General features: G+C 37.3%; 3 protein-coding genes across 7 annotated transcripts; all 3 read right to left on the reverse strand.

Moving 5' to 3' along the window:
• Positions 1-681: 681 nt before the first annotated feature.
• LOC311285820 (uncharacterized protein) lies at positions 682-2,926 on the reverse strand. Its single transcript, XM_084401624.1, has 5 exons — positions 2,795-2,926; positions 2,122-2,502; positions 1,922-2,043; positions 1,329-1,429; positions 682-1,070 (listed from the first exon to the last, which is right to left on the reverse strand). The coding sequence occupies exons 1-5, from the start codon at positions 2,874-2,876 to the stop codon at positions 929-931; spliced, it is 828 nt and encodes a 275-aa protein (XP_084257750.1). The 5' UTR covers positions 2,877-2,926; the 3' UTR covers positions 682-928.
• A 17,915-nt stretch (positions 2,927-20,841) lies between these two features.
• On the reverse strand, positions 20,842-98,523 carry LOC311285829 (C-type lectin domain family 4 member M-like). Of its 4 annotated transcripts, none has more exons than XM_084401641.1 (5): positions 23,849-24,162; positions 22,120-22,224; positions 21,922-22,043; positions 21,748-21,851; positions 20,842-21,394 (listed from the first exon to the last, which is right to left on the reverse strand). In XM_084401641.1, the coding sequence occupies exons 1-5, from the start codon at positions 23,949-23,951 to the stop codon at positions 21,256-21,258; spliced, it is 573 nt and encodes a 190-aa protein (XP_084257767.1). In that variant the 5' UTR covers positions 23,952-24,162; the 3' UTR covers positions 20,842-21,255. The 4 variants fall into 4 exon arrangements, with proteins under 4 accessions (XP_084257767.1, XP_084257764.1, XP_084257766.1 ...); XM_084401638.1 differs by lacking the exons at positions 21,748-21,851; positions 21,922-22,043; positions 22,120-22,224; positions 23,849-24,162 and adding exons at positions 57,160-57,263; positions 72,016-72,137; positions 74,357-74,461; positions 98,279-98,523 and having other exon boundaries at positions 21,157-21,394; XM_084401640.1 differs by lacking the exons at positions 20,842-21,394; positions 21,748-21,851; positions 21,922-22,043; positions 22,120-22,224; positions 23,849-24,162 and adding exons at positions 56,554-56,816; positions 57,160-57,263; positions 72,016-72,137; positions 74,357-74,461; positions 98,279-98,523.
• On the reverse strand, positions 30,726-106,386 carry LOC311285818 (uncharacterized protein). Of its 2 annotated transcripts, XM_084401622.1 has the most exons (6): positions 106,268-106,386; positions 105,600-106,052; positions 105,415-105,524; positions 104,857-104,960; positions 104,518-104,654; positions 30,726-30,767 (listed from the first exon to the last, which is right to left on the reverse strand). In XM_084401622.1, the coding sequence occupies exons 1-5, from the start codon at positions 106,365-106,367 to the stop codon at positions 104,525-104,527; spliced, it is 897 nt and encodes a 298-aa protein (XP_084257748.1). In that variant the 5' UTR covers positions 106,368-106,386; the 3' UTR covers positions 30,726-30,767; positions 104,518-104,524. The 2 variants fall into 2 exon arrangements, with proteins under 2 accessions (XP_084257748.1, XP_084257747.1); XM_084401621.1 differs by lacking the exon at positions 30,726-30,767 and having other exon boundaries at positions 104,392-104,654.
• Between the last annotated feature and the right edge of the window lie 11,859 nt (positions 106,387-118,245).

Raw genomic sequence — 118,245 nt, forward strand, 5'->3', positions numbered from 1 at the left:
AGATGAAGATCTATCAGAGTTTTAACATACAGAAGAGAGGAAGGATTTTAAAAACAGCAAATGCTCTCAACATTTCTATCTTCCATATCATCCAGACACACAAAGACATCAAGAATTGGCGTATGAATCTCAACAATGGTGACAATCAAAAGTTTTATGGTGAAATGCATGTTGGGTACCATCAGTTTGTTGAGGATCAGTGCTGATGGCTGTCGTGTTGATGAGGCCTTCACAGGGTAAAGTGAAAATATACATAAATCTGTTAGTCGAGTCGAAAGCCTCGACTAACAGAGTAACACTTGAGTACACAAGAGTAACACTTGACGATGTGTGATGTAGGATGTAGGAGTAGAGTAAGCTGAACTAAGTGAACTAAAATGTCCATTTATTTAGAGGGAGATCCAGTGCACTGACCTCACAAAACTTTTTTTTAAGTCTCGTGTTTTTACTTGATTTTTAGTTTGAGCCAAAATAACTTTTTTTTATTCAAAAATGTTCATAATTGGAATGTGAAGTGCTAAATTGATGTAATTACATTAGAGTTATGCTGTATGTTTACTATAATGCCAATTGACCAAAGCACAAGCAATTCAACTCAAATGCAGTTTCACAGACACTCAATATTAGAATAACTGATGAATCAGGGCAATCTGGGACAGTTTAGACTTCATCGTGAGAAACTGGATGTTGTGAGTTTTTATTATAGCAATAAAAGATAATGATAATTTTACATTTCCTTTCATCTAAATATCAGCTTGTGATTTTGTATATTACAGAAAAGAATGAAATAAAATGTATATTTAAGAAGTTTATATAAAATGAAGCAGACTGTTTTAAAAAGCAGAAACCTCAATTAGAAATCAGGCATTCACAATAAGATGATTCCATAAAATAATGGAAGTAAAACCACAAGAAGACGGGATGAAGCCTATTTCTCACAAATCCCTTTTCTCTTCTCAGAGCATGGGAGATCATTCCAGTTGTTCAGGTTTGAAGATGAACATGAAGACATAATTTCAACACAGTCTTCAATTCCGAGATCATCATTCGGCTCACCCTCAGTCCAAAACCTAAATAACGTATTAGATGTCCAGTTATTCAGAACCCCACATCTTTTCGTTCAGGAATACAAAATAAGCAGATGCTTTTGAATTTATTTATAGGAAGTATCATTTATTGTGGATGCTGTCATGATTGTGTTTGTAGAAAATATATTTTCATTTGTTTTCTTAAAGTTATAATGGTCTCATTTAATTTAATGAGATTACAAAAGACCAACCAACTAAATCCACAGTGGTTTTCTGTGAGTGTTTTCTATCATCACTTACCCTTGATTCAGTGTTGAATTATCCACCCATTTCAAATTGCCCTCGTTCTCAATGTCAGACAAACCAATCCACACTCTCTCCTTGAATGAACTTATGCACCTCTGTGTGTGAATAAAAACAGGAATAAGTGTGATTCCTCTCATTCATTAAAGCTACAATATGTAAGATTTTTGTAATAAAATATCCAAAAGTGCAATATATTTCCTGCAGTTGTGTACTTACAATATCCCAAAAGTTCCCAAAGATTTGTAATTTTAGAGAAATTCCAATTTTAAATAATGGCTTGTCCCGAATCACTTGTCGCCTGTCAATGACGCAATATCCGCGTTAACCCATATTTTGGTTGAATGTAAAAATATTAGTTTTAGGAAAATTGAACTTAATTTTTTTGGACAAAATTTAGACTGTTAACCTTATTCAACTAAACGGCATTGGATTAACCTTATGTAATTAACTTAAGTTAATTGAAATAAATAATGTTACATAAATCCAATGGAACCTGTTGACATAAAAAAGTTAATTAAAGCCAACATAGCATTTTTTTGAGTGTAGTTTTATGTCACATACTTTAACAGTCACTCACACAAACTCACCTGCTTCTCTTCAGTGTTGATAATGACCAGATCAGCTCCTTGATCTCTGCAGTACTGCCTGCTCTTCGACCAGCTCATCGGCTTATTGGACATGAAGAAGCCATCTAAACTACACTGATATCCTAACATAAACACACACACTAAAGCTGTGTACATGAAAGATAAAGAAAAGTAGGAATACAAAAAAAATGGATTCTAACCTTCTTTAAAAACTTTTGTCATTTCCTCACTCAAAGACGCGACGCTGGTCTCCAGTTCCAGTTTCTTCTGATTCAAAGCATCAACACTTCTCTTTAACTGGCTTTTCTCAGCGCTGAGATCATTGACTCTGGTCTCTAACTCCAGTTTCTTCTGACTCAAAGAGTTGAAGTTGTTCTTCAGTTGGTCTTTTTCAGTCATTAGATCAGTGTAATTGTCCTGTAAGCTGATGATAGTGTGATTGAACTCTTCAACTGTGTTCTTGTAACTCTTTAACAGGTCTCTCTCTGCTGTGATGGTGATGTACAGTGTGATGAAGACCAGCAGAAGAACACAAATGAGCCCGAGACACACTGTCTTCAACACCAAACACCTGCGTCCTCCTGAAAAACAGAGAAAACACACACATATCAGTGTATACCTTTCATATTATTAGAAATTAAGTTTTAAATCAACCCTTGTAATCTATACCTTTGTCTTTAGAAAGCAGGGCTTTTTAGTATGTTATTTTATAAGACAAACATCTGGAATTGCTTTGATAAAATATCACAATAAGGTCATGTTGATAAAAAAAAAAAAAAAAAAAAAAAAAAAAAAATCCATGTTAATCACCTTCATATAAAATATATTTTATATTCAAAATTCATAGGAAAAAATGCTTGAAATTGTACATACTGTGTTTTTGAGGTTTTCCTTCATCCTGGCCAGTTGTGTCAATACCATCTTCATAACTTGCATAAATGGCATCAAATTCCATGATCTGCACTTGTGTCTTATGGTACGTCTTAACAGATGAGCTGCGATCTTCAGAATGATGAGTAGCGTTTTCAAGTTAGTGCTAATCCCAAACAGGAAGTGATTTCATTGACACTGCATTTAATGACAATATAGACTTCCAGTCTGAAACTCTCCTCAGACCCAAACTATGACTATATTGTACATTCAGACATGGTGATATAAAAGGCAACAAGAGGAATCTGTGACCAAAAATGAACAACCTTACAGGACAAGTCTAACTGGACCTTTATTAACTTAAAGGGGTTGAATCATAATTTGCATCAGTGTGGCATCCAGGGACAGACGATGATCCCTACAGCTATTAAACACAAAGGAGTTACAACATTTTCACAGTATATATGAAGGTGTTTGTGTTCTGCATTTTGCATTATCTGTTTGCGTGTGTGCAAAACAGCAGAATTTTTTTTTTTTATATATAACTCCGATTGTATTCGTCTGAAACAATAATGTCATATACACCTAGGACGGCTTCAGGGTGAGTAAATCATGGAACAACTTCACAAACAGCATTGCCAGCTTCACTTATTACCAATTACAATTAATAGAGGTGTAGATGTTGATGGTTTATTGGAAATAATATGTTTTGTAAAGTCACCATTATGGTGATTGGTGTTTTTTTGGGTGCCCTCTTTGACACTTGACGTTTTTATGTATGTTTGTGGTTTTTGTACCAGTGTTTACCAAAACACATAATTTGTTACATAGGAAGCCAGCAACAAAGATGATCAGGTCATATAGTTGAACCGTCATGAAGTAGAATGCTTCACTAATCTCATCACTGACCAAAAATGGTTATTTGTAATTAATAAACTTTAAAACTTTGTTAATTCTCAAAAAGAGCTTCTGTAGATGAATGACAGAAATAAGGTCAAACTGGTTTGTAATAAGAGAGATTTCATGTCTTTTCAGTTGATTTCATCTAAAGCTGTGGTTGGAAGTCAGTTGTAGTTCTTTTGTTTCTCTTTTCTTCAGTGATTCTGCTTGTTATCATCAGGTGTCTTCAATAATCCAACAATCGTCACTCAATTAATCACTTAATTTTCTCATTAACTCTAACACTGCTTCTGTGTTACTTTTAACACCCTGCTGGTGGTTCCCATATGAACACAGAGCGGTGTTAATTTAACACCGGGGAATTTACTGTGTATGTTTGGTGTGGTTAGTGTCACAAAAGCAGAAGTGTAAAGTCCAGGTTCAGAAAGTAAAAGTCCTCCTCAGTATTTTGTTCCAATCACCTGGATTAGCTAATTAGCACAGTTTTCCAGCCAGGAGACAGAACTAATTAGTGAAATCAACTGATTGAGTTCATGGGTGGAATAAACACAGGACTTCTACTTTCTGACCCCTGGACTATTTACACCTCTGCACAAAAGTGCTATTTAAAACCCTACTTATTGTGGACTGATGAGCTCAAGTCATCACCGGTGGTGCACTGCTGCAAGTTGCCAAAAACGTTATTATTACTTTAATTTATGTAGTTAGTGCATTGGTTTGTAGAGTGGGATAAGCTATTACATTTCTTAAAGGTCTGTTACAAAAAGAATACCTTCAAACTTTTATCATTAATCAACTCGTCATCATTTAACTCTAATACGTTACATTTTCATTGAAAACTGTACGGCCTCCTCCTCTCTGCTGTCATCTTGTTACTCCTAACTCGGTTATACATGTAGGAGACCTCTCCAGCACCACTCTTAAATAATTTAGGAGCCTAGACCAAGTCTTAACACTTACCTTTATGAATCACACTTATGCTTAAGTTTAGGAATAAGAGTAAAATGATGTCATTCTTAGAATTTTGACAGACTTAATACTAAAATTATACATACGGCCCCTGATGGTTTTCTTCCTCAATTATCACTTCAGTCCTCCCTAAAATAGGCCTAGCATTGTCCCTGGTCACAGACACGGAGATGTGCCTTTAATTTCACCAAGCTGACTGCACATTTAAAAGCCCATACACACTTACAGGTTGTGTTTTCAAGTCATTTCAAGTGAATCTGATGTGAATAAAGCGGTGATATGGGTGAGTTGTTTACTTTTTAATTAGTATTCTCATTAACACCATATTTATGCATATTAAGTCAGACCGATTTGATGCGCATGAAAATGAGAGGCGGATTTGCGTTGTTTCATTTTTGTACTGTGGATTAATTTCTTATTTCAGTTTTTTTTGTGTAAGTACTGCTTCCTTTGCCTCCTTGAAGGGAAAACCCAAAGACAAGATAAAGAGAAGGAGCTAAAGCAGAAGTGAAAGTGCAAAAAAAAAAAAAAAAACCTTGTTAAATTAATACTGTTCTGTGTTTATATGGGAACCACCAGCAGTGTGTTAAAAGTAACACTGAAGCAGTCAGTTCAACTGAATGCTTCAGTAACTAAAGTTAATTAGATAATTAAGTTCTTTAAAAAGAAACTACTTCCAAAATGTGTACTGACTTCGTTTAGATGCTTCTTTCTTAAGTTCATCAAACAACGTGACTGTATTCTAACTCCAGTTTCTTCTGACTCAAACAGTTGAAGTTGTTCTTCAGTTGGTCTTTTTCAGTCATTAGATTAGTGTTATTGTCCTGTAAGCTGATGATAGTGTGATTGAACTCTTCAACTGTGTTCTTGTAACTCTTTAACAGGTCTCTCTCTGCTGTGATGGTGATGTACAGTGTGATGAAGACCAGCAGAAGAACACAAATGAGCCCGAGACACACTGTCATTAACACCCAACACCTGCGTCCTCCTGACAAACAGAGAAATTAAAATGATAATTCACACAATATTATTAGGAATAATACTTAAGCAGCCTTTGTTATCCAATAATCCAATGTTGTCTTTAACAGACAGGCCTTTTTAAAGAGTATGTTGTTTTATAATGACAAACATCTGTAACTGTTTTACTGTAGCGTATGTAAGGGATAATGTAGAACGAGGCGGTTGTTATAGCGAATACAACCCTGACAGTCTGACATGTGTTCATGTTCAACCCTGAATCAGCCTGAAGGGGTTGTATTCGCTATAACAACCGCCTCGCTCTACATTATCCCGCTTATTACATGGCTACCAAATAAATCAATAATTTGACACAAAATATTGATTTAAAAAGGAGTTTGTTGATTTAAAAACGATTGTATTGCTTCTGCTAAAGAAAATTGTCCATTCCGTCTCTACGGTTAGAATTCTGTGTCCATAGCAACGCTCTGTTTTTCATGGCAACGGTGTGTTATACTTAGCAGCAGTCTGTTATCAAGAATTATACCATGGGCTGTTTAACCCGTTCAGACCTGAATTATGTTTTAGGTTTCTGAAAAATATAAAAGTACATTTTCCCAGCTCATGAGGCTTCTATAAATGAGACCAAATAAAAAAATTAAAAAAAATGTTTTGCTTTAATAGTAATTTTTTTTGTCCATTTCAATGGACGTCACGTCAAAACAGGTGTACTTCACAAAAATGTACCAACATAAAATTAAATAATAAACATAAAAATTGTTAGTATATACTTAAAGCTTTTTCTCAAGGTCAAAAACTTTTCAACAGTATACCATTTCAACTATAATTTTGAGGTTTTTGTTTTACAGATTGCACACTGTTTGTAATAAACTAAATATCTTAGAATCAATCAATATGGTCATGTTAGAGTCATTTTCTTTGCGAATCTTTCTTTTTTAGATCAAAAACTTGAACATTACAACATTTCAACTTTAATTGTAAGGTTTTTGCTTTATAGATCACACATTTGTTTATTCATAACAAAATAAACCTAGGAATCAATCAACGAATTCACGTTAGAGTAATTTACTGTGTGCATCCTTGAAACAATTTCTCTGTTAGCGATTTTCTTGTATTTCTACAGTACATTACTGGCAGCACGGTTGCCATGCATGATGCATGTATTTCGATTTCCAGTAACTGTACTGTAATTCACTTTACAGTACACAAGATCAGTACTGTAAACTACCAAATAGTACTTTACTGTATTTGTACTGTATTTCGTAATTTGATCTGCTTTTGCTGTAATTAATTATATGGTGTTGTAATATCTATATTGAGAAATTACTGATAAATGTTATTATAATTTTCAAAATAATTACTAATAATGATAATATTATATCACAATAATATAATATGTAGTTATTAGGAAATATAGGCTATAGTAGGAAAAAATATGGAAATCAATGGCTATACTGTCAACTGTCTAGTTACCGACATTCTTCAAAATATCTTCTTTTGTGTTCAGCCGAATAAAGAAACTCATACAGATTTGGAACAACATGAGGATGAGTAAGTGATGATAAATATAATTTTTGGGTGTACTATACCCATAAAGGGATAGTTCACCCAAAAATTTAAATTGGCCCATGATTTACTCACCCTCAATCCATCCTAGGTGTATATGACATCGTTCTTCTTTCAGACGAATACAATTGTAGTTATATTAAAAAATGTCCTGGCTTCCAAGCTTTATAATGGCAGTGAATGGTTGTTTCTGTTTTGAAAGTCCATAAAAGTGCATCCATCCATGATAAAAGTGCTCCATGGCTCTTGGGGGTTAATAAAGGCCTATTGAAGCGAAGCGATGCGTTCGTGTAAGAAAAAATAATTCATTTTCAAGTTACGCTTTCGATTTATGTCAAATCCTATGTTTCGTTTGGCCGGAAGCTAGTCATTTTACTTTATAAAGTTTTAAATACGGATATTTTTCTTACATCTCCATCTTCCTCATCATCACTCCACATAAAGTCACCATCTGAGATACTTCCATCAGCTATATGTTCAAGCACTTCAAGAACTATATATTCTGCATATGAAAAAGTAAAAAAAAAAATGTATCGGTACTGTGATATAGATTTTTATATAAGAAATTTCAATCAGCATTACTGGACTTCAATTACTGGAATGTGATTTCAGTAACAGGCTTTTGAACCCACTGTCCATTCTAATGGACTGACACATTTGAAAAAATCCTGATTTAAAATGTGAAATTCTACAATCGATTTTTAACTTTAATTAATAAGTTCAATCTTTCTATTTTACATACAAACTATGAAATACTGACAAACATATCAAAAAAAGTAAATAAAACCACAGAAAATGTTGCTTGCTTCTGTGTTTGGAGTGAAGTGCTGACATGCTTCTCTTCAAAGTAGTGTTTTTTTTTATAATTACTACATGCAAAGCTTTACTACCATTTGATTGGATGACAAGCGTCCAATCTAATGGACTGCAGGCTTTAAACTAGGTGAAATGCTCCAGAAGTAAAAAAAAGGGGGGTTGACATGTGATGTCCATTGTAATGGACGCAGGGTCTGAATGGGTTAAATACTCGATTCTGATTGGCTGGAAGGTGTGCAGTAAAACCGTTTAATGCACAGGTAGTTCCAGTCAGTTTGATTACAGTTCGAAATTAATCCGCTACATTGGTAACCATAGTACGGTGGCCGAGAGGTGCAAAACAAATCACAATTACAAAAACAAAATAACAATTCAGAAAACAAAATACCAAATCAGAAAACACAACGACAATTTAGAAAACAAAATAACAATTCAGAAAACACAATAACAATTCAGAAAACACAACGACAATTCAGAAAACACAACGACAATTCAGAAAACACAACGACAATTCAGAAAACACAACGACATTTCAGAAAACACAACATTTCAGAAAACACAACGACATTTCAGAAAACACAACGACAATTCAGAAAAAAACTGAAAAGGTAGGTATATTTTGAGAATGACGTACTTATCGCTGAATGGACGAGATACCTGTCAATCAAGCCAGAACCGGAATCAAGCGATACTGTCTGGAAGTACCGGTAGAAACAAATCGTACCCATCAACGTGCCATGGAGCAAAGTTCGGTCCCATGGAGTGATAGGTACGCCTAACGAATCTACGACGTGTCCTTGTTCTGTCCCTGGTGGGTCGAGTTCTTGCAGCAGCCGCATATGTCATCACGTTTAACACGCAACTTCTGCAGAAGTACTAACCACATTGTCCGGTAGCCGAACAACTGTCCTGGTCGACGCAGCTTTTAATGTCGTGGTATGTCGAAAAATGAAATAAAAGAGAGCATTGCAGTGATGGCTTCTTTGTTGGTGTATTTACTCAGAATGAAGCATAAGAGAATATGCATAACAAAAGCTCAAAACATACATTCTCAACATGTATATCACTTTTTTTTACAGTAATGACCGTTGTACACATAAGTGACTTTAAACATTTCATCACACTAGAAGGACAAATATGATCAACAAGCTATTTAACACTCTCTCTGTGCAGTTCTCATGCTCTAGCTAGCCCCAAAATGACGTGTGGCAGCTGTAGTAACACTCTAATCTCATGCTTTTTACAAACAAAATAAGACTGAAACAACATCATGTACTCTCATACACTCAAATAATATCGACATAATGAATAGCGGGCTATCGCGCTAATCGCGAAACACTCATGCTAACCATGTGCTCAGGCATACTAAACTCATGACACACTATTAATATAGTAAATATTATGTGGTATGTCGCCAGCATGTCCACAATCACGGCACATGAATGTCCTTCTTCAAAGTAAACTTTAATGTGTTCTATTTTCGCATAGCAAAACAAAGTTGATCACAAATTTCTTGATTGACAGGTGTCTCGTCCATTCAGCGATAAGTACGTCATTCTCAAAATATACCTACCTTTTCCGTTTTTTTCTGAATTGTCGTTGTGTTTTCTGAATTGTCGTTGTTTTCTGAATTGTTATTTTGTTTTCTGAATTGTTATTGTGTTTTCTGAATTGTTATTTTGTTTTCTAAATTGTCGTTGTGTTTTCTGAATTGTTATTTTGTTTTCTGAATTGTTATTTTGTTTTTGTAATTGTGATTTGTTTTGCACCTCTCGGCCACCGTACCATAGTAACACAGATACACTTGCAAGCAGAGTGAGAGACGCATATGAAAACGTTTAGGTAGGCTAAATGGATGATTTTTGAATATCGTTTAATTTGTATCAGTGTTGCCTGTCATTCATAAATAATTGTAATAAATCCATTAAAGAATCATTAAGTTAGCTATATGCTTAAGCAATGAGGGGACTGTAGCTGCTAGACTTTAAAGAAGAGCTCGATGCACACAGGTAACTCGCGCACGCATCTCTCTCTCTCTCTCTGTTCCTTCTCCTTCAGTTCTCTGTCTCTCTCTTTTAATAATGAATTTAAATAAATGTGAATTCATTCAAATAAAAGCAATCCGATGGCTCTACTTTATTTAAAGCGGACGGAGTGGAAGAACTGACGAGCCTTAACTTAAGAAATAACCGTCATTTTTACACGTCTGTTAAAAAATTACACTGTAAACATCAGTTACAGCTTTAACTTATTTTTAACTTGGCAAATAACCAAGGTATAAGCGGGATAATCCACGGCTAGCCATGCATTAAAGAATTTTAATGCACTTCGTAGAGGCAACCACCCTCCGCTTCGCGTCGGGTGGTTCTTCGCCTCTACGTCGTGCATTAAAATCCTTTAATGCATGGCTAGCCGTGGATTATCCCTTACATAACACACCGCATTCTACATTAGAATTCAACCAAGCCATGTAATAAAAAAAAGTAAATTCCATGGGAAATGATGTTAATACACATCATATAAAGGCATAAACTCTGAAATATTGTTCCTAGAAAACAATACCAGAAATTGTATGCAACATTTCTCATTTCCTCCAACATTAGCGACACATCTGCTACACCATTTCTGCTTTAAAGTAATTTTCTGCTTACTACGAAGAAAAACATGTTGAACATGTTGAGTACAGTAAATAGTAAAATAATTCTATGTAAATACACGTCATATAAAAGCAGAAACTCTGACATATTCATAGGAAATATAGTGCTATAATAGTGCTAACCCAAAACAGGAAGTGATTTTATGCTGGCTACTAAGAATTTCAGTCCAACTTAAAAACTCTATGCAGACCAATACTAAGTTTGTGTACTGTACATTCAATCACATGTTGTCTACCACAAAAGGCATCAACTAATACAATAGCCTCATTTAAGGAAATTTGTATGTTGTTCACTTATTCCGGCCAGTTGATCATACACTGTAAAATCGAATTGGTTGGACTTACTTAAAAAAAAAACATGCAAACCGATTGCCTAAAAAAAAAAAAAAAAAAAAAAAAAAAAAAACAAGTAAAGTGAAATAGGAATAGTATGTGGTACTGACAAATGCTTAGTTAGTATAGTTCACTTACACTGGAGTTCTAGTAATTAAAAAAAGAAGAAGATCTTCTTTTCCTTTGAAACCGAATAACTGATTTCTTATTACAATCGCTGCATCAATTGGAAGAGAATTATAATAGCATAAATTAAGTTACAAGTGCCCAACCAAAGGGATCACTAATCGTCATAATGGTGACTAAAAACATTTTAGGAAAATAAACATAAATTTATGAAGTCAGCTTATGTGATGTTCTCTCAAATTTTTAAGTTTTATTAAAATTTCAACATTCAAGATAACTTTGGGAAATGAGTGAATGCAAACAGAGAAAAATAACTGCAGAAGTGGAAGAAATGAGTGAAAAGTCCATTAAGATTTTTCCCGTGTCAAAAACCACACTCAAACCAATCAATTAATCGCAACTTGGGTTTTCTTAATAAACAAAGCATAGTATGTGAATAGTACAGATTACTAGATTTTTATAATTACGTTAAGACATTAAGTAAAGTTAACTAAAAAGTGTTAGTTTAGAATCACTGTTGGATTTTACAGGATTTTATATATTCCATCTATATTTGTAGCAATCTTGCAATTGATCATACTTGAGTCACACAGACTTCAACATTCAGCATGCAAAACACAACAATGGTAACAATTATATTTTATTTTTAAGTAAATTATCAAGTACTCACTACAGTTCTTTTCTAGTTACTAGAACTCTTGTGTAAGTGAACTACTATACTAACTAAGCATTTGTCAGTACCACATACTATTCCTATTTCAGGAATGCGCATGTGCGCAAACATCTGCATTTCGGAAAATAACTTTATCCTAGAGCTGTTGTAAAGCCTAAACAATCTGTTACGGTAATTTCCTATTATCACTGTAAAGCTGCTTTGAAACAATCCATATTGTTAAAAGCGCTCTATGAATGAAGGTGACTTGACTTATAAAGGTCACCAATTATATGTGAAAGCAGGGCATTGTCATTTGTTGATGTTGTGTGGGCCAATAAACAGGAATACATCTTCTCAATGTGTAGTCTATATGTTTTTTTTTTTTTTTTTTTTTGCTGTTAAGCATGCATATATTCATGAAATTCATCGACAACTTACTTAAATACACTCCTCTCTCACACCTTCAAAGTACATGATGCCCACTTTACACTCAGAACAAAAGCTGAGGATTTTAATATTTTGTTAAATAAAACTAAACACCATGGAGTCACAGTAACATCTAGTTGAACATATTATATTTGCATTTCAACAATATTCCATATATGAGAAATAAAAACAATAGGCTATCAGTTTTTTTATATTCTCTTACAGCTAGGATATATAAATATAAACTCACACAAAGGATCAGGTAAAACCAGGGATGTGGAAAACGTTATGATGGATTGGAGAAATATTTTGATAAAACATTTTATAAGCCTCTTTTCACAAAATGTTTAAAGGGGCAATTCAGAATCCCTTGTTATTAGCGACACCAGTGGCCGTTAAGTGAACTGCAGCCAGCAGCTTATTGACCGCACTTGAGACTGAACGTGATTCAATGTCTCGAAATACTCAAGGCAAAGTTCTTTTTCATTCTTCGTTTAGAAGTAAAAAGTGGGAAATACCTTTGCAGCGATGTTAACAATCCAGATACCGTCCACACTGCTGAGAGCAACTTTAGATGAGTAAATAGTAAAAATTTCTCCCAGTAATAACATAAACACAAAAATGACAGCGTTGAGAAAACAGAAGTTCAGAAAGCACCTGATCGTAACGATGTGGATATGTTTGCATCGGCTCTGTGATTCACCAGCATCATGTCGACAGATGAGGATAAAATTACACTGTTATAATAGTTTGATTATGAAGTATATTTGAGACATCTGGCTATTTGAGACTATAGTTTGAATTGATCTCTTTTCTTTGCATGACACAATGGGCCTCATTCATTAAACTTTGTAAATATATAAGTAAATTCAGAGTAATTTGCGTGTAAAACAGACCTATGCGCAGTGGAAGCACCTCTGTCTGTTTCTATGGGAACCGGAGCTTCTGACGGCTGTAGTGACGCGATGACTTTAACAATTGCGATTGGCTCTTATTTAGAAGGCGGGATTATTCCGCCATATTGAGTGTTGCACTTTTCCCCATTCGAAACAACACGAGTGATGCGTCTTGTGTTGTTCTATAGTCTTTGTTACAACTACATATATTACGTGTCCAGGAACGCTGTGGAATCTTCTGGACTCCCTTCTCAGGACTGGCTCCATTGTATAGCATAAATGCAAAAGAGACTAATAGGCCATCTGCCTATAAATATTCAATTAACGTGTGTCCAGCAAAGCGTTTTCAGCGAGCCGGAAAAATGCCTGGTGCTCTTCTGAAAACGGCCAGCTGGTGGCGCTAGAGAGCGCTTTGGTGGCACTGTGTTTTTCTAGATGAGACGCTTTGGCTGCAATGATTTGGAACATCCACAGCAGAAACGTGTTACTACAAGTATCTCATTTTGAGGAATATTACTGAATAAAAATGCAATAACCAGCAATATTAACTTCATAGTTCTTCAGGCGGTGTACAAGAGGAATGATTGGTCGGTGTAGTATTTGTCCCGCCCCTCCTCCACTGTGATTGGACGGCTGGTTAAAAAGTGACAGTGATGAGTGCTGTGTTTTACCCAATGGCCCTCTCCCAAATAACACTTCATATGCGCTTTCGGTCTTGTGGACTTAAAATGCGCGTGCTTCCCGACAGTCAAAGCGGCGTAACGTCACGAAAGTGTGGACTCATGGAAGACCGAGAGTTTTTAGGGTGCCATTTGGGATAGGGCCAAAGTTTAACAGTTTTCAACTCTTACCTACAAAAAATAAAATAAATGGCCAGCGAACTTGTGAAATATTATTATGGCACATAGTGCATTAAAATGCATGTCATTAGTTTGCACAAAGCGTTCAAATGTTTTACGCCCCATTTACACATGGTAGGGAGCAGATGTACATGTTTTTGTACCAACTAACATTTTGAAAATAGAACATTTTCATGAATCTGAACATTCACGACAGAGCTGCTTTACAAACGATTTACACAAAAAATGTGTTCTGCTTGTGTTTCATGAATGAGGCCCTTTGATATTTCTTTACAAGCTGTTCAGATATTGGCAATGATACAGCAATTGACCGTTCGCAAAACCCCGCCCTCGAACGGTCCTCGTCCAATCCTAGCTCAGCAACTGTAACTAAGGAGAAGGACCTCCGTCAAACATTGCGATTTCAGCAACATGGTGAAACGATGCGCCTATGGCACCTGCAAGTCTGACACTAGGTACCCCAAAAGTTTAGAGGGGGGGGTCGTTTTTTTCGCCTTTCCAAAACCCAAGACCCAAGTGGAAAGATGCCGACAATGGATTAAGCAGTGTGGGAGACCTCACTCACAGCTAAATGCCTCGAAGATTAATAAGTAACGTTAGGCTATACATATGTCTGCTGTAAGTAAAGCTAGCGAGCTAACTTAGCATATCAATTATCAATAAGTAGTTTAAGTAAGTTACTCTTACAACACTTTGCAGTTTTAATGATGTCCTGTATGAATAAAATGACGGAGTATTTTTTTTATGTTTCCACTGTTCGATCGCGCCCGTGCCTCTCTCTCTCTCTCTGACACACACACACACACACACACACACACACACACACACACACACACTCCAGCATTGCAATCTTGACATCGGAGCCTGTTCATTATGCTGCGTTCACACCAAACGCGAAAAGCGGCAAATTCGCGTGCATCGCGTCTAGTTCGACGCTTGAACAATTTTAATACATTCGCGCATCCAAAGCGAATAGGACGCGAGCGAGCGAGTGCAGTATGAAATGTTTTTTTGTTTTTTTTTTTCTCACTTTATTTATAAATTTCTCCACATATTACAAAATTCCAACCATTCCAAAACACAGTTGTACAACATATGTAGAGAAAAAGTGTAAAAAAAAGAGGGTAAGATCAGAAGATAAGCAGGGGTCCAGGACAAACCTAATATAAAGGGAACAAATATTAGCCCCAAATAAGAATGTTCAAGGAAACCCATACATTATCAAATATGCAAAAATTATGATGATGGCTATTTATATGACTATAAACAGATGATTTCCAATGCAGTAAAATCTGACGTCTGGCCAGGAGGGTCACAAAGGCCACAAAATCTGCCTTGTACCGTGGACAGTGAACTGGCAAAGAAAGTGTACCAAACAGTGCTGTTATAGCCACAGGTTCAATTATTGTCTCAACTACCTCTGACATTGTCTCAAAAATATCAGTCCAATACCCATGTAGGGTTGGGCAAAACCAAAACATATGCGCCAGGGTTGCAGGAGCCTGACGACAACGGTCACATATAGGGTCAATGTCAGAATAAATTTTAGAAAGTTTGACCTTACTCCAGTGAGTGCGATGGAGTATTTTGCATTGGATCCATCCATGTTTGACACACACAGATGAGGAATGCACCCTGTATAAAATACTCTCCCATAGTTCATCTGAAATTTCCTCTAATAAGTCTTCCTCCCACTGAGTTTTTATAGATAGCAGTGAGCTTCTATGTAGGGAACATATTTTGTCATAAAAAAAAGATATCATCCTTTTTCCAATAGGTAGTGGCTCAAGAAATAAATCTATGGAAGTGGGAGTGGGGAGCCTAGGAAATTGAGGGTACATATTACGGATAAAACTGCGAGCCTGCAAGTATCGGAAAAAATTATTTCTGGGCAGTGAAAACTTATCCACGAGTTGTTGAAAGGATGCAAAAACATCATCTATATATAAATCTTTGAACATTGATAGGCCGTGTGTTGCCCACTGGGAAAAAGTATTGTCCATCATTGATGGTGAAAAAGCAAAGTTTGACGCTATAGGGGCAGACATAGAAAATGTTTGCAATCCATAATACCGCCTAAACTGTCTCCAGATTCGCAGTGAAGTTTTTACAATATAATTTTTTGTATAAGGAGAAAATGAACTGTTAATAGGGGAATATAACAGGGCAGTTAATGTAGTAGGAATACATGAAGCTACTTCCATGGCAAGCCACATGGGTGAGCACTGTGATTGGGCCTGGTTTAACCAGTACTGGAAGACCCTGAAATTAGCTGCCCAGTAATAGTGTCTAAAGTTGGGTAAACCCATACCCCCAAGAGACTTAGGTCATTGAAGAAGTGCTTTGCTAATTCTAGCAGTCTTTTTATCCCAAATAAACTCTGAAATTAGTCTGTCTACTCTCTGAAAAAATGATTGAGGGAGAAAAATGGGAATACACTGAAACAAATACATAAACTTTGGGAGGGTATTCATTTTTACAGAATTAATTCTACCAGCTAAGGATATAGGAAGTATCGACCATCGTTCAAAGTCTTTCTGAACCTGAAGCAGTAGATTATCAAAATTAAATTAAAAAAGATCTTGACATCTGTTGGTTATACAGACCCCGAGATATTTAAAATTGCACTGTGCAATTTTAAATGGTAAAGTATGCAGAGGGTATTTATTGGCCACTGCATTCAATGGGAAAAATTCACTTTTGCCTAAATTTAGCTTGTAACCAGAAATAAAACCAAATAATTTTAAATTGTTAAGAACCGCAGGTACTGTAATAGAAAAATCAGAGATATACAGAAGAAGATCATCTGCATACAATGAGACCTTCTGTTCAATACCTAATCTTGTTATTCCTTTTATTAATGGGTCAGACTTTAAAGCAACGGAAAGAGGCTCAATGGCAATAGCAAAAAGAAGGGGGCTTAAAGGGCATCCTTGGCGGGTGGAACGGTAAAGATTGAAGTATTCTGAACGAATATTATTAGTCCTAACTGAGGCCTGAGGAGCAGAATACAGCAACTTCACCCATGAAATAAAATTCTCACCAAAACCAAATTTTTTTAATGTATAGAAAAGATACTCCCATTCTACCCGGTCAAATGCTTTCTCAGCATCCAATGACAGGGCAGCTTCTGGGATAGAAGGGGGTGAGGAATTATAAACAACATTACATAATTGCCTAATATTAAAAAAGGAATGTCTACCCTTAATAAAACCAGTCTGGTCTGAAGATATGATTGAAGGCAATACAGATTCTAGACGCACCGCCAATAATTTTGATAAAAGTTTAAAATCAACATTAAGCAAACTAATAGGACGATATGAAGAGCAGTCCAAAGGATCTTTATCTTTTTTTAGGATCAGGGAGATTGAGGCCTGGTTAAGTGTTTGAGGGAGTTTTGATAAATTGAATGATTCGTAGTACATGTCCAATAATATGGGAGCCAATTTGTTAAAAAATGTCTTATAAAATTCTACTGGATACCCATCGGGTCCAGGGCACTTGCCACTTTGCATCGAGGAAGCAGCTTTAGCAAGTTCATCTATAGTGATGGGTATTTCTAGCTGATCAACAAAATTAGAATCCACTGTAGGGATACTGAGGGTACTAAAAAAATGATCAAAGTCAGAGAGGTTGGCAGTTTGCTCAGATGTATAAAGGGAAGTATAATAATCTTTAAAATGGTTGTTAATTAATATGGGATCTGTTGTTGTCGTCCCTGAAGGTGTTTTAATTTGGGAAATAAGGTGGGAAGTTGCTTCCTGCCGCAGTTGGAGAGCTAGCAGCCGACCTGCCTTGTCTCCCTCTTCATAGTACCTAGACCTAGTTCTGAGCAGTAAATTCTCTACATGACTTGTTGAGAGTATATCGAATTCTGCTTGTAATGCTTGGCGTTCCTTATAAATATCTGGAGATGGGGTAACAGCATATATATTATCTAATTTAGTTATTTTCTGCGTTATCTCAGAACGCCTCTTTTTGTTTAACCTTGCCTTATGGCAAGTATATGAAATTATTTCCCCCCTAAGAAATGCCTTAAGGGTTTCCCAAAAAAGAGATGCAGATATCTCCGGACTGCTATTTGTGGATATGAAAAAATCTATTCGCTGAGAAACAAATTCCACAAAACTGTTTTCTGATAGCATGCGGGTGTTGAATCGCCACGGTGGGCGTGTACCATTGAGCCCCTCAACGTAAATATTCATGGTAACTGGTGCATGGTCCGATATTACAATAGCATTGTAATTGCACGACTCCACTGATTGGATAAGTCTATTATCTATTAAAAAATAATCAATACGTGTAAATGTTTGATGAACATGGGAAAAGAAAGAAAATGCTTTACCACATGGATTAAAGAAACGCCATGGGTCAGAAATGGCAAATTCTTCCATAAAAGACTGAATTACCCGGGCAGATTTTGAGGGTGAATTACGTCTGAGAGAAGAACGATCAAGGTCAGGATTAAGCCAACAGTTGAAGTCCCCTCCCATAATAATAGAATATGAAGAAGTGTCTGGCAATGAGGAAAATAAGTGTCTAAAGAATTTGTCGTCGTCCCAATTAGGGGCGTAAATGTTAACTAAAAGAAGTGCTGTGTTACCAATTCTCCCTGAGACGATGACAAATCTGCCATTAGGATCCGTTTTAACATCTAAACATACAAAGGGCACTGATTTATGTATAAGGATTGCTGTCCCTCTGGCTTTACCCTGAAATGTGGAATGATACACCTGGCCTACCCATCTTCTTTTTAGTAGCTGATGGTCTTTTGTTTTGAGATGAGTCTCTTGGAGATAAACGATATGTGCCCCCAAATGATGAAGATGATGTAGTACCTCGTTTACCCCTTTGCAGTTCCAACTAACAAACTTTAAGTTGTTACCTCCTGCTCGGTACCCTGTCTTAGACTGTGACATGTTTAAAGTAAAAGTAATAAATCAAGTGTACAAGTAATAATGATAAAATAATAAAATAATCTGGCAAAACACTGTAGGTGGCACAAAAAAAAAAAAAAAAAAAAAGGAAAAAAGAAAAAGCATCTCCCCAAATGAGATACAGATACAACCCCCTTTAACATTAACCCCTAAATAGACACACTGTAACAACACTAGCGCTAACACAACTCGCGTAATGTTGCTTCGAAAAAGGTAACAGTATTTTTAAGTATGAAAATATAAAAATATCACTGAACAGAACAGCAGTCATGGAGTTCTAACCAGTCCCCTATATCAGCAAAGAATAGTTCACAAAGATGATAGTAGAGGGGGCATGATGATTACAATCATGAGCTCTCAATAATGAAGGACCAGCCAATAAAAAAAAATTTATAAAAAAAAACATAATATCCATCTGTGTTGCTCAGGCCGATACTTGCCCCATCTGTAAATTACTATGACTCGCTACCTGACGCATCCGCAGGTTTCACGTTACTGCGAACGAAGTTTAGTGCAGCAGATGGCTCCGTAAACTTGTGTGAAACTCCATCAGGTAACGTGATCCTCAGCACTGCAGGGAAAAGCAAGCCAAACTTGACTCCAGGACATGAATGGAGGATGCGTTTAACATCTCTGAATGAAGCCCGCTTCTTAGCCACAGCCGTAGTGTAGTCCGCGAAAATGGACAGCCTCTTTCCGTTGTAATAGAGAGGGGAGAGATCCGCGGCTCTTTGAAGAATCTCAGTACGCACATGAAAGTAATGCACTCTGATGACAAAAGGGCGAGGAGGTTCTCCTTTCTTTGGTTTTTCACGGAGCGTACGATGTGAAAACCAGCAAGGGTTTATCCTGGAGGTGCAAAATCTCCTGCAAAAGTTGGGCCACATATTCAGTGGGGCGCGAACCCTCGCAGCCCTCGGAAAGCCCCACTAAACGGATATTGTTTCTCCTGGAACGCCCCTCCAAATCTTCGCACTTAGAGTCAAGATGAGTTACGCGCTCACTGAGCGACGTTACCAAATTCTCAAGCTCTGTAAGGCGATCGCTATGATCAGACGAAGATCGCTCCAGTTCTTTTATGGTACTAGTGTTGGCTTCGACCATCTGTTGCAAAGGTTCCAACCAGCCTTTGACGTCTGATCGCACTGTAGTGATCTCAGAGCGTAAGTCAGAAGATAAAGAATCGATTTTCTGACAAATCTCATTCTTGACAGAGTCCAACATTGTCTGAAGACAAGTAACAGTCCCGGGCGATTCATCCGCGGGGCACACATTCACCGTGGACCCGTTCGCGTCGCTTGAGGAGAGCGGTGCTTTGCTGCGGCCTCCTTTACCCGCGTCACCTTTTGAGCGAGACGGCGACATATTTACACTTATAATCAGTGTAAGAATAGTACCAGAGTTTAGGAGGTTGGTTTTAAGTTATATAACAAAACAAAAAAAGATCCTGCTGTTCAATATATGAGTAAATCTGTCACCTTCCCCGAGAGCGAACGAAAACACGTCTTACATTCTCAACGCGCAACAGCGCCCCCCAGTATGAAATGTTTAAAGACACGTAGAACATATGCGATGATGAAAGGTTAAACTTGAGAGGTGGGGAAACTGTAGGCTAATGTTACTTATTTAGGCTGGTCGTCATCCTTAGCTTAGCTAGCATAGCTAACCTGTCATACTTCTGATATAGAACAGGTAGAAACTGAATCTTTGTAACCTAAACTAGATTGCAGCCCTTTCTGTCGTGCCCTGGAGGATATGTCTGCTGCATTACTCCAAAACCAATCACTTATACCAATAGGTAAGGAGCTCAACCCAGCCATTGCTATGTGCCTGGTTCTCAATTGTTTGACGGGCGTAGTAACAATAACTAGGGGGCGTGGCTTTTGCGAACGGTCAATTACATGAAATAAAAACAAAAATGAAGTTTACTATGGTAATAATGGTTATTATTTTACCATTTTATTGAAAACGAAAGCAACACAACATAAAAGCAGTTTCACAGACTCTCAGTATCAGAATAATAGGGTAAATCAGAGCAATCTAGGACACTTTTGACTTACACATTTTACTGTGATTGTCAGCTCAACACTTCAGACTAACAAACGAGATGCATGATAACATCCAGAAGAAGTTCTAATTAACAGATGCTTATAATGGAGCAAGACATTAATGAACACATCAGATGTAAAGTGTGCAGCATTACATTACACATGAAAGCAGTTAATGCTTGATGAACTCAACTTGCATTGTTTTAAAAGAAGGGACTCTTAATAATGAATTATGTGATCACTATTGAATGATTCCATAAGGTAACACAAGTTTAAGCATGAAAAAACAGAATGATCCCTATTTCTCACAAATCCCTTTTCTCTTCTGAGAGCATGGGAGATCATTCCAGTTGTTCATGGTGTGTTTTCCAGGATTTAGTTCAATACAGTCCTCATGTGCAGCATTATAGTTATTCGGCTCACCATCAGCCCAAAACCTGAATAAAATGTGTCCGATTTTTAATTATTCATAACCTCAACTAAACAACAAACAATTTATGAATGTCACACGCAACAAATACATAAATCATAAATTAACAGTAATCTCAGCACTGCATTTCTAGAGTAAACATAAAGCAGAAGTGAAAGTGCAGAAAAGTAAAAGAGAGAAGTTTTTTTAAATATTATTTATTTATAGGGACCGCCTTTTGTGGTTTTGCTGCTTGTGTTTGTGGAAAATCTGTCTTCAGCAATTTTCTGGAGGTTTAGATGTTCTTATTTTTTAAATGGGAATTAAAAAGACTAAAATAAATAAATACACATGAATTTCTGTGAGAATTTTTGCACTTACCCTTGTTTCAGGGGTGAATTATCCACCCATTTCATGATCCCCTCGTTCTCAATCTCAGACAAACCAATCCACACTCTCTCCTTGATGAATGAAGTTATGTGCCTCTGTGTGTGAATAAAGACAGGAATAAGTGTGATTCTTCTCATTCATTAACAGTCACTCACACAATCTCACCTGCTTCTCTTCAGTGTTGATAATGACCAGATCAGCTCCTCTCTCTCTGCAGTAATGCCTGCTGTCAGACCAGCTCATCGGCTCACTGGACATAAACAAGCCATCTGGACCCCACAGAAATCCTGAAAGAAACACAACTTGTTCAAACAGTATACATAAAACTGAAAAAAAAAAGAAAGAAATGTACGTAAAACTAACCTCGTTTAGAAGAGCACTGAAAGTGCTGCAGTGTGACGGCTGCAATCAGAAGAAGACAAAGGATCCCGAGACACACTGTGATCAACACCAAAAACCTGCTTCCTCCTGACAAAACACAGATATCAATGAATACACTCCATATTGTCAGTTCTGTCATGACACAACAACAGCAAATGATCTAGGCAAGTATTTGAATGTTGAGCAAAAAGCTTATTGGCTACAGATACAGCAGGAACCAATCAGCTGTGCCCTGTAGAGATGATCTCATTGCAAGCAGATTGAGTTATGGACCATACCCATATAGCAACATTGTTTTGGCCCAGATCCGGCCCACATGCAGCGTGGAATGACGGCCCTTGGGCGGACCGCTCCTGTTTGCCAGATCTGGGCCACAAGCAGGCCATAGCAATGCCACATGTCAGCCAAGAGCAAAGAAATAAACCACAACTGAACCTTATCTGAGCCACAAAATCTGTGTTTATTAAATATGGAGTAATATCAGCCTTAATAAACCTGTTAACAAGCAGAATCACTGAAGGAAAGAAGAGAACAGAAAAAGAGACGAGCAGAAACACAAGAACTACAACTGACTTCAGCCACAGCCTGAGATGAAATCAACTGAAGAGAAAAGAAGACATTAAATCTGTGAAGATCTCAGCAGAGGAGGATTAAACAACTCCACAAACAGCATTACCAGCTTCACTTATTAATAACCAGACTGACTTTATTTCTGTCAGACATCTACAGAAGTTTTTATTGAGAATTAACAGAGGTTTAACTCTAATGTAACACAGGGTTTGTGATGTGAAAATATTAATTGAACAACATAATTGTTATATACAAAAGACATCAGTGAATCAGTCTATTTCATGAAGATTATAAAACCATCAACAGGTAACCATCATCACCTGATCTAATTTCACTTTAGCTTTCTTTGCTGCTGCAAATGTTTTTGACAAACACACTGTCACAGCGGCCAATAAAGACAAAGATATAATAAGAGTTAAGAGCCCAACTAATGGAAACACTAATCACTGTTATGGTGACTTCAAATGAAACACATTAGAGTTAAACCTCTGTTAATTCTCAATAAAAACTTCTGTAGACTTCTGACAGAAATAAAGTCAGTCTGGTTAATGTCTTCTTTTCTCTTCAGTTGATTTCATCTAAGACTGTGTCTGAAGTCAGTTGTAGTGCTTGTGTTTCTGCTCGTCTCTTTTTTCTGTTCTCTTCTTTCCTTCAGTGATTCTGCTTGTTAACAGGCTTATTAAGGCTGAGATGACTCCATATTTAATATACACAGATTTTGTGGCTCAGATAAGGTCCAGTTGTGGTTTATTTCTTTGCTCTTGGCTGACATGTGGCATTGCTATGGCCTGCTTGTGGCCCAGATCTGGCAAACAGGAGTGAGCCACCCAAGTGCCGTCGTTCCACGCTGCATGTGGGCCAGATCATCTTTCCACGTGTGCCAGATGTGGGCCGGATCTGGGCCGAAACATTGTTGCTATCTGGGTATAGAGTTTCATCACAGACCTTCATGTATAAGGTTTCAAATCAACATTTGTAAGTAAAATATTTTACTACTGTAAATTATGCAAACAAGAACATATGCTGAAAAAAGTAAGAATATAAAATAATTATTTGTCAATACATTGACTATTGGTCTTGGAAACCAATGATTGAAATCTAACAGTTCTCATTTCATGAACCCAAATTAAACTCTGCTTACTGTGCTTTCGGGCTCTTCCTTCATCCTGGATGTGTCTTTGAGGTCCAGGTGTATCCATAATATTTCTGCAAATAGAATTTTCATAGTAGTCGTCTAATTCCATTATTTGTTCTTGTGTCTTGCAGTGTGTCTAGATAGATGAGCTGTGGCTCTCAGAATGATGACTACTTTTAATAGTCCACCTTATATAGTGCTAAATTTACACAGGAAGTGATTTCATTTGACATTTGCCTTCAATGTAAATATAGACTTCCTAAAACTCTCCTCAGACCCAAACTCTATGACCATATCATCTTGTACATCCAACCACATGCACAGTAAATTCCCCGGTGTTAAATTAACCAACATTATGAAGCTGCAGACTCGGAGCCTGCATCTACAGTCCCGCACCCAGAGTCCCGCATTCTCAGACCCCTCATTTTTCGAGACAGCGCCTCCTGCTGTTCGGAAAATCGTATAACACCCTTATCCAAATGCCATTGAAAACAATAGGATGCAATACTGTCTCGTTTTATTTAAAGTTATCCAAATAAATATTTGTGTTCCCTGCTTAATGCATGTGCCAAAAAAACAACAAATTGTTTTGACTAACAAATTACCCAGTAGTTATTTTTTGAGCGTGGGTGTAATTGAAAGAAAATTACTGATGGAAGGCATACAATTATATGGAAGCTTGACTCCGCCACTGAATAATAAATAAATAATAATTATTGCGACTTTTTATCTCACAATTCTGATTTTTTTTCTCACAATTGCAACATATCAAGTCAGAGTTGTGACTTTTTCTCAGAATTGCGAGATATAAAGTCGCAATTCTGAGAAATAAAGTCGCAATTGCATATTGAACTATCTTCTGAAAAATATTATGTGATATTATACTGTATTGCTACAATGTTTTTTTTTTATTCAAATTCCAATTTTTCTTTCAGTTCAATAATGGTCTAATTAACATTATACCTGCTAACATTACAAAACCTGTTTTTTGATATTTTGAATGCGAAGCAAAACTCAAATAAGAATAGACAAAACACCAATAATAAACAATTCTGTACTTTATTTAACGATCACCTAAGCATCATCTTGCTGTAAACAGGACAAAGGAAAGAAAAAAGGAAAGAATTGTGTTAGTGACTTTACTTTTCGTCTTCAGTTGCATTAAAAAAAAAACCTCCTCATTTATAAGTCGCTTTGGATAAAAGCGTCTGCTAAATGAATAAATGTAAAATGTAAATGCATAAGGTAAAATAATTTCTGGTAGGCGAATGTTCCTTCTTTTTGCAATCGCTCTGTCAAATTCCTCGACTTCACTAAAATAAAAGATGAATGGCATTGTCAAAAATATTGTGTAATAATAAATAATATTTTTTTGCAAATGCAAATTACAAGCATACCTAGGGTGATAATAGGGCCACGGAGGAAATGGCTGGCAACAACTTCATATCAGTTAAATTAATATTGATTCATTTTAATACTACGTTTTATAATAACTAATTTAAGTAGTCTGCATAAATTATATAAAGTAAAATAATTACTCCGGCATTAATTAATTCAACGTAATAGTTTTAGGAAAAAAGGTCCGGTAATAAAAATAAAGGTAAAATGGTGAATCTGCTTAAATAATTAATGATGACATTCTTTGATATTAACACACTTAATGTATTTAATTGGTCTACTTTAATGTCAACTAATTTTAATCAAATTTTTACAATGGCTTGTCTACCAAAAGTCCAAGGTTAAAGGCTAACATAAGCTATCAAAATATTTTCTGGGAAAAAAGGCGAAAAAACATACATTAACGGCTCAAATTTTGTTACAAACTACTTTACAACTATTAAATGGACTATTCATATGTTGGTGTATCGATGAGCTATAAAGTAGTTTGATTAAAAAATAAACCGAATGAGGTAGGCTATGATTCGCTAAATAAAATTGACGATACTCACGTTTCGGCTTAAGTTCTTCACATGTTTATCCGATCTAATTTGATAGGAGGCGCTGTCTCGAAAAACGAGGGGTCTGAGAATGCGGGACTCTGGGTGCGGGACTGTAGATGCAGCAGGCTCCGAGTCTGCAGCTTCATACTACTCAAATTAACACTGCACGGTGTTCATATGGGAGCCACCAGCAGGGTGTTAAAAGTAACACTGAAGCAGTGTTAGAGTTAATCAGATAATTAAATAATTAATTGAGTGATAATTGTTCGATTATTGAAGACACCTGATGATAACAAGCAGAATCACTGAAGAAAAGAGAAACAAAAGAACTACAACTGACTTCCAACCACAGCTGTAGATGAAATCAACTGAAAAGACATGAAATCGCTCTTATTACAAACTAGTTTGACCTTATTTCTGTCATTCATCTACAGAAGTTATTTTTGGGAATGAACACATTTTTAGATGAAAATGTTTGGTCATCATTATGGTGATCAGTGTTCCCTCTAGTTGGGTGGTTTGACAATTTATAAAAAATGTTATGATGATTGTTGTCTTTGTAACAGTGTTTACTGAAACACATTAATATATGATGTATATTTCATCATCATCATAAAGAAAAAGTTTGACAAATGTCATAATTGACCAAAAGAAGTAACTTGTTATCACCAGATTTTTACCATCAATATTTTTTTTTTCAAAGATCAAACATTCTGAATTTTAACTTTTAAATATATTGCGAGAAAATAAACACACACACTGACATCAAGAATCAGCTTATGAATAACAACAATGGCTACATGCTTCATGCTGCAATGCATGCTAGGAGCCATTAGTTTTATAATATGGTGGCTCCCAGCATGCATTGCTGCTAGGAAGCATGTCACCATTATTGAGATTCATATGCTAATTCTTGATGTCTGTGTATGTCTTGAATAATTTGCTCCACAATGTTCACAAAAAAAAAAAACGTAATCAGATTGTCTGTTCAGTGGCAAGAAATTATCATTGGTGAAAAAGTACTATAAAAAGAATTCTTGCCAATTTATGAGATTAGTGAATTGTTCTATTTCATGATGGTTAAAACTACATCACTTAATCATCTTTGTTTCTGGCATACTTTGTAACAAAATGATGTGTTTTGGTAAACACTGTCATAAAGACCACAAACTTGAATAGCAAAGCCAAGAGTCAAACTGCCCAACTAAAGCAAACACTGATCACCATAATGGTGAATTTACTAAAACATATTATTTCCAATAAAACATCAACATCTACACCTCTATTAATTGTCAATAACTAGTTGGTAATAAGTGAAGATGGTAATGCTGTTTGTGGAGTTGTTTAATCCTCCTCTGCTGAGATCTTCACAGATTTAATGTCGTCTTTTATCTTCAGTTAATTTCATCTCCGGAAGTCAGTTGTAGTTCTTGTGTTTCTCTTTTCTTCAGTGATTCTGCTCGTTATCATCAGGTGTCTTCAATGCTCAATCATTGCTCAATTAAACACTTAATTATCTAATTAACTCTTACACTGCTTCAGTGTTACTTTTAACACCCTGCTGGTGGTTCCCATATGAACACCGAGCGGTGTTAAATTTAACACCGGGGAATTTACTGTGTGTGGTGAGCAAAATCCCCATCAAAATGCATTCCTTCCAGATTAGAAAAATTCACTCATTAGTCGAAACTTCTCTATTCCTCTCTGTTTTCATAGAGTTGTCCTCATTTTAATTATCTTCACTCTTCTACACAATGGAAATGGAAATTAGAAAAATGTTGGATCTGTGCCTTTGTAACAGGCTTTTTCTTAAAATGTTTTATACTGCCTCAAGTGACTTTCTGAGAGATAAACAGATTAATTAAGCTAGAATTACAATTCCTGCAAGTCCACAAGTTCTCCAATAGACTGTCCACTGTGTGAGAATGATCTTTAGCCCCCTCTAGTGTATAAACATAAGCACACTTTCTATCATTCAGCTTTAACAGTGTTTCTTTTATGAGACACATGATGAAGTCCTTTTCATTTCTTAAACTGTTTTATTTTTAGTTGCAATACTGTGGTGCTCAGTGACAGAGAGGATGATGATCAGAAGAACAGAGATGTTGAATTGAAGCCTTCATGTGTACATCTATAAAACACAGACAAGAAAGCAACAGCAACAAATTATAGTGTCGGCCCAGACCCGGCCCACATCTGGTTCACGTGTATTCCACACAGATGTGGGCCAGATCTGGGCCGACACTATGTTGCTGTCAGGGAAGACATGAACACAACAGAGGTTTACTCAGTTCAAGGTTATTTAATCAATAAATTTTTTTTTGAACAGTTTTACAACTTTCTTTTATGCATTTCAATTTTCAATTTTTTATGTTATAGAAGATTATAAAATTAAATTGATACCAGTTTGAATAAAATTAAATTAGCAGACTGTTTTAAAAGATAGGAACCTCAATCAAAAATTATATGTTTTTTTTTATATATTTTATAATCACAATAAGTGTTGCGAATCATCAGACTCTGTGAGATCTATTTATAGCTTTTATTAAGAATAGTCAGACAGGCAGGATAATCAACAGCAGACAGGGCAATAGAGACAATGCAGAGAAAAACCAGAATGACAGGCAGAGTTTGAGGCAGGCGGCAAGAAGCAAGGTCCAATAAACAACCCAAGTCGGGGCAGGCAGAGAACAATCAGAAACAAGATAAACAGTCCAAGGTCAGAGTACAAAGAAAATATGGGTAATAACGCTCAGAAACGATGGCCAGGGCAAATCAAGACTTTGCAAACAAGTGGTGAGTGGAAGTGGCTTTTATGTGTGTGTGTAAATGAGGTGCAGGTGTGTTGCAGTCCCAGGTGAGAGGCATGATGGGAATTTGAGTTCGGTAAGGATGGTTAATATTCCGGAGACGGCTCCCTCCGGTGGTGCGGAGGAGGCGTTACGGGAGCCTCCTCTGTAACAATAAGATTGATTCCATAAAATAATACAATTAGAAACATGACAATACAGGATTAACCCTATTTTTCACAAACCCATTTCCTCTTCTCAGAGCATGGGAGATCATTCCAGTTCTGGATGGAGTCTGAAGGAATCAGTTCAACACAGTCCTCGTCTCCACCTTTATCATTTGGCTCCTCTTCATACCAAAACCTGAATAACATGTGGCAACAAGAGTAAATTTAGCACAGAAGCAAGAGCAAAAGAGAAAGTGCAAAAACTTTATAGAGAGAAGAGTTTTGTTTAGCAAGAAATCTTTGGTTGTGGTGTTTGTGGAAGAGTTGTGTCTTCAGTTGTTTTTTAGAGGTTGTGAGTCTCATGTTTAAAATACATTTGCACTGGTTACCCTTGTACTGGTTACCCATTTGCACTCTTACCCTTGATTCAGTGTTGAATTATCCACCCATTTCATGATCCCCTCGTTCTCAATGTCAGACAAACCAATCCACACTCTCTCCTTGATGAATGAAGTGAAGTGCCTCTGTGTGTGAATATAAATGTAGAATATATATACGTTTACACCGCAATGATGTACTAAAAATGAAAAAGCAATGATCTGATCTGGTTTTCATGTACAGGCCACAGCTTTGTCAAACCGATCCCTGTTCACACGAGTTTTCTTGACGTTAAAGGAACGTGTTTTAAAAGGTATAATGTTCCTCAAACGTTCTTTCAACTTAATTTTGATTTAAAATTCAACATTATAGGAACGTTGATTTCTAACATTCCAAGAACATAAAAATGTCGTTTGAGTTATGATCTTATAACAAAAGTCTGTTGGCTGGGATGTCACTTTGTAAAGAAATACTAGAAAAGTAATACGTATGCGTATTTACACATTTTCACAAATTTGCATTTTAGTAGTTTATACGAACTACAAACTACTTGCATTTTAAAACATGTTTTCAAAAGTTTGCGTTTTCAGGCCCCCAAAAAGCCAATGTCATGTAAATAAACACTCAAAATGCATAATAAGTTTCCCCATTTTAGTTGAAAACGGTGTGTCGTGTAAAGAGTGAAATTCCTCTCATTGATTAACAGTCACTCACACAATCTCACCTGCTTCTCTTCAGTGTTGATAATGACCAGATCAGCTCCTCGATCTCTGCAGTACTGCCTGCTATCAGACCAGCTCTTCAACTCACTGGATATGAACAAACTACCAGGGCCACACAGATTTCCTAACAGAAACCCAATTTTTAAAAATGGATAAAGATAAAGAAAATGATGGAAAAATAATCTACTTAAAAACAGATTCGTACTGACCTTGTTTAGATTTTTCCTTCTTTGGTTCTTCACTCCAAGACATGACTCTGGTCTCTAACTCCAGTTTCTTCTGATTCAAAGCATCAACACTTCTCTGTAACTGGCTTTTCTCAGCGCTGAGATCATTGACTCTGGTCTCTAACTCCAGTTTCTTCTGATTCAAAGCATCAATACTTCTCTGTAACTGGCTTTTCTCAGCGCTGAGATCATTGACTCTGGTCTCTAACTCCAGTTTCTTCTGATTCAAAGCATCAACACTTCTCTGTAACTGGCTTTTCTCAGCGCTGAGATCATTGACTCTGGTCTCTAACTCCAGTTTCTTCTGATTCAAAGCATCAATACTTCTCTGTAACTGGCTTTTCTCAGCGCTGAGATCATTGACTCTGGTCTCCAGTTCCAGTTTCTTCTGATTCAAAGCATCAACACTTCTCTGTAACTGGCTTTTCTCAGCGCTGAGATCATTGACTCTGGTCTCTAACTCCAGTTTCTTTTGACTCAAAGAGTTGAAGTTGTTCTTCAGTTGGTCCTTTTCAGTTATTAGATCAGTGAAATTGTCCTGTAAGCTGATGATAGTGTGATTGAACTCTTCAACTGTGTTCTTGTAACTCTTTAACAGGTCTCTCTCTGCTGTGATGGTGATGTACAGTGTGATGAAGACCAGCAGAAGAACACAAATGAGCCCGAGACACACTGTCATCAACACCAAACACCTGCGTCCTCCTGACAAACAGAGACAAAACACACATAGTTAACAACAATTCACGCAATATTATTAGATAACATTTCAAATCAACCTTTTTAAGTAATCGCGTTTTTGTCACACAGATATGTATAGGTACATGTTTACTAATTTGAATTGTGAAATAAAATTCTACATAGGAGCACTCTCTACAAGGCGATGTGGGGGGATATGCCTGATGTTTTGAAAGTGACAGAAGCATATGAAGGCTTTTCACCTGACATAGCTCCCCTTATTACCACCATGTCCATCAGTGCTGATGTCCCGCTGGTCGAGTCAGCTTTGGGCAAAATTCAGGAGGGCAGCCTGACCTTTTACCAGCAGCCAGTGCCAGTCAGCCACATCATGTTACTCCACATTTGAGCTCCTCCACCCCCACCTCTGCCCTTGGATGGCTACAGATTGGAGTTAACTTGTTGCCAGTTTGTCTGCAGTCTCCACCAGCAACTGCATCTGCAATTTCTACAGACCAACTTGGAAATGACAAGGGGAATAGAAGTGGCAACAAGGGACCAGAGTATGTCTGTGGAGTGGCATCGGGTCAGAAAGATGAGATTAACGTTTGTCATGTTCGTGGTCAGACATCAGCAGAACATCTCGCTGACAGAATGTTTAGGGGTGTGACCCAAACATCGGTCATGAAAAGAGGTCTTGCATTGAAGCCACAAGCCATTCAAGAGTACTTTGTTATAAGAACGTTGTCCAAATATTCAGTGTTGGTTCTGGGAACGTGAAAAATGTCCAGTTAGCTCGATGTTAGATGAACGTGTTTTAAAAGGTATAATGTTCCTCAAATGTTCTTTCAACTTAATTGTGATTTAAAATTCAACATTATAAGAACGCTGATTTCTAACATTCCAAGAACATAAAAATGTCCAGTTTCCTTAATGTTACTTGAATGTTATTTAAAGGTTAGTGTGATGTTCCTGAAACATTTTTTCAATCATCTTTTGAAAGAGTAATAAGAACACAAACTACAACTTTATTCAGACACAGCCTTAGATGAACTGAAGATAAAAGACATTAACTCTCTCAAGATCTGATGAAACAACTCCACAAACAGCATTACCAGCTTCACTTATTACAGACCAGACTGACTTTATTTCTGTCACACGTCTACAGAAGCTCTTAATGAGAAATAACAGAGGTTTAGATGTTGATGTCTTATTGAAAATGTTTAGTTTGAGGTCACCATCATGGAGATCAGTGTTTGCTTTAGTTTGGCTCTTGACCCTTGACTTTCTTTAAATTGATGCTTTATCAGCAATTGCAGGTGTTCATGGAGAACATTTCTGCTCCCTGGTTAGGATCTTCTCCCGATGGTGTTGTTTTTGACCCCACAGGCAACCCACCCTTTGGCCTGTTGGAGGTAAAATGCCCCAATGTCAAGAGTTAGGTTGAGTGCAAATACCTGAAGCTCCACAATGACTCCATGAAGCTGAAAAAGCAGCACAATTACTACTGGCAGGTCCAAGGGCAACTCCTGCTGACAGGGATGGACTGGTGTGACTTTGTTGTTTTTGCAGAGGAGGACATGGTCATTCAAAGGATCTACAAGGACCCAGAGGTGGCTGCAGTCATCAGGGAGAAAGGGGATTTTTTTCTTTTTCTACTTTTACTTATCATGTTCCATGAAAACTTGAATCACCTCATTCTCCCTAGGTACGTGTCTGTGTAAAAAAATTAATCTCATAGTTCTCATTACAAAGTACACATCCACGTGTCTGTAAATAGTTTCATGTTTATTATGTATAGTTATTGTAATGTTCGGCCTTCTGTTATTCAAGAAGTCACGCATGAACATTTGTGCTGCTAGCTTCTGTGAGCTGCAAGCTATATTTATTTTATAGACATCCACAACATGGTATGTCCAACAACATTGTGTGTATCCACAACATGTAGCATCAACAGAAGGAAAGGCTATACTGCCACCTTGTGGTTACTCAATAGAATGCCTATCATTACATCCTCTTTCCAATGTTATAAAACAAAGGTTAATTAAAGAGCTCTTTTTTTCTTTTTTTTAACTTAACTTTTGCTTGCAATAAAGCCTTACGAACATGCAAAAGGTCAACATGTTGCACAATACAAGTACCTCATAAAGAAATAACAATAACAAGGCACTCTACTCTAAACAACAATGTAAAGCATCATACTTTTTCAATAAGTCTCTCAGGTGGTTTTCTAGGTCTAGTAGACCTTCTGATTGGTTCAGTCATTTGAGAGGCTGTGGTATTAGGCTCAGCTTGGTGTGCATTTGGTGTATCACTTTGTTTTTCAGATTCAGCTTCACCGTGTTTGTCAGTGTCCTCATGAGTCTTTAACAGACTCCTTCTGTTTCTCCTCACTTTATGCCTATCCTCTGTTTCCACAACGTAAGATCTAGGTCCGACTTCACTGAGCACGGTCGCTTTTCTGTCCCAGCAATTAGGTCCCTCGATTCTCACTGTGTCCTTTTCACAAAGAGGTTCCAGACTTTTTGTAGCTCTGTCATAGGCCATTTTTTGTCTGATTTTGAGTCTCTTTTTGTTGTTAATCCAGTTGTCATTGTCTCGTCCTGGTTGCAATTGCGGTAGTGTGGTGCGGAGCTTGCGACACATAAGAAGCTCAGCAGGGGACGCTCCACACTCCAGAGGTGCAGCTCTGTAGCTTAGTAAAGCAAGGTGAGGATCAGTCTTACCGTCCTTGGCTTTCTTCAGTAGTCTCTTAACAATTTGTACTCCCTTTTCAGCCTGACCATTGGCTTGTGGGTACAATGGGCTTGAGGTAACGTGCTTGAATCCGTAGTGCTTCGCAAACTCTTTAAACTCTCCACAGTCATACTGCGGACCGTTGTCACTCACAACACATTGTGGGATTCCGTGTCTGGCAAAGAACCCTTTCATGTGCCCTATCAACAGACTGTGCGGTGGTGCTGGAGAGTTGCGCAATCTCAGGGTGGTTTGAGTAATAGTCTATAACAAGAAGATAGTCCTTGCCATACAGATGAAATAAATCTGTGCCCACCTTTTGCCAAGGAGCAGTGGGAAGGTCAACCATCAGCATTGGCTCCTTGACTTGTTTGTAGTGGTGTCTGAGGCAGATGTCACATTTCTCAATCATTTCCTCTATGTCTTTGTTGATACCTGGCCAGTAGATGGCTTCACGTGCTCTTCTCTTACATTTTTCCACTCCCAGGTGTCCTTCATGAAGACGCTGAAGCATGTCCTTGCGCATGGTCTGTGGGATAACAATCCTGTTCTTTCTCAGCAGGAGTCCTTTTGACATACACAGCTCTGCCCGCACCGGGAAAAACTGTGGGCAAACTCCTTTCGACCAGTCGTTGTTTACACAGTGAGACACTTTGTGTAGCATAGAGTCTTTTGCTGTCTCTTTAACAATCTGCTGCAGCATGGTGTCTGATGCAGGCAGTGAGGCAGTGATCATGTTGATGTGTGTTTCAGTATCTTCTGCTGCGGTGTTCTCAGCTGTGCCAGTGTTGAGTTCTGGTGCTCTAGAAAGTGTGTCAGCAAGCACTATGTATTTACCTGGCGTGTATATTAGGTCAAAGTCCTAGCGCTGCAATGTCATCATCATGCGTTGGATTCTGGGCGACATGTCATTGAGATTCTTTTTACGGATTGATATGAGTGGTTTATGATCAGTTTCTGCTATGAATGTGGGCAGTCCATAAACATAAGTGTGAAATTTCCCACACCCAAACACTAGGCCCAGCGTCTCATTCTCAATCTGAGCATAGCGTTTTTCAGTCTCTGTCATTGATCTCGATGCATATGCTACAGGTTGCCATTTTTCTTCATTCATTTGTAGCAATACGGCTCCTAGTCCGTCTTTCGATGCATCAGTGGAGATTTTGGTTAGTTTTGTTGGATCAAAGTAGGTTAAAACTGGTTCAGCAGTCACAGTTCTCTTCAGTTCTTTCCATTCTTTTTCATGTTTTGTTGTCCACTCAAATGCAATGTTGTGATGCAGCAGTTCTCTGAGGCATTTAGTTTTTGAGGAGAGATTGGGAATGAACTTACCCAGAAAGTGAACCATCCCCATTGCTCGCAAAACTCCTTTTTTATCAGTTGGAGCCGGCATATTCAGTATGGCTTGCACTTTTGTTTTGTCTGGAAGCACGCCGTTTGCTGTGAGCTTGTCTCCTAAGAATGTCATTTCTGTCACTCCAACAAGACATTTCTCTCTTTTAAGTTTTAGTCCGTACTTTTTCACTCTCTGTAACAGCTTCTCAAGTCTCTCATCATGTTGTTGTTTTGTTTTTCCCCAGACAACTAAGTCATCAATGTACAATCGTGTTCCTTCCAGACCCTCTATGATTGACTCCATAGCTCTGTGAAAGATCTCTGGCGCTGACTTGATGCCAAATGGAAGCCTCAGAAAACAGTAACGCCCAAATGGTGTGTTAAAGGTGGTGTACCTGCTGCTTTCTGGGTCCAGTTTCAGCTGCCAAAATCCATGCGAGGCGTCTAATTTGCTGAAGTGCTTTGCACCGGCCATGTCACTCAGAATTTCTTCTCTCTTTGGGATTTGATAATGTTCTCTTTTAATATTTTCATTCAAATCTTTAGGATCTAGGCAGACACGTAACTCAGGGGAGTTTCTTTTTTTAACACATTAACCCAGTCTGTGGGCTCTTCCACTCGCTCGATGACTCCCATCTGTGTCATTCTGTTCAGTTCCTTCCTAAGTCCTGCTTTAAGAGGTGCTGGCACTCTCCTTGGGGCATGCACTACAGGTTTAGCATCTTCCTTGAGCTGTATTTTGTAATTGTAAGGTAGTGTACCATGTCCTTTAAAGACAGTCGCGTATTAGTTCACAATACTTGTACTACCTTCGCTTTGTGACAGCCTTTTGATTTGATTGTCTATTTTTATGTTGTCACTGTTGATCTGGTAGATCCTCTTGACTAGTCCAAGATCTTCAGATGCTTTGTCTCCAAGGATCGACTCGTGTCCACTTGGCACTATTGTAAACATCAAGTTGTGTTGTCTGCCTTTTGTAGTCAATTTGAGCCTACAACCACCCATCGTTTTTATTGGCTGATTGTTGTATGCTTTTAATGACATTGCCTTGTCTGCAACCCTTTTTGGTTTCTCTGCAAGAGCTTTCAGATCATTTTCACTGATCAAGTTGGCTTTGGCTCCGGTGACGATTTTTAAGGTTACTAGTGTCCCATTGACTAACAGAGGTGCAGTCCATTTGTCATCTTTTACTGCACGTACAGCATGCTCTGTGTCACTTGCATTTTGGGGTCAAACTGTGTTTGATCATCGTCTCTGTTTTTGTCTTTTTGTTTGAACTTGAACCGTGATTTTCCTTTCATCTTCACTACGTTCACGGACTCGCTTTCTTGGTCATATGGCGCCGCTTGAAAAGTAAGAGCATGTTGCTTTGCCAGCTCATTAGCTTGACATATTTTTATTGCACTTTCCAGTGTGAGATCCGCTTCCCTCAACAGCTTTTCTCTTATATTTTTTCCTTTTCGCTTTTATTTTGAGATCGGTGAGATAATTATCAAACGACTCAACAGGCTGTTGGAGACGAGAACGAAATACATATCTCTCGTAAGTTTAATTTTTCTTCAAAAGACAGTGTTCATCAAATTTCTTTAGGACCTCGTCAAACTTGTCTTTATCGTCGGGTTCATTATATACAAAGGTGTTGAATACTTCATTAGCCTCTGCTCCGGCAATGGTTAGCAAAAGGGCTATTTTTCTTTCTTCCGCCCGACGATCAACTCCAACCGCGGCAATGTAGAGCTGAAATTGTTGCTTGAAGGTTCGCCAGTTCGCGTCCACATTCCCCGTCATTTTCAGCGGAGTTGGTGGTTTTACTGCGTCCATCTTGCATCAGTTCTTTTCTTGACCCTCTATCCTAGTACCATGTAATGTTCGGCCTTCTGTTATTCAAGAAGTCACGCATGAACATTTGTGCTGCTAGCTTCTGTGAGCTGCAAGCTATATTTATTTTATAGACATCCACAACATGGATTGTCCAACAACATTGTGTGTACTTGTTCGTCTATCCACAACATGTAGCATCACACAGAAGGAAAGGCTATACTGCCACCTTGTGGTTACTCAATAGAATGCCTATCATTACAGTTATCATTACAAAGTGCCTTTTGTTTATGTACATATCATTACAAACCTATACAATGTGCCTTTTGATTATGCATATAGTTATCATTACAAACCTATACAAGGTGCCTTGTTATTGTTCAGTGTTCAGCTCAAAGACAGATGCTGTTATTTCTGTGTGCAGTTAAATATCAACAGTTCTCTACAAACCCATGATGTTCATCCAGTACTGACTTAAGAAAAACGATTGGCCAGATCCCTCAGAGGCAGGCCCACAGAAAGATGCATCAGAAATAGCAGCAATTCATCGATGAGTAGCAGTTTTGTAGCTCAGTGTGGGGTGATATCTGAGGCAGCATTGGCTGAGGAGATTCCCACGAGGGCGTTTTCACATTTAGCTCCTAAACTCTGGAATGGCCTTCCTGATATTGTTCGAGTCTCAGACTCGCTGTCCCAGTTTAAAACTAGATTAAAGACGCATCTCTTTAGCCAAGCATTCACATAATACTTACCTTTTATACTACAGTTGAATCAGATTGAATGCATTAATATTATGAACAGCAGCTACGCTGCTGTTCATAACGACGCCCGTGAAGAGACGACTCGACGCTGGCGATATGTTTATGCCCTAAATCAATACATGATTAACTAACTGTATTTCTCTATGTACATTTCTGAAATGCACTTTCTGTAAAGCTGCTTTGAAACAATATGTATTGTGAAAAGCACTATACAAATAAATTTGAATTGAATTGAATTGAATTCTGAAAAAATGTTGTGTTTGCAGCTGGCTCCAATTGTTTCCAAAAGGCCAGGAAAGATTTGTACCATGCAAATCTGAAATAAAATTAAATAACAACAAGACCTTAACACATTTGGGTTATAATAAACAATGATAATAAACAGAAATTAACATTAACAGATCTGTGGAGATTTTATAGTAAGGGTTTGCTGTTTGATATGCTGCAAAGCTGTCGCACAATCATTGGGCCCAAAAACTTGGTCCAAGACAAGGGCCATAGCAACTGAACACACACACACACACACACGCACAAACACACACACACACACACACACACACACACACACACACGGAGAGTGGGCAATCAGTATAATAAACATACCCTGTATAAAAGCGAATATCCTAGTCGGATCCGGCGATGCACTGGATTCCAAAAGTGGACCGCAGCTGCAGACACTAGCTGGTTGGAGCTCCTCAACCTTCCCCTTGAGTTTTTCGTTTGCCCTCATCAGCTCGTAAACTACCACGGAGGCATTGGGAGTGACACAGTAGTCGTGGTCGGTAACAGTGACTTCCATAGGCTGAACGCTGACCTCTTCTTCAGACATGTCAGCCGGCAGTAGGGGTCGGAGGTCTCGGCGACGTTGCCAGACATTGAGCCTGGGTGCTGGAAGAGAAAAACTGTTCCAGGCGAACAGACATGGGACTGCACCCTTCTTTAAACGTCTCGGTCCCAAAAAATCCCTAGGTAGAAAATGAACACTGCAAACTCGAGTACCGTCAGTCGGGGAGAATCTTTGCTGTCCACACAGAGTTCACCTCTTCATCCATAGAGAAATGATAGAAACTCAGGATGGAATTATACTGCGATTAATTGGTACACAGCGGTACACAGCAGTGAAGAGAAGTCTTCTTTACTTAGAGCTGAAGTTTCAAACGCTTACCGGCTTTAATACCAAAAAGACTCTTTTTTTTTTTTTTTACAGTACGCTGGACGGTCGGTCAAGTAAGCTAAAGAGTGCCCTCGATGGAAGCAGTGCCTGGAAGTGGTCCAGCTCACCGCAGATAACCCGGAAATTCTATTTCCGTTGTTGTGCAACTAGCGAATCCAGTAGGTGGCAGACAATGCACCTTTTAGCTGGTTTGCCAACCACCATTTAAACACCAAAAGAAGAAAGAAGAATGAGGCACGCAGCGGTGAATCCCGTGCGCGTCATGATGCCCAGCCAGCCGTTGAAGACAAGTTGTGTTCTATTTGATATTTTGTTGATCTATTTGTTATTGTATGTTAGGTATATTTTGATTTCAGTATAGTTTAAGTGTTATTTTCATCTGTTGAGAGTTGTTGAATGAGATATGTGGGTTTGTGCATTCGTTAATTAGCCTTATAATAAATGTTTAAACTGCACTTTGCCTTGCGCATCCTTTTATGTTGATTACCCCTTTTCTAACAAGCATTTTTTTAAAAGCTTTTAAAAAATTACACGATTGCTGTGATAATAATGACAATTGACCATTTGTGATTACCGTGTTTGCATAAAATAATACAAGTGGGTTAAATAATGATCTTATAAAGTTTTAACACTTAAAGGTGCTGTATGTAGGATCCAGCGGCCTCTAGCGGTGATGTTTCAGATTGCAACAACAGCGCTCGTGCTCGTGAAAAGCAATAAAGTTACTGTAGTCTTTCACATCAGATAACGTTAGCAAATGGTCGGCGTTAGCTGGCGAACTAATGATGTCTAACTTGAGCCAACTAAAGCACAAAATCACAATATATTTTACATGCTTTGAAGTATTGTTAGCTTACCTGTGAAAGGATGAAACTCATGAAAGCCAACTCAGGGTCTGTTTTTATACCTAAAACAAAGCGGAGGTCTCTCCATAATTCAAACGCTCTGCCAATGTTGATCCGTGTTTTCGTCCTGAGTCGATCCGATTGACGTTTGGCCTGACGAGCTTCAGCAGATAAAAATGTTTTTTTTTTTTTTTTTTTTTTTTGGAGTTTGTGTTGGAGTCTGTGTTGTGCTGGAGGCAGGTCGTTTTTTGGTGTTATCAGACTCCATGTCGTTAGCTGCAGTGCCGTCGCAATAGACTGTATATATAAAACGGAGAGGCTCGGGAGCGCGCATGCACGTCACATCCGGTGGATTTCGCAGAAAATCCGACCCGGAGACTTCACATAAAAATAGGAATACTGGCCTTCAGAGGTAATAGCAAAACGCGAAAAGTGGATCATTGTAATGTGTGATTACAACCCCTTCACAGACGGGCAATAAAAAAAGGATTCATTTTATAAAAAAAGTTACATACAGCACCTTTAAGTCATAAACACTAATAAACTAATAGACATCATTAAAGTATTCCATGTATTTACAGTGGTTTAACCTCCATTATATGAAGCAATGTTTGTTGCTTTGTTTACACATTACTTTAATGATGTCTTTACTACCTTTCTGGGGCTTGGAAGTGGTAGTTGCATAGGCTGTCAATGGAGGGACAGAAATCTCTCAGATTTCATCAAAAATATCTTCATTTGTCCTCTGAAGATGAACAAAAGTCTTACAGGTTTGGAACGACATGAGGGTGTGTTATTAATGACAGGATTTTCATTTTTTGGGTGAACAGAAAAAGAGACGAGCAGAAACACAAGAACTACAACTGACTTCAGACACAGTCTAAGATGAAATCAACTGAAGAGAAAAGAAGACATTAAATCTGTGAAGATCTCAGCAGAGGAGGATTAAACAGCTCCACAAACAGCATTACCAGCTTCTTCTTTACTTTTTTTTCCCACAGATTTACTTCTTTACTAAGTAAAGTAGAGTACTTTACTTTAAAAGTAAAGTACTTCTTTACTATTTCTGTCATACGTCTACTGAAGTTGTTATTGAGAATTAACAAGGGTTAAATTCGAATGCGCTTGATTTGAAGTCACCAGAGTGGTGATTAGTGTTTACATTAGTTGGGCTCTTAACTTATTAATAAGTATTTTTTAGCTGTTGTGATGGTGTGTTTGTCAAACACATTTGCTTAACGCTGATAGTGTTGGTGATGGCAACACTGGCACACACAGTAAGGAGGAGAGGTAGAGAAATGAGGGAGGGAGTGTAGAGCCTGCGATAAGCAGATCTGCATTCAAAATATGAGTGTAGGAACCCATTACCTCTTGATAAAACTGAGCCAAAAAACACAAGTGGTGGAAAAACTAACTGTTTGCTAAATGAAGTTTACTATGGTAAAAATGGTTATTATTTTACCATTTTATTGAAAAAAAAAAAGCAACACAACATAAAAGCAGTTTCACAGACACTCAATATCAGAATAGTAGGGTAAATCAGAGCAATCTGGGACACTTCTACATTTTACTGTGATTTTCAGCTCAACACTTCAGACTAACAAACGAGCTGCATGATAACATCCAGAAGAAGTTCTAATTAACAGCTGCTTATAATGGAGCAAGACATGAACACATCAGATGTAAAGTGTGCAGCATTACATTACACATGAAAGCAGTTAATGCTTGATGAATTCAACTTGCATTGTTTTAAAAGACGGGACTCTTAATGAATTATGTGATCACTATTGAATGATTCCATAAGATAATACAAGTTTAAGGATGAAAAAACAGGATGATCCCTATTTCTCACAAATCCCTTTTTTTTCTTCTCAGAGCATTTGAGATCATTCCAGTAGTTCAGGGTGTGTTTTCCAGGATTCAGTTCAATACAGTCCACAAGTGGTGGACAAAATAGCCGTTTGCAAAATTATGGTGATAACACTGCAATCAAATAATTGCATGCTATGATGTCTGTGTTTCCATCAGAACGCCTAGTTTACACATTACACACAACTGGCTAAGACAATTAGCAGATCTGTAAGCTAGTTCTTTTGTGTCTTCCCTGCTGAGCTAAAAGTTTTTTTAAGTCTCTGATACGTTGTCTTGTTGAAATTGAGAACATTATTTTGTTAACCACCATTCATCAACAGTAACAGTGAGTCAACTGGCTTGTTTAGTTCATTATTTATTCCATCTATTTCATATATGTCATTGTTATGCCAATGCAGCTTTTTAGGAGTCACTGTGGAGTATACAGTAAAAAAAAAAAATTTTTTAGTATTTAATGTGTCAACGCAGTTTTACATTTTCAATGGCACTCAAACCAATCAATTAATCTTAACTTGGGTTTTCTGAATAACCAAAGCATAGTATGTGAATAGTACAGATTACTAGATTTTTACAATTAAGTTAAGACATAAAGTAAAGTTAACTAGTTCGAACAACTGTTGGATTTTTCAGTGTAAAAAAAGAATGATTGAAATTTTATGTAACAGTTTTCAGTTACTCAAATAATATTGCTCCATGACCAACTCCATCTCTACGTCAGAATAAAATGTATACTTACTGCACATTGGAGCTTTTCCTTCATCCTGCCAGAGACTCTCTGTTTGTGGTCCAGTTGTGCCTTCAGTAACTCTGTTTACAATATACCTGCCTGATTTCATTATTTGCTCTAACTCACAGACTTACAATACAGTAGTCTATGTGTTCACAGATGAGCTGCGGTCTGTACTGTAAGACTGGGTTTCCTGCTATGAAAGAAAGTGAAATCAAACATCCTGCATTAAACAATAAAAATCACTAATCTGGAGATCCCACCTCTCCCTACTTCCATCCTTTCACCCTGACTCAAATCACTGAAAGGCCACTAAGAATGTCAAGATAAAACACATAATGGTGTCAGCAGGGTTGCCAACTCTCACGCATCTCATGTCACGCCAAAACCCATGTTTCTCCCCTCTCAATCCGTTAATTTTCTGTTGATGACTATACTAGACCACATATTAAGAGGAGTTTAAGGCACACAGCTGTAACATCTGCCTACAACGTTTTCGCTGCAGTATTCTCTGATCGTTGATTCGCTGAAAACCTTGCACCTGATACGTCAGCTGCGTGTGAAAAGTTCAGAGAGAGTTCGGAGCATAGGTTCGGAGTCGGAGCCACTGATGCGCGTTTGGATGTCAATCAAGGTAAGCAGATAATAAAATGTTGTGCCTTGCACTACAGACGTAGCCTTGCCTAATCAGTCTGTGTGCCGAGAGTACAGACTTCAACTAGTTGCGAACGTTGTCTGACGTGCGTTATGTGGGCTAGCTAATTGCTCAATAAAAATAGGCTCATGGTACAAATTACGTTTTGGCAAATCGGGCAAGTGGCATTTTAAAATTCCCCAATTTATCAAAGTTTGCCGATTGTGTTGAGCCTGCCACAGTCAAATGCGGATGCTGAGCGAACCTTTTCAGTTATTGGCCTAAACAAGACTGACACCAGGAACAGACTGTCACTTAATGACACCCTGTGAGTGATGGGAAGTTCGGATCATTTTACTGACTCGCTTGTTCTACCTCGTTCATTAAAATGAACGAATCTTTTTTCAAGTAATTTCGTTCATTTAAGGGGCTTTAAATTTTATACTTTTAACAGCCAAATTCCCCGAACACATCCACCTACGCAATGTTGATCATATTCTGAATTAAGAAATCATTATAATGCAGTCAAAAATAATTTACAGGGAACATAAATAATTACTTTACCTTCCGAGTCTTTCGTTCATTTGTCACGTGACAGACGCATTACGGTTCATGAACGGATTGAACCCTGCTTCAGATACGAGCCTCCTGCAGAGTTGGTGAAGCAGGCCAACACTGCCACTGTGGCATAGGCTACAACAGGCCTAATGTGTGAAACTTGTGTGTACTGGTTTTCTGGGGAGGTGGAGTAACTATTATGTGTCCCTTTTGTTTTGAGATTTCTTATTGGTTTGATGTTGTTGTTTTATATGTTTGTTATTTAATCACCTCTATCTTAATTTTTTTATAGTGCAATCAATAAATTAATTGTACATTTTGAAAACACGTTTCCATTCTATTCATGAATCAGAGTTTATACTAAGTAAACAAGGACTGACATTTTTTAAATTAGGGTTAGGGTTGCCAAAAAAATTCTCCGCGCGAACGCGCGCACTGAAGTTTTACAAAGTCTCACTCCAGCCAAAGTTGGCAACCCTGTTGTCAGGGTTCTACCCTGGCAGCTTTGTCTGTGTTGTCTTTGTTTCATGTCTCTATGTTTGTGTTGTGCTTAAACACATGGCTCAGTCTTTAGCTGTGTCCCAATGTAAAGGCTGCATCCTTCGAAGGCCGCGGACTTCAAATGATGCAGCCTATGCGTCCTCCGAACGACGCATCATGTAGCCTTCCTAATTGCGCAACCAGGTGTTCCCAATTACCGCTCCAGGCGCCAAGCAACGGTGCGAGAGTATGCTGCCATCCTGACAATTCATTTGATATGCTATGGAGCCAGAATTGGCTATTGTCATTTTTATGTTTTATATTTTACTGGAGGACATGGTATTAAGGATGTTTCAGGTCATACTTTCGGCTTAGCCGAAGATTCAAATGTTCATTTATATCTTACCTTGATGCGATTTTGTAGGCTAGTGTATTCTTTTTATTATGCACATAAATGGACCATGGTAAATATATTTACACAGGTTTTCAACCCTATTTGAATATAAAACCCAGTTGAATATAAAAAGTCCAGTGCGAATGTTACTCACGCTCTTCATCGGCAGCTGTCAGTCACTGTTGCTAGGCGACAAGAGCAATCCTCCGTAGGCTAGACCGGTCCGAGCGCTTCAGATGCGCCCTTTGAAATGGGACGGAGCTGTAGTTAGCAACAATTTGTTAATATTGTGACAATAGGCCTACATTTTGTTACTTTAATTTTCAAAATAACCAGTGGTGGTATGTAAGGAACTACATACTTCGTTAATACTCGAAGTAATTTTCCCACACAGGACAGCAACACTACAAAATTGTTATTTTACAATACGATGCATTGTTTTACATTAAACTACACAAAAGTATATAGTTTAAATGTATCAACCTTGAAAATATTCAGAATATAAAATGCAACATATGCAGTAATATAAAAGCAGAACCATCATAAAAACCCTGACAAGGTTTTTTTCCTGCAGAATTCCTTTAATGTCCTTAAGGCATCAAGAGTAAAAGTAGAGTATGCAAGATAATTTTGCTTAACTAAGGTTTAAAATATATGACTAGTAGTTTTTCCCCAATGTGGTATTAGTGGTTATTAAAAGTACTTTAGTGTAATAAAGTATCTCAATATTTATTCCATGAGTCAGCCCTGCAAACCTGTTGGTAGACAACTTAGTGGATAGTGAAAATATGCAGTCAAACATTCTGAAGACCATCCCAGATGATGTCCCACCAGCAGGAGGCCTTACCAGGGTCTCTATTGTGGAGCCCATCCCGGTCCATCAGCACACCAGGGTCTCCCACTCAGCTGAATAAAAGTCTACATCATTTTTTCTAATTTTATGTACTGTAAATTTAAATGTTTATGTTGATTTTGAGATGTTTAACGTATGTTGTAAATAGTTGGGGGAAAAAAGGTATAGAAGAATTTGTTTCATGTAGAAATTATGACTGTCATTACAAAAATAAACAATGTCCATTGCAATGAATTCTCTTTTATTTACACATTTAAAGTTGCATAAAAATAAATAAATGTACAGAATTTTTTTCCTTTTAAAAAATATAAGTGAAAAAAAGTTAAACAAAAATATACTGTATATATATTTCTCAATCATTCTTTCAAGAAGAGAAAACAGCCTGTCCATCCTCTCCCTACTCTCCTGTGCTCTCCTCGCCTCTGCAGTCCCATGTCTTCTCTAATCAAGTCCAAAAACTCGTCCTCTCTGTCTCGCCTTCTTCGTGGTGCTGATGCTGGTGCGGGTGCTGGTGCTGCCCCTGGCTCTTCCTCTTCTTGGTCACACACTGCTGAACTCGGCCCTGGTGTATCCTCAGGGATTGAGGCAATGAGGACGGGGGCTGGTGCAATGCCTCTGTCCCAACACCTCATCCATGAGGACAAACCAGGGTGAAGTTTCAGCAGTGGGTTCCCACTCACACCCTCTCCTGTCCCAGGACACGTGCAATCCTAAGGCAGAGCAAATTAACCATGGCTTGTTAACAACAACAGCACAATACATTTCAGCAAAGATGTGACCTCAACTTTCTTACTTTGTATTTTTAAAATCATATTCATATTCAGAAATCATATTTATGAATACTCAAATTTGGTTAAAACCTTTGTAGACATAGCTTGCATGACAGCACTACAAAAACACATAAAAGTGAAACCCCATTGCCTTATCTACTGCTTTTCTTATGTTTGTGGGCTTTATAGGGTGAGTGATATTTCTTATTTACACAAGTTAGACAGACTAGTACAAATATTATAATACATTTTAATTAAATTTATTTAGTTTATTATTTTTTTTAATTGCAATTTAATAAATTGGACTGTCTGCTCCTTGCTCCCTGAAACAATTATTAAACTAACATTAGCACAAGTTTTGCCTCAGACCACCTGACAAATGAAGCCACGCAATGGTGACGAAGGAGTTAAGATGAAGTTTATAAGAAAGGGGGGCTCCGGCAAGATGGCGGAGTGAATAGCCGCAACGTTACGAGCTCTCGGCATCAAACCGGATTTAAAGCACATATTGGCCGCCAGCCTCTGCAAATGCAGTTGAAATAATTTACAAGAAAAGATTAACACAAACTCTCAGCGAAAGACTAAACGAACACGACTATAATGCCTAGAAAGTCCGGACAGAAGCGTCCTAACGATTCCATGTCCAACTGGGAGGGGGCTAGCTGCTTAGCTAGCGACCACGAGTATGCCAACGACGGAATGGATTGCAACCAACAAACAAGCCTCGAAGAAGAATTCCCGCCCTTGCCCATAACGCCAAGTAAGCCTCCGCTCCATAAGAAACCAACTTTTACTAGAGAAGCCGGGTTCGGCTCAGACTATGCAGTGCGCTCCTTGGCTGATCTTATTAACAACAGGAGCGACACCCTCGAAAAAATGGTGGAATCTGTACGCGGCGACATTAAAGTCTTAAATGCAAAGGTGGTTTACATTGAGAAGAGGGTGCAAAGGAACGAGGATTGAGGATTCTGCTTTGAAAACCATGAACCGGGTTAGTGAGCTGGAACGATACAGCCGCCGGTGGAACCTGCGGCTCCAAGGGCTGACAGAGGACAGGGAGGAGGATGTGCGGGCTCGAGTAACCAGTGTTTGTCAGGCGATTCTACCGGAGGAAAAGGAAAGGCTCCCTGCTGCTATAGACGTCGCGCACCGGGCGGGAAAACTTCGACAAGATCAGACGAAACCTAGAGGCGTTGTCATGAGATTTATCTCTCGAAGATACAGGGATGCAGTTTGGAAAGCAGCAAAAAACAACTCTTATCTCCAAAACAACGGTCTTCGCTTCTCAGAGGACTTAACCCAAGAGGACAGAGAGAACAGACAAAAACTGTGGCCGCACATAAAGAAAGCTCAGGGTGAAGGAAAAACGGCCTGCTTCGTGGGAGGAAAAGGATTCGTGAACGGTTCGGAAATTCATCTGTGATCTGTCAAGCTTAGATCAGAAGGTTTGCCTAAGAAGTGCCTCGTGTCCAGGTCATTCTAGGATAATTACTCTGAATTGTTTTATCTCAGGGTAAAATTTTGTGTTACTTAGATAGCAGGTGAAGTTCCTGCTGGTTAAAAAAAAAAAAAAAAAAAAGGTATAATGTTTACACGTTTCTTACTTCTACGGTTATATGATATAGCACATTATTCTTCTTTTACGTGAGTGATGTCAAGGTTATATTATGGTGCTGAGTTATAATGCTAAATATGGTGCCGATCTCGACAGCCTACTGTTACTTATCAACACTAGTAGTATTTAACCAAGGCTTATCTAAGGTTAAGTTCTTTATCTTTTATAGTTCTTATTTTTTGTCTTTATTAATGTTGTCAATTGTCTCACTAAATGCCAGGGGTCTTCGTAATAGTGTTAAGAGAAAAGCATTATTTTTGTTCGCAAAACAATTCAAATCAGACTTTATCTATTTTCAAGAATCTCACTCTAATGAGGACAATTCTAACTTTTGGAGGTCTCAATGGGGAAATACTATATGGCTCTCCCACGGAACAGAGCGTTCAGCTGGGGTAGCCTCTTTAAATAACAGGTTTAATGGAAATGTCTTGACCACACAATTGGCGCTTTTCCACTGCATGGTACGGCTCGGTACGGTTCGACTTGGCGCGGAACGGTTCGGCTCGCTTCACTTTTCCACGGCGTGGTACGACTCGACTCGGTACGGCATGGTTCGGTTCACTTTAGCTCGTTTGCTTTTCCACTGCAGTTAGTACCGCTTCAAAGTGGGTGGGACTGATCGTTAATAGTTGCCGTCTCTACTGCCATGGCATCATCATATTCAATGCGAATTTTTCATTCCGTGTCTCCCCATCCACTCCTCGGCAACCAAAGAGAGGAACGTCTGCACCTCGTCCACTGACCACGATTCAGCCATTTCTTTTTTTTAAGTTTATACTCTTTTTTTTTTTTTTTTTTAAGCAAATACTTTTAAAACAGGCGCTACAGTGTTGGCTTTGTTTTGTCTACTGGCTATTTAAATCTAGCGGGTTTAGTGTCTCGTGTCGTAAATACAATGACGCTGGTAGTGACGATTCTGTCTGACCAATCAGTGATCTGCAGTGTTTTCACGTCACATTTTAGTATCGGTACGGTACGCTTGGAACCTCAACAGAGGTGGTACCATTTAAAGCGAGCCGTACCGTACCGTACCATGCAGTGGAAATGCGCCATAAGTGAGCCGTACCGAGCCGTACCGTACCGTACCATGCAGTGGAAAAGCGCCAAAGCGCGCCGTACCGAACCGAGCCATACCGTACCATGCAGTGGAGAAGCGCCAAATGTGACCCAGACGGTCACTTTATTTGCCAAGTTATTGAACGCAATGACTCAACCTACTTAGTTTCTAATATTTATGGGTACAATACCAAGAAAGAAAATGTGAACCTTTTGTTGTCAATTGAAAACATTTTTACAGGTTGGTTGGTTAGATTCCCAAATGCGTTTATATTGTTAGGAGGTGATTTTAACATTATTCTAGACGGTTCTATAGATAAAAGTCCACCTTCTCAGCATAACAGTTCAGACTCATACTTGACTGACTTTATAAAGGCCCTTTCACACAGAGATTCCGGAAAATACACGGATAAAGTGACCCGGGATTTGACCCGGGTTCATTTGATTTTGGTTCATTCACACTGCCAGTGATTTTCCGGAATCAGAGAGCGCGTTCACACACAACCCGTGTATGTCCCGGAAAGACAGTTTGCTTATGAGCTGCGATTTCTCTCTCGAGAAACCACGCTTGTGCATTTATTTCTCTGATTCGATCATAAAATTGCGCATTTCGTACCGTTTCACAGCTGGCGAACGATCCCGGCTTCAGCGTCATCACTACGACACGGCATTATTACGGCTTTTGTTCACACAGCGCGCGTCCCGGGACTGAACACGGCAATGTTACTAGGTCCCCAACCCGGCATCGATCCCGGCATTAAACCCGGGTCGTGTTTGCGTTCACACAGAAGGCGTTCCGGCAATTTGCCGGCATTTTCCCGGGTTCAATGCGCTGTGTGAAAGGGGCTTAAGAAGATTTAAACTGATAGATATATGGAGAGAGAAGAATCCTAATAGCAGATTGTATACCTGGAGCAATAAATCAGGCTCTAGGCAATCACGACTTGACTATTGGCTTATATCTGACAGTTTAAACAAGGATTATGTTGATGTTAGCATCTGCCCTACTCCCTTAACTGATCATAAAGCCATATGCATATCTCTTAATATCTCAGCTGCTTCTACACTTGCCACACGCTCAAGCTATTGGAAGCTCAACAGTTCTGCACTGCAAAATGGGGTAGTCCAATATAAGATTAAGGATATGATTTCACTTTATTGGTCTAAAGCAAACAAAGTAAACTGTTTTGGGCTCAACTGGGACCTGCTCAAATATGAGATAGGAAAATATTTAAGAAAGTTTGGTGCTGAAACAGTCAAAGCCAGGAAAGCGGAGGAGTTAAAGATTGTCTCTAATATAACAAAATTATCCTGCAGAGATTTTGACTCCCTAACAAAGGAGGAAAAAGAAGGGTTATCTTACTCACAAATCAAACTTGATGAAGTGTATCGGCAAAAAGCAAAGGGTGCCTTTATCAGGTCTCGCTCTAAGTGGTTAGAAGGCGGCGAACAAAACTCTCGTTATTTCTTTAGTCTAGAGAAATATCGTTCCACCAACAACAGTATCAGTAAGTTGAATATTAATGGAGCTATCACTGAAGATCATCGTAAAATATCAGAGTTTTGTTCAAAATTTTATAAAGAATTGTATAGCTCTCAATTTAGCCCAACTGCGTCTGATCATTTTTTTAACTCCCTTTCAGTGAAGATAAGCGAAGTGGATAGAGAGCACTGTGACATGCCTATATCACTTGAAGAAGTACAGCAAGCTCTAAACCAACTAAAAAATAACAAATCGCCTGGGTGTGATGGGCTATCCTCCGAATTTTATAAATAACATTAGGCTCATTTTAGATATTTTAGATTACCCAGAAATGGTAGAGGAGGGTGGGCTCATGCTGTTTGTAGATTTCTACAAAGCATTTGACACCGTTGAACATCCATTCATGTTACAGTCCCTTAAAAAATTCGGTTTTGGTGAAAAGTCTTTGATTAAATGATGTTTTATTAACAAGGTTCGGGAGGAGCACGCTCAGATAATTAACACAAGTGGAGAGCACTCAGCAATCAATGGTAAGAGGTGTGTATATATACTCAGCAGTCTCACCTCATTCCGTTGACAGTTTTTGCAGCATCCCTCCACCACCCCTTCTCCACACTTCTAGTCCTAAACACTTACATACGGGGGGAGTACTCTGGGTTCGGGCCGAACTCCGAGCTCGGAGCCCTCCCTCCGGACAGCACGCCATATACGCTTTAAACTTACCCATTCAAATTATATGTAAGTGTGAACTCGTGAAAAGTCTATATAACAATAGTAATAGCTCAATTAGACTAACAGGTGGTATGTCTCCCAGATTCAATGTCTCTAGAGCAGGGGTGGGCAACTTCGGTCCTTATGGTCCACTGTCCTACAGAGTTTAGCTTCAACCCTAATCAAACACACCTGAACAAGCTAATCAAGGTCCTCAGGATTACTAGAAAATTACAGGCAGGTGATTTTTTCAGGGTTGGAGCTAAACTCTGTAGGACAGTGGCCCTCCAGGACCGAAGTTGCCCATCCCTGCTCTAGAGGCATCCGACAAGGGTGCCCGGCTTCGCCTTACCTCTTCCTATTGGTAGCCCAGCTTTTGTCTGATCATATTAAATCAAGTGAGATAAACGGCATCAATATATTAGGTAGAGAGCTTATTATATCTCAACTGGCGGACGATACCACTCTCTTTCTTAGAGATGAAAATCAAGACTCTGTTGCAATAAATACCATAGAAAAATTTTCCATGGCCTCTGGCTTAAGGCTGAATATCAATAAGTGTGAAATCATGTCTATTAAGGACTGCATGAAATCTTCCATTTGTAGTATCCCAGTCAAAAGTGAACTTGTTGGATGGACCAACAAAAAAGGACTTTATTGAACTTCAACCCTATTATTCAAAGAACCAGAAAAAAGCTGAACCAGTGGCTGTTACGGGATCTCTCCCTCAGAGGCAGAACCCTACTGTCTAAGGCAGAAGGTTTATCACGGTTAACATATCCAGCTCTATCTCTGTATGTGGACAAAAAATATATTACTGAGATTGACAAGCTACTTTTTAACTTCTTATGGAAAAATAGAACTCATCATGTGAAGAAGTCTGTTCTAACAAATGACTATGAAAAGGGTGGATTAAACTTTATCGATTTCTGTACTCTTAATAATACTTTTAAAGTAAATTGGTTGAAACATTTCTTTAAAAACCCTAATTCTATTTGGAATGTCATACCATGTCATATTCTGTCAAAACTGGGTGGGTTGAGCTATTTCTTAACCTGTAATTATAATATTGATAAAGTCCCGATAAAAATGTCATCCTTTCACCGCCAGGCCTTCCTTTCATGGTCTCTTATTTTCAAACACAACTTTTCACCCAACAAATATTACATATGGAACAACAAAGACATACTGTTTAAACACAAATCTTTATTTATTGATTACTGGTTTAATAATAACATTATTTTTGTTGACCAGTTATTTAACAGGGCTGGTTGTCTTTACTCTTATAATGAGTTTCTAGAAGAATACAAAATTCCTGTGTCTCCTGGAGATTATGCCAAAGTCTTTGGAGCAATTTCTTCTGGTGTCTGCATGCTATATAGAGCTCAACCAAGATTGGACACACAACAACTAACTTTGTTATCGCTGACTGACACTTCCGTTGGTAAGATTTGTTTTTCTTGTAACAAGAACAATAAACTAATTAGATCCCTGTTCAAAACAGATATTATCACAGTCCCATATGTGGTTATAAATTTGTGCAAAACATTGACTGGAAGAAGGTCTGGCTCTTACCCAACCGATATCTGCTGACCAACAAAATTAGAGAAATATCATTTAAAATAATTCATAAGTTTTACCCGTCTAATGATCATATTGTTAAAAAAAATTAAAAAGACATTGATGTAATGTGCACTTTCTGCTCTATGAATATTGAAACAGTTACCCATTTGTTTTGGCACTGCCCTTTTGTCCAAAATTTCTGGCATGACATTTGTAATTTTATTGCAGAAAAAATTGAGAAAGATTTCAAGTTGTTTTGGAAGGATGTTCTTTTTGGCCTTTATGACCTCAACAGAACTAAGACTAGGCCTAATGAAACTTTCATTATTAATCTCATTATTCTCTTGGCAAAATTGTACATTCATAAATGTAAGTTTGCGCATTCCAAAACATCTTTTATTGCTTTTAACAATGAGGTCAAGCAATATGCCAACACGATTAAGTATTCTCTTAATCAAAAGGCAACAAAAACTGTGAATGTTTGTAAACACTTTGATATCTTTTTGTAAATCCGTACTTCCCCTGGCAAAATGTGATGATGTGAGTCTTTTGTTTATGTTTTGTTTATGTTAAAACACCTGCAATGTTGGAAACTGCACAATATGTTATTTTTATAATGGAGATGAACGTTCCTGTAAACTGTGCAATTGTTGAATAAAGTGTCTTTAAAAAAAAAAAAAAACGTATAAGAACGTTAGAAGAAAGAAAAACTTGTGGCTTTTAACTCAGGTTTCGCTAGCTATTTGAGTAAATGAAAACATAATGCTTACATTTAAATGTGAATTTGCCGCCCACCACCGAACTCTAGGCCGTCATAAAATTTTTTAAAAAAAATGCTGTCGTCACCGGCGCGCGATGACTTATGGGTAGAATAGGGTAAGATAGTCCGCTAAGTGTCCATTTATGTATCCTTCCTTTCACGGGGAAACGAACGGTGCATTTGGCATCGCTTTAGCCTTCGTCGCGTAGCGATGACGCAACCGGCCTTCGAATACGGACTTCGGAGGATGCAGAATTGAATTGGGACAGCCTTCATCGCGCCGCGGTGACGCAATCGGCCTTCAAATGCGACCTTCGAAGTGTGCAGCCTTTGAATTGGGACGTCCTTCGTCGCGCCGCGGTGACACAATCGGCCTTCAAATACGGACTTCGGAGAATGCAGCCTTCACATTGGGACACAGCTAGCGTTTGTGTTGGCCATGTGCTCCTCTGTTTCTGCCTCCTTGTTTCCCTTTACCACACTCTCGAGTCCTCGTTTGTCTGAGAGTTGTCACCTGTTCCTCATGGACAGCAAAAACTCCAGTGTTAAATGAACTCTCCTGTGAGTTTATATGGCTCCAGACTCAAGAGTGTTAAAGTTAATGAGCTAATTAAGTGATTGATTGAGTGATGATTGAGCATTATTTAAGACACCTGATGTTAACAAGCAGAATCACTGAAGGAGAAAAAAATCACAATTTCAGTCACCATTATGGAGATCAGTGTTCAATTTAGTTGGGCAGTTGACCTTCAAATGATTATCTTTAGATTTTGCCAGATGAACAAAAAGAAAAGTTGATCAGGTGGTGTTGGTTATATTTTAACATAATCATCATTTGACCTGAATCACTGAACTCATTTAGAGCCTAATCTCTGACTTAAATGTATATTGGTCATTACAACATCACAGTAATTCTACAGATTAAATTCCAGATTTTTCAATATAATTCAAATTATTTCTTGAAAGTTGTTCTGATAAAGAAAAAGAAAATCTTTCTTTAAGGCACACACAGACATCAAGATTCAGTGTATGAATCTCAACAATGGTGACAAAAAGAATATTCAATTAGGAAAACAAGACAATTCAGATCATAATTTATTCATACCGCAATGCATGATGGGAGCCATGGATGAGTTTTGATTGGTGGCACCCAGAATGCACTGCAACATGCTTTATTATTGTCACCATTGTTGAGAATCACAGGCTGATTCTTGGTGTCAGTGTGTCCAAATAATATAAATTTTCAAAGTTCTTTGATCAGAACAACTTTCAAGAAATCTTTCTGATTACATTGAAAATGATTAATATGACATAATATTAGAATCACAGGCAGCTATAATCAACAAGGTAAACTTAACTCTCTAAATGAGATTTATGATTCAGGTCAAATTATGATTATGTCAAAACATAACCAACACCACCTGATCAACGTTTATCTTTGTGACACCTAGCTACTGTGCAAAGAAATAGCAGACAAATTCATTCATTCTGAACCAGTGTCAAAAGTGTTGAGTGCAGTGTTTATGTTGGAGGGAGTGTAATAAAGTAAACTGCAACAGAATAGTCTGGAAGGAAGGATTACAATAGATTTTTATTGAGAAACAGAATTATTTCAAGTGTGTTGGGGTTTACACGATTCTTCTTCTCGGACAAAATCCCTCCAGCCTTGGAAAAGATCCTTTCACAAGGAACAGAGGATGCAGGGGAACATAAAAATGCCAGTGCCAGCTGGTATAAATGAGGATACTGATGCTTCTGTTGAGCCCAGACAGGGGAGGATTGCCTCTTTCTTGCTGGCTCCATTGCCAGGAAAAAGGAAGAGGTCACAAAAAGCAAACAAATCCATAAAGGCAATCCAAATCAAAAAGCAGTCCATCCAAATAATCTTATCTAATTGTAGCATCTGGACCCATCAGACACACACAAATGTGACCTGATCCAGTAAAATGAGTCACAGTGACCAAAATTTCACAATTGAGATTTTGGTATTAATGGAAAGCGGAGACCATATGCTTTCAAATGATATCCTAGTCAAAGTCATACCTTGAATGGCTGTAAAGATATACACATTTGAATTATGGTCGTCTGCCCTCTTTTTCCAATTGAAAACCTGAGAAAATCGCTTTTAGAGTTTTTTGCCCGTTTTTTGTTGATATCTTTCAAAATCCATTGCATTTAAACGGATAAACTACTTATTTTACAGCTTAATATGACCAAAGACATTAATATATATAAATGCTATTAAACCAGGCTGAAGCTCAAATTATTTTAAAGTTTTTATTTGAATAAATAATTTAATAGGGACTTTTACAAAAATTTACTAAAATCAGAAAGATTGAACAGAGGTGCTACATTTTTGCTTGCGAGAGTGTGTGTGTGTGTGTGTGTGTGTGTGTGTGTGTGTGTGTGTGTGTGTGTGTGTGTGTGTGTGTGTTCTTTTGACACAAAAACATGTACTATTAAGCTATATGTACTATAAAGCAACGTATTATAGTTTCGGCCCAGATCCGGACCACATCTGGGCCGTGTGGAATCCAAGTGTACCAGATGTGGGCCGGATCTGGCCGACACTATGTTGCTGTCTGGGAAACTACAACAAAACAATCAACAGCCCAAAAAAATGGCCAAAATAAAAAACAACAAATTACTGACTGACTTAAATTACTGACTTCATAAATGTAGCATTTCCTCTTTAGATCCCAACACTTGTACAATTAAACCCATTTATTTCCTACGGAAATATAAATACTGTTCATGCAAGACAAAAAAATGTATCACAACTTGAATTATTCTACCCAGATTGCAACATTGTTTCGGCCCGGATCCGGCCCACATCTGGCACTTGTGGAATGCGGATCTGGCCCACATGCGGCGTGGAATGACGGCACTTGGGCGGTCGGACCGCTCCTGTTTGCCAGATCTAGGCCACAAGCAGGCCATAGCAATGCCACATGTCAGCCAAGAGCAAAGAAATAAACCAGAACTGGACCTTATCTGAGCCACAAAACCTGTGTCAAAATCTCCCGCCATCTATCTGTCAAACGAACACCCAGTGTCACATGCTCATAAATGGTGATTTCCTCAAAGTGAGCATGTACCCTTCACTAACAGTCCTGAGAGAGGCACTTTGTGGTTTCGTTGCTCACTTTCAGTTTCGTTTGGAACGACTGTTATTCAAGTGGCGTCGATCAGGCAGTAAATGTAAGAACGAAATATGAAAAAAATATATAATAATTACCTTTGGTAGTAATGTTATTGACCATTTTATTATATTTACATTATATTGATCATTTAAAGAGAAAACAATTCAAATAAAAAGTTTCAAAGGCATACAACAGCATAATACGGTGAATTATTGCAATCTGGGACACTTTAGACTTCTGTAGTTTATTGGCTCATGATAAAAGCTAGAATAAGATCATATTAACAGCAACATAGTGTCGGCCCAGATCTGGTACACGTGTATTCCACACAGATGTGGGCCGGATCTGGGCCGACACTATGTTGCTGTCTGAGAAGACATGAACACAATAGAGGTTTACCCAATCTGATGTTATATGTTTATTAAAGCAATACAATTTTTTGGACAGTTTTACATTTTTCTTTTATACATTTCAATTTGTGATTTTTTTTTATGTTATAGAAGATTATAAAATTAAATTAAAACCAGTTTGAATAAAATTAAATTAGCAGATTGTTTTAAAATATAGGAACCTCAATCAGAAATTTTATAATCACAATAAGATTGATTCCGTAAAATAATACAATTAAAAATATGAAAATAGAGGATTAACCCTATTTCTCACAAACCCCTTTCCTCTTCTGAGAGCATGATTGATCATTCCAGTTCTGGATGGAGTCTGAAGGATTCAGTTCAATACAGTCCTCATCGTCACCACGAGAGTTATTCGGCTCACCATTAGCCCAAAACCTGAATAAAATGTGTCCGATTTTTAATTATTCATAACCTCAACTAAACAACAAACTATTTATGAATATCACACGCAACAAATACATAAATCATAAATATCTCACCACTGCATTTCTAGAGTAAACATAAAGCAGAAGTGAAAGTGCAGAAAAGTAAAAGAGGATTTTTTTTAAGTAGAATTTATTTATAGGGACCGCCTTTTGTGGTTTTGCTGCTTGTGTTTGTGGAAAAGCTGTCATCAGCAATTTTCTGGAGGTTTAGATGTTCTTATTTTTAAAATGGGAATTAAAAAGACTAAAATAAATAAATGCACATGAATTTATGTAAGTATTTTTGCACTTACCCTTGTTTCAGTGGTGAATTATCCACCCATTTCATGATCCCCTCGTTCTCAGTATCAGACAAACCAATCCACACTTTCTCATTGATGAATGAACTTATGTGCCTCTGTGTGTGAATAAAGACAGGAATAAGTGTGATTCCTCTCATTCATTAACAGTCACTCACACAATCTCACCTGCTTCTCTAGAGTGTTGATAATGACCAGATCAGCTCCTCGATCTCTGCAGTACTGCCTGCTGTCAGACCAGCTCATCAACTCACTGGACATAAACAAGCCATCTGGACCCCACAGAAATCCTAAGATAAACACAACTTGTTCATACAGTATACATAAAAGAAAAAAAACTGAAAAAAAGAAAGAAATGTACGTACAACTAACCTCGTTTAGAAGAGCACTGAAAGTGCTGCAGTGTGACGGCTGCAATCAGAAGAATACAAAGGATCCCGAGACACACTGTGATCAACACCAAAGACCTGCTTCCTCCTGACAAAACACAGATATCAATGAATACACACAGCAAAAAGCTTATTGGCTACAAATACAGCAGGAACCAATCAGCTGTGCCCTGTAGAGATGATGTCATCGCAAGCAGATTGAGTTATGGACCATATAGAGTTTCATCACAGAACTTTGTGTATAAGGTTTTGTAAGTAAAATATTTTACTACTGTAAATTAAAGAACATATGCTGAAAAAAGTAAGAATATAAAATAATTATTTGTCAATACATTGACTATTGGTCTTGGAAAACAATGATTGAAATCTAACAGTTCTCATTTCATGAACCCAAATTAAACTCTGCTTACTGCACTTTCGGGCTCTTCCTTCATCCTGGCAGTGTCTTTGAGGTCCAGGTGTGTCCATAATATTTCTGCGATTAGAATTTTCATAGTAGCCGTCAAATTCCATTATTTGTTCTTGTGTCTTGCAGTGCGTCTAGACAGATGAGCTGTGGCTCTCAGAATGATGACTACTTTTAATAGTCCACCTTATATAGTGCTAAATTTACACAGGAAGTGATTTCATTTGACATTTGCCTTTAATGTGAATATATGGCCTTCAATGTAAATATAGACTTACTAAAACTCTCCTCAGACCCAAACTCTATGACCGTATCATCTTGTACATCCAACCACATGTGGTGAGCAAAATCCCCATCAAAATGGATTCTTTCCAGATCAGAAAAAGTCACTCATTAGTCGAAACTTCTCTATTCCTCTCTGTTTTCATAGAGTTGTCCTCATTTTAATTATCTTCACTCTTCTACACAATGGAAATGGAAATTAGAAAAATGTTGGATCTGTGCCTTTGTAACAGGCTTTTTCTTAAAATGTTTTATACTGCCTCAAGTGACTTTCTGAGAGATAAACAGATTAATTAAGCTAGAATTACAATTCCTGCAAGTCCACAAGTTCTTGAATAGACTGTCCACTGTGTGAGAATGATCTCTAGCCCCCTCTAGTGTTTAAACATAAGCACACTTTCTATCATTCAGATTTAACCGTGTTTCTTTTTTGTGACACATGAAGTCCTTTTCATTTCTTAAACTGTTTTATTTTTAGTTGCAATACTGTGGTGCTCAGTGACAGAGAGGATGATGATCAGAAGAACAGAGACATTGAATGGATGCCTTCATGTGTACATCTATTCATCTATTACTCTTTAAAAACCTAGACAGCAACATATTATAGTTTCGGCCCAGATCCGGACCACATCTGGGCTGTGTGGAATCCAAGTGTACCAGATGTGGGCCGGATCTGGCCAACACTATGTTGCTGTCTGGGAATAACCTATTATAGAGGTAGAGTGGGGGGAAACGCCTCCCACCTGTTTTTCCCAAAATAACCACTAGAGGGAGTCAAGATGCATTTTTACTGTTGCTATGCACTACGTTGACAACGGGGATATACACATCTCCATGGAGAAGAGCTGACACCAGCAACGTATTTGAAGAGAAGAGGATTACATGGTAAGTGCTTTTCAGATATTAAGTGTTTAAGAGAATATTGTTCTGCAGGATATCACAGTGATGTATGATAGATGAATAGTGAAGTCTGTAGTTTGAGAGCATATGTTATTTATAAGGAATATAATTATATTTAAAAAAAAAAAAAAAAAATTTTTAAATTCATAGCTTGTGGAGTAAATCGGCCCCTACGCTGAGAGGTAAAACGCCCACCAGGGGGCATAGTTTCTCTCTATCATAATTACTATAATAACATATTTCTCTCTATAAAATCCTTTGTTTTACACTTACTGCAGTATAACTAGGTGGTAAAATCAAAATATTTGAACAAAACATGGAAAAATTACCTCAAGTGAGCATTAGCTAGCTTGCTTGCTAACACAGTTAGCTCACTGTTTGAAGGTGGTTAGGTGACCCGATGATAAAACATAGTGGCTTTTAATGCATTTATTGAATATATTTCACTACATAAATATACAAATTTATAAGTTTAGTTTATTAGGGTTGTCTTGGTGATAGTGGTGAACAAATACATCAATTATCAACCCCATATAGGCCTAGTGTAGAAATCTCATCCTCATATATATTTTTTCTCTCCTTATAGATGCGGACATATAAAAGAAAAAGTAACCGTGATGCTTATACAGAGCAAGCTCTACAAAATGCCCTCAGAGCTATTGAAGAGGGAACTGCTTTGAAAGCTGCAGCCCATCAATTTGTAGTCCCCCCACACAGCAAAATCCCCAGTGTTAAATTAACACTCCTCAGTGTACATATGTGTCCACACTACAGAGTGTTAAAATTAACACTGAAGCAGTGTTGAAGTTAATGAGATAATTAAGTGATTAATTAAGTGATGATTGGTCATTAGTGGTGACACCTGATGATAACAAGCAGACTCACTGAAGGAAAGAGAAACAAGAACAGAAAAAAGAAACACAAGAACTACTGACTTCGAGCCATTATTGCACTTATTATTTTTCCAATTTGACTTTATTTCTTTCATACATCTACATACGGTCTTATTTAGATTTAACAGAAGTTTAGATGGTAATGTTTTATGGAATGTTTCGTTTCATGTCACCATTATGGTGGTCAGTGTTTGCTTTAGTTGGGCTCTTGACCCTTTACTTTTTAACATTAGTATTTCTCTGGCTGCTCCAACTCTGTGTTTATAAAGCATATGTGTTGTGGAAAGAGAAACTATGACTTTGGCTGTGTTTCCTGAAAGCATCGCAAGCCTAATTTGATTGTATAGACCATTTGTTGCAGTTGGTCTGCGTTCAAGTTAGGTTTAAGATGCTTTTGGAAATGCAGCCCTGGTTATGTTTTGATGATGACATTCCTAGTGACATGATTCAATGATGTTACCCATAATTATAAACTGATTATCCAAATGTTTTATTAATTTTTCACTACAGTAGTTATTTCCAGCAATGTTTTAATAATCTGAAAGTTTTAAAAATCACACACAGACATCAAGAATCTACATATGAATCTCAACAATGGTGACAATCAAACAAATGCTTAATGTTGCAGTGCATGATGGGAGCCACCAATCAGAACGCATCAATGGCTCACATCATGCATTGCAGCATGAATAAATTATGCAGCTGAATTGTCCTGTAATTTTCATTGTTTTTTCTGTTTCCTTTTATTTTGTTATTGTTTTGTTCTGACTTTAGTAGCTTGTTTTGTGATGTTCAGAGTTGATCTGTTTGTTACTAGTTTGTTTATTGACACCATTGTTGAGATTCATATGCTGATTCTTGATGTCTGTGTGTTTAAACACAATAACTTCTTTGCACAAAGTATTTTCAAAAATGTTCGTATTGCTGTTGGATCTCAGACTGTAGAATCTCAGAGCTACAATCACCAATACTAAAACAAGACATCAAGCATATAGTCAAAGATTTAGACTCTGAATGACATCAGTGAATGTGGTCACTACACTCAAAAAAATAACTCATTGGACAAACTCAATTTAATTGAGGGCAGGATTTCCATCCAATAATTATGTGTAGCCCCAACTTATAAAAAACTCATTCATGCAATGAAATGTAATTAAGTTGGTCCAACTTAATTTTGACCAACTTTAATGAGTTGGTCCAACTCAATTATGAGCAACTTAAATGAGTTGGTCCAACTCAATTTTGACCAACTTAAATGAGTTGGTCCAACTCAATTTTGACCAACTTAAATGAGTTGGTCCAACTCAATTTTGACCAACTTAAATGAGTTGGTCCAACTCAATTTTGATCAAATAGTTTAGATGAAATGGATACATTTATACAATTAGTTTAATGCTTCTTAAACTTAAATTAGAACATTTCATTGAAAAATCAATTAGGAAATCCTTATTTTGTACCCCATAGAGACAAGAGACAAACTCAAACTCAATAGTGCAATAGTTATTTAATGTGAAAAGTACTTAGAAAAATGCAAGTACACATTAAAGCCTTTATCCAAACATGTACAAATGTCTTTGTTCTGTTGAACACAAAGGAAGATATGTTAAAGAATATGGGAAACTGAACAGTTCTGGGCCACCATTGACTTCCATAGTAGGAAGAAAAAACAACAGCTATGAAAGTCAATGGTGGCCCAGAACTGTTAAGTTTCCCATATTCTTTAACACATCTTCCTTTGTGTTCAACAGAACAAATACATTTATACAGGTTTGGAACAACCCTAGGATCAGTAAATGACAGAATTTTCATTTTTGGGTGAACTATCCCTAAAGACAAGAACGACTAAGTAGAAATACACACAAAAAGCATGTAAGAAAAAGCATGTAAGAGTGTTTAAAAAAAAAAAAATGTGTGGTGTGTGTGCGTGCATAAGTATGTTAATGATTCAATATACAACGTTTTCTCAAATAATTCTCATTGTGTTCTCAAAAAAAGTGCACATCTTATGCAAACAACTTGATTTTAAGTTGCTGGATTTTTGCATTCAGCCTATGTCCATCCAAGTTCATTAGGATTTTCTGGATAAACTTGAAGGTGTACTTGAGGTTGTCAGGAAAATTAAGATCAAGAGCATAAATGAGATCGAACAGCATGATGAATGCCAGGATCACGCAGTCTAGGTCGCTCAAAACCTTAATGCCCTCGATCACAACTCAAATGTCTTCTGTACAATCTCCTTGACTGTGTTTAGGATTTCATTTTCTGCATCCTCAGTGGCCTGGACAAAACACAAAACACTTTGGTTAAGCCCAGGTGAATTTGACCCTTTATATTTTAAAAGTAATCGGCAAATTGCATTGCTACTTTTCACTTTTACTATTACATTGTTGGCTGCTATTTACTTCCATTTTATGGACATAGACATACACATCTGAAAACTTCTACAAATTCTATTGTGTTCAGATGAACAATGAAAGGCATACACATGAAATGAAAAAAGTTATTACCCCTGCAAAATTATTACTATTAAAAATATTATTTTATTAAAATGAATAAAACAAAATATTATTATTCCACTAATACATATTTTATTGTGAAATGAAAATTGAGCATTTAATAATAATCAATCATATCTTCTTTTATAAAACATGAAAGTATTAACAGAATTGTTGTTATATATAAAAAAAAAAAATCACTTACCACATACTCCTTGAAGAAAGAGTCTGGATCTTCAGTCGGGTAGATCATCAGGCCTTTCAGGGTGCACTCTCTCCTGATGTTTATGTTGTCACACTAGGGGGGAAATCAAGACTGAAATTAGCCAAATGCAGAAAGCTGTACAATAACTAGACAAAACAGAAGACATTGCATGCATTTATACTAACAGAGTCTGTGATCGCCAGGGCGTTTTTGATCTTTTGCCCCTTCACTCCTCCTTTGCTCTTGAAGATCTGCATCAGTTTATCTGAAAAGTGGTCCAGCTGTAGGAACATATTGATTGCAGTGGCTTCGTAGTGATCTGCATGAACTCTGTGTTCACCTTCAAAATGAAAAAAAAAAAGAACAACACAAAAACAATTTCTTACTATGAAAAGAACCTAATAACGACTAAAATAAAACACTACATAACATGTTTACTTACTTCACTCTGCTGAAAAAGAGCTGGCCATTGATTCTTGAACACCTCTATCATGGGCATTGGCTGACGACAATGGGTTTGAAGTCTATTAATGAATGTGGAATGTGGATTGTGTTTCCGGTATCTGTGGGTGTTAAATGTCCTGTAAATGTTACTTTCAAATGCACATCCTACAAACATACACTGAACTGTTTCATTATGCCTGAGATGTCCATTTATGTGTTGAAAATAATCTTTCTGTTGCTAGCTCCTTGCATGAACACACATGACACTGGAATGTTGTTAATTCTTCTGGCTTTGGAGTTTCCTGTTTAGCATGTATTTTGTACGTGTGATTAAGAAGCTTACTCCATATACTAAACGTGCATGGGCAATCTGTGTATGGACATGGATAGCGAAAACTGCCCCTAAAGCACAGATGAGTCTGCATAAAATGCTGCAGCAACAAATACCTGCTAGGTAGTTTCGATGGACACATTCTTTGCACTGCCACATTCACAATCCTAAAAAGAAGAATAAAAAAGTATTATAAGATACCATATTTAACAAATGACACAAGTAGCCTAAATCAGAATATTTGAATATGACTTACTATAACTAGGAGGTTGCTGTTCACCTGGTCATATTCATAAATCTGTGAAAGAGAAGATGTTGATTAGGAGTGGGAACCAGTACTCATATGAAAATATGCTTTTTGAGGTGAACTAATCCCTTAATATGACACTTTACAATTCTCTCAAGTAATTAAATTGATTTTAAAATAATTTAAAATGTTTACTTGGTACAATTGTCTACCAGCAATATTTAACCCAGTCGCATGAAAATGCATATCTATAGCATGCTTTGTGTTTCATCGCGCAGTTGATATGCAAAAATGACTTTTGCATAGCCTATTTACGCACTGTAAACCCTTGGGTAGGTTTAGTAGTGTGGGGTACGTGCATATCAAAGTGCGTATGTATTATATATAGATAGATAATGTTAGATGCCTATTATCATTTTTTTTGAGAAATGAATGGGAGTTCACAGAATAGATTGATAATTTCAACAAATATGCGTTTTATAGCGTTATTCAAATAGTGTGTTTAATGCAAAAACAGACGACTATATCGTCCATTCTGTCACATTTTTCAGGTGTTCTGATGTAACGTTAACTTAGGTTAGCAGCTAACCCCTGTATGTCACTTGCTCTGATTTACCATGGGCAGCTCAGCTACGATGTTGTAAATAGGTAGTTTACATGATAAAAGTAATCTTAATATTGAGATAACGTTATACGTTCTACCTTATAGTTAATTATTTAAACAGGCCTTTGAACAAAAACGATGTTTTCGTGTATTTTCCCCCCCACAGCGCTTAATGTCATATGGTGATTGTGAAACACGGAACACCTCACTTCATGATTTTATGCTGAAATGTCTTATTTTTCATGTTAGGCAGGTCAAATTTGATCAAGAAAAACGCACTGTGGCCAATTCAGCGTGAGTGAGTGACGCAGCTAAAAATAGATTCGGCGCCGAAACAATCGCGGCGATCGCAAGCCTCTAATTCATTTTATGACGGATATATCAATCCAGCTAGCAAACCAATACGTTAAGAACCAATTTTGCACAGTTACAGTCAAATTCTGTCTGTTAGACTGGTCTAACACAGAATTTGCACGTTGTGTGAGTAAGTTAAGCTATCGAAGGGACACTTATGTAGTTAAAACAATTCACCTCGCATAACTTTCACTGCTGTTGCATGCATATTTCACTCAAAATTATGATATAAGTTACACATCCTCTTACAGTGAGGAAAATTCTTTGTTACAAATACTCAAACAAGATAATACTTACCAATAACGAATACGACGTTGCAGTCCTTCTTGCGGCGGCAGACGATAAAATGGCGGCCACACTCTGAGTATGTTCTTCTCTAAGCTTGTCTTGCACATGCGCAAATGGCGCGCTCCGAAGCCAAATTAATTTGAGTTAACCAAATTAAATAAAATCTCATAGATGACACTATTTATACATTTTACGTTAGACTTATTAAATATATATACGTATTATTCCTAATTAGATATATTAAAATAAAGTGAACACAATTTAAATGTGTCATATCTAAGAAGGCCTTGAATCATTTTTTTGAGTGTACATGATGATAATGTCTTTATCATCAAAACATATTGTGAGCAGGTCATGTTTTCTCTTGCAGTAACAAATGTGCTTTATAAACACAATGTTGGAACAATCAGAGAAAAACTAATATTTACAAAATAAAAAGGGTCAAGAGCCCAACTAAAGAAAACACTGACCACCATAATGGTAACTTGAAAAGAAAAATTCCATAAAACATTACCGTCTAAACTTCTGTTGAATCTCAAGAACTTTTGTCGATGTATGACAGAAATAAAGTCAAACTGGTAATAATAAGTGCAACAAACACACAATTATAGCAGCCAGAGAAATTTTTATACTAAAGAGTGAAGGGTCAAGAGGACAACTAAAGCAAACGCTAACCACCATCATGGTGACTTTAAAATACAAAATATGATTTAATTAAACCGGAAATTAAATAAAGTAAATAGTGTAAGTGAAGCTGGTAATAAGTGTACGGCCATGCGTTTCACCTTTTTGTTTGGCAAAATGACATCAGCAGCTCTAGGTCAAAATCTTGACATCAAATTGACATCGAAACTTTGACGTCAATATGACTTTCATTTTTGACCTATTTCGTGACGTCATTTTGACATCAAGGTGCCATCAATCAACCAACACCAAATTCTCCTGTACCACATCTTGTATTACCTGTTTAGTGGCCACTTTAGATATAGATATATCATAATAATCTGCAACAAGAATTAAGTCAGATTTACGGCATGATTGTAAAGCCTCTATCGTAGGAGACTGTTTAAAGGCCTCAAAACTAAACTCCATAATTATACTCCGTACAAAAAAAATCTGCCAATCAGACAATGAAATAACTACTCACCAGCAAGGCAAATCATAGGCCTACTTACAAACAAATCAGATGAAATGGACGGACCCTCATGTTATTACGTCCGCTCGGGGTAAGACGCAATAAACTAAAGGAAAGAAAATTTAATACGACCAGCTTCCAGCAGGCCGTCAGATCAAAAGAACCGAATAACGAATACCAAAGAAGGATATATAAATTTATTATGAATCACAGAAGTAAATGGCAATAAATAGAATTCATTAACAAAAAATGAATTATGTTATGAAAATGTTATAACTCATGTACAGCAGCCAAACAAAACTTAAAGTTAATAATTCAAGGTCAAGAGCCCAACTAAAACACACACTGATCACCATAATGGTGACTTTAATTATGGTTTTCTCCTTCAGTGATTCTGCTTGTTAACACCAGGTGTCTTCAATGTTGGCAATAAAAGATATTTTGTACATTTTACTCATTTTAAATGGTTAACTTTTAAGGAATTCATTTGATTAATTATTACTCAATTCTAATTTGTTAAATTTAATTCATAATATTGCTTGTAATCTGTTGCCTCATTTTTATAAATTAGATATCAATAAAATCAATGTATTCTTTTTTACAGTGTACATTGAACAAATGAAACACACAACCAAAAGAAACACGAGAAAAAAATATTTTGATCTGGCTGAGCCATTGCGACCGACCCGAAGCCGCAACAGGCCTCTTCTGTCAAGCGGAAGAGCGTACTTTTAAGGACCGCCAGCTGATCATCCAATTACCGCTGGCAGGCGGCAGCACTGTTTTCAAATCAGCAATGATCCGAAACTCAAAGAAAACATAGACAAATATTATAAGGACACAAAAAACAAATACACATAATGTAACAGAAGGACTGGAGAAACATTTTGATAAAACATTTTATAAGCCTCTCTTCACAAAATGTTTATAGGGGCAATTCAGAATCCCTTGTTATTAGCGACACCAGTGGCCGTTAAGTGAACTGCAGCCAACAGCTTATTGAACGCACTTGAGACTGAACGTGATTCAATGTCTCGAAATACTCAAGGCAAAGTTCTTTTTCATTCTTCGTTTAGAAGTAAAAAGTGGGAAGTACCTTTGCAGCGATGTACTGTTAACAAACATCCAGATGCCGTCCACACTGCTGAGAGCAACTTTAGATGAGTAAATATTACAAATTTCTCCCAGTAACAAATATGAATGAAGAATGATTGGTCGGTGTAGTATTTGTCCCACCCCTCCTCCACTGTGATTGGACTGCTGGTTAAAAAGTGACAGTGACGAGTGCTGCGTTTTACCCAACGGCCCTGTCCCAAACTAGATGTACCGCATGGCAGTACAAAATATGACCGCCACTCAGGCCTGCACTGGCTTTCCACAAAAATAAATGACGTGGAGCAATTTGGCTGTATTGCGTGTTTATGTATATACCTAAAAAAAGTAGTAGTATGTGCATGTCTGTCTGTGTGTATGTGTGTGTCTGTGCGTGTATGTATGTGTGCGTACATGTGTGTGTTTGTGTGTGTGTGTCTGTGCATGTGGATTTGTATGTGTGTGTATGGGTGTGTGTCTGTGCGTGTGGATGTCAGTGTGTGTGCATGCTTGCGTTTGTTTGTATTCCTGCATGTGTGTGTGTGACAGTTAGGGTTGCCAACTTCAGAAAAGGAAAATGCGGGACAATCGTGGTTATTTATAGGAAAATGAGGGACACTCAAAATATTTGTACTGTATCACACAGTGTACGTCATTTCAGTGTCTGCAGTTAAGTTTGTGTTTAAAAGGTTATCAGACATAAACACATTTGTATTGCTTAACCTATTTATGTATTTAATTCTAAAAGTAATTTTAATGTCATACATGAAAAAAGTCACATTACAAACAAACCATAGTTCAAAATAACAGCAGTTATCTAAAATAGAAAGCTTTTTTAACATTATACACTAGGCTTACAGTTCAAAAGTTTGGGGTTAGTAAGATTATTTTTTGGGAAAAAAAATTAAGAAAGTAATTGCCTACTTTTATTCAGCAAGGAAGCATTACATTAATCAAAAGTGACAGTTAAGATAATGTTACAAAAGCTTTCTATGTACTTTCTAAAAGCTTTAAAACATTAATAATAATCAGAAATGTTTTTTGAGCATATTATTCCCTCAGGTAGATTACATGTTTTCTTGCGTGGCTGGATGTTAGACTCATGAACAATAATCACGTTGTTTGCATTCGCCAAAATTGATTAGCCGAAATTAAAACGTGGACAGTGAAAGGAATTTACCGTTAGCGCGAGACGAGTCCGGCTTGAAGCGGAAGCGACCAGACGGCAGAGGATGTTCGCAAATCAAACAATGATTTGTCTCAAAACAGTGATTAAAAAAAAAGCTGTGATTGGATGATGACAGGTGTCGGTGATCATTCTCAAGTGTCGTGGTCAGCACTGCTGCTGTTGCTGTTGTATCAGTCAGTGTTTTATCAGCTTGTCAAAAAACGGGACACGGGAGGTCACGCACAGGACAAATAAATTAGGCCCAAAATACGGGACGTCCCGCCTAATTCGGGACAGTTGGCAACCTTAGTGACAGTATCATCCTAAACCAGCAACCCTTCGCTCAACACCACCATCTACAGGCCGATGAGTGTACAGTCACTAAATGTGCACATAAATGAATTTATTTTATACCCCCCCATGGATGAAATTCTACGAAACTTAGCATACCCCCAGAGTATGTCAAGTTAATCATACACATGAAATATGGTGCAGTTCTGAACATCTCCACTGAAGATAGGGGCGATTAAAGCAGAATAATATTGCATTTTCATTTTTTATGGGAGGGGCGCAAATCACAAATCAGTGATTATGGGCTAGGTTGATGTGGGCCCTTAAGACCAACATACCATAAAAATTTCTTCATCCTCGGTGCCACGGTTCAGGTAGTTATTTAGGAAAAACTGCATTTTTTGGGTTTGGGGGGGCCCAGCGCGGGGGGGGGAGTGGCCCCCGGGGACCAAACGAAATTTTTCCGTAAAAGTCTAGTGGGGCTACATGCCCACCAAATTTCATGTTCCCCGGTGTTTCGGTGTCCCTGGTATCGTTGATGAAAAATTCAGTAGATGACAAAAAAAAAAAAAAAAGTGGACTCATGGAAGACCGAGAGTTTTTAGGGTGCCATTTGGGATAGGGCCAAAGTTTAACAGTTTTCAACTCTTACCAAAAAAAAAAAAAAAAAAAAATCGCCAGCGAACTGGTGAAATATTATTATGGCACATAGTGCATTAAAATGCATGTCATTAGTTTGCACAAAGCGTACAAATGTTTTACGCACCATTTACACATGGTAGGGAGCAGGTGTACATGTTTTTGTACCAACTAACATTTTGAAAATAGAACATTTTCATGAATTTGAACATTCACGACAGAGCTGCTTTACAAACTATTTACACAAAAATGTGTTCTGCTTGTGTTTCATGAATGAGGCCCTTTGATATTTCTTTACAAGCTGTTCAGACATTGGCAATGAAACAGCAATTACATGAAATAAAAACAGTTTACTATGGTAATAATGGTTATTATTTTACCATTTTATTGAAAATGAAAGCAACACAACATAAAAGCAGTTTCACAGACACTCAATATCAGAATAATAGGGTAAATCAGAGCAATCTGGGACACTTCTACATTTTACGGTGATTTTCAGCTCAACACTTCAGACTAACAAACGAGATGCATGATAACATCCAGAAGAAGTTCTAATTAACAGCTGCTTATAATGGAGCAAGACATGAACACATCAGATGTAAACTGTGCAGCATTACATTACACATGAAAGCAGTTAATTAGGGGTGTAACGATTCATCAACTACATCGATGTATCGATTTATATTCCTACGATCCAACTACATCGATCTGTGCTCGGCAAGTTGGTCTTCCGGACGACATATATCGATCTAACATCGTTTTAAAAGGTAATGAATCGATTGTATCGATACTAGGAAATAACACATTGGATTTAAGCACGTCAGACTTTATATGGATGTTTTTTCTTAGCACTTTTAATGATAAAGGCGTTAAACGTTTCTCGATTCAGTCTGCCTATCTGTGACGTCGTCGCCATGCGTGGCGCGCCAGCAGCAGCACAAAGACAAGCAGCGCAAAGTCTCTCACCTCAGAAAAACGGACTTTCCTGTCCTCTCAGCCGCTATACTGCAGTAGCGCGCACTCTTCAATTGCACGCGCAAATGCGCCGGCGCGCGCTGTATCACTTCACTAAAGTGCAAAAGACGAGAATGCAACGTCGTAATTAGTAAGTTAAGAAATAAAAGTAAAATACCAATAAATTACGTTATTGGTACTAACAATATATTAGTTTACATTATTAGTAAACACAATAGTGTGTTGCTATTTATCAGGAGCAGTTTCCATGTTTCTTTACCAGTTCTTCTAAGTATTGTGTATCACCATGGTAGCCTAATTGTTGTTGTTTCCATAACAAAATGCCACTTACTGGTTATTTTGTATATTTTTATATGACTGTGGTGGCTCATACCAAGATTGTATTAACAAAAACTAGTTTGGGACTGCTATTTAATAGCTTAACCTCGCAGTGCCTACTGTTTATCAGTATTTGTCATATTCTTACAATTTTTTTTGTATGTTAAGTAAAGGGGGACAGAACTTGTGTGTCAACAATTTTTGTGTAAACAAATGTATTTTAGTAGGCCTATATAATTCCTAAAAAGGTGGGTCGCGGCTTGATGACCATGGGGAAATGTGGGTCCCATGGCCAAACTATTCAAAACATCATTCAATGTTGTGATAATCGTAATTAATAATCGCAATTACTATTTCAAGGGAATAATCGACCTATTATAATTTTTGTCATAATCGTTCAGTCCTACTTTATTCAAATAAAATGTGAATGCATTTGACATTAATTGTTGTTTACTTGTTTGTTTATATCCATAATTAATTGATTCAGGTCACTGAATCGTTTCGGATCGTATCGTTCTAAATGAATCAATATCGTCCTTGAATCGTATTGACAACCACGAATCGCGATACGAATCGAATCGTTGTTAAAACGAATCATTACACCCCTACAGTTAATGCTTGATGAATTCAACTTGCATTGTTTTAAAAGACGGGACTCTTAATAATGAATTATGTGATCACTATTGAATGATTCCATAAGATAACACAAGTTTAAGCATGAAAAAACAGGATGATCCCTATTTCTCACAAATCCCTTTTCTCTTCTGAGAGCATTTGAGATAATTCCAGTTGTTCATGTTGTGTTTTCCAGGATTTAGTTCAATACAGTCCTTATGTGCAGCATTATAGTTATTCGGCTCACCATCAGCCCAAAACCTGAATAAAATGTGTCCGATTTTTAATTATTCATAACCTCAACTAAACAACAAACAATTTATGAATGTCACACGCAACAAATACATAAATCATAAATTAACAGTAATCTCAGCACTGCATTTCTAGAGTAAACATAAAGCAGAAGTGAAAGTGCAGAAAAGTAAAAGAGAGAAGATTTTTTAAGTATAATTTATTTATAGGGACCGCCTTTTGTGGTTTTGCTGCTTGTGTTTGTGGAAAAGCAATTTTCTGGAGGTTTAGATGTTCTTATTTTTAAAATGGGAATTAAAAAGACTAAAATAAATAAATACACATGAATTTCTGTGAGAATTTTTGCACTTACCCTTGTTTCAGTGGTGAATTATCCACCCATTCCATGATCCCCTCGTTCTCAGTATCAGACAAACCAATCCACTTTTTCTCCTTGATGAATGAACTTATGTGCCTCTTTGTGTGAATAAAAGACAGGAATAAGTGTGATTCCTCTCATTCATTAACAGTCACTCACACAATCTCACCTGTTTCTCTTCAGTGTTGATAATGACCAGATCAGCTCCTCGATCTCTGCAGTACTGCCTGCTCTCAGACCAGCTCATCAGCTCACTGGACAAAAACAAGCCATCTGGACCCCACAGAAATCCTGAAAGAAACACAACTTGTTCAAACAGTATACACACTGTTAGACCTTACCGGGTTTTTTTACAGTAAAATACTGGCAACACTGTTGCCAGTAAAATACTGTTAATTGTACAGTTCTTTACTGTAATCTAGTTTGTTTCTGTAAAAATGCACTAAATTCTAATTCAAATGAACTAATTACACTTGCAGAAACTGACCGCCTTAAATTGACCAACTGTCAATTAAATGTATTAACTAAAATTTATAATGCATTAATAATGTGAGCAAAGTATAACTGTGAACTTCTTTCATTTGAGACCACTAAAAAACTATTGAACATAAAGAGATTACCACTGGACCAGCAACTACACAGTCACCGCCTGTTAAATAAAGCAACATGCAGCATATCATCAATGTTTGTAGATCTTCTCCTGGACTGAAGCACAGGCTCTACTCTTCTGCACAATGGTGACCCAAAAAACAAGATTCTACAGTAAACTACTGGCAACAGTGTTGCCAGTATAAACCTGTTTTATAACTTACAGTTTATTACTGTTAAAATACATTTTGTGGGTGTGTCTTTTTATCTTACACTGTTAACCCTTTCAACCCCACAGGAAAATCCACACTACAAAGAGTAAAAAGTAACATTGAGACAGTGTTACAGTGAGATAATTAAGGGAATATGTAAGTGATTGTTGAGCATTAGTGATGAACACCTGCTGTTAACAAGCAGATTCACTGAAGAAAAGAGAAACACAAGAACAGAAAATAGAGAAACACAAGAACTACGGCTGACTTCCAGCCATTACACATTATTACACTTATTATTAACCAGTATGACTTTATTTCTGTCATACAGAAGTTGTTATTGAAAATGTTTGTTTGAAGTTACCATTATAGAGATCAGTGTTTGCTTTAGTTGGGATGTTGATGCTAAAAGCTGTGTTTTTGCAAGTCACACTTGTGCGCACACAGTTTATGAATGATTGTGGTTATAATGCTAATGATGACAAAATCATCATATTGCCTGTTCATTCACTAAGGAATTAATTCTTATTCATTCAGAGTTTTATCCTCGATCAAAAGTGTTACATTAGCACCACTGTGAAACTACAGCAAAAAATTACTATGACTCTTTTTTAACACATCATGCATTAACCAAAAAAAAACAGAGCTACACTATGTTTTAGAAACACAGAGATATCACAATTTAGCACATTAATCTCAACAATGGTGGCAATATTTCTTTTTTTTTTATTATTCATGCAGCAGTGCATGCTGGGAGTTTTATATTATCCTGGAACCCAGCATGCATTGCGACATGAAACTTTTCACCATTGTTGAGATTCATATGCTGATTGTTGATGTCTGTGTGTGTCTGAGCCAAGCAGGAGTAAAATAAAATTGAATGCACTATATGATTGTTATTTTTCAGAAGACCTGATTACAGAAATATTAATTTCATTTTGTAGATACACAGATTTATGCTAAATATGACATACACATAATTTCAATGAATATATACAGGAATAATCTGAAAATCAGACATGTCCAGGATGATTGTGACATCATCACAAAAGAATAAAAACACCTTATAAACTTCCTCTTGGCTCTTTCTTGCCATAACAAATGTGTTTTATAAACTCACTGTTACAGCAGCCAGAGAGAGAGATGAATGGTAAGAAGTTAAGGGACAAGAGACCAACTAAAGCAAATACTGATCTCCATCATGGTGACAACAAAATGTATTATTAACTAAATCTTTGTTAATTCTCAACAAGAACTTTTGTACATGTATGAAAGAAATAATCGTAAACTGGTTTGTAAACTGGTTTCACACTCAGTGTTGCTGGAAGTCAGTTGTAGTTTTTGTGTTTCTCTTTTTTCTGTTCTTGTTTGTCTCTCTCCTTCAGTGATTCTGCTTATCAGGTGTTTATCAGTGTCTCAATTCACTCACTTCTTTTCATTCACTCTGTCAAGTGGACTATATTAGTGAACTAATGTAGGGAATAGTGAATGAGGGTATAGGGTGTGATTGGGAAAACAGCCTCTGAGTGTCGACTTTGAGCACTGTTCATTTACAGTATATTCCTGTAGGCTATTTTTGTTTTCTACGGTATATTACTGTTTTAATGGAAAATAGTATGATACTGTCTGAATTACGCCTTTTTTTACAGCAAGGGCTAACAGTGCATAAAAGAAAAAACTGGAAAAAAAAGAAATTTATGTACAACTAACCTCGTTTAGAAGAGCACTGAAAGTGCTGCAGTGTGACGGCTGCAATCAGAAGAAGACAAAGGATCCCGAGACACACTGTGATCAACACCAAAAACCTGCTTCCTCCTGACAAAACACAGATATCAATGAATGCACTCCATTGTCTGTTCTGTCATGACAAGACAACAGCAAATGATCTAGGCAAGTATTTGAATGTTTAATCACAGAACTTTGTGTTAGAGCTGGGCGATTTTTTTTATAAAAAACTCGATTTACGATTTGATTCGATTTCCCCCACCCCCCCCCCCCCCCCCCATTTAAAACAAAATAACTGCAAACTGTAAATATATTTTTAAAATATATATTTATTGTATTTAATTAAAGTGCATCAACATAAACAAAATTGCAAAGGCAAACCCTTTCTCTAACTGAAAAGTCACTGTGCAGTGCGCAGCAAAGATTGTTAAACATCCAAATTATTTATACTGTATTTGGATTGAGCTAATAAAACAACACAAAATCCTGAGGTAACTCTTATGCCTGGTTCAGATTACACAATTTTTTTGTCTGTTACGATAGTCACTGTGTCAGATTACACGATTTTGACTCCTAAAAATCTTGTCATGTCGTGGACAAGAAACATGTCAGACTACACGTTGTTTTCCGACCAGTCATCGCGAGCCGTCTCACACACTCATTCACTCGCACATATACACTATGGCGCTCGAAATATTTCATTCGGCGACGAGACTGACAAGCACGACAGATAACACACGTGTATACATGCGTGTACGTCTCCATTTGTTTTATATGGAGACGTACACGCAAATATCACGTCACGTAGACACGTCAATAACGTGTAGCTGTTGATCTTTACAGACGTGACGGCGGCGTCACGTTAGAAGTTAACGTGTGGATTACGTCTGCACGTCTATGGCGCTCGCTTTGTGTCATTTCTTTCCTAACCAAGCTTAAAGACGTGTTAACGTGCGTGTGGAGAACGTCTACACGTCTGCACGTCTGCCCGTCTGCACGTCTGCCCGTCTTAACGTCTGCCCGTCTGCACGTCTGAACGCAAAACGTGCCTTGGCTAATTTAAAAATAGCGCACGTACTTTTATGCAGCTACTTGTATGACGGATTAATAAATGACTAACTTACTAACTGTATTTTTCTATGTACATTTCTGAAATGCATTTTCTGTAAAGCTGTTTTGAAACAATATTGTGAAAAGCGCTAGGCTACAGCTAAATTTGAATTGAATTGAATTGAATAGACTTGTCTTATTTGAGACACTGTTCGAACGGTGTGGGCTAGAAGACTTGATCATTTAGCTATTAAAGCTGTTATTAAATTAGATGAAGTAATTTTCAGCAGAGAAAATCACATTAATAGCTATTTAACATAGGCCTAGCTTTTAACATCCTCGAAAAATATTAAGAAAATACTATTTAGGTTTGGATACATAAAAAAACTAATCTCAACAGTAAAAAGCTTTGAATGTAGGCCTATTTTGCAATATCAATTATGCACGAGCATGTGGGAATATGAAATAGGCTATAGGCTACAATAATAATAATAATAATAAAGCTCTATAGTAGAGTGGATGCATTACTTAATTATATTCTTAAATTCTATGTTATAAAAAAATCGTTCTATGTACTTCTAGCAAGCTCATTTAAACCGAGTTGTAAATGCCGAAATGAACGGAGGCTAAATAAATATTAAACTACTAAATATCAATATAAAATTGCCGGTAGATGGCGCCAAGGCCCTGTTCTATTGAGATTACTGGTTGATGTTCAACCTATTCTTTCAAAAATACAAATATATATTTTAACACCCACACAACTACTCCTTTTAGACAATTGTTCTGCTGTGGCGCTGTTTGGAACTGTATTTTCATTGACTTTTGTGTGAAATGCCAGTCATTAATATATTGTTTATTTACAGGCATTCTGGTTTTCTAAAAACTGCTCATTACAGAAACATTCAAACAAATATTTACAAATTTGTGTTTTACTTGGTATTTTTTTATATTCTTGGCATGTTGGCAATTCATTTTCATTATATATATATATATATAGGCTATATTTCATTATATTTCTGTTACTCAGATGTGAAACATTATGTGAATTTAAAGTGGCTATAAATAGAAATATGGGTATAGCCTAATGTATGTGCTGTTGTTGGTTCCCATGACATGCTACATTTTAATGACAGTGTCTTGGCTATAAATTTTGCATTTCACTAATGAAGGGGAATGTAAAGCATTAAATCAACCAGGTCTCTGAAAAAGCTCAGAGGTGCATGAAGCTTCATTTGACAAGCATATATATATAACATGTTTATTAGCCTAACTTTCAAATAGACGAAAAAAAAAAAACATTTTCTACTATGGTTCGTTTCTTCATTCGGATCTATTTGCGATCCATTCCATTCTAAACAAACAACGCAGTTTATATGCTTCGTCCTTGTTTCATTATTCATTAAGATAATAATTAATAAATGCACGCATAATTATCAGCGAAACTTGATCAATGTTGCAGATATGTTTTGCTATGCATGCACAAACAAATGCCTTTCAACTTATGTGCAAAATTCTGAATAAAATGAATGTGCAGCAATTTGTACAAATAGAGAGTCTAGGTTTACTATAAGTGTTGTAGCCATTAAGCTCATTTAGTTTAATATTTGTTAAAATATTTAGGCCTAATTGTTATTTTTTATTTATGTTGATTATGAAAAGTGAACAGCACAATATCGAGAGACATGGAGCGGGTCAGACATGATTTTGACCACTTAATTAAGTTTGGTTTTGTAGAAAGACTTTTCTGACGTGAATTTCGTTTTGAATAAATTGTATCTTAATTTTAATAAAAAATTTTATCAACCGATTGCCTGGAAATAAAGCAGACGATAGGCCTAATCATGCAGGCGCCCGCGCGGTCACTTGCATTGCTCGTGAACTGGAGCGCATCTCATTCTCATCCTAATTTAACGAAACTCAGCATAGGCCTCACAGACATGAAATATATCTTAAGAAAGCTTGAAATGTCTTTTTAACAATTTAAAACTAAAAGAAATAGGCTACGCTCTGATTATGTAATCATGTGCATTTTTCTCTATAGGCGCGTTCACTAGATGGATCGTCAACTTCATCTTTACAGCTGTTGTTGCTGTTAATAAACTAAAAATAATAGGCCTATCATTTTATTAAACAATAAATTAAATAAAATTGTAATTGTAATTGTATTAAAAAAGTAACAAAAAAATCCTGTTTAAGTTTTTTTTATTTTATTTTTTACCTATGCTAATTACGCATTCAATTCAGGTTGGCTACTGAGTCGCTGTCCTCAGTGCCCAGTAAAGCGCTGAAACGGAGATGAAGGGGAAACCGTTCTTATTTATTTGTTGGCTTATTTTAACTGGCCCATCCAGTTTTCTGGAGGCCCACCTAAACAAAGTCCTGGTGCCGCTAGTGCTTCAGCGGTCTGATATCAAGAAATAACAGACCGCATTCCACATTGGAGTTCAACCAAGCCATGTAATAATGTTTAATAACTTTAAAACGGTAGAGCCTGTTCCTTTATAACATAGCCAAAGGTCGGTGTATTTTTGCTTTATACATTTTAGGCTTATTCTCAAATTCAGATTGTGTTAGGGGGGCGGGATTAGGCCTATTAGGCAATTTTAATCGGACAATTTGACCGGAGAGATTTAATTTTGTCGGACATTTCAACGGAATTACAACGGAAACCCTGATGTGTTTATATGTATGTCATTGTGATATAAAGAATATAAATATAAATCGTATATATATATATATAAACCATATAGTTTAAATCTGAAAATACTGAACACAAAATACTGAGCATATTGTATAACATGGACTTCATTAACTGCAAAATTGTTAAGTGAATGCTTTTTACTGTAATTCTTATTTATGTAACAAACTTTATTTCCCAGGATTTAAAGATTTAGTGTAGCATTTATGTGTGTGCTTAAGAGCAGAGTAAAGGTATGGGTATTTCATGTGCTAGACAGGAATAGGACCAGCATGCAGACAATACCATAGAATAAAGCAGTCATACTCTGACTATTTAAGTCTATTATTCTGTTATTAAAAAATGCTACAAATGACATTACAAACTCTTCGTTTTGACATAAAAATCCATTTAAAAAAAATCATTCAGTCATACATTTTACTTAATATTTATCTTGTGGAATAACTTCCAAAGATGCATGCAGAACCCATACAAATCTGTAAGACATTTAAAGCACTGGAAATATTTTACAAAAGCAAATGTATACTATAGCGAACATTGCTCCTTTCAGAAATTGTTAATGCATTGAGCCCTTAATGTACAGGAATAAATGACCCAAGACTTACTGAAACTTCTTACAAGTATATCAAGGAGTGGACATGGCTAATGAGCAGATATGTGTCCCTCTGCTGCCACCTACTGACTTTAGTGGTCATTTACTGTCATTTTTGTTTTAAGTGTTTGTTTTTCCTGCAGGTGAAAACAAGATGCATTAAGCCTTTTACTTTATTTATCAGGGCTGTCAATTGTTTTGCCTGAGTTGGGTGATATATTTGTATGCTCTTAACATAGTAGCAAAAAAAATTGCAGTATGACTAGGTTACATTTAATAGAGTGCTAGGCTTTATAAAAACTGTAGTGTAGCTCTATTAAATAGTATATTTATGTTAAACTATTTTATATTGAATGATTAATGACCTGTTCAGAATAGGTATAGCAGTAACCAGCAATCAGAAGTATGATAATTAATTTTAGTTTAAAATCCAATACGTTTTAAAGTGGTTTCAGATGGTTAATTAATAGCCTACTAAATGCAGCATCTATGAATGAACTTGAGGCATGCAGACCGGCTGCTGCAGGGCTTTAACAAATCTTAAACAAACAAATATATGAACCACTTTTTCTGAATTTTACTAGCCCATTTTATTTGTCTCTCATCGTATACATGACAATATACTTTTATCTATCATTGGGATACAAAATGCATACTTAACAGACATTCATCATTATATAAATAAATAAATCCAATGTAGCCCTTAGTAAACTGCCAAAATAAGATTATCTATAATGTCTATAACAGTAGCCTAAATGTAGCCTATGAGAAAATAAGGAAAATAAGGCGGGCAGACGTGCAGACGTGCAGACGTTAAGACGTGCAGACGTACAGACGTACAGACGTTAAGACGTGCAGACGGGCAGACGTTCAGACGTGCAGACGGGCAGACGTTAAGACGGGCAGACGTGCAGACGTAATCCACACGTTAAATTCTAACGTGATGCCGCCGTCACGTCTGTAAAGATCAACAGCTACACGTTATTGACGTGTCTACGTGACGTGATATTTGCGTGTACGTCTCCATATAAAACAAATGGAGACGTACACGCACGTATACACGTGTGTTATCTGTCGTGCTAGTCAGTCTCGTCGCCGAACGGAACATTTCGAGCGCCATACACGTCTGCCCGTCTGCCCGTCTTAACATCTGCACGTCTTAACGTCTGCCCGTCTGAACGTCTGCCCGTCTGAACGTCTGCACGTCTTAACGTCTGAACGTCTGCACGTCTTAACGTCTGCCCGTCTTAACGTCTGCACGTCTTAACGTCTGCCCGTCTGAACGTCTGCACGTCTTAACGTCTGCCCGTCTTAACGTCTGCACATCTTAACGTCTGCCCGTCTGAGCGTCTGCACGTCTTAACGTCTGAACGTCTGCCCGTCTTAACGTCTGCACATCTTAACGTCTGCCCGTCTGAACGTCTGCACGTCTGCCCGTCTGAACGTCTGCACGTCTGTACGTCTGCCCGTCTGAACGTCTGCACATCTTAACGTCTGCCCGTCTGAACGTCTGCCCGTCTGAACGTCTGCACGTCTGAACGTCTGCACGTCTGAACGTCTGCATATCTTAACGTCTGCCCGTCTGAACGTCTGCACGTCTGCCCGTCTGAACGTCTGTACGTCTGAACGTCTGCACGTCTGCATATCTTAACGTCTGCCCGTCTGAACGTCTGCACGTCTGCCCGTCTGAACGTCTGTACGTCTGAACGTCTGCACGTCTGCCCGTCTGAACGTCTGCCCGTCTTAACGTCTGTACGTCTGAAAGTAGGCACGTCTGCCCCTCTGCACGCCTAATTTTCCTTATTTTCTCATACATTTACTGTTATAGACATTATAGATAATCTTATTTTGGCAGTTTACTAAGGACTACATTGGATTTATTTATTTCTATAATGCTGAATGTCTGTTAAGTAGGCCTACATACATTTGGTATCCCAATGATAGATAAAAGTCTATTGTCATGTACACAGTAAATTCCCCGGTGTTAAATTAACACCGCTCGGTGTTCATATGGGAACCACCAGCAGGGTGTTAAAAGTAACACTGAAGCAGTGTTAGAGTTAATCAGATAATTAAATAATTAATTGAGTGATAATTGTTCGATTATTGAAGACACCTGATGATAACAAGCAGAATCACTGAAGAAAAGAGAAACAAAAGAACTACAACTGACTTCTGGACACAGCTGTAGATGAAATCAACTGAAAAGACATGAAATCGCTCTTATTACAAACTAGTTTGACCTTATTTCTGTCATTCATCTACAGAAGTTCTTTTTGGGAATGAACACATTTTTTGATGAAAATGTTTGGTCACCATTATGGTGATCAGTGTTCCCTCTAGTTGGGTGGTTTGACAATTTATGAAAAATGTTATGTTAATTGTTGTCTTTGTAACAGTGTTTACTGAAACACATCATGTGTTATGAAGAAAACCATAAATTAATATATGATGTATATTTCATCATCATCATAAAGAAAAAGTTCGACAAATGTCATAACTGACCAAAAGAAGTAACTTGTTATCAACAGATTTTTACCATCAATATTTTTTTTCTTCAAAGATCAAACATTCTGAATTTTAACTTTTAAATACATTGTGAGAAAATAAACCGAACACATACACACACACACTAACATTAAGAATCAGCTTATGAATCACAACAATGGTTACATGCTTCATGCTGCAATGCATGCTGGGAGCCATTAGTTTTATAATATGGTGGCTCCCAGCATGCATTGCTGCAGGAAGCATGTCACCATTATTGAGATTCATATGCTAATTCTTGATGTCTGTGTGTGTCTTAAATAATTTTCCCCACAATGTTCACAAAAAACAAAACAAACAAAAAAAAGGGCAAGAAATTATCTTTGGTGAAAAAGTAATCTTTTAATAAATACCATTTTTGCCAATTTATGAGATTAGTGAATTGGTTTTATATTATTTATATTTATATACTTCATGATGGTTATAACTACATCACTTGATCATCTTTGTTTCTGGCATACTTTGTATCAAAATTATGTGTTTTGGTAAACACTGTCACAAAGACCACAAACTTGCATAGCAAAGCCAAGAGTCAAACTGCCCCACTAAAGCAAACACTGATCACCATAATGGTGAATTTACTAAAACATATTATTTCCAATAAAACATCAACATCTACACCTCTATTAATTGTCAATAACTAGTTGGTAATAAGTGAAGCTGGTAATGCTGTTTGTGGAGTTGTTTAATCCTCCTCTGCTGAGATCTTCAGAGATTTAATGTCGTCTTTTATCTTCAGTTAATTTCATCTCCGGAAGTCAGTTGTAGTTCTTGTGTTTCTCTTTTCTTCAGTGATTCTGCTCGTTATCATCAGGTGTCTTCAATGCTCAATCATCGCTCAATTAAACACTTAATTATCTAATTAACTCTAACACTGCTTCAGTGTTACTTTTAACACCCTGCTGGTGGTTCCCATATGAACACCGAGCGGTGTTAAATTTAACACCGGGGAATTTACTGTGTATATACGATCTTATGAGAGACAGATAAAATGGGCTAGTAAAATTCAGAAAAAGTGGGTCATATCATTATTTGTTTGTTTAAGATTTGTTAAAGCCCTGCAGCAGCCGGTCTGCATGCCTCAAGTTCATTCATAGATGCTGCATTTAGTATTAATTAACCATTCAGAAACCACTTTAAACCTTATTGGATTTTAAACTAAAATGAATTATCATACTTCTGATGGCCGGTTACTGCTATACTTATTCTGAACAGGTCATTAATCATTCCATTTAAAATCGTTTAACATAAATATACTATTTAATAGAGCTACACTAAAGTTTTTATAAAGCCTAGCACTCTACTAAATGTAACCTAGTCATACTGCACATTTTTTGCTACTATGTTAAGAGCATACAAATATATCACCCAACTCAGGCAAAACAATTGACAGCCCTGATAAATAAAGTAAAAGGCTTAAACGGATGCATCTTGTTTTCACCTGCAGGAAAAACAAACACTTAAAACAAAAATGACAGTAAATGACCACTAAAGTCAGTAGGTGGCAGCAGAGGGACACATATCTGCTCATTAGCCATGTCCACTCCTTGATATACTTGTAGGAAGTTTCAGTAGCCTCTTGGGTCATTTATTCCTGTACATTAAGGGCTCAATGCATTCATTTATGAAAGGAGCAATGTTCGTTATAGTGTACATTTGCTTTTGTAAAATATGTTCAGTGCTTTAAATGTCTTACAGATTTGTATTGAATCAGGGTATCTTCCGTCCATTTCATTTCCTATTTGAAATGAAATAAGCAGAAACGAGAAACGGCGCCTTTATTCGTTTTTTCCAAAAATCGAAAAAACGAGATTTCGGCTTGATTTTTCGTTTTTTAGTTCACGGGCAAAAAACGAATAAATGACTTCAAAATTCGTTTTGCACATGTGGACGGTCATGAGGCGCCCCTGTCAGCCGATTGGTCAAGAAAATCTGAGCATGTGACGTCATCGGTAGTTCCCCAGGTTTATTCAACAAAATATTAGTCCTATGGCTCTGCGTACCGCATATTAAACTGTTCAGGGCAGGTCCTGGGCTTACTTATGTGCAACTTAACGCGTTTCAGAGAAATATTTATATATCAGAAATATTAAATATTAATCTGCACCCAGACGGTTTTATTTGCTGTGCGGAGTTAAATCTGTGGTGAAGCACAATGTTCAGTCAAGCATATACGCAGCAGTCATAACTCTTCTTTTAGACAATACGCTCAGTTTTGGACAAGGGGTGGTTATTGCAAATACTGTAATGCAAAACTGCTGATGGTGGTGGGTACCGCGATGATGGTAAATAAAATTGTACTGTAACTGTAGCTAATCATAGCCTGTTCTTTGGCAGTTGGGTCTGTTCGAGGTCGGATCACGTTCTCACCACAAACGAACCGCTCCAGAGTTCGTTTGAAAGCGTACCGCTTTTGGTGCGCACCCGAGTGCGATTGCTGCATTCACACCTGCCCAAGCGAACCGCACCAAGGGGGAAAACGAACTCTAGTGCGATTTGTAAGACTGAAAATACTGGTTGAGGCCCTGGTCTGAGACAAAGGGCTAATTACCATTTGACCTCCCCCATACGACCTCACTTCCGCAAACTACTAAGAACTCACACAAGAATATGATTTAATGTGAATGTTTATCATTGACTGTTATGTTTTTGGTGTCATTTGAAATGTCTCAAAGTGAGTGGTACAGATATCTCATATCCAGATAGATAAAATAAAAAGTAATAAGGTTTTAAGAGTTTATGGATAACTGACTTACAAAGGAAGGTGGTCTCTCAAGCAAATGGTCACCCACCCCCATGAAGGTGCGACCACTGCATGCAAATTTCTTTTGTTAGTACATGTTTCCTTGTGAAAGGTTTGTGTATATAAGGAGATGCAGCAGAGAGTTCGGGGCCTTTTCTGTACTTCGGATCGGTCCGTGAGGCTGAGAGATAGATCTCTCAGCCTCACATATTTCTTAAAGTTGGGTTTGCATCTTCTCTCTATTCCAGAGCATTTGATGTTTTGTATCGATTATCTTTGAATTGATTATGAAATTGGCATGATACATTTACCTGACATAATAAATTGTTACATGTGATTATTCTAACTGATTTTGACATTGTTCATTTAATGGTTAAAAGGAATAGTCAAACATTCGCTCACTTTTAGTGAGGCACAGATATTATTAAAACCTTTCATTTATGGAGTCAGATGAATTAACGAGTAAATACATATGATTAATGTATTACAAATTTAATCAACCAATACTTTGCATGAGTGAGGACAGAGCACGTGATTCCTTCCCCGTATATTGGCGAACCGGCAATTGGGCCAATATAGCGGGCCTTACAGATTCAACAGAACTAAATGAGGCAGGTGTGAAAGAAGTAAGAACCCTTAGATTTTCTAGTTGTTGGAAATACTGTTAACCCTATGGTTTTTTTCTTGATATTTTGTGACTTTTTCTCATTTATCATGACGAACATGCAAAGTTTCAACATGCTGATGTGTTTTGACATAGCCTATACAAACAAAATTACTATAGTAGCCTAGGCTACGTTCCTGATGTTCACGGGCCAATTTGACCCAAACATTTTAACACTCTAATGCAACTGTAGGCTACTGACCCAAAATAATAAAATTGCTTGGTTATATTTTGTTATTTTTTTACAACCTTATGAAGCTAAAATGAGCTTTTCCACACTTATTTTAATACAGAAACATATTTTGTCAGCCACAGATGGTAAAAATGAGCCATCATTTATTTTTTCAATCTACCTGAAATAATATTAAACCTTTGTTTGGTGGTATTTTGTGACTTTTTTTCATTTATCATCATGATTTCAAAGTTTCAACATGCTGATATGTGTTGACATATACAAACAAAATTACTATTACATTTGTGATGTTCCCGCCCGGGTCAATTTGTCCCTCAGCTATTCAAATGCAACTGTACGGACACATGTGTTTGTATGACAGGGCACTTCAACTCCAGTTCTAAAGTGCAAGTGTCTAAAAGTGATCTAACCCTATCCAAACACACTTGAAAAAGCTAAATCACGTTGTTCAGAATTAATTGCAAATTACAGATGAAAATCTTTGTCAGACAAATAAGCTCTCATTTCTATATTCAAGATATCTGAAATACCTAGCTTTTAACCTTTTATGATTTTCAAAGGCAGCTTTACAGAGCCAATAAATGAATAAAAAACATTTATTTGATGTATGTTTTTGTTATGTTTTGTTTCTCACTCCCATGTGAGTGAATAATGAGCTTTCCCACAATTTTGCTTAGTGTGGCACAAGACTTTGACATAGACAGCAGGAAAAATGAGCTCCCAAAAATTGACATTTAAATAAGTAATTTCACAGGTTTTTGATGATACTGATACAGATGAAGATGTTTCCGAGTTAGAGGATGCTTCAGAGATTGAGGAAAATGTTGTTGAAGATACAGAAAATGAATGAAACTAGGGAACTATGTCTATAGGAAACTAAAGGGAAAGTTAACTTAGGAAAAGTAAACATTATTTTCATACAGCTACATTGAATTGTTCAGTTATGATGCAGTTATGATGCAAATTATGCAAAAAAAGTCAGTAGGCTACGGAAGCCCTGAACCGCAATGTAAAAAAAAAAAAAAAAATTCTGAAAAAAAAAAAAAGCTATAATTTCGAGATTAAAGTCGAAACGTTTCGAGATTAAAGTCGAAACGTTTCGAGATTAAAGTCGAAACATTACAAGAATAAAGTCGTAATATTTTTAAAGGTGCTAATCTAACATGGCATTACCATTTGTTTTAGGACGTTACAAAATATACTCCGCCGGAATAGACTTTACAGGCGAAAACACTTTTCAGACTGGATGGAGGTAGCCAGCTTTATATCTGAGGAAATAACGGGATCCGGCCAAATGATTGGATACAGAATGATGCACCTAAAATGTATCCAGAACGGTGAAGAGGTAATCAGCGCGGATACTGTTAAGTGTTCTCGACCCAGATAGTGTTGCCTATTATAGACGAGCACGAAAACACGTCAAAAACACTGCCACATAAAGTTGCGATCAGATTGTGAACCTACTCCGGCGGAGTCTGTGCTCGTCTATAGGCGACGCCATGATAATGCATGTTGGTAGATTGGCACCTCGAATTTTCTTTTTGTTGAAAGCCCAGATAAAAGTAAAAAGCTACTATTTTGTGTAGATCCATGTCCGAGGCAGTTCGACTTCACAAGTGCATTTATTTACACAGACACACACACACAAAATTCAGAATTGGAAACACGCCCTAGGCACCAGTGGACGCGCGCCGTTATGAATGCACACACACGCAACTTCTATAGAAGACTGTATTCTCTTTCGACTTTAATCTCGAAATACTAGAATTTTTTTTTTTTTTACGGATTTTTTTTTTTTTCGTAGGCCTACTAGAATTTCTTTTGACGTTTTTTTTTTTTTTTTTAACTATATATATATATTTTTTTTTCACGTTGCGTTTCAGGGCTTCCGTAGGTAGGCCTACACTGTTTATAAAAAGAAAACGGTTTTAAAAAATGGTAAAAAATTTTTTTAATGTTTGACAACATCTTCCTCCACTCTTTGAACAATTTTAATTAACATTAGCCTATTCGTTATTAACAAAGCGAATAAGACGGATAAGATAACACAAGTAAATGAAAGACCTATGGATTAATCTTTCAAACGAATGCGGTTCATTGTTATTTTTTAATGAAAACACAACAACAATAAAATAGTAGGCTACAATAAAAAATAAAATAAAACTCCTGCATAGTATTAAACTTGAATTAACAAAACGATTAAGATAGAATAACAACAGCATAGGCTAACAAATAAATAAAATATATTTGGAAATGTCCCTTTAAAATGAACACTCAGTTTTGTGATCACACTGTTATTAAACCTTTTTGTTGTTGTTGTTGTTTTCAAAGACAAACTCACTTTTATATTAAACAAATAAATATTTCTTTACTAACAAAATCTTGCGCTTTTTCCTCCGCTATCGTCCTGTCAATCATCTCGCTGTCTCACTCTCGCAGCTATGATTAGCTACAGTTACAGTACAATTTTATTTACCATCATCGCGGTACCCACCACCATCAGCAGTTTTGCATTACAGTATTTGCAATAACCACCCCTTGTCTAAAACTGAGCGTATTGTCTAAAAGAAGAGTTATGACTGCTGCGTATATGCTTGACTGAACATTGTGCTTCACCAGATTTAACTCCGCACAGCTAATAAAACCGTCTGGGTGCAGATTAATATTTAATATTTCTGATATATAAATATTTCTCTGAAACGCGTTAAGTTGCACATAAGTAAGCCCAGGACCTGCCCTGAACAGTTTAATATGCGGTACGCAGAGCCATAGGACTATTATTTTGTTGAATAAACCTGGGGAACTACCGATGACGTCACATGCTCAGATTTTCTTGACCAAACGGCTGACGGGGCGCCTCATGACCGTCCACATGTGCAAAACGAATTTTGAAGTCATTTATTCGTTTTTTGCCCGTGAACTAAAAAACGAAAAATCAAGCCGAAATCTTGTTTTTTCGATTTTTGGAAAAAACAAATAAAGGCGCCATTTCTCGTTTCTGCTTATTTCATTTCAAATAGGAAATGAAATGGACGGAAGATACCCTGATTATACCCTGATTGTATTGTATGGGGGTATTGCATCTTTGGAAAAGTTATATTCCACTAACACAAGATAAATGAAGTTAAATGTATGACTGAATGATTTTTTAAAATGTATTTTTATGTAAAAACGAAGAGTTTGTAATGTCATTTGTAGCATCTTTTAATAACAGAATAATAGACTTAAATGGTCAGAGTATGACTGCTTTATTCTATGGTATTGTCTGCATGCTGGTCCTATTCCTGTCTACTGTATACATGAGATACCCATACCTTTACTCTGCTCTTAAGCACACACAATAATCATAAATGCTACACTAAATCTTTAAATCCTGAGAAATAAAGTTTGTTACATAAATAAGAATTACAGTAAAAAGCATTCACTTAACAATTTCGCAGTTAATGAAGTACATGTTATACAATATAACAGTGTTCAGTATTTTCAGATTTAAACTATGGCTACGATTTATATTTATATTCTTTATATCACAATGACATACATATATATATATATATATATATATATATATATATATATATATATATATATATATATAGTGAGGAAAATAAGTATTTGAACACCCTGCTATTTTGCAAGTTCTCCCACTTGGAAATCATGGAGGGGTCTGAAATTGTCATCGTAGGTGCATGTCCACTGTGAGAGACATAATCTAAAAAAAAAAATCCAGAAATCACAATATATGATTTTTTAACTATTTATTTGTATGATACAGCTGCAAATAAGTATTTGAACACCTGTCTATCAGCTAGAATTCTGACCCTCAAAGACCTGTTAGTCTGCCTTTAAAATGTCCACCTCCACTCCATTTATTATCCTAAATTAGATGCACCTGTTTGAGGTCGTTAGCTGCATAAAGACACCTGTCCACCCCATACAATCAGTAAGAATCCAACTACTAACATGGCCAAGACCAAAGAGCTGTCCAAAGACAGTAGAGACAAAATTGTACACCTCCACAAGGCTGGAAAGGGCTACGGGGAAATTGCCAAGCAGCTTGGTGAAAAAAGGTCCACTGTTGGAGCAATCATTAGAAAATGGAAGAAGCTAAACATGACTGTCAATCTCCCTCGGACTGGGGCTCCATGCAAGATCTCACCTCGTGGGGTCTCAATGATCCTAAGAAAGGTGAGAAATCAGCCCAGAACTACACGGGAGGAGCTGGTCAATGACCTGAAAAGAGCTGGGACCACCGTTTCCAAGGGTAATACACTAAGACGTCATGGTTTGAAATCATGAATGGCACGGAAGGTTCCCATGCTTAAACCAGCACATGTCAAGGCCCATCTTAAGTTTGCCAATGACCATTTGGATGATCCAGAGGAGTCATGGGAGAAAGTCATGTGGTCAGATGAGACCAAAATAGAACTTTTTGGTCATAATTCCACTAAACGTGTTTGGAGTAAGAAGAATGATGAGTACCATCCCAAGAACACCATCCCTACTATGAAGCATCACTGTATATATATATATAAATATGGTCTAAATGTATTTATATGTATATATATATCATCAGTGGAAGGCGTAGTAGGACCATAAAATGTTCGTCCATATATATATTCACACATACACACACACACTCTGCATACTGTGTGTGTGTTTGTGTTACATTGTCTCTATAAAGTATATTTACTGTATTATGTAAAATGCAAGTGGAGTACGTATACAGTATTACAGCACTGAAAATAATGTCTGATTACACACCTGTTCGGTCTACAAACGTTTGAATGATTGAAGACACTGTTGTTCTCTCAACATTTAGCTTTTCCTTTTGACCCTCAGTCATTGTAAGGTCATGATTGATAACATTGTCTGCAATAGTGTCCTTATTTCATTAGAAACATGTCCACAATCTTGACCTCTTCCACTGTTTTGCCTCTGTACCCTTCTTCCACCACACATCATTACTCCTCTTCTTCACGGCTGCTGACCCTGTTTGTTTCTGTGTTGTTTTTCCATTATCTAAATGTGTGACACTGAGTTGTGCTCTGTCTATATATGCTTGTCAAATGAAGCTTCATGAGATGCACCTCTGAGCTATATCAGAGACCTGGTTGATTTAATGCTTTACATTCCCCTTCATTAGTGAAATGCTAAATTTATAGCCAAGACACTGTCATTAAAACATTAAAATGCAGCATGTCATGGGAACCAAAAACAGCAGGCTATTTAGGCTACTTGGTATTTTTTGATATTCTTGGTATATGTTGGCAATTCATTTTCATTATATAATGAAAATGAATTGCCAACATATACCAAGAATATAAAAAAATACCAAGTAAAACACAAATTTGTAAATATTTGTTTGAATGGTTCTGTAATGAACAGTTTTTAGAAAACCAGAATGCCTGTAAATAAATAATATATTAATGACTGGCATTTCACACAATAGTCGATGAAAATACAGTTCCAAAGAGTGCCACAGCAGAACAACTGCAATTGTCTAAAAGGAGTAGTTGTGTGGTTGTTAAATATATATTTGTGTTTTTGAAAGAATAGGTTGAACATCAACCAGTAATCTCAATAGAACAGGGCCTTGGCGCCATCTACTGGCAATTTTATATTGATATTTAGTAGTTTAATATTCATTTAGCCTCCGTTCATTTCGGCATTTACAACTCGGTTTAAATGAGCTTGCTAGAAGTTCATAGAACGATTTTTTATAACATAGAATTTAAGAATATAATTAAGTATAAGGATAGTTAAGTATAAGGATACTATAGAGCTTTTTTATTATTATTGTAGCCTATAGCCTATTTCCTATTCCCATGCATGCTCGTGCATAATTGATATTGCAAAATACATTCAAAGCTTTTTACTGTTGCAATTAGTTTTTTTTTTTTTAGTTTTTTTTTTTATGTATTCAAACCTAAATAGTATTTTCTTAATATTCTTCGAGGATGTTAAAAGCTAGGCCTATGTTATATTAATGTGATTTTCTCTGCTGAAAATTACTTCATCAAATTTAATAATAGCTTAAATGATCAAATGACTCTCTGTGGTCATTAAAAATCCCATGGCATTTCTCGTAAAGAGTAGGGGTGTAACCCCGGTGTCATGGCCACACACCATTGGCCCTTACCAATCATGGCCTCCTAATAATCCCCTTACATTGAATTGGCTCTATCACTCTCTCTCCTCTCTCCACCTATATCCGGTGTGTGGTGAGCGCACTGGCGCCGTTGTACTGTGGCTGCCATCGCATCATCCAAGTGGATGCTGCACACTGGTGGTGGTTGAGGAGAAATCCCCTGACATGATTGTAAAGCGCTTTGGGTGTACAGTAGTACATATGAAAGCGCTATATAAATGCCCGATTCTATTCTATTCTATTCTATCAAATCTTCTAGCCCACACTGTTCGAACAATGTCTCAAATAAGACAAGTCCATTCAATTCAATTCAATTCAAATTTAGTTGTAGGCTACAGCGCTTTTCACAAAACATATTGTTTCAAAACAGCTTTACAGAAAATGCATTTCAGAAATGTACATATAAAAATACAGTTAGTTAGTTAGTCATTATTAATCCATCATACATTTAGCTGCATAAAAGTACGTGCGCTATTTTTAAATTAGCCAAGGCACGTTTTGCGTTCAGAGGGGCAGACGTTCTCCACACGCACGTTAAAGGGTTAGTTCACCCAAAAATGAAAATTCTGTCAGTAATTACTCACCCTCATGTTGTTCCAACCCCGTAAGACTTTCGTAAGATAACCCCGTATCACACATGACCAATAGTGAGCCTACGTGGTGACGTGCAACACAGACGCCCTATGCAAAAACACTACGTGAAAAGACTCGAGGCCCAGAGAGAAGGAAAGGAAAAGTGGAATAAAGTCGTTATTTTTGTTTGTTTTTGCGCACAAAAAGTATTCTCGTCGCTTTATAAACTTAAGATTGAGCCACTGGAGTCACTTGGACTATATTAACGATGTCTTTAATACATTTTCTGGGCCAGCAAGTTATAGTGTCCATAAGCCATGTGGAGGAGTGAGACAGCTCTCAGATTTCATCAAAAATATCTTAATTTGTGTTCCGAAGATGAACGAAAGTCTTACGGGGTTGGAACAACATGAGGGTGAGTAATTACTGACAGAATTTTCATTTTTGGGTGAACTAACCCTTTAACACATCTTTAAGCTTGGTTAGGAAAGAAATGACACAAAGCGAGCGCCATAATACACAAGCTCACTCACATAGCCTACACGCACGCACGCACGCACTCACTCACACACACGCTCACACACTCGCACATACACACTCACTCACATACACGCACTCTCTCTCTCGCTCTCTCTCTCACACACACACTCACTCTCGCACACACAGTCACACACATTCGCTCACTCACTCGCGAACACACACTCTCACTCACTCTCCCTCACTCACTCACTCACTCGCGCGCCGTCGTCGTCGTGGAGGACCGTTAAAAAATTAAACATAGGCTGTGTCCAAATTCAGGGTCTACATCCTTCGGAGTACTCATTTGAAGGATGTTACGTCACAGCGCCGCGACGAAGGCTGTCCAAATTCGTAGGATCCTTCAAATGCGGCCCACAAATACGTCCTCCTTTTCCCCGAATTGGAAGGATGGGTGTGGTGGATCCTTTCCCGTCCTACCTATCCCATAATTCTTTTCGGCAGAGCGTAATGGCGGACGAAGCGAGCGGTAGCGGAGTGGGAGAGGAGTATGCTTTTCGATGTAAGTTTTTTAAAAACTGGCTTTTCAAAAAAAAAAAAAAAATTTCAGTGGTTGAAATTTTTTATTTTTATTTTTTTTAATAAGGAATGGCCAAAGCTCAGGCTTGTCATGTATTTGGCTTTTCATTCTTGGATAAGAATTGTGAACACCCCCATACTGAGATATAATTTAATTTTCACATTAAATTAAATAAAGTTTTCTTATTGTGGGAAAAGCATATTCTGTCATTGACCCGATTTTAGCAATAACAAAGATAACTGATGGATCCTTTATGGTAATACATATGATATGGTACAACTACAGTGCAATGCAAATAGTAAATATAAGATAAAGTGAGAGGTAGGCTAATAGTAAATAGTTTAGTCAATAAAATAAACAAACAGTATACAGCAAATAAAATAGTAATGAAAAGTATAATTATATAATAGATCATAAGTACTAATATAATAATAATAATAATATATTGATAATAGTATATAGTTTATGTATAATACTATAATAATAGCAATAGAATATGAAATATCAATTACAGAATATAGACAATAAAAAATAAGTTAAATAGTTACTATGAAGAGTAAAATAATTTAACAGCATAACTATAATAGATTGATAATCGCAAGTGGTATATTATTATAATAACAATAATAAATAATGTAAATTTATACATTTTAACATATTATTACATAGGCTATATAAAATAAAATGACGCAACCATGTCTCTTTTTGTTAAATTTCAGTTTTTAAAAGGTATAAGAAGCTACAAGTCAAGAAATAAAGTAAACGATTCAGTCAAACATACAGCAGGCTACACCGTTAAAGTTAAATAAGCCTAAATATATAAAGTTATGAAACTTCACTTTGCCCTCAGCCACAACAATCTGCCAAGGAACAAATTATAGATTAATTAAACCAAAGATCGCCCGTTAGATATACACAAGACGAATTATTCTCACTAGACTGACAGCGGCGAACGTCAGAACGGCACTAGCCGAGGCAAGGCTGTTCTCGGCGGGGTACATGAGCGCTGAGCGCCCGGTGATCCCTGGATCTCACAACTCCGAAACCGTCAGATAACATTTTTAAAATGGCGCTCTCTTTATAAATAAACCACAGATTTGAGCTTTAAACAACTACATTGTCGACTGAAAAACTCTTAAAACTACATTTCGTGACACAGTAACATTAGTATTTTTAAATTTCGCGGCCTTTTCTCCTCTGAAAATATGTGAAAGAAGGGTAGGCTGTCCAAATTCACAAACACCGACTTCCGGGCTTTGCGGTCGTCGGAGGACCCCTCCTCCTTCAACCGGGTAGGAAGGATCCTAAGGAGGATGCAGACCCTGAATTTGGACACAGCCATAGTCTTTTTGTCGTGTGAAGCATCAAGGGCTGCGCCGCAGGGAGCGTGCTACGGAAACCCTGAAGGAAGATTTGGCGAATGCAAAATGTATTGTACACTATACCAGAGCCCGTCTACGGAGAGCCTTGGCACTTCCTATTAGCCCCATTGTATCGATCTTGGTTGCAGTTCCATTAGAATTCCACTGGAGGTGATCGCGGGCGAGTGTAGACTGAATGGGAGTCTATGGGGCTAGACGAGTAGTATCAGAGAATGTCTAATAGGAAGAGAATTGACCCTTCGCTAAGCCACGCCCGAAAACTGCCACAGGCCAATCGTGGCTTAGCAACCGTAACTAGGCGCGGGAGGTCTGGCAAGCTTTCGAGCGAGTCAGGGAAATATGCCGCGTTGTGCGTATGGATTGTGCAAATCTGATACCCGGTATCCTAAAAGTTTGGACGGGGTGGTGGATTTTGTTCCCTTCCCGAAACCTAAAACCCAAGGGGAGAAATGCCGGGCGTAATCTTCATTTATATAGCGCTTTTAACAATGTAGATTGTTCTAAAGCAGCTTTACATTGATAATAGGAAATTAAAAGTAAAGTGTTTTGGCTTTATAGCAGCTCTAGAATAAAGTTATTGTCCAGCTCGTGGATCAAGCAGTGTGATTAAAGGCAAGACGGAGGCTCACTGACATAATTTAACGTTACTTAAAAATATAGTTCAGCATTTTGTTAATCGACGGCCAAACTAGTAACGTTACCCCAATCCGATCGCGACTCTCCCGGTGTTAGTTCTAGTAAAAGTAAAAGGTAGTTAGTAAAAGGAGGGAACAACACGGGGCTTGCCGGAGATCTCCAAGGAAAAGGTTGGTATGCAAACTTAATCAGTTCATAACAGTAAGTTAGTCCGACGTGTGAGCAGTAACGCCTGGCGCGCTAAAAATACAAGCGGGAGAATGTTATCATTGCAAAGTGGTCAGGCTAATGTCGTGTGTTTATTCCACAATACATATGGATAAGCTGTTTGTTTAATAAATATTAGAATATTTTAAAATTTCAGTTACCCTGCTGGGCATGCACATAGCTGTTCCTCAAATTTGTGTTTCCCATTTGAATGGTCAGCGTATGAGGCGGCTGCTGCTTGCGCTGGGACCTAACGCTTTAACTACAATTTTGATGAAATTATTCTCTAATCGTTTGCATATTATGCCGTGGATATAGCCCTCGAATGCATACTGCAGTATTGCACTCTCATATTTTCACCTGTTCGGCAAAAATGACTAATTATCTCCTTAGGAATGTCTGAAACCAGTGCATTCATACTGTAATAGACGTGCCAGGCGCAAAAGCTTGACAGGCGTAGCAACAGTAACTAAGGAGGGCGGGGCTTAGCGAAGGGTCAATTGGCACTCTCTGCTTACTTCCGGGTTCTGGATTGGTTGCAGTAACACGTCTCTGTCCATGCGGGGGGAATGAATGGAGGTCTATGGCGACAAACCCTCAAAATCCACTTTTCTCAGGATATAATTTTTTGTCTAGTAATTTGAATGTTGTATTCGAAAGGAGATGCAAAGAAATTACACAATGCTGGGTGTTAGATTTTTTAGAGCAGGGGTGTCCAAACTCGGTCCTGGAGGGCCACTGTCCTGCAGAGTTTAGCTCCAACCCCAATTAAAAACACCTGAACCAGATAATCAAGATCTTACTAGGACTTGATTATCTGGTTCAGGTGTGTTTAATTGGGGTTGGAGCTAAACTCTGCAGGACAGTGGCCCTCCAGGATCGAGTTTGGACACCCCTGTTTTAGAGCCACTTATTTGGTTTAAAAAGTCTTTTAAAATGTCAATGACGTCAGAATGCTGACGTCATTAGCAGAATGCTAGCGTGTTATGGGCAACAACAACTCAACCTGTAAGAAATCGAAAAGAAATAAGTACTCGTTCATTCAACTTTCGACCTATAACCTATGTTGAACTTGCAAAGCCTACAATAAAATCTGAGATTTCTCAACGGCAATCGGGTGAAAGAGACACATTTAGCCGTATAGCCCCATTGACTCCCATTCAGTCTGCACTCGCTCGCGATCACCCCCAGTGGAATTCTAATGGAACTGCAACCAAAATCAATACAATGGGGCTGAATAGGGAGTGCCAAGGCTCTCCGTAGACGGGCTCTGGTAGTATCAAGCTGCAGACTCGGAGCCTGCATCTACAGTCCCGCACCCAGAGTCCCGCATTCTCAGACCCCTAGTTTTTCGAGACAGCGCCTCCTATCAAATTGGATCGGTTAAACATTTGAAGAACTTAAGCCGAAACGTGAGTATCGTCAATTTTATTTAGCGAATCAAACTCATTCGATTTCTTTTTTAATCAAACTACTTTATAGCTCATGGATACACCAACATATGAATAGTCCATTTAATATTTGTAAAGACAAGTTTGTAACAAAATTTGAGCCGTTAATGTATGTTTTTTCGCCTTTTTTCCCCGAAAATATTTTGATAGCTAATGTAGCCTTTAACCTTGGACTTTTTGTAGACAAGCCATTGTAAAAATTTGATTAAAATTAGTTGACATTAAAGTAGACCAATTAAATACATTAAGTGTGTTAATATCAAAGAATGTCATCATTAATTATTTAATCAGATTTACCTTTTGACCTTTTTTTAATTACCGGTCTGGACCTTTTCTCCCTAGGTATGCTTGTAATTTGCATTTGCAAAAAATTTTTTTATTTATTATTACACAATATTTTTGACAATGGCATTCATCTTTTATTTTAGTGAAGTCGAGGAATTTGACAGAGCGATTGCAAAAAGAAGGAATTACCAGAAAGTAAATATTTTACCTTATGCATTTACATTACATTTTACATTTATTCATTTAGCAGACGCTTTTATCCAAAGCGACTTATAAATGAGGAGTTTTTTTTAATGCAATTGAAGACGAAAAGTAAAGTCACTAACAATTCTTTCTTCCTTCCTTCCTTTTTTTTTTTTTTTTTGCTTTGTCCTGTTTACAGCAAGATGATGCTTAGGTGATCGTTAAATAAAGTACAGAATTGTTTATTATTGGTGTTTTGTCTATTCTTATTTGAGTTTTGCTTTGCATTCAAAATATCAAAAAACAGGTTTTGTAATGTTAGCATGGTATAATGTTAATTAGACCATTATAGGTTGAACTGAAAGAAAAGTTTGAAATTTGTATCCCTTCCATCAGTAATTTTATTTCAATTACACCCACGCTCAAAAAATAACTACTGGGTAATTTGTTAGTCAGAGAACACAATGAGTTTTTTTTGGCACATGCATTAAGCAGGGAACGCGAATATTTATTTGGATAACTTTAAATAAAACGAGACCGTAATATTGCATCCTATTGTTTTCAATGGCATTTGGATAAAGGTGTTATACGATCTTCGGAACAGCAGGAGGCGCTGTCTCGAAAAACGAGGGGTCTGAGAATGCTGGACTCTGGGTGCGGGACTGTAGATGCAGGCTCCGAGTCTGCAGCTTCATAATATTGGGCTAGACGGCTAAATGTGTCTCTTTCACCCGATTCCCGTTGAGAAATCTCAGATTTTATTGTAAGTTTTGCAAGTTCAACATGGGTTATAGGTCGAAAGTTGAATGAACGAGTACTTATTTCTTTTCGATTTCTTACAGGTTGAGTTGTTGTTGCCCATAACACGCTAGCATTCTGCTAATGACGTCAGCATTCTGACGTCATTGACATTTTAAAAGACTTTTTAAACCAAATAAGTGACTCTAAAAAATCTAACACCCAGCAATGTGTAATTTCTTTGCATCTCCTTTCGAATACAACATTCAAATTACTAGACACAAAATTATATCCTGAGAAAAGTGGATTTTGAGGGTTTTTCGCCATAGACCTCCATTCATTCTGCACTCGCCTGCGAGCGCCCCCGCATGGACAGAGACGTGTTACTGCAGCCAGTCCAGAAACCGGAAGTAAGCAGAGAGTGCCAATTCTCTTCCTATTAGACATTCTCTGACTATACTGAAGAGGGGGAGAAAAAAAAAAACTAAAAAATCTATTTTTTTTTAAATATGAATCGATTTGACCTACCAACTCGATTTTTAAATCAAATCGATTTTTTTTCCCAGCCCTACTTATAAGGTTTGTAAGTAAAATATTTTACTACTGTAGCCTAAATTATGCAAACAAGAACATATGCTGAAACAAGTAAGAATATAAAATAATTATTTGTCAATACATTGACTATTGGTCTTGGAAAACAATGATTGAAATCTAACAGTTCTCATTTCATGAACCCAAATTAAACTCTGCTTACTGCACTTTCGGGCTCTTCCTTCATCCTGGCAGTGTCTTTGAGGTCCAGGTGTGTCCATAATATTTCTGCGATTAGAATTTTCATAGTAGCCGTCAAATTCCATTATTTGTTCTTGTGTCTTGCAGTGCGTCTAGACAGATGAGCTGTGGCTCTCAGAATGATGACTACTTTTAATAGTCCACCTTATATAGTGCTAAATTTACACAGGAAGTGATTTCATTTGACATTTGCCTTTAATGTGAATATATGGCCTTCAATGTAAATATAGACTTCCTAAAACTCTCCTCAGACCCAAACTCTATGACCATATCATCTTGTACATCCAACCACATGTGGTGAGCAAAATCCCCATCTTGGCTGGTACAAATGCATATTCTTTCCAGATCAGAAAAAGTCACTCATTAGTCGAAACTTCTCTATTACTGGCATTTGTCAACGGATATAGTCAGAGAACCTGTTTTCATAGAGTTGTCCTCATTTTAAGTATCTTCACTCTTCTACACAATGGAAATGGAAATTAGAAAAATGTTGGATCTGTGCCTTTGTAACAGGCTTTTTCTTAAAATGTTTTATACTGCCTCGAGTGACTTTCTGAGAGATAAACAGATTAATTAAACTGGAATTACAATTCCTGCAAGTCCACAAGTTCTCCAATAGACTGTCCACTGTGTGAGAATGATCTCTAGCCCCCTCTAGTGTATAAACATAAGCACACTTTCTATCATTCAGCTTTAACCGTGTTTCTTTTATGAGACACATGAAGTCCTTTTCATTTCTTAAACTGTTTTATTTTTAGTTGCAATACTGTGGTGCTCAGTGACAGAGAGGATGATGATCAGAAGAACAGAGACATTGAATGGATGCCTTCATGTGTACATCTATTCATCTATTACTCTTTAAAAACCTAGATAGCAACATATTATAGTTTCGGCCCAGATCCGGGCCACATCTGGGCTGTGTGGAATCCAAGTGTACCAGATGTGGGCCGGATCTGGCCAACACTATGTTGCTGTCTGGGAATAACCTATTATAGAGGTAGAGTGGGGGGAAACGCCTCCCACCTGTTTTTCCCAAAATAACCACTAGAGGGAGTCAAGATGCATTTTTACTGTTGCTATGCACTACGTTGACAACGGGGATATACAAATCTCCATGGAGAAGAGCTGACACCAGCAACGTATTTGAAGAGAAGATGATTACATGGTAAGTGCTTTAATTTTAAGAAATTAGTGAACAAGTGTTTAAGAGAATAATGTTCTGCAGGATATCACAGTGGTATGATAGATGAATATGAAGTCTGTAGTTTGAGAGCATATGTTATTTATAAGGTATATAATTATATTTAAAAAATATTTTTTTTTTAAAGGTCATAGCTTGTGGAGTAAATCACTGAGGGGTAAAACGCCCGCCAGGGGGCATAGTTTCTCTCTATCATAATTACTATAATAAAATATTTCTCTCTATCAAATCCTTTGTTTTACACTTACTGCAGTATAACTAGGTGGTAAAATCAAAATATTTGAACAAAACATGAAAAAATTGTTTTCTCAAGTGAGCATTAGCTAGCTAGTTTGCTAGCACAGTTAGCTCACTGTTTGAAGGTGGTTAGATGACCCAATAATAAAACAGTGGCTTTTAATGCATTTATTGAATATATTTCACTACATAAATATACTAATTTATAAGTTTAATATTTATTTAGGGTTTTCTGTTTGTCTTGGTGATAGTGGTGAACAAATACATCAATTATCAACCGGCATAGGGATAAGAAAGTTTTGGAGCCTGGATTGTTTAGGCTGCAAAACAGTTTTTACGTCATCTTTCGAGCTCCAGTTAACTGACACATTCAATCAATGGAGAGAGCTTTGTTTGGGCTTTCAACGATGGATGTAAGGAGGCTGGCCTATGACCTGGCAGAGAGGTTAGGCTTGAACCATTGTTTTAATTCAGAGCGCAAGATGACAGGAAAAGACTGGTTTTATAGTTTTCTAAGGAGACAAGGAACCCTGTCTGTCAGGACTCCACAGGCGACGAGTATATCTAAAGAGCTTACTATAATTTGCCTTCCAGTCACTTGAAGTTGGTCATTTAATTTGTATTACAACCTCTATTACTGTTAGGCTACTGTCATTGACATCATCATCATCTTCATCATCTTATTCATCACTAAATTGTGTGTTTGTGTGTGTGTGTGTGTGTGTGTGTGTGTGTGTGTGTTCTTTTGACCCAAAAACATGTACTATTAAGCTATATGTACTACAAAGCAACATATTATAATTTCGGCCCAGATCCGGACCACATCTGGGCCGTGTGGAATCCAAGTGTACCAGATGTGGGCCGGATCTGGGCCGACACTATGTTGCTGTCTGGGAAACTACAACAAAACAATCAACAGTCCAAAAATTTGCCAAAATAAGAAACAACAAATTACTGACTGACTTAAATTACTGACTTCATAAATGTAGCATTTCCTCTTTAGAATCCAACACATGTACAATTAAACCCATTTATTTCCTACGGAAATATAAATACTGTTCATGCAAGACAAAAATGTATCTCAACAAGACGACTTGAATTATTCTATTTATATTCTACGTAAATTCGAAATCTCCCACCATCTATCTTTCAAACTAACGCCTGTTTCACACATACTCCGTTTGCAGTGCGTATGCGGTGCGTATTTTTTTCCGTACCCATGTTAACAGGTTAGAGCTTCCACACTGCACGCGATTGCAGTCCGTCGATCCGTTCCAGTTGCGGTGCGTATACAGCAGTGCAGCGATCGTTTCCGCACCGAGTCTATTTTTGCTGTGCTGCAAACGCTGAATTAAAGTGACAGCGCATGTTTCATGGTCAAAATGAACACAGATTGACCTAAAAATGTAGTAATTTCACCATAAATGCGAGTAATTAAATAAAATGTAGTAATCTTAACATAAATGTATTTAATTAAATACTATTTTCACTTTAAGACCGGGGTAAAGCAAGGAAAACTACAATTTACCTCAACAAGGCGACATAACCCAGCGGGCACCTTGATGTCAATTTGACATCAAATTGATGTCAAAATTACGTCAAGAAATTGGTCAAAAATGAAAATCAAATTGACGTCAAAGTGTTGATGTCAATTTGACGTCAAGAGTTTGACCTCTGCTGATGTCATTTTGCCAAACAAAAAGGTGAAACGCATGGCCGTACACTTATTACCAGCTTCACTTACACTAACCAGATTTACTTTATTTAATTTCCGGTTTAAATAAATATAATATTTAAATAGTTTAAAATATATTAAACATATTTTGATGACACCATGATGGTGGTTAGCGTTTGCTTTAGTTGTGCTCTTGACCCTTGACTCTTTAATATAAATTTTCTCTGGCTGCTATAACTGTGTGTTTATAAAGCACAACTGTTGTAGCTAAAAAAGCCATCAGAAACTGAGATCAGGAGATGTTGGCTGTTTATTGATGATATCATCATGTAATTGCCTGAATCCCTGATCATGTTCAGTGTCTAATGCTTTGATTATATGGGACTTGTGGTTTAAAAGCGGTTTTATTCATGACAGAAGTAATTTGATTCTACAGCATATCTAGAAGTGTTGTTTATCAAATAATGTACTTGTTTTTTAAAAACTATTTAGTGCACAAAACCCTGTCATCTATGGCATTAATTAGACGCACACAGACATCAAGAAACAGCGTATGAATCTCAACAATGGTGACAATCAAACAAAATATCCAGATAATCAGATCAACTCCAGCTGCATAATTTATTAAAGCTGCAATGCATGCTGGGAGATATGGGTGAGTTTTGATTGGTGGTACCCAGCATGAACTGCAGCATGAAGCATTTCATTGATTGTCACCATTGTTGAGAGTCATACACTGATTCTTGATAGCTAAGTAATAATGTTAACTTTAATGCATTGAATGTTTTTAAAATCCTTTATTAATAAAAAAAACCCCATTATTCTCAAGCTGTTAAATTAAATGGCTTATATTATAATACAACATTAAAATCACAAGTCCTATATAACCAAAGATTAGACACTGAATAAGATCAGTGATTCAGGCAATTACATGATGATATTGTCATCATCTTCAATAAACCGCCAACATCTCCTGATCTCATGGCTTTTTTAGCTACAACAGTTGTGCTTTATAAACACACAGTTATAGCAGCCAGAGAAAATTTTATATTAAAGAGTCAAGGGTCAAGAGCACAACTAAAGCAAACGCTAACCACCATCATGGTGTCATCAAAATATGTTTAATATATTTTAAACTATTTAAATATTATATTTATTTAAACCGGAAATTAAATAAAGTAAATCTGGTTAGTTTTAAGTGAAGCTGGTAATAAGTGTACGGCCATGCGTTTCACCTTTTTGTTTGGCAAAATGACATCAGCAGAGGTCAAACTCTTGACATCAAATTGACATCAACACTTTGACGTCAATTTGATTTTCATTTTTGACCAATTTCTTGACGTAATTTTGACATCAATTTGATGTCAAATTGACATCAAATGCCCACTGGGAATGAACGACACTCGTGGAGGTGAAAAAACAAATTCTTTGTGACATGCAAGATTTATTGTTTTAATTTAAATGCAAAAGAAAAGGCATGAGAGTCGGCTGTTTTTTATATAGCCTAAGTAGGCTACATGGTTAAATATTTGACCACTTGCTTGAGGAACTTAATATAAGTAGAAGACGTAATGCATTGAATAATAGCCTACGTTGTTTAAATTGTGTTTAAATGTGCATACGTTAGAGTGTATGTGTACAAAGAGAATCGCAATGCTGAGACGTTAAGACCAGGGTAAATCAAGGGAAAATACATATTTCAACAACGCAACATAATGAACAACACTCGTCTCATTCGTGGAGGTGGAAAAACAAGTTCTTTGTGACATGCAAGATTTATTGTATAAAGATTTAAATTATGCAAAAGAAAGAGTAGCCTATATGAGTCTGCTGTTTTTGTCAATTTTAAGTTTTAATTTAAAATGTAGTCTATGCGATTTTAATATAAGTAGCCTACATGGTTAAATATTTTGCCACTTGCTTGAGCAACTTAATATATAATTATATAGAAGTAATGCAATGAAGTTTGTTTAAATTGTTTTAAACGTGAATACGTCTATTAAAGAGTATATATGTACAAAGAGAATCGCAATGCTGACAAAAAAAACATATTTTTTAAATAAAATTTGCTGATAACTTATGGATTTGAAATACAATTTGTTTGTGGTACAGCCGGATCAGTTATGCACTGCAAACGCAGCATATGTGAAAGCACTTTAGCGCGTGCTGCTCCTGCACCGCATACGCACTGCAACACGCACCACACACGCACTGCACACGGAGTATGTGTGAAACGGGCGTAACACCCAGTGTCACATGCTCATAAATGGTGATTTCCTCAAAGTGAGAATGTACCCTTCACTAACAGTCCTGAGAGAGGCACTTTGTGGTTTCGTTGCTAAATTGCAATCTCAAGTCGATCTCAAGTGCAAATGAATTCTACATTTGAAATTGATCACACGATTCTCTGAAAACAGTACAAATTACAGTTATTCTTTAGAAATAAAATTATATATATCTCGCCATAATCACATATCAGCAGTAAATGTAAGAATGCAATATGAAAAAAAAAAAAACTTTTTTTTATTATTTTATTATTTTAATTTTATTATATTTACATTATATTAACCATTTAAAGAGAAAACAATTCAAATAAAAAGTTTCAAAGGCATACAACAGCATAATACGGTGAATTATTGCAATCTGGGACACTTCAGACTTCTGTAGTTTATTGGCTCATGATAAAAGCTAGAATAAGATCATATTAACAGCAACTCAGAAAGCAACATAGTGTCGGCCCAGATCTGGTACACGTGTATTCCACACAGATGTGGGCCGGATCTGAGACGACACTATGTTGCTGTCTGAGAAGACATGAACACATTAGAGGTTTACCCAATCTGATGTTATATGTTTATTAAAGCAATACATTTTTTTGGACAGTTTTACATTTTTCTTTTATACATTTCAATTTGTGATTTTTTTATGTTATAAAAGATTATACAATTAAATTGATACCAGTTTGAATAAAATTAAAATAGCAGACTGTTTTAAAAGATAGGAACCTCAATCAGAAATTTTATAATCACAATAAGATTGATTCCGTAAAATAATACAATTAAAAACAGGACAATACCCAATTCCTTACCAAATACCTATTTCTCACAAAACCCTTTCCTCTTCTCAGAGCATGGGAGATCATTCCAGTTCTGGATGGAGTCTGAAGGAATCAGTTCAACACAGTCCTCGTTTCCTGCATTATTTGGCTCCCCTTCATACCAAAACCTGAATAACATGAGGCAACAAGAGTAAATTTAGCACAGAAGCAAGAGCAAAAGAGAAAGTGCAAAAACTTTATAGAGAGAAGAGTTTTGTTTTGCAAAACTTCGTTGGTTGTGGTGTTTGTGGAAGAGTTGTGTCTTCAGTTATTTTTTAGAGGTTGTGAGTCTCATGTTTAAAATACATTTGCACTGGTTGCATCTCTTACCCTTGATTCAGTGTTGAATTATCCACCCATTTCATGATCCCCTCGTTCTCAATGTCAGACAAACCAATCCACACTCTCTCCTTGATGAATGAATTTAAGTGCCTCTGTGTGTGAAAACAGGAATAATGGTACGTTTACACTCCAATGATGTACTAAAAATGAAAAAGCAATGATCTGATCTGTTTATCATGTACAGTCCACAGCGTTGTCAAAATGATCCCTGTTCACACGGATATAAGCGAAAACGACTAAAAAGCTGTATCGCTGTATGTATTGGCGATGTCACTTTGTAAAGAAATACTACACACCTATAGACAAGTAATACGTATGCGTTTATACATTTTCACAAATTAGCATTTTTGTAGTTTACACAAACTACAAAACTTGCACTTTGAAACCTGTTTTCAAAAGTTTGCGTTTTCAGGCCCACAAAAAGCCAATGTCATGTAAATAAACACCCACAATGCATAATAAGTTTCCCGATTTTAGTTGAAAACGGTGTGTCGTGTAAAGAGTGAAATTCCTCTCATTGATTAACAGTCACTCACACAATCTCACCTGCTTCTCTTCAGTGTTGATAATGACCAGATCAGCTCCTCGATCTCTGCAGTACTGCCTGCTATCAGACCAGCTCATCGACTTATTGGATTTGAAAAAACTGCCATTTCCTTTCAATAAGCATAAACAATTACATTAATTGTGTTGTAAAGTGCAAATATACATCTAAATCCCTTTGTACTGACCTCGTTCATATAACTTCCTTAGTTCAGTCTCTAACTCCAGTTTCGTCTGACTCAAAGCATCAACACTTCTCTGCAAAACTTCTCTCTGGCCTTTCTCAGCGCTGAGATCATTGACTCTGGTCTCTAACTCCAGTTTCTTCTGACTCAAAGAGTCAACATTTCCCTGTAACTGGCCATTTTCAGCAGTGAGATTACTGACTGTGGTCTCCAGTTCCAGTTTCTTCTGACTCAAAGAGCTGAAGTTGTTCTTCAGTTGGTCTTTTTCAGTCATTAGATCAGTGTTCTTGTCCTGTAAGCTGATGATAGTGTGATTGAACTCATCAACTGTGTTCTTGTAACTCTTTAACAGGTCTCTCTCTGCTTTGATGGTGATGTACAGTGTGATGAAGACCAGCAGAAGAACACAAATGAGCCCGAGACACACTGTCTTCAACACCAAACACCTGCGTCCTCCTGACAAACAGAGACAAAACACACACATATCAGTTAACAACAATTCACGCAATATTATTAGATAACATTTCAAATCAGCCTTTGTAAGTAATCAAGTGGTTTTGTTAGATAAATTATAGAGTACGTTCTTTTATAATGAGAAACATTTGGAACATTTCTCATCCGCTCAAACATTAGCGACACCGTCTCTGCGACAAACGAAACTTTCTGCTTACTTTGCTTTCGATCTTTTCCTTCATTGTTGCTGCGACTCTGTGTTGGAGGTCTGGATCTGTTATTAATGTTTCTGCATACATAAAAGGTCCCTGATTCCATTATTTTCTCAAACTTACAGTCTTACAGTATGTGTTCACAGATGAGGTGTGGTCTTTAAGATGTGTGCCGTGTTTTTAAATAGTACCAACACAGGAAGTGGTTTTTATTAGATCAGACACAGATAAATCTAGATTTCATTCTCACTCTAAAACTCTGTATGCTTATACTACTGTATGATTGAATATATATTGCATTTTCAACCTCATATAGTCAAAGCATTGTGTAGTTTTCCCTGTGATCAAGTTAGCATCTACAACGTCCAACAAGAGGAATCTGTGATCACCTAAACTGAGTCAAACACCCTAAAACAGGCCAAACTGGACCTGTGTGTTGATGACCATAAACTGGAAGTGAATGATGATTTGCATTGCAGTCGTGTTCAGGAACAGAGAGGATGATGGGAAATAGAGATTGTGGGATGAGGACTTCCTGTTATTGAACACAGTTGAGTGACAACAGGAGATTCACATTTCCCTTTTCTCAGTAGATGTCACTGTTCTACCTTTTTCACTATGATGGCATAAATCAATTAAATAAATAACCCTTTAACCTTTCCCAGAGCATTCATCAGGAGTCAAACCTAACCTGTTACTGGAATTTCACGAAAGTTAAAGATATTCAAGGCACTTTTTCCTCATCAAAATGAAAACAAAAACAAAAACAAAAAAACAATAGACTATTATTTATTAATATTGTGTATACAGATTTATTTACAAATGTAATTTTGTATCACCTGGCCTAATTAAATGGTCAAATAAGAAAATAGTCAAGAAGGGTAAACTTCTTAAAATGCTTTTAATTAGTTATTTTTAGGAGACACCACAAAAATAGGAACATATCTACGCTATCCACTCAGTTTACCAAGCATAAGATGAGAGATCAGTGTCAAACACTAAATGTACTCGATAAAAAACTCGATAAAAAACTCGATAACCTGAAACTCCATTGTTGAACGAAACTCAAGTACATGAATGGCAATGCAATGTCCATAAAAACAAGTGAAAAAGTGCTGGAAAAAAATGCAAAAAAGCTGACTTCATAAATTGATGTTGATTTTCCTAAAATGTTTTTGTTTGAACTCACCATTATGGTGATCATTGTTCCCTTTGGTTGGGCACTAGGAACTTCATTTATATTATTTTCATTAACTTCCTATTGATGCAGCGATGCAACAAGAAATCACAGTTATTTGGTTTCAAAGAAAGGGGAGTAATAAATATACAGTAGAGTAAAAAGTACAGTAGTAATATATATTTATTAGCTTATGTGATGTTCTCTAAAAAAATTTTTTTACAATTGAACATTTACGATGACTTTGGGAAATCAGTGAATGCAAACAGAAAAATAACTGCAGAATAAAACTGCAGAGTGAAAGTCTATTAAGAATTGCCCTGCCTTATGCCTGGCTCACACCACAGGAGTTTTAAAATCCTAACCGATTATGAAATCTGGTTGCAGCACACACTTAAGGAGAATCTTTGCAGATTTTCTTACCTCAAATCTTAAACATGCTCATACTACAAGATTTGAAAGTCGCGGCGCATCACACACTACAAAATGTTACTAAGATTATCGTGCCAGAGGAAGCGCCTCAGTGATCTACGCAGCAGATTGGAAGCGGGGAAGCGGGAAAGCGGATGTAAACAAAATGGATACTGTAACACGAAAACTTGCTGTATCAATAATGATGTTGTTAGAAAAACCAAAAGCGGAAGAATAAACGAATGTGGATGAGAAAATGGTTGGGGAGACGGGCTCAACATGGATTGTCAGTTCTTCAGCAAGAAATGCAGGTAAGAATTTAATTGACCTTATTACTATCGTAGTGTGCTAGAATTTTTACCGTTATAATATTGGCTACCTAGGTCAAAAGCGATATTGGCACCTGTTACAGTGTAGATCTGTGCTGTAAAATGAAAATACAATTGGTGCTATTTGGAAGAAATGTGTCTACTGGTACCAGGGCCGTGCAGAGACCTCTGGAGGGGCAGGTGCTCAAAGTATAAAAGGGGGGCACACGGAACAAGGCTTTAAATGGGGCTGTGTTTTTCCTGGCTTAAAATGAGGCGGAGATGGTAAAATCCTAATAATGTATTTTAATAATAAGATAATAAAATGTGTATTTTTTTGTAGATCATCATATAGCCTAATGTGTTTCCCACATCATTTTTGTGGGTGGAGCTTGGTACCTCTAGGGGGGTCCGGGGGCATGCCCCCCCCCGTAAGAAAATTTTGTACATTTTAAAGATAAATTCATTAATCTGGTGCACTTTGAGTCACCCGAATCTGCCCGAATCCACTATTAAAAATAAATAATCCACCCGCAAACCGCCCATATTCTTTGATTTAGATATCTGCATCTGATCATCACATTACAATTATTCAAATTCTTAGTGTTAAGCATGATAGTATGGTAACATATCACACTGAAATAGGCTGATTTAAAATGAACATTTATATACAATAAAAGTTCTTCTTTCGGCAAAATTACATGTCCTTAATAGCCTAAACAGAGGCTTTTCTCCCTTCAAACTTAAATTGTCAATGTTTCATTACATCACTGTTTGAAATCTCTAATTTTTTGTATCTTTTATAAAGGGCATCTTTCCCCTAATTTTATTAAATGTATGCTCCAACATTCATTTCAAATTCTTAAATTTGATCAATATAGTATAGTTATTATATTATAGTTACCAATCACATTAAATAATTTACATTGAAAAATTATAACTGTATTAAATTATATTATTTTAAATATTTTTGAATATAAAAAAATAAGGAATGTTGAAAAGATGATACTTTATGAAACTAAACCGCCAGTAGGAGGCGGCAGGCGACCGTTTTAATGAGCGAGTCATTGAGTCATTCATTCAAACGATTCGTTCAATCGGCTGATTTATTCAGAATGAGGCAGTTTATGAATGGGTAATTGAATCTTTGACTCAACCGATTCGTTCAAAACGCTGAATCATTTAGTAATGCAACAAGTGTTGCTGTGAGATGCGCGATGATTCTGCGGTGATATTTGTTTGGAACTATTTTCGCTGCTGAAACAGAACAAAAACAGTCATTGCGTCTAAAATGTAAGTGACTTAGTTTTAACTATTTGTTTATTGACCTGTTATGAAATCAGTCTCGGTTTTCTTGATGGCATTCAGGAAAACAGTTACTTCTACAGCCTACACACTGCAATATAAACAACATCTCTGCATGCTCTCTTCACGTCGTCCTTGTAAAATAATAATAATAAGTAAACAAACATCAAAATCACTTCGCTGAAAATGAAACGCCACTTACCAGCAGCCGCAGATTTTAAGATATCTTCTGGTAGTGCGCGTAGCCGCGCGAAATTAAAGAATGTGCGTGCAGCGTGAGGAATCGTTCCGGATGAGTTCGTCAGGTGAAAGGTCATCATGTGGATCATTTCATTTACGGCTAAATTATTATTTATTAATTTTACTAATAGTTAGCTTGGGCAGGCATCCACAAAAGGGCCTTTAATTACAAAAAAGGAGAGGAAATTTTGCCTTGACAAAAGGGCACTTTGGGCACCAAGGGGCAAAGGGGCAGGTGCTCGATCTCTCTCTCTCTCTCTCTCTCTCTCTCTCTCTCTCTCTCTCTCTCTCTCTCTCTCTCTCTCTCTCTCTCTCTCTCACACACACAAACAGTCCCCTCTCTCTCACACGCACGCACAATCCCCCCTCTCTCTCTCTCTCACACACACACACACACACACACACACACACACACACACACACACAATCCTCTCTCTTTCACAGTATCTATCTATCTATCTATCTATCTATCTATCTATCTATCTATCTATCTACTAAAACCATCCTGTGCAGTACTAACATACTAGAATTATTATGACCACACAGTCAGTTTGTAATAATATGAAAACTGGTCATATTATATGAAGCAGATTTGGCTGTTGAGGAAATTGGAGTTCTTCAAGAAGCATGTTGCCCAACCAGTGAGTGATGTATAAGTGACATGTATAAACAATCCTAGTAATGAATAATAGAATAACTACACTATTTGAAACGCATAAAAAGTCATTACCTCTAGATTTGTGCAACTTTACACCCTAAATGACAAAACAAGTAATCGGTCATCACTGTTTCCATTTTCCATGGTCTTGTACATCTACAGTTATGATTTTACCTGGTGCCTCAGATGTGTCTGCAATTATGTCTTCATCACTGGTGGGATCATCCATGTCCTGTCCTTGACTGAGCAAGTCTTTCACGGATTGATCAAGCTGAAAATGAATTTTATACAGGGTTTGTAAACGTTTATCCATCCATATCAACAAAGTACTGCCATAACAATTTCATTGTATTGTTTTACAATATTGCTCTGTATTGTAATTTTCCACCTTTTACCAAATGTGCATTTTTATATATTGGGTTGCACTTCTGGGGAACTTCCATCCAAAGAAGTGAAACAAATCATCTCAAATAATAAGGTAGTGCTACAAATATTTTTTATCCATAGTTAAATGAGATGCACGTACACTTGTTATTTTAATGTGACATCAGTATCACGGGATATGTGTGTCAAGAGCTCTACTAAATTCAATGTGACCTGTTTTTTAAGTATCTTAACTCTTCTACACAATGGAAATGGAAATTAGAAAAATGTTGGATCTGTGCCTTTGTAACAGGCTTTTTCTTAAAATGTTTTATACTGCCTCGAGTGACTTTCTGAGAGATAAACAGATTAATTAAGCTAGAATTACAATTCCTGCAAGTCCACAAGTTCTCCAATAGACTGTCCACTGTGTGAGAATGATCTTTAGCCCCCTCTAGTGTTTAAACATAAGCACACTTTCTATCATTCAGCTTTAACCGTGTTTCTTTTATTTTATTTTTATTTCATTTCTTACACTGTTTTATTTTTAGTTTATTTAGTTTATTTTTTAGCAATACTGTGGTGCTCAGTGACAGAGAGGATGATGATGATCAGAAGAACAGAGACATTGAATGGATGCCTTCATGTGTACATCTATTCATCTATTACTCTTTAAAAACCTAGACAGCAACATATTATAGTTTCGGCCCAGATCCGGACCACATCTGGGCTGTGTGGAATCAAAGTGTACCAGATGTGGGCCGGATCTGGCCAACACTATGTTGCTGTCTGGGAATAACCTATTATAGAGGTAGAGTAGGGGCGTGGGGTAAAACGCCTCCCACCTGTTTTTCCCAAAATAACCACTAGAGGGAGTCAAGATGCATTTTTACTGTTGCTATGCACTACGTTGACAACGGAGATATACAAATCTCCATGGAGAAGAGCTGACACCAGCAACGTATTTGAAGAGAAGAGGATTACATGGTAATTAAGTGCTTTAATTTTCAGATATGAGTAAACAAGTGTTTAAGAGAATAATGTTCTGCAGGATATCACAGTGATGTATGATAGAGGAATAGTGAAGTCTGTAGTTTGAAAGCATATGTTATTTATATGGTATATAATTATATATTTTAGTCATAGCTTGTGGAGTAAATCGGCCCCTACGCTGAGGGGTAAAACGCCCACCAGGGGGCATAGTTTCTCTCTATCATAATTACTATAATAACATATTTCTCTCTATCAAATCCTTTGTTTTACACTTACTGCAGTATAACTAGGTGGTAAAATCAAAATATTTGAACAAAACATGAAAAATGTAGCTCAAGTGAGCATTAGCTAGCTAGCTTGCTAGCACAGTTAGCTCACTGTTTAAAGGTGGTTAGGTGACCCAATGATAAAACATAGTGGCTTTTAATGCATTTATTGAATATATTTTACTACATAAATATACTAATTTATAAGTTTAATATTTATTTAGGATTTTCTGTTTGTCTTGGTGATAGTGGTGAACAAATACATCAATTATCAACCCCATATAGGCCTAGTATAGAAATCTCATCCTCATATTTTTTTCTCTTCTTATAGATGCGGACATATAAAAGAAAAAGTAACCGTGATGCTTATACAGAGCAAGCTCTACAAAATGCCCTCAGAGCTATTGAAGAGGGAACTGCTTTGAAAGCCTGCAGCCCATCAATTTGTAGTCCCCCCCAAAGACCTTGAGGCGGCATAGGGATAAGAACGTTTTGGAGCCTGGATTGTTTAGGCCGTTAAGCAGTTTTTACGTCATCTTTCAAGCTCCAGTTAACTGGACACAAATCATTCAATCAATGGAGAGAGCATTGTTTGGGCTTTCAACGATGGATGTAAGGAGGCTGGCCTATGACCTGGCAGAGAGGTTAGGCCTGAACCATTGTTTTAATTCAGAGCGCAAGATGGCAGGAAAAGACTGGAACCCTGTCTGTCAGGACTCCACTTAAAGGCCATGTTGCAGGTTAACCACCACTGTTGATCAATGGGTACATTAATCACTCAAGATATGTATACCATTTTTAAAATTTCTCGAAAATGGTCTTAAAGACCAGTTTTTTACGTTTTTTGGTATGAACGTTTTTTTTTACGCAATTCGGTGATGACGTCACGTTGGGGAGAAGCGGAGGAAAGGTAGCCTCAGCCAATACAGTTTGTATTAGAACTATGGCGACTGACTGGGAAAAATGAGTGAAAAATCAACGTTTTCTTTATATCTAGTGGCAGTGATCATGACATTAGTTCAGATAAGTACCGGTAAACTTTGTCTTCATCTAGAAATAGAAGGCATCATGCTAGCTATGGGCTAATTTGCCAGTCCCACCTGTTATCCACCCCCTCCAGATAATCCCTAATTAAGTCTTTCCCCCAACGTGGTAAACACATTAATGATTAGTTATCCCACGTCTTGATGGTAGCCTACTAGCTCCAGTAACAGCATCATTGCCAAGTGTTTCTAAGCGTTTACCTCTTCCTCCGGTGAAAATGTTGCAAACACAGCCGCCGCGTGTCTGTTGCTGTTTGGCAGGTGCTTGTGTGGGCGCCGGCGGTGCCGTCCCATGGAAACTGCGTTGGAAAGCTTGTGCTGTAAGTGAGTGCGTTTTGGTCGCTGGTCGAGGAGCTCACCCCGCGACCAGATGTGACGTGCCTCACTCAGCATCCAGGATTTGCATGCTGCCTGAATCCGTTTGTGCTGAAGATAGCATAAACCCATTTCACGCAGGATCATGGTCCCCTTCAAGTCACGAGTATGTTAATTGTTTGTTTACTTTACCATTCTTTTTACACGAAGTCTTATGAACCAGCTCAGTTATAGGTGACTAGATGTGTTGTATCTGAATACTCTCGTCTACTACTCGTCTCTCTAGTCACTCTAAACGCTCTCAAGGCGGGCTTTGGAATATTCTCTCCCCAACGTGATGTAATGGAATGCATTGTGGCGGAAAGGAGAATCGTTGCAAACCGCTGTAAGATAGCCTACTTTTTCGTATTATATTGCGTTTTGTGATACCCAACAACATAAAATACAATGGATAACAGTTTAAATGTTTATTACCAACAAGTAAACTGCACAAATTCGATAAAAAAAAAACCCTGCAACATGGCCTTTAAGGTTAAGTTTTGGGTAATAAAGGGGTACAACCAGATATACAAGCAAATTATTTATAATGTAATTATTTTAAAAGTAACAGGTACCTATTCTGTTAATATATTCCAAGCACAAATTGTACGTCTGTTGTATATAAAAGTTTTGATCACATTTCTGGCAAAATATGTTATTGTGCAATGTAGTTACAGGGTAATTTTGACATCTGTGGGTTGTAAATTAAACGTATATATATATGTGGCTGTATGTAAGCACAGTATGATAAAAATTGAATCTGAAACAATTTTAGAGAGCTAAGAGAGAGAGCTGATCTTGTGATCAGTGACTTTTAAAGTGTGAAGATGTCACACCCTCTGGAGGTGTAAGAGCCAATGAGAGGATTTTCCTTTGGAGGGAAATTTTTACAACCTATTGTTCACGCAGGCCTTTGAACATGTAGTTTTATTGGATGTTTAACACAAGAATCTTTAAGATGCTTATAATACTAATGTGTCACAGAGTTAGCAGAATGTAATGTAAATTAACAAATGGGAAACGAAGATTGGAGTTTATAGGGACCAAACATACCACACATATGATTTAGTTGACCATAGTATGCAAAGTCTGAAACATTAACCCAATAGAGTTTACAAGAATACAAAAGCCAAACCACATAAGAGGAAAATCATGAGGTGGGAAAATTAGATACATGTTTACACATTTCTCAAGTGGTGGTTATATATAGAATATATAGGATTAACAGGGTTTATTTCTCCTTCTCAGCGAGAATTAAGTTAGAGTCACAGCTCTCTGGAAATTCCTTTGGGTCGTAAAACTCTTATCAGTCTCAGTGTGTCCTGTAACAGGAAATCGGGTTCTGCCAGTGTGTTAGCTTCATTTGGGATGTTCGTTTTTGGGGAAGTTTCATAAACCTTTGTTGGAAGAGTGAGTTTGCTGGATTATTCATTAAATAAATGATAATAAAAAAATAATATACAATGAAATCAGCTGACAGTGACATGACAGGAACCTCAATCAGAAATGACATGATTACAATAACAATGATTCCATAAAATAATATATAAAAGTGAAAAAATGATCAAATATAACAAAAAGGGTTGGAACTTCAAGTCTCACAAATCCCTTTTCTCTTCTCAGAGCATGGCAGATCATTCCAGTTGTTCAGGACTGGATTTCCAGGCATCAGTTCAATACAGTCCTCTTTGCCATTTTGGTCATTTGGTTCACCTTTGAGCCAAAACCTGAATAATATGTATAAAATGTTCAATTATTAGGACCCAATATTTAAATTATAACAGCCAAACAAGTTTTGATACGCTAAAAGGTGCAGAAGTGAAAGTGCAGAAAAGTATTGTATTTATAGGAGGTGGTTTTGTATTTGCAGTTCAAGTTAAGTGGTTGCAGTACAGATGTGTCTTCAGCTGTGATCACACTTTGTTTAAACAAAAAAAATTAAATTAAAAAATTAAACAAAACAATAGAGAAAAAAGGTTCAACTAAAATAAAGAGCAAATACAGTGTTTTATCACTTACCCTTGATTCAGTGGTGAATTATCCACCCATTTCATGTTTCCCTCGTTTTCAGAGTCAGACAAACCAATCCACACTCTCTCCTTGACAAATGAAGATATGAACCTCTGTGTGAAAAAACAACAAAAATTGTGATTTCACTTTCTCTCCTTAAACACACACATTTAGAAGAAATGGCTCTAAAATGAAGAGAAATTAAAGAAAATTAGAAAATAAAAGTGTGTTGTGAATGTGATGAGGGTAGTCACATATGCTGTAAGATAATATTTTTTTCTAAATTATTGAAGTGTGTTTTCAAGGAGATACTATCTCATTTTATTTTTTTTACTTAAAAATGTCAAATGTTCCCATTCAGTCAGTCACATTCAACGTTACATCGATACTGACGTATTGGGGTCTCGGGAGCTCCAATCACCTCTGAGCAATGTTCCCTCTAATTTCTTTTCTTGCTGAGCAAAACTTTTCTCTTTTGGACAGACATTTTTCGCCACCAGAGCAAAAACATCAGAAGTGCGCGGATTCACACTTGCGCAGCTTAGAGGGAACATTGCCTCTTGAGTAGTTAAAAAAAAAAGCAAAAACAAACTGTAACGAAGTATGTTTAATGTTGTATGCGCCTGCGTACTACTCCCAAGTCACGGCGGCCTCGGCACCTGAGGGTAAGAACAGTCGAGGTGAGAGAATAGGAGTCGGAAGCATGGGGCGCAACAGAGAAGAGAGAGGGGAAAGAAGAAAAAATTATTGGTCCGGTTCCCAAAATGCACTTTTTATCTGGTCCTCCACCCGCTGGGGGGACTCATCTTCAGTGCCCGCTTTGGCACAAACGAACAGATTTCTCTAAAAGAGCAAGCACAGGTGGTGAAAGTCTATGTTGTTGCCTGTGTTGTTTCCTGTCTTCATCTGACATCCACGATCGCTGTCTCACATGTCTGGGCCATATGCATGCTGAGACAACGTTCATGGATGGTTCATGTTCTCATAGTGAGAATACTGACTATGTAGACACAGCTGTCGCTACTCACTTTTCTCGTAAAGGCTAAAGACCCCTCTGCTGTTACCCAGCCCACCGCCTGTGTATAAAGTGGTTCCTCCATATGTGGTTTCTGGACGTAACACGGAGGACTTAAGACACTATCACTCAAGCCAGAGCTCCCTATAAAGCCAGCAAGGCTAGCTTATGCTTTGAAGTGGAGTCTGTTCGCTGAATGGTGTTCATCCTGGGGGAGGACCCCCGGAAATGCTCTGTCAGTTCTGTGCTTTCCTTCCTGCAAGAGAGGTTTGAGCGGAGGCTGTCCCCCAGCCACCTTGAAAGTGTATGTTGTCGCCATCGTGGCACATCCCGATGCAGTTTATGGTATGTCACTGGGAAAGCAGGTTTGGTCTAAAATATATAAATAAGATTTTATTGACTAAAATAACTAGCTTCCCGCAGACACTCGTACGCAAGTCGACACAATTTTCATTTTTGGGTGAACTATCCCTTTAAAGGGCACTTATTATGCCCCTTTTCACAAGATGTAAAATAAGTCTCTGATGTCCCCAGAGTGTGTATGGGAAGTTTTAGCTCAGAATACCCAACAGATCATTTTGTACGGCATGTTTAAAATGTCACTTTTTGGGGCTCAGAAAAACGCACCGGTTTAGTGTGTGTCCCTTTAAATGCAAATGAGCTGCTGCTGCCAGCACAGAGGGCGGAGCCTCACGAGCTCGCACTCAGTGTCAGGACAATCTCATCTCACAGAATGATAGTATCAAAAAAAGAAACTCTAGCTGTGTTCATTTCAACCCGGAGTCAGTCAATAACTGCAATAGAACTGCTTCAAACTCTCTCCTTTGAAAACTAGATGTTATATATCATACTGCCATCCGTTTTGTCACCAATGCTCCATATGCTACCCACCACTGCAACCTCTACAGTCTAATCGGCTGGCCTTCATTACATACCCGACGTCAAAAACATTGGTATCATCTCATTTACAAATGTTTACTGTGTAAAATCCCACCTTATCTAAGATCATTCATCTCCAGAGCTACCCCCTGTATGAACCTTCGTTCAAGCAGGTATATCACTTTGATTGCTACTAAAGCCCGTACTTCCTTTGGCCGCCTTTCCTTCCAGTTCTCCGCTGCTAATGATTGGAATACACTTCAAAAATCTCTGAAGCTTGAATCCATTGTCCCGTTATCCACCTTCAGATTACTATTAGCGTATCTATTAACTGATCATTGCACATGCTAACCCGATTCACACTTTGGCCATCAATACATTTATTTGTACATTCTAATCTATCATGGCTGTCTATGTTTTTGTTTTGTTTAGATATTTTTGCATATTCCCCATCCAGCAATGGTCACTTGCTATTTTGCCATTTGCCACCTTTCATATTGCTCTAAGCATAGCCACTTTGTACCCGACAACAGTACCTCCTTATTAGACCTTTACATTTATTTCCTCCATTGATTGTATGGCACAGAGCAATGCCAATTTATCTATCAATCATTTACCTCCATATATTGACTAGGGTTGTGCCGATGGACGATGCTGACCGACATCACGATGGTGAGCCACCATCGTGATGCCACGCCCCCACCCTGTGAGACCAGCCCAGTCTCACGGCAGTTCGTGTTCGTGTGTACACCAGTGGTTGGGAACCTGGCTCGCGAGCCACACCTGGCACTTAGGCAAAAATCATGTGGCTCGCAAGGTCTCTCACCCTTTACCAACGAACGATAAAAAAATTAAGACGTGCGTGTTCAGTGCTGTTCGCGAGTGTCACGAGTCACCACAGCAATCAACTAACCGCTTACGTTTCTGTGGTAACCTAACAGTTACAGCTCCTGCACTGGGAT

This window comes from Rutilus rutilus, assembly GCF_951802725.1.
Source record: "Rutilus rutilus genome assembly, chromosome: 2".
NCBI lineage: Eukaryota > Metazoa > Chordata > Actinopteri > Cypriniformes > Leuciscidae > Rutilus > Rutilus rutilus.

Bases quoted from the DNA above. Each gene is read 5' to 3' on its own strand.
- LOC311285829 (XM_084401641.1), bottom strand. From the start codon at position 23,951: ATGGAATTAGACGACTACTATGAAAATTCTATTTGCAGAAATATTATG. The intron at 22,225-23,848 runs GTAAGCAGAGTT...GTGTTTTGTCAG, and splicing joins AGGAAGAGCCCGAAAGCACA to GAGGAAGCAGGTTTTTGGTG. The intron at 22,044-22,119 runs GTTAGTTTTACG...TGTTTCTTTCAG, and splicing joins TCAGTGCTCTTCTAAACGAG to GATTTCTGTGGGGTCCAGAT.
- LOC311285820 (XM_084401624.1), bottom strand. From the start codon at position 2,876: ATGGAATTTGATGCCATTTATGCAAGTTATGAAGATGGTATTGACACA. The intron at 2,503-2,794 runs GTATGTACAATT...TCTGTTTTTCAG, and splicing joins AGGAAAACCTCAAAAACACA to GAGGACGCAGGTGTTTGGTG. The intron at 1,071-1,328 runs GTAAGTGATGAT...TACGTTATTTAG, and splicing joins AATTCAACACTGAATCAAGG to GTTTTGGACTGAGGGTGAGC.
- LOC311285818 (XM_084401622.1), bottom strand. From the start codon at position 106,367: ATGGAATCAGGGACCTTTTATGTATGCAGAAACATTAATAACAGATCC. The intron at 105,525-105,599 runs GTCAGTACAAAG...GCTTATTGAAAG, and splicing joins AAGGAAGTTATATGAACGAG to GAAATGGCAGTTTTTTCAAA. The intron at 104,961-105,414 runs GTGAGATTGTGT...TTTCACACACAG, and splicing joins TCAACACTGAAGAGAAGCAG to AGGCACTTAAATTCATTCAT.